Here is a 135,138-nt window from a genome sequence, read left to right as displayed (position 1 = left end):
TGGCCAAACTATGAAAAAAAGTGCGACTTATAATCCGGAAAATACGGTACAGCATATTTTAACAGATGCAAGAAAATTAGATGACGTTTTTATACTTTGAGTTCATCCTCATCGTACCCAAGCTTCCCTTCTTTGATGTCTGGGTTGTCAGACTGGCTAGTGTGATGAGACACAGCTCGATGAAGAAATGTATTGTGACAGTGATATCAGGGCTTCATTACGTGAGACGTGAGCAGGACAAAAACGTACAAATTACAGCGTACCGCTCCGCTGACACGTTCAAACGCAAAACTTCCTTGACATTTGAATTTGCCTTTGAAAAGAAATTCACTCTGACTGCTGCGCTGAGTGAGTGTGTAAGTCATTACTGTGACTCTCATCCCCAGTGACTAAAAGACACTACGCTCTAATGTGAGCGCGAGAGAGTACCTGTGTCGAGGAGCGTCGTGTTCCTGAATGAGTTTTAGCAGGGATTTAATGATTGTCCTCCCCCACCCCTCTCTCTTTTTTTTTTTTTTTTTTTTTTTTTTTTTTTCCAGGGTAATTGGGGTTAAACGCTCAGCTGACAGAAAGCTGTTTGAATTATTACTGCAGCTTCAGTCCTCTCCTGCTATACCAGTGACCTTTTCAGAAATTCCTTCTTTCATCACATCCGCTGTTCGTTTTTATCTGAAGCCCAGAAACTGTTTAATTTCTTTGTGGAGTTAATGATCATCTTCCATGTGGTTTCAGCATTTCACTGCTTTGAAGGAAAAAATTCAACATGTCAGGTAATAACATGTCTTTGATGTGCAGTAAATGTGTTGGGACACCGTTGGAGTGGATAGATTTTTCTTATGTTAAAGTCGATGGCGTCCAGTCGAAACCAGCGGGCAGACAGATGTGTGAATGTGACGTTGAGCTGACATGAAGCTGTCAATGTGCATCTCAGTACGTGTGTGTTATGTCAGTAGGAAGATAAAGGTCAACTGTTCCTGAGATCAGCTTGTAAGACCTACTTCCACATAATCTACTGGGCACACAGTGGTCAAATCATATGTACCTTGTGGGTTTTGTGTTATAGTTGCTATTTAAAGCTGATCTTGGATCAGGTTTATTGTAGTTATTTAACATTTTTCCATTCTTTTTCCGTTCACTTTTAAGACTTTTACACACCAGGCTGAACTTATTCAGGTAACAATGAATAATTTCAAGCATGTGTATAACTGATATCTTGTACATCAAATATGACTTTCAGATGGTGAAAATTCAGCGTTATTTTATTCACCCATCCATTTTGCAAACTTTTGCGAGAGCTTTGGTCACGCTGGCCATGATTTAGTAGTGAGAATTCATATCTGGGGACAGCTTGTAAAAGTTTTGTGCTGGATTATGGTGATACGTGCCACAAACAAGGGGTTTAAACCCACCCCCAAATCGTGTGCTCTTTTATTGTCTGGAGTACAATCAATAACCAGTGAAGCAAAGCTTGCCAGAGAAATACTAGTGTTAGCTCAGGGAATTCCAGCTGCAAACACAGGTCACAACACAGAAATGGATAAGAAAGTAGCCGTTGGAGGGCTTGTTGGAATAGCGGTGAACGAAGTTCATACCATTGCTCAGTGGGAGTACACGTGTTTTCAACGCTACTGTTTGCTGCGGATAGCGAGTGTCCTTTTCACGTGCTCTTCAGTGGTTGTGCCTGCACTGATGACACAGTTCAGCTCAAATACAAATCCTAGAACTTGTCTTTTGTTTAGCATAGCTGCCAATTCCTTGTACCTAAAGCTAATTCAAAGTCTAGTTAAAAATGTATTTTTTTTTTTTCTTTTCTCTTCCAGTTGCAACTGCTTGATTTGAAGTTTTGGGGGGACTTTCCAAGCGATAATAACCTGCATCACAATCATGGGGCTAGCGCCAGACTCGTCAGTTGGATAGTGTAAACAGTTTGACCATTGCCCTCTACTTTGAGCTTTGCCTCCATGAGGCATTGGATTGATTTAGACGTTTCACATTGTTTGTTCTCACCATAATAAGTCTAGTCTCACACGTTTAGCCTAAAATTTCTCGTTGTTGTTCCCAGATGTATCAGTAGATCAGTAGTTCTCAGTAGATCACATGTGGTCCCACGGGACAACAGGTCATGTGAACTCCTCCACCAGTCCCTCTTGTCTCTGCTGCAATCAAAACGGCTGGTTAGCTGTGCCCTAAAAACAATAACTTTTTTTTAAACATCAAGCCGTTTATTTTGCCTTCTGCTTCCTCACAGATCTCCAAAAGCAGCTTACCTGATGTTTTATCTGGATTACAAATATGAGCTATAAGTGAAAACTCATGAAGATGAAGCTGCTGTATGAGGCCATTAACTCTCTGTTCTACTTTCAGCTTTCCAAAATCAAAAGTGCACCATTTGCGTGTTTTCCTGTTTTGTAGTGTGACCATCGTGAGATTCTTGAAAAAACGGTTTGGATGTGAAAAGAATGCATCTGAATATTTCATGTTATTGACATTTGTGTCACGTTCGTTGTTTTGCGATCTCAAGTGAGCATTGATGGTTTTGTATTTAGTGCCTTGACTTCATTATTCTCTTTGAGCATTACATTTACCATCGCTGCCAACAGAATAGGGGTCTGCATGGACATGAAACTGAAACCTGAACTAGCCACGATTTTGAGAACCAACCCAGTCTGACTGGTACAGCTAAATTTGAAACTCGAACCTACATCACACATTAACAGAGAGGTTATTGTGGTTAATTGACAGAAAATGTTAGGCTGGGATAAAATGGTATTTTACACGTCTGTAATATAAAAAGTGTTTATCAGTATATTTTGTGCTGAATTGGCAATTGTACCTGGAAGAGAACACAAGAGGACAAGTTACCCTCACTACTACTGATACTGCAGAAATGCTTACTGCACTTGATGTACTGCTGAACCTCATCCCTGGTTTCATTCAGAGGCGTGTTCCCCCACACCTCAAACTCCAGAGCTATTCTGACCACAGCTATTGCTGCCAGTGTTTCGTCTGAAATGAGGAGTATTAATAGCATTTGTTCCTGCATTTACAGCCTCTACTCTTCTGGGAAGGCTGTAGGTCACAGCTTCTTAGCCTTTTTCAGGGTGCAGCTTTTAAAAAAAAAAAAAAAAAAATTATTTATTTGTTAAAAATAATTTACCTTGAGATGTAGTGAAATTTAACACTATCAGAAACAAATCCATTTTCTGCGTTCTTTCCCATTCAAGTGACATGGCTTCTCGTCAATGTTATGTTCTCTGTTTTTTAAAAGGTTAAAATATCCTGTGATGTGATTTGGCAAAATATCAATGGGATTTGCATAATGGCAGTGCCCTCATACTTTGCTGCATATATATATATATATATATATATATATATATATAGACAGACAGTGTGTGTTTGCTCTATTGATTTGGTTATGCTCCATCACGCATGGCCTGCTTTGTGTGTATGAACATCAGATGTGTAGTAGTAGTTTCGTAACTGCGGTTACGCTTCATGTTGAATTGGCTTCTCAGAGCTTTTGATGGAGAGATGAAAGCACGTTCAGGCCTTTGATAGAACGGCCAGCCGGTTAATATGACAAAGCAGCTTGCAAAGTGTTTTACAATTCTAATGGCTCTCGATGTGGGATAAAATCACACACACGCATATACCTCTTTGATTTGTGCAGAACTTAATCAAAACATTAAATTCTAGTGTTTGCAACAGATCTGTGCCTGCGGAGTTGCTGTGGCTCAGCCACCAAACTCGCTTGAGGAGAGTAGTGAGGACTGAGTATGGAAGGAGAGAAGAAACTAGCTGGAAAGGGAAGGGAGGAGCAAATGAGTAGAGGAGTCAAGGAAGGAAGGAGTGAGACATGAGGGAGAAGAGGAAGGAGAGAGAGGAGTGAGGCAAGAGCGAGTTAATGAAGGCAATAGCAAGAAGTAAAGAAGGGACTGACTGAGTGAGTGATGGAAGGAAAAAGCTTGCATTAGAAGGAAGGACAGAGAAGTGTACGGAGAGTGAGTTAGGAACCAAATGAAGGAAGGAATGAGCGAGCAAGTGAGGCAAGAGGGACTTTAACTTAAGAGCATTTACTGCCTGCTGCTCGTCATGCAGGAAACCACTGAATGGTTGCTTTTGCCACTGCAGGCTTAAACCAGAAATTAAATGTATAGTCTTAGTCTGCTGGACATGGGGCCAGTAAAGCTCCTAATATATGGTGTTCGTGCTGTATTATAGCTAAATTACTGCAATCCTCCAAGTCTAGAGAGGAGGCCTAAAGATTTCTGCAAAGTGATTAAATAAATATTAGTTCATTTTTGCTTAATAGAACAATCATTCTAGTTTAATGTAATTATATTGCAATTGTGTTGTAGTAATGCCCTGATTTCATTGTTAGCTTTCGGTTGGGGGGGAGGGGGAGGTTGCATTCTTGAAATGACCAGTGGAAAATTGTCCAATCAGGATATTTAGGTAGATGCCAAGCCAAGTAAGCTGTCCTATTGGTTAGGCCTTCAGGAGCTGGACAGAAGGCTTAACATGTTGATTTAACCATCACCAAAATTAGGAAGGCACCAAAGAATCAACCAAGCAGGATTTGATTTTCAATGTGTGGGGGGTTAATTTTGTGAGGGTTAAATCATCATTGTAGGCCATCTAGAAGTCCTAGATACATCACTCTGGATGCAAGTAGTAGTCTTTCTAACAACTGGCTAAAGAGAAAACAGCAGATGCTCTCTAATGAAAGGTTCACTGTAAAACTGCAAGGTAAAATGTGCTTTAATGTTTGTTACAGCCTTCAGGAAAAGATCTAGAACAGCCAAAACATGAACTGCAGAAATTAGCATCATACTGCTGTCCGTTTTGGCCGTTTCTGCTCCATGTAAGCCAAAGGTCATTAGGCTGCAGTATTCAGTTAAAGAGCCTGACTGTTTTCAGGCCCTGAGGTGCCATGAAGCACAGAGACTGTAGGTGTATGTTTCTGGGTGTGTAGTGAGGGTGAGACCATACATAAGCACTGAGTCATTTAATTCAGATGCTCCTCTTTAATCATCATCTTTTTTATATCATTCTGTTTGTGTGTGGTTCTTCCTTCTCTTTCCTCTCTCTTTCTGTTGTATTCTCTTAATTTTCCTCTGTTTCTCCCCCCACCCCATGCTTTACTCTCCCTTATAACTGGGAGGGGTCTTCAGAAAAACACCCTGTCTCTTTGCCAGAAACGATAGAGAGCGAGAGAGGGGGAAACTTTACGTCAATGGAAAAAGAATCGCCTTACAGCCACTGACGATACCGAACTCACTCAGGCACATTTTTGGCCGATGGGGTTGTTCATACTCGTTCAAACATGTTGTGCTCACAGATTTGGGTTTATTTTATTGCGATTGTGATGTCTTAAGGCTTTCCGTGAAGTAGACACTGAGTTTGTTTGGTGTAGTGCTGGGCAACGCTGCTAAAATATATATTGGTTTGTTTTCCAGATATCACAGGGTCACAATACCAGATGATATTGTAGGTTTTATTATATGTTTTGTTCAGTTCGTTTTTCCTAAAGATTACGTCTTATGAGAGGCTCTTTCCCTGTTGAGCCTAATGCAGTGGTGTCCAATCTTATCCGTGAAGGGACGGCGTGGCTGCAGGTTTCTTTCAACAAAGCAGGAGCTCACATGATCCGTTGTTTGAAGACTGAGCAATTGATTAAACAAGTGTAGTCAGGTGTGATTTGAAATGAAAACCTTCGCGGAGAAGACTGGACACTCCTGGCCTAGAGGTTCCCAGGGCCATGCTGTGCACTGGTGCGGTTTCTTTCTTTGTGTGCTGTGCTGCTGAACCAGAACCAGAAAGTACTGAATAAAACTAGCCTGTAACAGGATGAGTACACTAGCTCGCCACCAAACAGTTTGACTTTTTATCTTTGTCACTTCAATACCAGATGAATTTGTGTTTTTTTATATATATATATATATATATATATATATATATATATATATATATATATATATATATATATATATATATATATATATATATATATATACATATATATATATATACACACACACACACACACACACACACACACACACACACACACACACACACACACACAAGACATTGCTTCACTGGAACCGCACCTGTACACCTGTTAGCTTAGCTCATCATGCACCAGCATAAAACACTACAGAACAGGCGAGATGTTTAAAGTGACCCACAACCTGGTGGCCGATTGCCTCGGCGTCAGCAGCTGTTCTGTGTGAGCAGACCCTCGTTCACTGCAAGCTTACATCACATGATATCAGGTGGTATCAGATGGTACCGGCGCAGCTTTACGAGTATGAGTAAATGAACCTGTTATCTGGTATCGTATCAGTGCATCCGGAAACACATTCATTGAGACATCATTTGTGTTTATGAAAACCAAAGTATTCCCATTTCTGATGTTTTAGCATCTCTGCTAAATGAAATGCTGGCAAAGTGAATGTTCTCTATAGGTGATTGTCTAGACGTGTGTGTATGCATGTGTGTTTATCATTTCAGCAGCACGACTAGTAATAGCCAGCAATCAAACATAGCTTGATAACAATCAGGCAATTGTCAGCTAAATTTTCAGCTCAAGTGACATCACCCAGGCCTGCTTGATACAGGATTCAGGGTAACTGCAGACATTTTCTATGTCTGTGCACAGAGCGATTATAGATAACTCCATGTCAGCACAACCTGGTGTTACCTACAAAGTAAGTATAGCTAGGAGTGAGACACAGCAAGTCCTGTACTTTTAATAGCTCTGTACAATGAAAAAACATTAATTAAATTAATAGCAATTATTTCTAACAGTAAATCATAAGGAAAAGTTTCGTGTCACTGGTCTAGATTTTTCTGATCACTAGTGATGTCTTGCTTCTGTCGTTGCTCCTTCGTGCTATAGGCGCCTTCTTAGCTCACGTAACCAGTACGACAGCGTGGCAGGACCACAAGATCATTCTTTCCTTTCTCCATTTAGGGAATGCTTTTACAAGCTGTGTTTTTGGTGAGATGTGAGGAATCCGCAGCTGCTGGTTTTAGATTTGTATCTCATCGCTATGCTTGACTGATGGCTTCATGTATGCGCATGTATGTATGTGTGTCTGCATGTTCTGGTGATGTGACTTCAGGAAGTGTGCCAAAGCATCTCGGAGAAGTCTTTGTTGCCATGGAAACGACAGGGAAATGGCTGGGTTGGTGTATAGCCGCACAGCTGGGGCTGGTTGGCCGTGTTTCAGGTTCAGGAGGAAAAGGAAGATGGATTGTGTGTGAGAGAATGAGGGGGAGAATGGAGTGTGACCGTTCTGATAGGCTACTTTTATATCATCATTGTGAAGTGTGCTTATGGGAGTAATTTAAAGTTTGTTCATTTTTAAACAATACTTAACGTAAACGAGGCAGGTTATTTAGGGATCCAGCCTCTTTAGACTACCTCAGGGAAAATTTTATTGAAAGCTGTATTAATTAACATGCGTTTTACTGACTGTGTAGGAATGAGTGGGGGCTAATCTGAGTCTGTGCTGGGAAGGGGCTTGGGGCCAGCAGTTAACCTTTAACAGAGTTTGCAAGGACTTTGTACCGCAGTCTGGAGTACAGAGTCACTAATACGGACCAACACTGTTGTGGTGCATGCGCACACACACACTAGCTTGTGATATTGAATTTTATCAATATTGCCCGCAACCACATTTTTACTACAACTCACTGTTGACCCATTTCTGTAAAGCTCTATCGGTCACTGCACATGTTTGATAGATTCATGTTAGTACTCTGCACTTAAAGAATGTAAAGCCCCCCAAGTCCTCTATACGGTTCGTATTATCCACACCTAGGATTACTCATGTGCCTTGTGTTCTGTAAGGTCAGTACAGGCAGCATGCATGCCTTTGCTTATAAGCTAAAAGCCTAAAAATTGGCTAATGTTGGCTTTGGCTTTTACTTTTAAGGTTTACTTTATTTAGCTCAAAGTGAGTTGCGTTAGCTGGCTTGAAGTGTCTGTTCTCCCAGGAGGTCATGGGTTTAGGAAACTTGATGAAGGGTGTAGCAGCCATCTAATCTGTAATCCTTTGAGCCAAAATTTATGGCTGCTGGACTGCTACCATGTCATATCACAGGGCTTATGACATTCAGTAGGGTATTACACTTTTCATCACTGATTAATAAACACCTTTACACTGGATACTTTAACAGCTTGCATACTAAGACTGAAAATGACAATCTGCAACATTGGGTCATTTTTAAAATGGATTAAACAGTGACATTTAGCAAGGATTGAATTGTCTGTTATCCAGCACCTTTAACACCAATCATAAGCCATATTTCTTAATGCTGTTCAAAATTGGATGAGTCCAATGAAGCCTTAAGACGACTGTACACTCATTTTCACTGTCCTCTTTACATTTTCCAATCATTTGTTGAATAATTGCGCCACAGTTGTGCATGTTTGTGTTAACGGTCATCTGCTAAATAAACAAACAAATAAAGACCCTTAGTCTGGTTTGCTCTGCTCAGATGGAGAGAGCCTTGCCCATTGATTGTGCCTGTGTATGCCGTTGTAGACTGACTCTGTCTCATCTGTTCTGTGCTGTAGGAGATAAGGATGGCAGTAAAGTGACCACAGTGGTGGCGACCCCAGGCCAGGGTCCCGACAGGCCGCAAGAGGTCAGTTATACAGATACCAAGGTCATTGGCAACGGCTCATTCGGAGTTGTCTACCAGGCCAAGCTTTGCGACTCAGGAGAACTGGTGGCAATCAAGAAGGTCCTGCAGGACAAGAGGTTTAAGGTAAGAATTCAGTCAGTGCACCCATGATTAAGAACTTCAAACAAATTTTGTCTATCAACATAAATGCTAGCTGGTCATGACTAGCAGCACTTCTTTCATACAGGTCTGACTTTGTTATAGCACCATTGTTAACCCCTACACTTACTGAAAAGAAAAAAAAACACATGCCCGTTTTTCCTGTCGGTCAAATGGCCTGTTCCTGTCAAGCTGCTTTGTTCTTGGAAGCAGGGACAAAACCCAGCAGACCTTCTAATGATAGCCTGGCTTGTAAGGCTACAGTAAGACGCATGAGGACAGGTGGAGAAGCATGAGGAAGGGATGAGGTGAAATACAGACCTACAGAAAGTTCCTTGCACAGTCTGGTCTTGCATAATAAAAATAGATTGTCTTTGGCTGGTTACTTTAGGATTTTGGCTTCTGTTTAAGTGTGGCATGGTGGTAAATGAGGGAGATGCAGGAAGACGTTGGAGGAGAGACATGTTTTCTTTCTTGAGAAGGTTGCAGAAGACGGCAAGCACTGCTGGAGAGAGACCAAATTATCTTTCCTATCCAAAAACTGTGCTCTCCTTGACTCTTGACCTCAGATGGTGGTGGCAAAGGGCTGTAATTGGGTCTCGCCTGAGTTTACGCTGACCTGGCTGGAAGTTTTGAATCTTAGCCCAACTGTAGCACAACAAAATTCTCTCTTAAATCTGACCCAAACTTGACCACCACCATCTCGGGGCTGAATAAAACTCCACAATCCGGTTGAAGGCACCTGTTAAGTTACAGAGCGACTGACCGCCTTGCGTTGTTTGTATTTTGCTCTCTGTAACTGTGATGAGAAATTTTGAGTTTTAATTGTTTTCTCTCCATTAGAGGTCACTTATACTGTATGTTGGTGTTGACCAATCATTAATATCTGCTTATGTTGTGTGCCCTGTGCATCCATCAGTATCTGTAATAGCTCCACCCATAAACACCACTATTCAGTGGCTTGTTTTATATTGTAACAGACATCTATGTTTGCTTTTTTTTGTTCACTTATCATGTCTTTCAGAATGACAGGGGCTTATGATAGACTCCACCACCCTACCGCATACCCATCACTCTCTCTGCTTGACATTAAACTCATCATCCAGTAATCACATCAAGTTCTGTCACCATGGCAACTTCACCATTCAGTCTCAACCGTCACGCTGACGCTCGCTTCTTGGTGCATTCACACTTTAATGAAGTGCCCTTCTCTTCAATTCTCGGTCAGATTGCAGAACTGACTTTCCACATAGCAACTGAAGATATCAATGACTCTTAAACCACCTCGTTCATTGAGAAGGAGAAATGCTTTCAGTTGTCTTTCTGGCATTAAATTTGTAGCTAAAGGTGTTCATCATGTGCCAGAATGTGCCATTCTAACTTGTCTGATTGGTTACAACAGCCTGGCTCACCTGGACACAGTCAGAAAATGAAATTTAATACTTCATTTGAAGGCTGCTTTTATAGTTTGAGGATGTCCAAATCTTCCATAGAACTGATGCAAGACCTCTGCTTTGTATGGTTCATTACTGGAAATGATGCTTCATAACCGTGTTATAAATGGGACAAATGTTACTTTAGTTCTGTTCCCGGTAACATTTTATCTGGAGTGGTTCTTTTGTCGATGATTAATAAACTCTCTTAACACATAATCAATAACACATCAGCAACATACCTGAAGTAGCAGTAGTGCAGCATTTGCATAGACCTAAGTAAATATCTTGTAGATGTTCTGTTGATACATTTCTTAGATTAAATAGATGTTTTGTTAATGTTAATGTTCCATTACGCAAAACCTAAGCTTACCCACAGCCTAACCCTAACCTTGACCCTAATCCCAACCCCAGCCTCAACCTAAAACCTAATCCTAATCAAATTTTTTTTAATGTGAGAGTCAGTTGAGTGTTTGTTTTATCTAATCAGGACCACTCAAGTTCTCTTACATCAGTACAGTGTTATTATCTTTATAAGACTTGCCATCATGTAAGAATTGGCATAAGATGTTCATAAATATCCAGGAATTGATCATAAAACTGGCATCTAAGTCCCAGTGTAGGTAGCCTGCAAATTAAGTATTATCTGAATAAACCTTTATCACAAGCCTGCTGAGATATCACTGAGCGTTTGGTCAGCCTTGGCCGGTGACTAGGTGGTGTCATGGCAAATATCTAGTGAATGCTTTTCACAGGGTTTAGTTATTTTATGATGAAGTGATTATCCAGTGGGACATCTATGCACAGTTTGGTGCCATTTCATCTGTTATGCTGCATTTCAAGTGAGCAATCACACATCAGTGCTTGTGGAATTCAGTATTAAGATGTTTAGAGTGTGTACCCCCAACCAATAAACATCTGTTTCATTCCATTGCTGTGGTTTATGGCAGAAGTTGGGAATTTTGAAGAATTTGTGAGCATTCAGTTCACAAGAACTGAATGTTCTTGTGGCAAGAATGTGTTGGGTGTTTTGTTTGGTCAGAGGAAAGAAGACAAGGAAAGTTGGTGGAGGAATGAGGAAATCCAGGAGAGTATTCAGAAGAAGAAGGCTGATAAAGGATAGAGAGGGAAATGTACTAGTGAGTGAACAGAGAGTGTTGAGTAGATGGAAGGAGTACTTTGAAGAACTAATGAATGAGGAAAACGAGAGAGAGAGAGGAGGACAACGGGGGGAGAGATAGTGGATCAGGAAGTGCAGAGAATTAGTAAGGTGGAAGTGAGGGCAGCTTTAAAAAAGGATGAAGAATGGAAAGGCAGTTGGTCTAGATGACATACCTGTGGAGGTATGGAGATGTTTAGGAGAGAAGGCAGTGGATTTTTTAACCAGGTTGTTTAACAAAATCCTGGAGAGGGAAAGGATGCCTGATGAGTGGAGAAGCAGTGTACTGGTCCCCATTTTTAAGAACAAGGGTGATGTGCAGAGCTGCAGTAACTAGAGAGGTATAAAGTTGATGAGCCACACCATGAAGGTATGGGAAATAGTTGTTGAAGCAAGGCTAAGGTGAGAGGTTCAGATCAGTGAGCAGCAGTTTGGTTTCGTGCCCAGAAAGAGTACCACAGATGCAATTTTTGCATTGAGATTGTTGGTAGAGAAGTACAGAGAAGGTCAGAAGGAGCTACATTGTGTCTTTCTGAGCTGGAGGTGGCGGAGATGAAGGTGCTGAGATTTTCGTTGGGAGTGACAAGGATGGACAAGATTAGAAATGAGCAGATCAGAGGGACAGTGAAGGTGGAGCAGTTTGGAGATAAAGCCAGAGAGGCCAGGTTGAGATGGTTTGGACATCCCCTAAAGGGAGCAGCTGAAAGAAGAAGTGACCATTCAGTTGACAGCCGTGTTCGGCTGTTTTTGACTTGCCGTTGACAGTCTAGCATCATGTAAAAGCAGCAGTAGTCATTAATATAGCTTCTTTACAGTTTAGCTACTTTAAAACCCGGAAGATGTTTCCCCTTATGAGCAGTATGACTGCAGTATGTGCTTGGGGGTTTGTGTATAGATGTGTGCTGAGGTGTCTGCATGTGTGCACTGACACATTTAATTGTAATGGTGTTGTGCTGGCAGACCGTCTATGCGACATGGAAAACCACAAAGCCAAATGATCTCATAGAGAGAGGGAATCAGCTGGTGAGAAGAATAACATGCTGAAAAGGACATACCAAGTCTTAAGTCTTAAGCTTAGACCTATTTTATAGACTTATAAATTATATCTGTTGCATACACCCACAGGGACGTGTATATAATCTATGGGTCTTAGTTTCTGCCCTGGTGGTTTGTGTATGTGCAGCACAGACTGTTAAAGATTTCAGAACAAATACTCTGTGTAACTGTCTAGCCCTGTGTCTACCTACACTGTTTGTCCAAGATCCAGATGGCCTTTCTAATTAATGAATTCAGCGACTTTAAGATGCTCCCAAAGCTGATGTAGTTGTTCAGTTGCACACACACACACAGTTTGTCTTATCTCCATAGAAAAGTATTTGCTGATGGAACTGGATGTTTTGGAGTAGCCACATGTGAGTGTAAAGTCACAGTGTCCAATGCCAAGGATCAGCTACCCCCAGCATTAGGGACCAGTGAAGCTGTGTTCTGTGAAGTGATGGAGCTCCATCCAGTACGTTTGAGATGAGTTGGAGTGATGTTTGTGATGGAGAACTTGTGATCCAGGTTCAGTACCGGGCCTTGTTGAAGGCAATCAAATCCTCACAGCAGTTTTCCAGCATATACTAAAATATTTATTTATTTATTCATTTATTTATTTTGAAAGCTATCTGTAACCTGGCTGTCTGTCGGTCTGTTTTTCGAGCTATTGATCTGTAAATGTGGCTATGTACAAAGTGGTCTGTTTAGATTTTCCATTGAAAGTGTGATTATCTGGGCAGTGTGTAGTCTGTGTAGCACATTATTTAGTGACTAGTGTTTGACAGTGATCGGTTCTGCTGCTGCTTCCGTCACTGTTGCTGAACAGCCCACACTGTACAGCTGCAGTGGAGAATGCCTAGAAATGTGCTTGATATGTTCAGCTTTCGATGATTCTAACAGGATTTATTTTAATAACCCACCTCTGCATTTCCCTTAATCACTGTGAATGTGATTCTCTCTCTCTCTCTCTCTCTCTCTCTCTCTCTCTCTCTCTCTCTCTCTCTCTCTCTCTCTCTCTCTCTCTCTCTCTCTCTCTCTCTCTCTCTCTCTCTCTCTCTCTCTCTCTCTCTCTCTCTCTCTCTCTCTCTCTCTCTCTGTCTGTGTGTGTGTGTGGGGGTGGTGTGCTAAATACAGTCTCCATATCAGCCAGTGTGGCTCAGAGGGCGTGTCTGTCAGAGCTTGGTTGCCATGGTTCCGGCCCATTGCGTCGGTTCTATTCTGGTCCACTTGGCTTGTCACAAAAGAGCCCCGAAACTGACCTGCAGCCTCTGTGTTTTCAGCCTGCGGGCAGTACAGTGGTTTTGTTACTGAGCACATTGAAGGGTGTTTGTTTATTTATTTTTATAGGTGTCAGCTGTGGTGTCATGTCTAAACAGTGGTGCATGGCTATAAACTAATCAAGAAACAAGGCCAGTCTTGCTGCATTTTAAGGGTGGAATATTTTGTTGCCACACATAAGAAAAAAAAATCACTTGCTGCAGAGAACTTTCAGTGTAGACGCCAACACAATGGGGGGGGGGGGACTAGGTACTGAATAGTTAAGTAATGTAAACAATAATTGTTAGTTCCAGCTAGCAGGGATTCCTACTGACACAATCAATCTGAAATATCCGGGCTAAACGTCAAAATTTACATCTAACCAAGTGATCCATTGATTTACAGTACTGACAGATTGTTCACTCATTTGTAGCAGGTTTCATTAAATGTTACAGATGTGCTGTATTATCATGATGAAGCTAACGGGCCTGTCTGTGTTTCTTCTCTTCTTCCCTGCAGAATCGTGAGCTTCAGATCATGAGGAAGTTGGACCACTGCAACATTGTCCGCCTCCGATACTTCTTCTACTCCAGTGGAGACAAGGCAAGTGTATTTCTGAACTGTTTTCCGTGTCTGCTTATTTTCTCACAGTGAGCTTGCAGTATATTTGTACCGAAGGAAATGCTGCATTTCTTCATAATGCTAATCCATTTGTTTCTAGTACCGATTTCTACATCACTGGCATCAGCAGGTGGTACATTAGAAACACTGTCTACCTGCATTGTCTAATTCCCATATCAGTGCTTCCCTAGTGTTTATCTTAGGGTCTTCTGTTTCGATAGCGTGAGTTGCTTCAGTATTTGTTTTAGGTTAACATTTCTGTGTGGTGTTATGGATGGTATTGGGTTTAGTTTATGAAAGGTCATTCTTGCTGTGTGCACAAGCCTCATGTTGATTTATACAGTATGACTCGGGAGTGTTGCGTCAAATCTCTTGTGTCACGATAGGTCACAATGTTAACAAGCCTTCATATGACCCAAAACTCATAACAAAGCCAATGTATACTTTTCATGTGTGTTTCTGGCCTTGCTGAGATAAACGTTCACAGTACGCCCAATACAATTCTGAACACACTGTGCATGTCACCAGTGCTTGAAGAACATGACTGACTCACTACATATTTTTTAAAGTAAGCTTAATCAAACATGTTTAATTGATTTTAGTGCAGCACAGTTTGTAAAACAGAATAAAAATTATTATTATTGTTGTTTATTTATGTATGTATGTATGTATTTATTTATTTATTTATTTGTTTATTTATTAAGTTTATTATTTATAGTATTTTTAAATATGGTGCTACAGGTTCTATTTTGTCTGTCCCAACTTATAAAATCTCAGAGAAATTAAATATTGTGATGTGTATCGTGAGAATGTTTAAGTATTGTGATATATTTTTGCTGTATCACCCACCACTACTGAGAATTTTCCCAGTTTTCTCTAAAACTTTTCCTAGCTAGAGACAGTTGCCTTGAAAGAACGCATTTGTGGACAGAGCATGGGTAGGTATCAGTGCTGTCTGTGAATAGTGAATTCTGGCTGCATGCCAACAGAGTAGCTCGTCTCACACGTTCTGAGAGTGTGTGGGGAAGAACAGGTGGGTGCTCTTGTACTCACCAGCAGTAGACTGAAGCAGACAGCAGCCGTATGGAGAACCCTGACAGACAGTCCAGACTGCTGACCTCACACAAACACATGCCTAGACACTGAGTGACTCAGCAGAAATGCCCAGCCAATGGCCAGACATTCCTGCTCTGTCACCCACTCCGGGTTCTGTTCAAGTGATTGGTTTCTGGTGCGCACACAGCAGTTCAATGGTTGATTTCCTCTCTCACATCCACTCCCTCACATCTGACCTACAAACTCCAGGGATGACTGCAGGGGGTAGTGAGGGGGGAAGAGTAAAAAGAGCAGTGAGCTTAGAGAAAGAAAGGAACAGAGAGGGATAATAAGACAAACGAAAGAAGATGAAGAAATCAGTTAGAGAATTAAGTTTTTGATACATTACCGAATGATATTTGCTGATTAATGGGAAAATTTAATTATTAATTTCAGCCTGAGACCAGAACTGCTGTTGACTTAATTAGTCGATAGAAAACTAGTCATTCTGTGTGTACAATACAGAAAACATTTATATTAAACAGAAGCCTTTTTTTTCTTTACAGCTTCCATTCTTTTCAGAAGACTCTGTGTTTCAAAAATATCTGTAGGAATATTGTTCCATACCTCCAGTTCTGTCTTAGAAGTTGCTGTGTTTTCTGTTTCTCACACTCCACATAGTCCCAAACACATTCAGCAATGTTTCGATCTGAACTCTGGAGTGGCATCTTCCCACTCCCCTTCACTCACTAGTCAATGTGGGCGTCTTGACGTATTGAAATTAGCAGTTGGTCTTCTCCTCCGAGAATGTTGAGCTGTCCAGTGATATTGTGTTTGCAGCAGCTTGAAAAGATGTGGTGGCACTTGCCAGCCTTCACCTTCACAGTTTGGTAGAACTGAATGATGGGTGAGACCTAACTAGCAGGTGGAATTGGCAGTGACTAAAATTAGGAGGAAAAACTGAGTCAAACATAAAATATAGCACGTTATGTAATTGGTATTAGTGGCTCAGTGTCTCTCAGTGGGAAGCTGGTTACCGTGTTCCAGTGCAACAGACAAATTGATGAGATTCCTGCTTCTGGAATGAGTTTCCTCTGAGGATCACAGAACACTCACCCTGCAAGGATGACTTGCACTTTTGACACCTCTCATGCTGAACCGTGGCAGGTTTAGGAGTGTGTGTGTGTGTGTGTGTGTGTGTGTGTGTGTGTGTGTGTGTGTGTGTGTGTGTGTGTGTGTGTGTGTGTGTGTGTGTGTGTGTGTGGGCAGCAGGCCACATGCTGTCAGCCATCTTGTTGGCATCAGTTGTTCTCTCACTTGACCAATAAATCAAAGTGGATATTTCTAGAGAGAGGAAAGAATTTACCCAGCAGCTCTATCTGTCTCTCCATTTCTGGCCCTCTCTTTCACTCTTGCCCTCTCTTAACTCAGTAAATGAAGTAAATGAAAAGAAATGGTTTTGCCCGTTGAGTAAAATAAAATAAAATTTTTTTTTGTAAAAAGCTCGTTATGAAGTCAGGTGTTCTTGGTTGTTCCTGTAGGTTAGTTTGTTTTTCTTTGGTTTTCCAACAATGTCAGGGCATTTTCTGAAGATGTACAAAACACAGATAAACATTGTATCCATCCATCCATCATCTTCCGCTTCTCCAGGGTTCGGGTCGCGGGGGCAGCATCCTAAGCAATGAGGCCCAGACCTCCCTTTCCCCAGCCACTTCCACTAGCTCTCCAAGGGGGATTCCGAGGCGTTCCCAGGCCAGGTGGGCAATATAGTCATGCCAGCGTGTCCTGGGTCTTCCGGGGTCTCCTCCCTGGTGGCCAGTTTCAGCAACCGAGGATCAGAACACCAAGGCCCACGCCTTCAGACACTGCCCGATCCACAAAGCACCGCACCCCTACTACTGCCCCTCCCATTGGTGGTGGGTCGATGGGAGGGGGGACTCATGTATCTCCTTCGGGCTGGGCCCGGCCGGGCACCATGAGTAAATGCCTGGCCACCAGACGCTCGCTGGCGAGCCCCTCCCCCAGGCCTGGCTCCAGGGTGGGGCCCCGGTAACCCTGTTCCGTGCAGGGTACACAAGTCCTGTTTTTGTGTCTTCATAGGGGTTATTATGGATCACACTTTGTCTGACCTGTCACCTAGGACCAGTGTGTCATGGGAGACCCTACCAGGAGCTTTTGCTCCAGACAACATAGCTCCTAGGATCATTCAAGCACGCAAACCCCTCCACCACGATAAGGTGGTGATCCATGGAGAGGATAAACATTGTACTAAATTACAATCACATGTCCGCATATTTATAGGTGAGATCTCTTGGAAGAAAATGTTTGCGGATTTAATCTTTACTGGAATTTATGGAATTCTTTAGATTCCATAGCAGAGGAATCTAAGGAATCCTCTGCTATGGTTACAAATGATCAAGAGCTGACAGTAATTTTTTTTTTTCAGGTGATGGGCATTGCGAAATTATCAAGCACAGTTCACACTGGAGATGGCATCATTAGAAGTATTTACAGGTATCATTTTGGCCTGATATCAGCAGAAAATGCTGGATGCCATCTCTAGTCCACTACAGTATTCTGTAGTTCATTGTTTGGCCTGCACTGTGAGAGTGGTCAGGTTAGAAGCCCTCTTGGCGTGTACTGTGGCTCACAGGAGCATCCCATTAGGGGCAAAACTGGCAAAAGGAAGAGAGTTAGAAAGATTATTAAGATTACTGTGAGTTTTTGTATTCTATGTATTTTAAAAAAAGTTGTTATATAAGCAACAAACGAATATAATAATAATTCTTCATTAAATTAATAATTAATAAAAATGCTTGAATCTAAATTTATATATTTTTTTTACATTAAATTGTTTACAAAAGAATAATCAGAAATTTCCCTAATATTTAGGGTCAGTATCTGCAGCAACTGTACACGCAGTGTATTGGACTGCTGAATATAAATTCCAGCAGTAGTTCATTTCTGGTCATCATTGTAGATCAGTCAGGCACAAGGTCATACAGTATCATGCCTGTGTCATGATCATTTTGTGCTGGGAGAAAAATAAATGCTTGCTCGCTGTCTCACCCTCTCCGTCTCTATTTTTTGCTCTCTCTTCACTCTTTCAGTGTTCACACGTGGTCATGAGATCACAGCGCATGAGCCAATCTAGTGGTTTTGTGATTTGTCTAGAGCTCCTCAGTAGCCAGTTAGCTTTGAGCTGCCCTGATCAGCTGTAATTGAGGAAGTGCGGCTGTTGCCGTAGCAAGGGAGGAGAGTGACTCATCGGCTGCTGGACTAATTATAGCCACACAGCGCTGTCGGAAGGCAGCGTGGGTCCATTCTTCCCAGCTTTGAGTGTTCTACAGCAATCTTTCCTCAATGAGCCAGTTCATCTGTAATGAAAGATCAGCCAACAGGCTCAAAATGCAGCAGAAAGAGTGGAGAGAGAGATGAAGTGCTGTATAGATTGGGAAAATACAGAACTCTGTGAATGTGTATTATCACTGATAGGTTTTTGAATGCATGAGTTATTTCATTGTTTAAATTTTCTTTTTAAAATGTTCCGATTTCCTCAAAAGCCGGCAATAGCTCTGTGTTTAAGGCACTGAGATCCCAACATGAACAGTGTTCCTGATGCACCGTCCACTTGATTAGAATCCCCTGCCTTCAACTCAGTGACCACTTTAAGCACCACCAACCTTATAAGGCCTCTGCATTGGGGTACGATAAGAGTGTAGCCAATTGGTTGTCATGAACAGTTTATCTACCCTGTTCATCACTGGTCTGTTTCTGACCACAGGACTGGTGCTCTGTGCTGTGGGTATTTGAGTGGTGGACCATTCTTCATTTTACATACATACATACATGGTGGCTATCCGAATAAAGTGATGCATAAAGAGCAGCCGAAAGTGGTCAGTTTTACTGTGAAGAAATTTGAATCATCTATCTTAGTCTTCAATCTTAAACACCTAAGTGCACCTTAAACACCTATGTATAAGGTTCCCTTCATCTACCTCTATTTTGATTTCTTCAAATTATTTTCTGCCTAATAGATCCTCTGTATATGTGTACAGTTACAGACAACAGCTACAGTCTGTAATTGCACATCTTTTAGTGGCTCTAGAAAGTAAGTATAGCTTACTAAATGGCCATTGAGTGCATGTAAAAGGAATTTCTAATAAAGTGGATGATGAGTTTTTGACATCAGGGACAATGTTCATGCTAGTATATAAGATCTCAGTGAATTTTACGAACATTTAGACAGTAACATGCATGTTCATAAACCTGAGCATCAGTTACAGTCCTGTTTATCTACTGCCTTCTTTGAGAGCTGCTGATGAAAAGCACCACTTGAAGTTTATGCAGTGCACTGCATAGAGGTCAGCAAGACACGGGCCAGAACATAATTGGCTGTATTGCTCTGGGATGGCCTCAGTCAGGCTTTCCTCATTGTGAGGCAAGGATTAAATGGACGGTTGGATGAGATCTAGACTGTGTGGCCGGGTGGTAGTTTGAGAAGACATGGAGGCCAGCTTCACATGTGTTGGAGGAGATGTGTGGACCAGTGGCGATTGGTGGACAGATTGGAAGGGTACCCCAGCTGCAGTGGTAGTGGACTATGATTAAATCAGGAGGTCATAAAGACCAAGGAATCCTTTTTGTTTGGAGTTGCTAGCTCTTAATCCCTTTTTCTTCTCTTTATCGTTCTTTTGTGTTTGAAAGTATCCTGTCAGTGGGATTCTCTTGCAGTCAGCAACTGACAAATCACAGGGTCAGCAGAGGGCTATGAGGTCAGACTGTGCTGTGTGACCATTAGGATTGCTATGGTAACTGAGCTGTGTGCTGAGCTATGTGCTCCTTGCACATACTACACTCTGACTGGGGCTGCAACAATTAGTTGATTTATGGAAAAATGTCATTGTGGATTTTAATGGTCTGATTTTCAGGTAAAAGAAATGCTCTGTAATATTCATCAGTGATGCAGAAACATTTAAAAAGACAAGCTTCTGTCCTGCATTTATGGCAGATTACAGCTTTCAGTTAGGAAAGTAGGAGTGTTTTAGCACTTAAACATTCTTTAGGCTTCAAAACTAACATTTAAATAGTGTTCATTTAAACATGTAGTTTATATGTAAATGTTTTTACGCATTAAGCTCCTCAGACATCTGTTTCAAATCGCTGCCACGGTGCAAAAGTCTGACTTGGTTTCACATCTAATTATGTGGAATAACTTTCTATACATCTTAACTATTTGAAGTGTGAGATTTGTGCTTTGTAGTAAAACGGTACGCTGGATTCAGGTCATATTGTGCCTTAAGACTTAAAATGAAATCATTTCAGCAGTGCTGATTAATTACATGGCAGAATAATACTGTTTTTGCACTGTGGTTTTGTTTTCCTTCTTCCTGAAAAGAATCCAGGGGAACCAGACTCAGTAAAATGTGGGTATAAGTAGATCATGTGGGCCCATTTCAAGTGGAGGAAGGAAAAGGGATGCTAAAGAAAAGAAGTGACATCAGATGCAGGATAGTGGTAGCCCAGTGGACAAAAACCTCCGGCCCGCCCATGCCTGGTGCGCTTAAATGGCCTGTGCGGATGTGACATCGACGTCTAAATATTCGTGTTATGTAAAGATGGTGGGGGTGATGCTCCGTCTCCCTCGGGAAGAGGCCTACATAATGCGTACCAGTCAACAACCACAATGACTTCATGGAGGAAAAAAGCCTGTTTTTGTGCTGCCGTCATGGCAGCCTATATTCTGAGCCACAGGGAATCCATTCAGGGGTGAAGACACAGATGTATATAAGACAAGTCTTTCACAGTCACATGCAAAAGTTTGGGCACCCGGCTCAAGTGACATTTTGTTGAATTTTTTTTTTTTTTTTTTTTTTTTTTTTTTTTTCTAGTGTAAATAAGTGAACGGATCTTCTTTAGAGAACAAAGTTTTATGCATTTTAACACAATATTGATCACATGAGATTGTCTATAAGCCCCATTCTATACAGTCATCAGGGTGCATATATAGTCTTTGACTGCAGTGTGCGCTATGTATTTCCCTCTGTCAAACACATGTTTGCTCTTCACATTAACATCAGCCAAATAATTGATAACTTGATTTATTGCCAGAAATGTATTATTGCCGTTATCTGCAATGTTAAGTTGTTGTAGCCCTTGTAATGTCATTGAATGTTTAGTTTGGATAAAATTTTTTCACACCTGCATTTCTTGTCCTATAATCTTGTATTTTGATTCTTGATTTTGGCATTTATGGTCATGGACTATTTGACTGTCCAATTCAAATGCAGAAATAACTTTAATTATATAAAATGTATTTTTTATATGTATACTCTGTGTTCTCTGGTTAATCAAACTTTTTCTCCTGTTCTGTTCTTGCAGAAGGATGAGGTGTATCTGAACTTGGTGTTGGACTATGTTCCTGAGACTGTGTACAGAGTAGCCAGACACTACAGCCGAGCCAAACAGACCCTGCCCATGGTTTATGTGAAGGTGTGTATCCCTCAGCTGTACAGTAAAGTGTGTGTGTTTCTGTCTTTGACTGATGTGTGTGACAGGTTTTCTGTCTAGCGTTTAGAAGCTTGTGATCAGCATTTAGAAGTTTAGAAGGAGCAAATATAATATAAAATATTTAACAACTATTGTGGCATATAAATGGATAAAATGATTCTAGGTGATATCATTGTTATAGTTAATAGGACACTGTAAAAGAATGAAAATGTTCAAAAGTGACTATCACTTCTGGTGAAAGATAAACTGACAAAGTCCTAAAAAAAAAAAGTAGATAATTAGGTTTTTTTTTTTTTTTTTTTTTTAAATCTTTCATACCAACTTCTTGGTGTTGCCAAAATGCTCAAATATTGCATTGTGTGTAGTTGTGTGGAGACATTTGAACACCCCTGGTCAGATCACACATTTTCTTGATTTTCTAAGTGAAAGTAAATGAAAATATACTCAGGGAACAAGCCTACATATGGTCCTTACATATGATTGTAAATTGTGTTGTATATAAAACAATATTCATATGAGAAATTACTCAAACTTGTGAATGTATATGTATGTGCTCTGTTTTAATATAGGTAGTGCGAATAGGCGTCAACCATTCTGGTGTGTGTGTGTATGTGTGTGTGTGTATGTGTGTTGGCATAAATCTCTCTCTCCTCCTGTTCAATCCTGCGTCACCACTGTTCGGCCCGCTGTGATGACATCATCACTCTTTGTGTGCCGCTATATCCTTCCTGCTGCAGCCAGGAACAAAGACAAGCACATTCAGAGATTACAGACAGGAAACTTAGCAAGTTTAACCATAGCACATATTATTACTATAATAATGTGGGAATATTTTGGCACCTCACGATTCGATTCGATTACGATTCAGAGGCCGCGATGCAATTATAAAACGATTATCGATGCATCTTGATTTCTTTTTTTTCTATACAGGATTTTTATTTTTCTCACTGTGTGATGACTTGGTGCTTTTAAAGCAAAGTACTTGTAGTGATCTATAATGAATTTAGTTCCAATATCTTTTATTAATAAATCAAATGAAAGTGATGTGGTAAGTGAATTATAAGGCTCTCATTCGCTGCGCATGTTTGGAGCTCATGAGACGCTGCTGCCGCTCATCTGTGATAAAATGCGCAGTTACGGTGAAATAAGATCCTGTGATAATGGCTGTCCACGCAGCACACGTTAGTGATTTTATAACTCCAGATTTGGTCGTGTTGTAGAAAGTCAGGGGTCACTGTGTCAGTAAAATATCTGCGAGACTGGGCGTGAGCAACACAGCATGAAAGCCCTGTTTCCCAATGAGACCGCAGGTCACTTAGCAACACGGTCTCTCCTGGCTAGTAGCAAACGAGAAAGCAGAGAGAGATTTAGTGAAGACAAACTTTTGGAGATTCACATTTATAAGCAGCGCAGTTTGTTTCTGGAACGCTAAATCTGCGAGAGACTGTCAAACGCCTTAAACGGTGCCACATTTACATTTGGCATCTCAGTCAGAATTTAAGGTGGAATGGAAAAATTAGAACAAGAAAAATAGCCGAACGTTGAGAGACATTTTGCAATAAGCTGCTCTACTTCTAAGGAAGGGTTTTCTGGTGGAGATGGGAGGAAAACCGCTATAGTTGAGCTAACTAAAGCTTAAAGCAGAGCAAAGTAAGTCTGTATTTGTTCATAATTTTTAACCTATACTAGGACATCAGCACACACTGAGACATACTGGGCATTAAATGTTGCGGCTCCCAAGGTGGTTTGATTTTTGTTGAAAGGACAAAATGGCTCCTCTTAACATTTGGGTTGTGACTCCTGATCTAACCTGGCTTTAATGCAGAGCCGGTCAGATTTATTGCTCATCCAGTTGTTTTTGCTATGTGCCGCCGCAGACTGTCTGGGCACTGCACTTACCCACTTCCAAGTTCCGCCCTCTGTGTTCGTCAACATTACGGTATAAAGTAAAATATAGAAAATAGATTTTTGACATTTGTGAATCGATTCAGAATCATTCACGTCCGTATCATGATGCATCTAAATCGATTTTTCCGCACCCCTACTGTGAGATGTAGCAAGCATTGGAAGTTGTGCTGGACTACACATTCTTGTGTTCTGGTTTTACGAGGGCTATTGTCCTGTGTATTATTGTGTCTAATGTATGTATTGCTTGTAGCCCATATGTATTCTGTAGATAATGTGTTCTATATTGTGTTTTTTTTTTTTTTTGTTATTTATTTGTTTGTTTGTTTGTCACCTAAACCTCAGTAACTAAAAGGACGTCTTTAGGTTGGTCTCCATGAAGCTGGTTATACATGCACAGATATAAGTAAATCTAATGTGCTTATTTGCTCTGTCTCCTATGCTGCAGTTGTACATGTACCAGCTCTTCAGGAGTCTGGCTTACATCCATTCCTTTGGAATTTGCCATCGGGACATCAAACCACAGAACCTGCTGCTGGACCCTGAGACGGCTGTACTCAAACTTTGCGACTTTGGCAGGTCTGTCAGTGTGTAGAGCTTTGATTTTAACTGATATTTAGGTCAACAGGCCTAAACTTGAACCTAACCTGAACCACAGAGACTAAGTAAACCAACAATGTCAAGTAACCTTACAACGATGACAGCTGGTATTATTTAGTATCCAAAATTAAGATCAAATTCCATAAATTGATTCAGCAATTAATTAATGTCTTTCAGAAACATGTTGAAAGTTTTTAGTCTGGATGAACTTGACATAAAGCATTGTTCTCACTGCAACAGCATGTCAGATTAAGAGCTTGGCAGATTAGGAAGGAGGAATGGCTGGTTCCTTGAAACCCACATATGAAATCTGAGCTCAACCCATCCCTGATAAATGTTCTAGAACTGATGTCCGAAACCAGTTGAACATGGATTATAGTTCAGGTCCTGTCGAGTTCAGACAAATATTTTGAATTCTACTTCTGTGTGGTCTGGATTTTCTAGACCACTTTTTCACATCAGATTCCGGTCTTTTCAGTTCTGTCTTCACATTGCTGTGATGTCTTCTGATAAATTTATAATGACTGAAATCAAGAATAGTATCCATCATATCTGAATGTTCTGTCGCTTTATTTTGAACTGACTTGTCTGTTTTGCTCCCTTCCTTCTCTGTCCTTACAAATTAGGCATACATTGAAATACTTCAGAGAAGTCTAACAAAACCCAACTAATGGGAGGGAAGATATTCATACAGTTAATCAGACATAATACAGCCAAATGTATCTGCTGATTTCTAAATTAAGTTATGTGATGCTGTCCCATCAGTATGCTATGTAACAGTGAGTTAACAGGTTTGGAAATTGGAAACTGCATTTTATTTATATATATATATATATATATATATATATATATATATATATATATATATATATATATATATATATATATATGTATGTATGTATGTATGTATGTATGTATGTATGTATGTATGTATGTGTATGTATATGTATAATTTAACATGTATATTACTTAACAATTTGTTGTAAAAAAAATTATGCAGATTTTGTTTTAAATGATGACTTCAGGGCCACTTTAACTGCATTGTTTGGCATCTTATCAAGCAGGTACAGTATTTATACCAAAAAAATACTGTACCTGCAAAATGAGATACTTGTTTGAAACTAACCAAATATATAACATCTCTTTATTGATTAGCTATGTAGATATTAGTTATATGGATCATTCTACTAAATTCCGGTCACAGGGCTGGTTACCTGACCTCCAGCCCGTGACTGCCCCCTCCAGCCCACGACTGCCCCAACTTTGTGTTTTGCTAGTAACATGAAAATGTGAGGCAGAGTTGTTGGGGAAAAAAATTAAATGAGAAATCGAGAAATTTTTCAACTTTGCTTTAAAATATATTAAAGTTATTTTAAAAACCACTTCAAATTACATCTGTCAAGTGAAAATTTAGGGGTTAGGGTTTAGGACAGAAACCTCCCAATAGAAAATAGCCTGTGAATGATATTATATATTTAGCTTATTGCTCTCTCAATTAAACCTGGGTTTAAATATTATGATGTGATCCTTTTCTTTTTTAAAAAAGCAAAATAATAATGATTAATTAAGGCACAGTTAAAGTCCCACAGAAGTCCAGGAACTGAATATGGAAAAACACTGGCATGCTGTAACTTATCTAAATTTGGCCCTGTAGTACGGCGGCAGCCATCAGAAGCTCCTCTGTCACAATTTTTAGTTGTAAAAAATAACACTGTCCAAAATAGAAACCCCCTCATATAAAATTCTGTTGTGCTGATAAGTGTATATTCAACCCTGAGCCTTCAACCAGCTGTGAGATTTCCTAGAAGTTTGGCTAATAATTAATAAATTTGACCTTTTTGCTGGCACTTTCTAGCCATGTGATGGTCATTACAGTTACAATCGTGTTGGTTCAGAAGTTTGATGAGAGTTACTTGAAAGATTTATGAGCGTCTGATTTCTGACTTACGGCTATGTTATATTCTCCTTCCTGCAGTGCTAAGCAGTTGGTTCGTGGAGAGCCAAATGTGTCCTATATCTGCTCACGGTACTACAGAGCCCCTGAACTCATCTTTGGAGCTACTGACTACACCTCCAGCATAGGTATGTTGAGGCTAACTCACATAAACTTCATATACTGCGTATTCTACATAGCGCACACTGCATAACTGCCTATATAGCATGCAGCAGGTTTTTGTAAATGCTACACATCCAGTTGAGGAGCACTATAGCTTGCTAACGCAGATATTACATTTCAAGTACAAGCATTTGCTCCTGTGGAAGTGACACTATCTGTTGCCACCTACGCTAGAACTGTCCATCATCCACGACCCAGTATAGATAGGATAACGTTATCTCTGGCCTCCACCTCCGGCATTCCACCCTCAGACATACATGAGGCCATCTCTTTTTATATATCACACAAACACTGTATGCTAAGCAGGAACATTCAAGTACAGTACTAGCTCATGTTATTTATATTACATTGCAACAATAGCTCAAAAAATATATATATTTAATTTGTGCTTCTATATTAGCTGGTAGATGAGTTTGAGTTTCCTGCGTTTGCAAATACATATCACTTTTTGACAGAGACCCTACCTGTCATGATAAATGAGCTGTGACTCCTAATTTTGCATGTCGTTTCAAATATCTCTTTCTTGTTCAGGGGCCAGTATTCTGCATTTATCATTTGGCGATTTTATTGTTACTGTGTATTTAAGACCGATCTATTCTGATTGCCTGTCCTGTATTGTGCCTCATTCAAAAAGCACTCAGAGCTGAAACATTTACTTAAGTGAATGGAAGGAACTAAATTGGCTGAAACCAGCTTGTTTTGCAACATAGTTCCCATATATGGACTGGTGAGTGAATGGTATGGTTTGAGACTTTAACAGTGTTACATACTACTGCAGACTTTCAGTGAAGTGAGGGGAAAGTTGTTGCAGGGTAGAAGTCTGGTTTGCGAGACTTTTATCGCTAATGATTTATAGCTGTTCTGTTGTGTTCTACTGATCAATTAAACTTTTAGATTCATTACAGGACGTTACGTTGTTTCTTTTAGTATTAAACTGCATACACAGTATAGAAGTATGTTTAAAACACACAAAGTTGCACAGACGCATACAGTCTGAAACTGTAGATGTGAGGTATACTCACTCAGATTCTTTGTGTGCGTGTTGTGGAGCTCCTGATCTCAGACTACAAAGTGTGTGTGGTGTGGCATGTGACTGATTTCATTAGCCACACTCCCTTCTTCACCCTCTGCTCCTCTTTCTGACCTTTGACCCTCTTTTCTATCCAGACGTGTGGTCGGCTGGCTGTGTTCTGGCTGAACTGTTGCTAGGGCAACCAATTTTCCCCGGCGACAGCGGAGTGGATCAGCTGGTAGAGATCATCAAGGTAGTGGCGCCTCTACACTGCTGTGCAGGGTTCTCTCTGTGTCTGTGTGTGTGTGTGTGTGTGTGTTCTCATTCATTCAGAAAAGCTTTTTCTTGCTTGCCATTAAAGCAAAGACAAATGGAAGTTCCAGATTTTTATTTAATTTTTTTGGTTCTGCATAAATCAGTCGTTAAGATGTAAACAAATTCATTCAGGGTGGTTTGATGCGAAATAGTTAATTGCAGAGAAACATGCCGACTTAGTGGTACTGATGGGAACCAGATGTCTGAAGCCTCTTAAAGTTGGCTTACTGAAAGTTATTACACAAAGTGATTACATTACATTGCTTGATGCCTGAAACACTATTTTATGATAATTTATACAAAAAGATTTTGGACTAAAAAAAATTGAGCATTTCAAATCAAACCACTCTTTTGTGCTGAAGGTTTTTTGTGTGTTTTTTGAGCTGAAACTTTGTTTTGTTAGTTTTAATCTGGAAATTTACTTGTCTACGTTTAAACATCTCTTTCACTCTCTTTCTCTGTTTTTCTCTCTGTCTCTTTTTCTCTGTCTGTCTCTCTTTTTCGCTCTCACTTTCTCTCTCGCTCTCTCTCTCTCTCTATATATTTGTGTGCATCTCTCAGGTTCTGGGTACACCCACTCGTGAACAGATTCGAGAGATGAACCCCAACTACACTGAGTTCAAGTTTCCCCAGATAAAGGCCCACCCATGGACTAAGGTGAGTCAACAGGTACAGGAAAATCCGTTTTTTCTTTCTTCAAAGCAATCACACATCATTACCATCATGCAGAACCATCTCCCATCTCGCTGCTTTGTGTGTCCTGGCTCCAACCCATTCATACAGTTTCTGTTGATCCTGGTCTTGTGAGAGTGAGCAGACAGCTTTATTTGCTTTCGCTCTTCAAGTAAATCTAGCTGTCCACTGTCTATAGGGCAAACCGCAGTGGACTGCATGCTGATCACTCATCCTCACCAGTTCTTCTTTACTTTGTGTTTTTTCTGTTAGGTGGACTATTATAGCCAGTTTGTGTTCATTTTCACCGGGGATGCAGTCTGTTACTGCTTTCTTCCAACAAATGTCCAGGCCATCCTGATGCATGATTTGGAAACATACATTAGTTTAAGGCTCTCCAGTCTGCTCATGCTTTTTTCTGTAACACCCTTCATATCAGATTTGTCTGTGACAGCAACTCCAGGCTTACTGTTGAGTGTGTGCACACTGCACATCCCAAAGCTTGTATCCCTCTGCTTATCCAGCATTTCTTCTGAAATCGATGGTATTAATACAGAGTTTGTCCTCCTTTACTGTAGTAATAGCCTCTAACCTTCTGGAAAGGTTTTACACTAGATACTAGAATATTGTTGTGAAGATTTGATTGAATGCAACTACAAGAGCATTAGTGCCACTGATGTTCGATAAACCTCATCCCAAAGGTATTTGATGTTCCACTGCTCCTTAGTCAAATGCAGGGGAGCCTATTTCCTCTCCAGTCAATGCTTAGGCTGTTTTCAGATGGCAGAGTGTATTCGGCAGAAGAAAACACATCTGAACTGTTGGGAATACGCATGGACAAGTTTTGCACAGTGAAGGAGCGGGTCTGTTGGACGAAGTTATGGATGGAAAGTTCAGTAATACATCACACATCACACAAAATGACAGACTAGAGAATGTAGTGCTTATTTGTGCTAGTGTGAGCTGCAGTGTTCAACTGTACGGCCTGGTTCATTTTTACCTGTTTTTTTTTTTTGATTAGTTACCTTGTGAAAAGGGACTTGACAAGTTAGAAAGTTAAAAATCTGGTGTGAAAGATCTGTGGAGGAAAAAACACGTTGGCTGATGGTGAAAAAACATGACAGAATGTAGATCCTGCGGATTCTGAGTCCTGTGTTAGGATATAACGGCATTTCGGGCTCCACTGTCTGAATGCAGCCTTAGGCTCGTGTAGCTGCTCAAGCACTTCTTGTTTCTATGCAGATTATACATTCAAGTATGCACAGTTGAACAGTGTCAGCAGTGGGTGCAATTTAATGTGGCTGAATTTGCTAATTAGAAGAAAAGTGTCAGGATACTTTCGGACATACAGCTTACAATTGATGTCACGCTTGTCACAATATAATCTCTATTCAGGAGTAGAAATGTTTAATCAGAAGCAACAATGCCCAGTAATACACTTTTTTCTTTGAACTCTCAAGGTGTTATGCCAATATATAGTGCGTTTACTCTCTCATTCTGATCCATTTTTAATTGTAGTAGTTTATGTTGATCAGAATTGGAAGTTGAAGAAGTGAATAGTAGCTTTAGTCCAGTATTTCCCAGCCTTTATTCTGAAGTAGTCCTGTGCTGACACTTAGTGTGAATCTTTGCATGTGGAGAAAAACAGCATCCACAACAGCAGCATAGTCACAACGTGTTACAACAGATATGAATATTTCCTTTTGGCCAGTAATAAAAAGCTGTTTGTTTTAAAATAAAAATATCTACATTTAAATGTGGTTCAATAGTCTTGTGTATCAGAGTTCAGCCCAGTTCAGTGTTTCTGTAGTTCTTATTGTCGCGAGCTGCCTGATGCCCTCTGGTGGTCACTCCCCACAGTACATACAAGAACACAGGAGGCCTAGTCTGACTGGAATCAGTTTTAATCTCTTGCTTCCTATCTCTCTAGATCTCTCCTTCTCATTCTCCTTTCCTTTCTCTGCTTTTTCTTCTCAGTAAGAATTTTAAGGCATTAAACTCCCCATTTGTGTGATTGAGTGGCAGTTATATAAAGCTGAAACATGCAGCGCAGAAACTCTGAAACACTATAGGCGATTAATAATTGAACTGTGACACACATTGTGTTATCTCTGCTCTGGATTCCAGCACATTGTACTGTTAATGATACTTGAAGACGATAGATTTGATCAGTTGGAATAGAGAGAAAAAGAACTAATAGAGCCACATAAAATTTTAACATGTACTATGAAAGCAAGGATTTTTATTCAGCGTTTATATATGCCATATACTGCAGTGCACAAAATCCAGTTGAACCTAGCTGTGCTCTCAGCTGATCAATGTTTAAGTATCCACAATGTTGTCAGTAGGAGACACATTGAGACGCATTGTGACATAATTTATCATGACCACTAGACCTAACACAATCACTAGTTGTATAATTAACGAAAATCAGTGATTTGTTTGTTTTGCTCATTTAGTCATTTTGTAAAGTACATGTCTGAATTGCCATATCAGCTGTCTTGCTTACCTGATCAGCTGTCTTGATGCATTTCACTGTGCTGTTCATAACAAGTGTGTGTAGTTATACCGTCGGCCAAAGCCCACATTTTTTTCTTTGCGAAAATGTGCGCTATAAAACTTGTTCTGTAAACATGCATGCTAAAATTACCATTAGCTTTAACAGCATGCAATTTAACAAATTTCTAAACCTGTTACAGCACACTGGTAAAAGTGAGGACTTTAAGTTAGAACTAAAAGTTAGATGATGGGATATTCTTTTATTTACAATTATTTGGCTCAAGCCCCTGTGTCCAGCTCACATTATACTTGTTGTGATGCAATGTGACCGAAATAATTGTCAAATAATTGCAATAATCGTGACTGGCCTGATGATAATAACTATCATATTCCCCAACACTAATATAAACTGTTGACTAATTCCATATAAAGTAAACATGTAGAAATCGCAACCATTTTTATAGTTACACCTCTACCTGTTTTTGGCAATGGAGATTTTTTGACTGGAAGGGTGGTATTCCCCTGCATCCCCCTTCAAGCTGAGACCTGATACAATATATCTGTATACAAAGAGGAAAAATTGCACTGGGTCAATACCATATGCTCCTACAAAGGGCTCCCTATATCATAACTCCTTAATCTGCTGAATAAATGTCAGAGTAGTAAGCATCAGCTTAGTTTCAGGAAATCTCGAATAGGTCGAGAGCGTCTACAGGATCTGAAATCACTACCAAATTGAAAGAGTGGTTAGGCTAGAAGAAAACATTGAATGTCCTCTTTGTCTTCTCTTTATTGAATAAGCATTTGGTTGGGGCTCGTCTGTTTGGTCTCCTCAGTGATACTACACCCACTTGTTTGCTAATTGCACTCATTGGTTGGTAGGTTGCAGTCTGTGTGCTATTGTCTTCACTAACTGTGGTTTCTGCTGATTGGTTTGCAGGTGTTCCGGCCACGCACGCCCCCTGAAGCCATCGCCCTGTGCTCTCGGCTGCTGGAGTACACACCCACCGCCCGCCTCACACCCCTCGAGGCCTGCGCACACTCCTTCTTCGACGAACTGCGGGACCCTAACATCAAACTCCCCAATGGCCGAGAGAAGCCATCACTATTTAACTTCACCACTCAAGGTGAGAACTGCTTTCATACAAAGAAACTACGTGGATGATCACTTGTATTTGTGTTGGCAAGTTCAGGTCTGCACTTCTTAGTTTCTGATTCAGTGAAAAGCATGACCAAAACATGGTAGTAATATAGCCCAATTTTTCTGACAAAACTGGAAAGACTGGACACATGGCAGTATCTTTAATGAGATACAAATAATATTCAAAAATCTTTTTACTTACTATCACAAATGTGGTATCAAAGGAATTGCAGAATTTCAAGATTCAAGAGTTTTATTGTCATGTGCACAGCAGAACAGGCAGTTGCACTGTACAGTGAAATTCTTACTTTGCTGTTCCTCCATTCACCAAATATAATCTTAAGAGAATAAAAAGAGAAAATATAAGAATAACTCTTAAAACAGTAGTTAAAAGTAAAAAAATGTACAGTAAGTGCAAAGTTGAAATAAAAGTTACACGTGCGAATGTGCAAATATGTAGAGCAGCTGTTCATAAAGTGCATCAAGTAACAGATGTAAACAGTAAACAACATTGATCTGTGCAGTAATAGATGTAAACAGTATTGTTCTAACAGCAGCAGTACAGTGCAGGTAAGGTGCAGTTGTTGAATGCAAGGTTAAATCAGTTCAGATTGGGAGGGTGGAAGAGGTAGTTAGTGAGGTGTTCACCAGCCTGATGGCCTGTGAATAGAAACTGTTGGTCAGTCTAGTTGTCCTGGAATTTACACTCCTGTAACGTCTGCCTGAAGGTAGGAGTGTGAAGAGTCTGTGCTGGGGGTGTGTACTGTCCCTGATGTTTTGTGCCCTTCTGATGACCCTGGTGTGATAAATGTCCTGTAGTGAGGGGAAGGCTGCTCCTGAGATGGACTGGGCAGTTTTGATTACACGCTGGAGAGCCTTTCTGTCCTGAGCAGTGCAGTTTCCATACCAGACCTTGATGGAGCTGGTAAGAACACTCACGATCGTACTCCTGCAGAAGGTGCTGAGAATTTTGGCTGGCATGCCAAATTTCCTCAGCCTTCTCAGAAAGTACAGTTGCTGCTGGGACTTCCTGATGATGAGGCGTGTATTGTGAGATGAGGTGAGATCCTCACTGATGTGGATGCCGAGGAGTTTGAAGGTTTTCACCCTCTCCACCTCAGTCTCACCTATGTACAGGGGTGCGTGTAGCTCCTGCTTCTCCTTGGATCAACAATCATTTCCTTGGTTTTGTCTGCATTCAAGGAGAGATTGTTGTTATGACACCAGGCCACCAGCTCAGCCACCTCCTTCCTGTAGGCTGTCTCGTCCCCACCAGTGATCAGTCCAACGACTGTAGTATCATCAGCAAACTTGATGATACTGGTGTTGTTCTGGGAGGCCACGCAGTCATACGTGAAGAGTGTCTACAGAAGGGGGCTCAGCACACAGCCCTGGGGGACCCCTGTGCTCACTGTTCTTTTTGTAATGTGCTATAAGTTAGAATTATCACACTTTGCCTTTGTCATCACTGGGGACAATGGAGACTGAAAATGCAATTATTAAAACTCCTGTCTTCCTGTTTTTCCTCAGAATTGTCCAGTAACCCATCTCTGGCCACCATCTTGATTCCTGCCCATGCGCGTAATCAGGCCGGAGCCTCCACCCCCACCAATGCCTCCTCCACTACTGGTCTGTCTCCTTTCTCTCTCCCTCGGTACACCAGTCTTAAGAACCAGTGTATTGGATTAATCATAGAACAGGATTAATAGTTAGTTAAGGAATACTGCTGTAGTGGTCACCTGGGGAGGTATTGTACAAAGCAGGATTTTTGTTAGTTAACCAGATAACTCATGCTAAAGATCATACAGTCCAGTAGTAAAATCACATGCCTGAGTCAAGTCATGAGTCTATTAAGACAGAGTCTGAGTCACGAGTCAGTTCAGAGTTCAAGTCATGAGTTGGTTCAGTGCAAGTTGAGTCATGGGTCAGTTAACTGCATGTCTGAGTTGATTCATGAATCCATTAAAACGGAGTCTGAGTCAGGTGACAGTTCAGAATGAGTCTGAGTCATGAGTCAGTTCACAGTCATAAAGTTAGGTCATAAATTTACATGTTGTCAGTTTTCTGTGAAATCCTGCTTTGTAGGAAAAAAACAGCCTTCACTGCTGTTATGCACTGTTTTTGTGATCTTGGGGTTCATTATAGACAAGATTCTCTCTTTTTGTTGTCCAGATGGCAACAGTGGAGATCGCGGTCAGACCACCACTGCAGCCTCTGCCTCTGCCTCCAACACCTCGACCTGAGTGCCCCAGCCAATCGCATCCAGCCCAGCCCTCCAAGGCCATGCCCAACTGCTCCACAGCTGAACTGGGTGGGGTTTGAATCATCTTCACCACCACACTTACTCAAGACTGCAAGAGCCAACCCTTATTTAAGTGTTTATGACACAGTCCAGAAAGAGTTCACCAATGTACTTGGAAGCAGCTCTCTGAGTGTCATTTCTGGAGAGAGTTGAGAGTGAGAGAGAGAGAGCAGTGAGCGAGGGCACAGAGGGGAGTACTCGTATCAGACCTGTTATGTAGGTAACATTTCTCATTCTCAGTGGACAATCTTTTAATCACAAAGCAATCTGGTAGCCAAATCCATCTTCTTCCATCTCAGTTTAGTGAGCCTGCTGTTCAAATGGGGGCTCTCTCTCTCTCTCTCTCTCTCTCTCTCTCTCTCTCTCTCTCTCTCTCTCTCTCTCTCTCTCTCTCTCTCTCTCTCTCTCTCTCCCTCTCCCTCTCCCTCTCCCTCTCCCTCTCCCTCTCCCTCTCTCTCTCTCTCTCTCTCTCTCTCTCTCTCTCTCTCTCTCTCCCTCTCCCTCTCCCTCTCCCTCTCCCTCTCCCTCTCCCTCTCCCTCTCCCTCTCCCTCTCCCTTTCTCTCTCTCTCTCTCTCTCTCTCTCTCTCTCTCTCTCTCTCTCTCTCTCTCTCTCTCTCTCTCTCTCTCTCTCTCTCTCTCCTTTGTTTCCTCTCACCTTCTCTGCACACCACCGCCCCCTTCTGGCAAGTCCAGGAGTGCATGGCTTGAATTTGGTTGGGAGCATCAAATAATATTTTAGCAGGTAAAATGAAGCGACAAACAGGAGTCCAGGAATTGCAGACTTTTTTTTTTTTTTTTTTTTAAATATAGATCATATTTACAAATAACTTGCTGTGTGCAGCGAGCCGCCCAACAGCCGTGCATGTTTCAGTGACAAAGCCAACTGAAAAAAAGATCAGTATGGTCTGAACTTTTATTTAGGAGTTTTTAATCCTCACGTATGATTTTTATGTTTGTGTTATTTTATTTTGTATTGAAAAGCAGGAGCTTTATGGGGTTGGGTGGGGAGGGGCAGATGTTTTGATTGACATGAGACTTGTTTGACATGTCTCTGTTTCTGTGTTCTTGTATTATATATATATATACATATATAAATACATACACAGTTTATATATTACTTTGCATTATGTAAAAAGTATATATAGCTATACAGTATATAGATATATATCAAGTATTCATCACTTCAGAGATCATTGAGGCCAGAGGTTAAGGATTTTATGTGGTAGCCAACTGGCTGCTGACCACTCAAGTGTACACACACATACACACACACTTATACACACGTGCATATAGATCCAAATGGGGGCATATTTTGCCAGGAACGGTGGATTTTCTAGCTAATGTGCCCCTGCTTTCTGCAGTTTTGTTGACCCTGTAGGACTGTAGATCCAATTCTAGCCCTTGTTTATTTCCTCTTATTTATTGGTCACCTCTGTGTCAGTAGTCCTCAGGTTTGTGCTCGGCCTCCTTTTTGGTCACACCGTGAGTTGCTTCAAAAAAAAACAAAAAACAAAAAAACATTTGTTTGCACTTTTCAAAAAATATATAAAATAAATAAAAACAAATGAATAGAATGAGTGCGGAACTTGAAAGCTTCGGCGTTCAGTAGACTTCAATGTCATATTAGTTTGTACCTGAACATGAATGGTGTCATAGCCGAGGTGATACACGGTCAATGTTATGTTAAAGACTATGCTGGCTGTCAGCGATGATGGAGATGTCATTTTTTCCATGTTGAATCATTGATCATTGAGGCTGTGTTGTAACCACTACTTGAGTGTTTTTTTTTTTTTTTTTTTTCCCTGTCTTTCTTTCCTGTCTCAGCGTCTTCTTACTTTACAAATGGGAAAAGCTCTGTACATTTTTTTTGTTTCCTTTTTCAGAATGTCTTAATGCAAAGATTTAAATCATGGCAGTAAAGAAAATCAACAAAGCAGCAAAAGGTGTAAATACAGTACAGCACAGTTGCTCCTTGCCAAATTCTGGCTTGTACCTTTTTTTTGTTTTATCTATCTATCTATCTATCTATCTATCTATCTATCTATCTATCTATCTATCTATCTATCTATCTATCTAAAATACATATATATATATATATATATATATATATATATATATATATAAATACAGATAGATATAGATAGTTTTCCTTTTTTTTCTTTTGTGTGTTTTCATGGTATGTATATACGCTGACCTGAGAACTGTTAACGAGCAAAAACAAAGATGAGAACATTAAAAGATTAAAAAAAAAATAAAATAAAAGCTCAAAATTGCGAAAAAAACATTGAGAAGATCAGGGCAAATTTAACTGTTTGTTGGATACTGTAGATGAGGAGCTTTCTCCAGCCATATAGTTCAATCTTCTCTGTACAGTAGGTGCCAGCTATATTGTAACAATAAGTAGTAACTGTATAGTGTATCTATAGTTTGGAGTGCCTTTGCTTCCATACACCACCTCTCCCCATCACCCTTTACTCACACAGTACTGTAACCCTTCCTGAGTGACCCTCTGTAGGTGCTGCTGACTGGTCAGCTGAAAATGCCACCAATATTTGTCATCAAACCTTTATTTTAAATGTGCTTCCATCAGTAACCTCGGTCAGACATCTTTTAGTAACACTTCACTTGAACCGTGCGGCAGAACACTGACGCAAAGATGTGGAAGATGACCAGTACTAACAGTGTGATGTTTCCATTACCAGTGGTCACGACGTCATGCAGTGTTATATGTAACTATGGGCCGACTGCAGCCCACTGTATAGTAGACATTGTAGCATAATTATGGCACAACAAACAATGTTTACTCTCGGCGAAGGATGATGACCATTGTAGCGTTTTAATAATTTTTATGTTCACATTTTCACATGTGAAGTGGCACAAACCAGGTTTTTTTGCCCTGCGAGTTCAAAGCTGTGTGGACATGCAGATCTGATCTCTTCAGTTCACTTTCATATGTGGTCCTACATCGGATACTTGTTCATCTCTTTGCCGTGCAGCCTTAATGAGAATAGTTGCGTCGTGATTCATTTTCACTGCACAGGCACCAGTCATTCAGTGTTAACGTGGCAGCAGCGCCTCACCTGAAGTTAGTGCCAGTACAAAATGCTGCAAAAGCATCTGACCCCCTGTCACCTTCATCTCGCTGTATTTATGAACAGAGCTGTTCAGAGTAAATGACCTAAGTAACAGGCTTGTTCGGCTGCTTAGATTATTGTTTGTGATGCCTGTGATCCACGTGACTTGATTTAGTATGTCCCTGCAAATTGTTTCAGGATGCAGGTTCGTTGACAGTAACGACACGTTTGAGTTACTTCATGAATGCGGAACCTTGAGTTAGAAAGACCGGATCTGAGCAAAAAAATAGCAGTTGAGCAGTGTGGCCTGCGGTGTGAACGTAGCCTAAATGAAGTATTGAAACAGAAGACCTTCAGGATGTCTACACTGCTCATCAAGATGAAACATAAATGAACTACGAACTTATCAACTAACAGTTTGAGAGAACTGGCTACACACTTCACGTGTGTAATACATTTAACAGCAATATAGCAAACTTTCAGCAAGCTAGCAACGTCCTAAACATTAAAGAAAGGTTTATCAGCGTTTTGATGAAAGGCAGTTGGCTTAACTGCAGTATTTAAGGTGGAACATCAACACAATGTAATGTGACATTGAAAATAAAACCAGGGACGTCTGCAATCTGTGCCTGGTGTAAACATCTTTGTTGTTTACAGTGGAAGTGCTTTAGTTTTGTCGTTACGGCTTGCTTGGATCGCTTGCTGTCATTCGTTTTTTTGGCAGGCTTGATGTGCATAAATTGTGGCTGATGCGTTTTGAACAAGTGGTTCTCATTGCTGAGCTACGAAAGGCACTACTAGAATGCCTCTTGGCCAATCACATTGCGAGGTTATGACTGTCTATGGTGCCATTTTTTGAGCAATTTGCTTGTGACATAAGCTGCCATGACATCAGCCATTTGGCCATCTGTCATAACTTTGCTGGTAATGGTAACATGACACTGTTACATTAACAACATCAAATAATTAATAGTGATAATGATAATAAATGATCAAATTTGATTGTCATTGTTATTTATCAGGTTCAAGTAAAGCATCTTTTCTGAGTCCATGTTGGGGGAAAACTCCACTGAGCTGCTTGTCCAGGTGAAATTTACAGTATGTGTAGTCGACGCCCTGAACTCCATCACAAACGGAGCTGTTGTCAGAAATATTACCCACTGGCTGATTTTGTTCATGTTCTGTTTTTCAGCTGCAACAAACACGATAGCATTAAATAAATCATGGCTGTATTTACATGTTTTAATAGTGAATGTTCATGCTGGTACTGCGAATTCAGTGTCCAGTAACTGTTCATCAGCAGAGAAAGATTGAGAATGCAATAAAAAGCAGTTTTATACTTTTTTTAAATCATTCTGCATTTTTATTTTTAATAATCAAGAACAAATGTTTGATCAAAATCGTGGCACCTGGGCTATCAGAGACCAGACTTGTAAGGAATTGTATTACTTTTGTTTTGTGTTGGTGGGGCTGTGCATGTAGGTGACGAAAAAATCACAGAGAACTGTCCGTTTGGGCTCGAGCGTCCGTTCTTAATCTCGTCCCACCAGATTCACATCCTCATGGGCAATAATGTCTGTATGTGTATGTTTCTCTCCATTGACCAGTGCAATGGCCAGCCAGCAGCAGCACTCAGGGGCGTCACGTAGCACCTCTCAGTCCTTCATTCCTTCAGCCCGTGTGTAAAGCTTGCTTGTAAGATTTGCATTCATAGATGTGTTACTTTCCACGGACGGTGTGACCACTTCTTGTGACTAAAGTTAAATGAGTAAAAAAATGTAAAGACACAGGTTTTAAACAGAAAAGACAAAAAAATATTTACAGACTGTCGGTTGTATACAGACATCACATTACGTACGTTGTTTGGGGCGGGGGAGCCGTCTTGGTTTAAAAGAAAAGAGAAAAAGAAAAAAAAATCCAACCTGTATAACATTACTACTTGAATGCCTCTGTTTGTGACTGAAATTTTTATTTTATTTTAGATATATACTTTTTTTTCTGTGAAGGTATGCTAAATGTCTCCTTTCCTTGTAAATATGTCCGTTTTGGTCCTTGGTGTGACTCGGATTCAGAGAATAGTTACCTGGTACTGTAATTTGCATTAAATAAAGAGTAGGATAGCTTGGAAATGAACAAATGCTTGTTCCATGTCTTGCTTGTCTGATTTCACCGCTCTTGATCTGTAGCCTCGTTAGTGAAAAGACCTCAGATGTTCACTCTCAAAGTATCCAGACGTCTCTTCCAGGTAAATCAGCTACTTTATGGTGCACCCAGTGCTGACTCAGTTTCAGTTGCGCACACACACACACCTCACTAATGCTCTTGTGGCTAAATGCAATCAGATCCTCACAGCAATGTTCCAACATCTAGAGGCTGTTACTGTAGTGTAAAGGGGGCAAAGTCAATTTTAATACCCTTGATTTCAGATGTAATGTTTGGTAAGCGGTTGTTTACAAAGTGTTTATGGTTTGATGTACATCAGAAAATTCATCTATGAAAAGGGGTGTTTTTATCATCTCAACAGTTTTAAAGTTGAGTGATGAGCTAAACGTTTAGGAATGAGGCACACTGTCTTAACTCCAGTCTTTGTGTTTACCTTCCATCTGTTAAATAGTTATGGAAATGTGTAAATTCAGGACACAGTGACATGGAAGTCGTGATGCAGACAGCAACTGGAAGCTGGACCCACCTTGATTGGCATCACAAGAAATATCTGAAAAGTGGCCGTGCTTTTCAGTCTCCTTCGGATAAATGGCAAATGTCAGTGTGATGTACCATTATTGCTGTAGTCTGGAGACAAAACAGGGAAACACATCCTGATTATTTTTCCAGGCTAAATAGGATTCACCTGTCCAGTCACGTGACACACAAGTGAGATCATCACAGCTGGAGGCGGCGTATTGGAAATGGTCAGAAAGCCTTGTTTATGTAAAAGGCGCTGATGACAACTGATGATGTATTTGGTTCTTGAAGGGTCATCCCGTTTCATAGGGGGAAGATTTCAACCGATACCCCTAGTAACTCCGTTTCAAGGGGGAGGGGTAAAAATAAGAAATGCAATTGGACTTTAGTGTCAGAATGAAAAGGCAAAAAGCAAATGAACCCCAGTGCCACCTGCTGGAGATCCACTTTTCATTTTCGTTTTCTAACTGACCAACATGCAAATATATGTTAATTAGCACTAGGCGGGGCTACGGGGTACATTTTAGGACACTCTCAGACCTCACAGTCGGAGCGGCTTCATTCCTCAAGCTAAACGGTTTCGAGAAAAAACACCGGCACGTCTCAGATCTGGTGAAACTGAACATCAGACCAAATGGGCTTAGAAAAAACGGTGAGAACGTTATTCTGGCATTTATATCGAGATGCACCATCGTTTTTTAAGTTATACGAACCAGTAATTTCTTTTTTGGCTGGACTTGCCTCCCATAAAAACACAGCCTCTGTTTCTCAACCAACATGATAACCTACCAGTTTCTCTCTGCTACTGAATAAGAAATGAAGGGTGTTCCTCTGTGTGCTGCTGATGTTTTTGTGCAACACCAGCGCTGTAGCCTAAATGGAGTAAGCCAGTAGTCCTACTTTCATTTCAGTAATTTTTTAGTAGTTTTCAAACCTTTGTGTCCTTTGTAGATGGTTAAACACTGAACAGATTATCAGTAAGACGTTCCAGTGAAGAAGCAGTAGTGAAGCATCTGAATACACTGAAGTAAATATCTTGTAGATGTTCTGTTGAATCATTAGACATTGAGTAGATGTTTTGTTAGTATGTTACCTCCATTATGTAAAACCTAACCTCACCCAGAACTCCTTGTTGTTGGTGTGTTTTGTTTAACCCTTTGAATCACAGATGTTTTTGTCTACTTAAAGACAGACATTAATAAGCACCAGATGCAAGAACCTTAAATCTTCCATTTATTTTCCTGAGTGGGACATTGAGATCTAACGGTCACATTCAAAACAGATATTCAGATATTCAGACAACAGAGGCAAATGGCTTCGGTGAGGATGATTGTTCATTTCTGTGTAGCATGTTCTGGATTCTCTGACCACCTGTAAACAGTTTCGTCTGAATACACATCACATCACATCACATCACATCACATTTAAAGCAATTCAGTGCTAAGCTTTGGACACAGTCTGACCACACCTGTACCATCACACACACACACACACTCACGTTTCGAGAAACATTTAATAAAATCTGGCTTATTTTGTTTTGTGGTGTTGGATGCGCTTTCTTAAGCGGGTTTATGTTTGTCCTGCCTCATGGTCAGATTTTGCTTCTGAGTGGTCAGTTGAAGCTGATGATTAGCATTTTAAAGGGAGACTCCAGCATTTTTCCCTTCTCTTTGCCACATCTGTTGCCGATAGTTGATTACACTGGACAAGTTTCGACGCCGACACCATTTTCGAAAATCTCTCAATCTGTCCAAAAGTGACTCGAGAACACACATGAACATGTGAGCCCAGTGGAGTGGCATGGATCAATAGTGCCTCAAATTTTAATGCCACACCTTTGAAAGAACACTAAGCATTGTGCATTGGACAAAATATAGGGTGCGCTGTGAAGCTCTTTAATTAGGTATTTCAAATTAAAAGTCCGATTTCTGCCAGAAAATAAAAGCTCACTGCTACACCAGTCTCTGAAACACTGACCGTCTTTATCAGGCAGAGACGGTTTTCTTTTCACTCCATTTGAACTCCTTTGATTATAGAGTTAGATTTTTTTCCCGCAGATCTTTCGAATCACTGAGGTATTGTTAATACTGATGCCCCCATTTAAAAGAACAGAATGCTGCATACTCCTCTGTACTATGGTGTAGTATGTTATAAATACAGGGTGACTCAAAAAGATTAATCCAATTCCATAGCTCCACATTTTCATAACCGTGAGGCGTCTAGGAACCGAATCACATACCAACTGAAAGAGAGGGTCGTAGAGTTTAACTGTCACCAGAAGACGGCTGCCTTCAGTCTGTGACCCCTGAGCAGAAAACCTTCTACATTCTCCACTTCAGTAAAAGTGAAACCATCATAACTGTGCAGCGTGATTTTCCTCAGCAGTGAAGCTCGGAGCGTTCGTCTGGTTCCTCAGCACTGGATGATCTCTGAAATCGCAGCCACGCCTGACATGCTCAATCCAGTATGGGATGAATTTGATTATGGTGTTGATGTTGTACGTCCAGCTGGAGGAGGGTCATACTGAGCACTTGTTAAATTACATAATGAACTTTTTGCTCAGTTAAACCATTTACAGTTCACTGCATTGTTCTGATTTACAACTAAATATTTTTGAAATCAGATGAATCTTTTTGAATCACCCTGTATTATCACTCCCAAATGGCCAAGCGCAACATCTCTAACATGGAGATCAAATGGCAGGAGGCCAAAATGCAAAGGAAATTTTTTTTTTTAAATATCTGGGAACATATGGATGTGGCTTAGGTGTAGGGAAATATGCTGAAATCATGTAGCAGCGTGGATGATATAGATGCTTCAGATAGAAATGAGGCTGAAAAATGCTGGCCAGCCTAGAGGCAAATAGGGTCTCTAGTCTAACAATAAAGGCACATCTGAGCCCATTTAGATCAACATACAACCCTGTCCTCCTCTACAAAGTCTGGACTGTCCATCATTTCACCCACAGGCCTAACAATCATCTCTCATAACTTCAACATAAACGCTTTGTTATGACTACAGAAAATGATGTAATAGGCAGCGACTTGACAGCTGTAATGTTTGAAGTAGAAGCTCCTCAACAATGTAAAGCACAGGGCACGTTCACAATATATCTGCTAATAATAATAATAATAATAATAATAATAATATAATTGTGCTAAACAGTAATTCTTAATATTATTTCTAAATTATAGAAATAATAAATAATAATTTCAAAATTCCTCATTTGCTGTTATTTATTGCACCAAATACAATTTATCAAAGCCAGGCAATCAGCACATAAATTCAGAAAGAGGGTAAAAACATTTTTATAACCTTTTACGTAACGTTAATAATGTTTTTTTGGGTAGAATAATAATAATTACCATTATTTACATGATTACTATCATTCGTATTGATTTCTACACTCTGTCGTCTCTGTCTTGTTCTTTTCTCTCATTCTACACTGTTTCACACAAACAACTGATGGTGAAGCAAGTCGTAACTGAAAGTTGCTTTCGTGCTGAACGGCTGTGATGCTGCATGTTCCCTTCAACACGTCGCAGCCTCTACAAACAGCATAGTTATTTGATGCGTTCCCACCATCCCAAGTCAACCACGACTGCCCACGAGACCTGCAAGCATGAAAACTGCAAATGTGCCCTTATTACAACATATATGTTCTGGACTGAAGTCCATCTTTATTCTGAGAGGCTTTTTACACACAGACTTCAGCTCTTTATTTAATTATAAGCTCCAACCAACCTGTCTGTCCTGATCACTGAGGTATATGTGTGTTTAGCAATATCGCACATGCCATAATCGTTTCAAAATAGTATTAAATCATTTACAACATCTACAAGAAAAGCAGAATTAATTCACGATCACGTAACAAAATCCTCAGTTTTCTTATTCTGTTTCTACGACGGAGCACCTTGACAACAACCAGCACACACACACATATATATATATATATATATATATATATGTATTTTTCTAGCCAGGCATCATATTGAATTCTCGCTTTAAACTGACAGCTTCTTTCCACAGGTCAAGGACTTAAATGTTACGCATGTAGGTGAGAGTTGGCACTGTGTGTCCTTGTGTAAGTAAAAGGCAGAGTAACTATGTGCTGCACGTACAGCAAGGCCTCTTCAAAGGTTCCTGTTTTCCTCCACTGCAAACACCACCACATACATTTAATCAACATGAGTGCACAGCTTATGTACAGCAGGCTTTTGTGGTTTCTGTGCCTCCCTGTGCCACAATAAACCTTTACAATTGTCCAACTGTCACTTACAGTCATGTGGATATATATATATACACACACACACACACACACACACACATACATACACACATATATATATATATATATATATATATATATATATATATATATATATACATATATATATATATATATATACATACATACACACACACACACACACACACACATATACATATATATATATATATATATATATATATATATAATATGACTAAGTATGTGGATATATATATATAAGTAAGTAAGTGAGATATATACACACATACATACATACACATTATATTTATATATATACATACACACACACATATATATATATATATAATGTATATATATATTTTCGAGTTAATGGCTTTTACTTTCATGTTGTCATGGTGGATGTTCCTGGATCTGGTACAACTTTGCTAATTGTTAATCTGGTAACGTGAACCACACACAGCATGGGTTCACCTTTAGTAAGGGTGTAACAATATATAGATGTAACCGTGCACATCATGGACACAAACGATATCAGATGCATTCGTATTGTTTGAGCAAATAGGGATGTAACAATACAGATTTCACAATTTGATATGTATTGCAGTGTTTTCTCTATGACATGATACATTTTTGATAGAGAGGTCAGATATATGGCAACATTCATTCAGTTGCCAAAGCAAGGCCACAGTGATCAGAAGCTGTGAAAGTGCAAAGCTTGGCACTTAATAATACAAACAAAACATTTTCTTAGAAAACATTTTTAAAAGGAACGGTTTGGTGAAAAATCTAACTTGTACTAACTAAGAGGATGAAGAGCAAGCGACAATGTAAGCCTTGTAAAGAGAGCTTAGGGGAGTTCAACCTCTGTTCAATTCTGTTTTAACGTAATATTGAAAATGTGATGTTCTTTCTTGACGGGTCTGTTGAGCATGACGTCCACCCCATTGCACACATAGGACAGAATTTTTTTTTTTTTATTATTTGTTGTTAAGCTGATATTAAAAGGTCTAACTTTGATAACAGGGATTAAACTTCTCTGTGTTATTTGGCACAAGAAAAACTCAGATTTTTGGTTAGAGCAATAAGCAACTGAGACTACAGGGGATGAAAAACTGACATGAACTTCCGAATTATCATGGCACTAATCTAGTGGAATGAATTTGAACTGTCTCTGGTTCACAGAGCTACTAATGACTACCTGTCTCATCAGTAGGTTGTGCAACAACACGGATACAGTCTTGATTTTTTTCATCATTAAAATTTGGTTGAACAAAATCAAATCATGTGCTCAGTACTGAAAATCGAAAGTATATTATTACACCCTTACCAGTAAATCCTGCCTTGTCACATGAAAATGACTGACCAACATTTTACACACACATTCATCTTTTCCCCAACACCTGATGAAACTACTGCATCAAGACTACTGTCATACCAGATCCAGTACAGATAATATGAAAATAACGTACATCTTGAGGTTTGTTCTCCAAAGGCAACGGCACCAAGGGAACGTCATTATTCTCAGTGATTGTTCTACAGCATTAAACGTGGTTTACGAGGATTCAGCATATACACATTTGGCATAGCAAGAAGCTACCCTGTCAGTTCAGATAGTCAAAACCAACTAGATAAAAATACATTTTCACAGAATGTGCTAAATATGTAGGTAGTTTAGATTCAGCAGTCCACAGACTCACGGTGCTCAATCTCATCTGGCTTTGGTGAGATATATACCTCCCTGAAAGTGAGGCTTCCTAGCAGATCACATAGCGTTAGCACATCCAGGGCTACATCACAGGCAGTCTTGCATGCGTAGATCTCGGCTGATGTTGGAAACCTAATTTCCCTGAAAGTATATTATGTGTGAATGTAGTTAAATAGCTAGAGGGCGCATGTCTCATATATCATATCTCAATCTCTTATTCTTTCCATGGCTGATAAAAGGCACTCACTGGTGATGACAAATCACTAATTCTCACATCATCAAAAGGTAAAGAATGCCTTTTTTTTTTATGGAGGTTGCATTTCAGTTGCATTAGTACATCTTGAACTCAGGCTACTGGTGAGAGAGTTACATTGTCTGAATAGAGACCAAAAATAACTTGTAGACAAATCAATAAACTGGATTTTTTAACGCTTTGACATGGTCAAAATACACTTCTGATATCCAGACTAGTTTTTTTCTGAACATAAAGCAAACAGCATGTATATCTGTAATTCTGTAATGTAAGGAGTTCAGTGGTACTGCTCCAGAACACTAGATGGCAGCACACTGCCAATACTGAAATTTCACCTCGTAAATGCATAGAAGTGAAAAAGGCCTGACTATGTCCAGTTCTGCCCTCTAGCTATGAAACAAAAGGCGTTTTCAGACCTATAATCTGTTTGCCTAACAAATCTCTACTGGGTCAGTTGCGCTGATCTGGCAGAATTTTAAGTGAACTATGCTGTATTATTTTACACCTTGTGGAAATTTTGGAGGGCAGTTACAATTTTTCCCCTGGAAAATCGAAAATGGAGCATCTACAACAGCCTAGATGACCAAAAGCCTTTTACTCCTGTATTCCTATGATTTTAATAAGTAGCCTCTTTAACCGTAAACAATAGCTTTGTATAATTTCCATGGCCTTGTTTCATTGGTGCTTTTAACACATACTTGTTCACTTGTGGTGTCACCAAAAATGGTAAGGCACAGCTCTACATTTCATTTCAGCTGAAATCTATTTTTCTTTTTTGTTCCAGCTGATAGGAAATCTATTCATGAATGCTTACGGATACTGAGATATCACAACTGGTCAGAATGTATAGCCCAAACAGACACAGAGGTTCTCAATGTATATGAAATAAGCATTATGTATTTTATGATGACTCCTTAGCTTATTAACAGCTGTCCATTGCTCCACTGACCCTCAGGGGGGATTCTCTCAAAGGGAAATTGTTAACGAGGGTTTGTTAAAGGTAATAATGACTGAGTCCTCCTAACACATGCACATTTTACCCAATTTTGATCAGTCAGATTGTGTTTACACCTCAGAAACCGCTCTGGGGTTTGTATAAAACCAGACCAAGACCATCTCAGTAGGGTCTCAGCCCAGTTGTTTTGGTCCACGTTTGAGCATGACTGGCCCAAACCAATCAAACAGTAGGATCTAATCAAACTCTGGATCTGAAACTCCTCCAAACAAACTAGGTATGAAAACGCCTTAAGAATGAAAGGATCTCCATTAATAAGGAGTTATCTGAACATGTGACACTCAGCTGCAGCTCTGGCTGATGCTGCTGCTGCAGGTTGTTGAAGTCTGATCCACAGTGAGGCAGCTGGAGAGTGAAGGGCAGAGGCGGAGTTAGCTGTTTTTGCTCACTATCTCCAGCATGAGTGGAGATACTTCCGGCTGGATGTCCTGAATCTGCAGGAGTTGTTTGGTGTGTTCCTCATTCATAGTCCTCATTTCGGTCAGGCACGCTATGATCTTGGGGAACAGCAAGCTGACACAGAAGGAAAGGTCAAAGGTCACAGTCAGAAACAAGGTGTTGACAGCTTTGTGTCTGTGTAAAGTGTCAAGACACTGTCTCCAACAGGAAGCCTACAAAGGGATATACACACACACACACATACATACACACTCACCGGCCACTTTATTAGGTACACCTTTATTAGGTACACCTAGGTTGGACCCCTTTTGCCTTCAGAACTGCTTTAATTCTTCATAGCACACTTTCAACAAGGTGTTAGAAACGTTCCTCAGAGATTTTGGTTGGTTATTTGAGTTCCTGTTGCCTTTCTATCATCTAGAACCAGTCTGCCCATTCTCCTCTGACCTCTCACATCAACAAGGCATTTTCGTCCACACAACTGGCCGCTCACTGGATATTTCCTCTTTTTCTGACCGTTCTCTGTAAACCCTAGAGATGGTTGTGCATGAAAATCCCAGTAGATCAGCAGTTTCTGAAATACTCAGACCAACCCGTCTGGAACCAACAACCACGCCACGTTCAAAGTCACTTAAATCCCCTTTCTTCCCCGTTCTGATGCTCGGTCTGCACTTCAGCAAGTCGTCTTCACCACCTCTACATTTACATTACATTACATTACATTACATTACATTTAGCAGACGCTTTTATCCAAAGCGACTTACAAATAATGTGGTAAATAGAACAAACATAGTCAGGCCTTAAAGGAGGCCAAGGGGTAATAGCGGGGTAGAGAAGGGAAGGAGGGCAAGAAGGAGATGAGATTGGTAGTGGTTAGATTGCAAGAGGCGATTAGAGTAAGTGCTCCCTGAAGAGCTCTGTCTTCAGGAGTTTCTTAAAAATAGCGAGGGACGCCCCTGCTCTGACAGCGGAAGGTAGCTTGTTCCACCATTGGGGAATCAAGTATGAGAACAGTCTCGATTGCTTTGTGTGAATGTTTGGCAAAGCTAAGCGACGTTCATTGGAGGATCGCAGCGGCCGGGCGGTGCTGTAAGCCTTTAGGAGCGAGTGCAGGTAGGAAGGAGCCTGCTCTGTTAACACCTTGTAGGCAATCGTAAGAGTTTTAAATTTGATACGAGCAGCAATCGGTAACCAGTGGAGCTCAATGAGCAGTGGGGTGACATGCGTCCGTTTTGGTTAGTTAAAGACCAGACGCGCTGCAGCGTTCTGAACCATCTTCAGTGGTTTTACAACACGGGCCAGGAGGCCCGTTAGTATGGCATTGCAGTAGTCGAGGCGTGAGATGACCACTGCTTGTACCAAGAGTTGGGTGGCTTGTTGTGTTAGAAACGGCCGTATCTGTCTGATGTTGTACAGCGAAAAGCGGCAGGAACGAGCCACCGAGGCAACATGGTGCGTGGACCATGGACATACATGCCTAAATGCATTGAGTTGCGGCCATGTGACTGGCTGATTAGCTATTTGTGTTAACAAGCAATTGAACAGGGGTACCTAATAAAGTGGTCAGTGAGTGTATAGTCGTATACAAAAAATCACCAAGATGCTAACGTCACTCAGAGTGCTTTGATGTGAAATGCTCTGTTCTAGATAAACTTAATGAGTCATAACAGTTCACAACAGTTCATAACAGAAATGCCTCTAAAAGCTCCCTGACAGGAAGTTATTACATGAATCGGTTATGAATCCACTGCCTGATGTAGGACAGAGTGTTTTACGATAGTTCTTGGATGAGGTTTGGGTCTATGTGTACTGTCCTGTCTGTTTACTGTGTTTAATGTCTGTTTAATTTATCATATTTATTATATAGTGTCTTATTTTTTTGCACCATCTGCACATTCGCACTTTGTACTTTTTAAGATAAGATAGTATAAGATAAGGCTTTATTGTCATTCGCATCACACGTGGTACATGCATTGGAATGAAATAGTGTACTCAAGGTCCCAGTTACCTCCCAAGAACAATAAACAATAAATAGAAGGTGCAAATAACAGCAGCATGGACCACAGCAGCACGAGTACGAGGTAGAAGGTGTACATCTTAATACTGATAACGTATAAAATGGCATGTATAAAGTGACGTGTAGGGGTGATATAGTGGAGGCACTGATTCAGTACAGCAGCAGAGATAAATAAGTGGACATGAAGTGCCATTGTAGTGATTGTCCAGCTGGAATTTAAGAGTCTTACGGCTTCATGGAAGAAGCTGTTTCTCAGTCTGGTTGTTTTACTCTTAATGCTCCGTAACCTCCTACCTGAGGGGAGCAGGACAAAAAGTGTGTGTGCTGGATGGGTGGGGTCCTTCATGATGCTAGTGGCCCTTTTCCTGCTTCTGGAGGTGTAAATGTCCATGGTGGTGGGAAGACTGACTCCAACAGTCCTCTGTGCAGCCTTCACCACCCTCTGAAGAGCTTTCCTCTCTGCCACAGAGCAGATTCCGTGCTACACGGTGAAGCTGGAGCACAGAACGCTTCCCACCACACATCTGTAAAATGAGGTGAGGACTGAGCTCCTAAGTCCAGCATGCCTCAAACGTCTGAGGACGCAGAGGCACTGATGTGTCTTCATGATCAGGCTGGAAGTTTTATTACTCCAGGTGAGATTGTTACTTAGGTGTACGCCTAAGTACCTATAACTGGAGACCACTTCCACTGCAGATCCTTTGATGTGTAGGGGGAGGGGAGGGATGGTGTTGCCCCTTCTGAAATCCACACTCGTCTCCTTTGTCTTCTTCACATTGATGCAGAGATTGTTCTCACTGCACCAACTGTCCAGGTGTTCCACCTCCTGCCTATAGCCAGACTCATCACTGTTTGTGATGCATCCAACCGCTGCCGTGTCGTCCTCAAACTTTACAATATGACAGCCTGGATGGACGGCTGAGCAGTCATATGTGAGCAGTGTAAACAGGAGGGGGCTCAGCACACAGCCCTGAGGGGAGCCGGTGCTGAGGATGATGGTGGAGATGTTGTGGATCCTCACAGACTGCAGCCTGTTAGTCAGGAAGTCCAGGACACAATTACAGAGAGAGGTGCTCAGTCCAAGTGTATGGAGTTTGTAAGCCAGAGTCTGGGGAATCATGGTGTTAAAGGCCGATGTGAAATCCACATTCAGTTCCTTGTTGCACCATGTTGTTCCTGAAGGAACGTAATTTCACTCCACTGTGTACACAGACGGAATGACAATAAAAGCCTCGACTTGACTTGACTTCGTTTAACATACATACAGCGGAGTGATACATACAGGGCTTGTTGGCCAAAACAGTCCCCAAAGAAAAGTTCTTTTTTCAGATTTATCACTGTTTTACTGTTCTTGAATCTTGAATAACTTTGCTTACATCTCAAAGATTGAACTATGCAGAGGTTTTTGAAAAATCAATGGAATTTGACTTTAGCTTATCTTGCACAGGGAACACATATACGGCATTTATTTGCAAATTTTAGGGCACATTTTTCATTACTTTGCAGAGTTTAACATAAAACATATAAGTCATGTTACATTTTTTCCCAATATGTTAGATACTGTTAAATGCACATTCAAATGCAGATATGTGTTCTCTGTAGACTGTAAAAATCTTTTTAAAAAGATCTGATGGCCTTTACAACAAAAAAACTGTAAAAAAATCTCCAAAATGGAAATTCATTAATGTAATCTGTGAATATGACAAGATTTTCTTCCATGTAAATATTGTATCATTCTGCATAACTTCTAATGATGTAAAGTTTTTTTTACAAACAAGTGTGTTTTTAAAGATTAATAGAACTGAGTCACAATGTGTTGATGAGGTGTTGCTATTACAGCAAAATAGAATGACAAGGAAATATGAGGTTTTAATAGGAAAGAAACAATATGATACTGCATAACATCTGTAAGCCTGAACTGAACTGAACTTAGAACCATTTGTCACTGTGTTCGCACACTGTGAAATTAGACCTCTGTGTTTAACCCATCCGTGCAGTGAAACACCCACATACATGCACACTAGTGAACACACTTGCCCGGAGCAGTGGAAAAGGTGCCATAAAGTTATTATTAATTATTATTATTGTTGTTATTATTATTATTGTTATTATTATTATTGTTATTATTATTATTATTAGTAGTAGTAGTAGTAGTAGTAGTATTGTCATTGTCTACTACTTTCCAGCTGCCATGCTGCTTTGCCTCTGCTGTGCAGACAGAGCCCTGGACAAAGATTAAAATGTCATAAAAATGACAAATTTGACATTTTATGCTGTGATGTTGACTGTTGGCTGTGAATTCCCAAGGTAATGAAACAATGCATACACTTCAGACAGCACGACTGATGTTTAGAGTAAATGGAATATCTAAATTAAATATTTTGACCCGTTTTCTACTGTATCCACTCCCATCTCTATCATTTATACCGAGATTTCCTATCCCACACAAATTGATCATAAGCATTACAGACATGCTGTGGTAACCTGGCATCACCCACCTTCCCATGGAAAACTAATCCTGTCCAAACACTACATAAGACTCTAGGCTCAATCAATGTGTAGAACACCAGCTCTAAATGTTCTTACTATTTCTCAGGGCCACTTCTCTTGGTCTCAATATAGGTCTTCAGTACAAGGGACAACATCTCTTGGTACTTATCAATGACACTGTTCTGAGTGACACCTGGCCGGTCTGATGGGAGGAAAACAGGATGATGTTAGAATTTGGCTGATTGTAAAAGAATATTCCTTCAAAGTAATGTACAGCTGGGTGATCTTCCCAAAATTCAATCTCCTGAAACTTTCCAAATATATTATGGCATCAGATGATATTTAAGTTAGCATTTTTATCTAACTTACCGAGCAATCTCGCTAAAACTAAAAATACATAATTACCACTCAAACTGCTGTACCAATAGAGACAGCCTGGTTTTGCAATGCTTGGATTGTAAATGAGTGCAGTGTACCTGGTGAGAAGAGTGAGATCGCCTGCATTAGCACGTACTCCGTCTCATCTAAGTGTAGTTTGCGTAGTGTGAAATGAAACTTCATCAGAGGGTCCAGCAGGTGGTGCTGAAAACCTGCTGTTTGGGTGGAAGTGTAAGAGAGAGAGAGAGAGAGAGAGAGAGAGAGAGAGAGAGAGAGAGAGAGAGAGAGAGAGAGAGAGAGAGAGAGAGAGAGAGAGAGCACGCACAGTGGAAAAAAGATAGGGGAAAGCAACAAATAAGAGCATCATATCACAGCACAGAGAAATAAAAGTTATTAAATGTAAATAACTTTCACTATTTATATATATATATATATATATATAAATATAAAAAAAACAATCCTGCATAATGCTAGACACTCATCAACCAACTAGAACATGACTGACCCTGTAGACATGGATAGATGACAGGTACATATATTTGAACCAATATATATATATATGGCACAGGCTTTTTAGCTTTTAAATCAACTTTGCTCAAATCAATTTTATTTGCTTCAACAAACACTGTCCCAAAGCAGCTTTCCATAAATGCGGGTTCAGTCCCCTAATGAGCGTTGCCGAGGGAGTCAGTGGAAAAACTCCCTAAGAACATGAAGAAGAACCACTGAGAGGAAGCAGGACTTAAAGATAATAGATGATTCATTACCAACAACATTATTAACAACAAACTACAATAAAAAAGTGTCTGTCTTGTAAAATGAACTCTAGAATGATTGGGCTACATAAAGTTAAACAGTGTGGGGACAGGTGTCTGTGTGGTTATGTATTTTTCTTTGTGTAGGGCATCTGTTCAGTAAGCCCTGCACTAATTAAAAGTAAACAGCCAGCAGAAATGATGAGCTGAGTGCATGTGTTACTGTATAACTGCCCATCTTGGTTGGCATGGAGACTTGGAGACATTGTAAATATGCACACATGTTTACTATGGATTCTGGTCAGTTACAACATTTTTGTATGTATTCTGGTCAATTACAATATCTTTGGCATGTATTCTGGTCAGTTCTGTCTAGGTACAAAATCATTAGTATGTATTCTGACCAGTTACAATATCTTTAGTTTGTATTCTGACCAGTTACAATATCTTTAGTATGTATTCTGACCAGTTACAGTATTTTTAATATGTATTATGGTCAGTTCTGTCCAGTTAGAACATCTTTAATTTGTATTCTGACCAGTTACCATATCATTAGTTTGTATTGTGACCAGTTACCATATCTTTAGTACATATTCTGGTCAATTACAATATCTTTGCATGTATTCTGGTCAGTTCTGTCCAGTTACAATATCTTTAGTATGCATTCTTGCCAGTTACAAATTCTTTAGTATGCTTTCTGATCAGTTACAATATCTTTAGTGCATATTCTGTCCAGTCACAATATCTTTATTATGTACTCTTAGTATGTATTCTGGCTATTTATGTGCAGAACAACACAGATCAGCAGTAATTAGTCAGCAAACAGATGTAGTGATCTCCTCTGTGCAGCTACTATGGGTACTGGGTTAGAAAAGAGAAGCTAACGAGGTCCAGGCCTTTGCTCATCAGCAGAACAAAGCTTTTTATACTAGCCACAGTCACTGCTGCTTGTGGAAAGGTCACAATGCCAGACACGGTGAGTAAGAAGACACCTTCTCAGAGTGTGGAGAGCAGGCTTCAAATACTCCTTCAAAATGAGAATAGTACATGACTACTAACCAGAAATGTAAATCTCTGAGGATTCAATCCAGTTATGATTCATCGTATTTGTTACATGCTGGGTGGCTCTCCTTTCATGAGGTACAAATTCATGATTGTCTTGACTTGCACACTAAGGGATGACCCACCAGGAGGACACTAGAGTGTGGCCTTGAGTACAAAGCAATGAAGACATGAGACAAAGGAGATAAGTGGAGCGTAAATGAAGGAGTATCAGACAGAAAACTACAAACGTAAGAGGAAAAGGAGGATGCAACAAAGAAAGAAAATACCCAGAATGGGGGATCAAATACTCAACCTCAGCACAGGTGAACCAGTGTGTCAACTAGAGAGTGAACAGTGATGGACAAAGTACACAAATCATGTACTTGAGTTAAAGTAGAGATCCACAAGGTAAAATATTACTTCAGTAAAAGTAGAAGTTCCTCCCTTTAGACCTCCACTTGAGTAAAAGTACAAAAGTATTTGCCTTCAAATGTACTGAAAGGAAAAGTACTAAAACATTTTTTGTAACAAGATTCTCGCTTCATGAACTCATTTTAGGTGAAAACACTCTTTTAAAAGACTGGTTTACCAAGAGAAACTCATTAATTAGTCTGACATTAAAATTCTGAATAGCACAAAACACTGAAGGTAAACAGTTTCCATCAGGGAGAACCGAGTGGCTCTGAAATCACTTTTACACACAAGCAAAGTTTCAGTTTCAGATTTATTTACAACTTAGTTCCAAGTTTAAGTTTAATAAAACTGGCTTTAAACTCAGGATCACAGATGAGCTCCTTTACTATGTTGATCTGTAGGCGTCTGTTCATAAACATAAACCAGCCCAAACTCATTTACTATAAAATGAAATGGTGTTTGTAGAAATTCAGAAAAAAGCCGCATCAGTCTCGACTGCATATGTGGACATATTTCTATATTGTGCTCTATTTACACAAAGTTAGGTTAGTTCATCATTTATGTTGAACAGACTCTCCCAAAGTTTTACGCTGCTGCGCTGATGTTGAACCGTGTGCTGCACTGGGTCGGTATGACCAACAGGTCAAAATCAGATCTAAACAAAGTGACCGCTGGGCCCTGATTGGTGCTCTGGCTTTGCACTTCTTTCGTTATGATGTTATGTTTTTATACACACAGAAACCAAAAGGAACAACAGATTTCTCAAAATGTAGTGGAGGAAAAAGTCAGATATCAGACTCTGAAATGTAGTGGAGTGAAAGTAAAAAGTCGCCCAAAATGGAAAAACTTCAGTACAGATACATGAAAAAAATACTTAAGTACAGAAACTAATAACATTTACTTAGTTACTGTCCACCACTGAGAGTGAATTATATGTTTTAAAACTTCAATGTTCAAATACTATATCAAACTCTTATTCCAAAAATAGCAAGGAAAAATTCAGTTTTCGAAGATGTGGGCCCTTCAAATAAGAAACAACAGCTAAAATATTAAACAGCTATTTAAACATCATTTGGGTATTTTTTACTGCAACATTTCATGCACTTCATGTTCATCAAAGTGTCTTACTTGGTATTATGGTGGTTTAAACGCCCTGAACTGTACAGAACTGTTGACTGGTGTGTCTGTGTTCAGTTCACTTTTTGCAAACCAACAAAGAAAGTGTGCACCAATTTGTATTAAAAAGATTCTGAAAAGCTGGTCAGTGTAAATGCAGAACTAATAAAACGAATAAAAAAAGTGGTAGGTTCCCAAAAGCTTTATGCCATGCTAGACCACAGGCAGTGAGTATTTGCTTGATCTTCCTAGCACAGTGTTTTTGTTAAAGTGTACATCTATGGGGGAAATTCTCTTGAGGACCAGTCTGAGCATGATAAGACAGGGCAACAAAACCTTTTAGTGACTTATGCACGTTAACCGCCTTTGCAATGGCATCTGCATGCACGTGTGACCTTCTCTGAGCAGCCTGCTTATTCTGCATGTCAAAACCAATCTCACTCAGAGGCTTATCTGCACAGGCCATGGCTGAATGACAGGCTCAGTGCCTCTATGTTCTCCATCATTATTCTTGGAGACACCCCGCTACTCCCCTCAGTGTGGCAGGAGCTTGTTAGCTCCTTCACCTTCACAATCTAACTCCATGAGGAAGTGTTAGCAGAGGAGAGCAGGGGTGAGAGCTCTAATGGTGAGGTCTGAAGAATAATAATAATAATGCTGGCTAACTATGCAGGAGGCTACTATCATACCGACCATATCTGGAAGTAATCAACAGGAGCTGAAGTCCTCCTCCTGCTTTCTCATAAGGAAAAAGAAAAGAGTTAGTGATGTGCAGAGGAGCAGAGGTCGTAAAGGTGGATGACTTCAAATATCTTGGGTCAACCATCCAGAGCAATGGACAGTGTAGAAAAGAGGTGAAGAAGAGGGTGCAGGCAGGATGGAGTGGGTGGAGACGGGTGTCAGGGCTGATGTGTGACAGAAGGATAGCAGCAAGAGTGAAAGGGAAGGTTTACAAGACAGTATCGCGTCCTGCTATGATGTATGGTTTGGAGACTGTGGCTCTGTCTAAAGGACAGGAGGCTGAGCTGGAGGTGGCGGAGATGAAGATGCTGAGATTTTCGTTGGAAGTGACAAGGATGGACAAGATTAGAAATGAGCAGATTAGAGGGACAGTGAAGGTGGAGCAGTTTGGAGATAAAGCCAGAGAGGCCAGGTTGAGATGGTTTGGACATGTGTTGAGGAGGAATAGTGGATATATTGGTCAAAGAATGTTGGAGATGGAGCTGCTGGGTAGAAGGAGAAGAGGTAGACCTCAGAGAAGGTTTATGGATGTAGTGAAGGTGGACATGGTGATTGGTTGGTGTGAAAGTAGAGGAGGCAATGGATAGGGCAAGATGGAGGCAGATGATCCGCTGTGGCGACCCCTAAAGGGAGCAGCCGAAAGAAGAAGAAGAAGAAAAAGAAAAGAGTTAAAATGAGTAAAAAATCAGGCGAGGCTACTTTCCACTGGTGCTCTAAGCTCTAACTACAGTGCCCATTACACCAGACTTACATGTTGCTTTCAAATCATAAATCAAAGTTGTGAAATGAAAAATGTGCTATTTTGGATCAGGTTATGATGGTGCAAATGGAATTCATGGGTCAATGTTTCCCTTTTCATGTCACTGAACCTAACTTTCATCTGCGTTTCCTCTTTCTAGTGCAAAAGATTTCTTCTTTGGCAATCAATGTTTTGAATACAGATGGAACCGATCCAAGTCTCCATATCAGGCAAATATCAGCAGAAAATACTGGATCAATTATCAGGGAGAAAATGAAGAATGAATCTGATCCAATGCTGTGGCAAAGCTATCCTGAAATAGCTCTCACACACTGTGTGATGTTAGCTGTGCAGTTCAGTTAGCTGGTCTCTAAGCTTCCATTGTCATAAGAACCATGAGCTGTTTGATCTCTACACTCCACCAGAGAGAAGTGAAGAGCCTGTGCCTTGTTTTGGTCAGAGTTTATTATCTGTTTACTCCAAAGAAATAAGAAGAGGAAGACAGCCTGCTAAAGGATACCAAACATTGGACGAAAGGTTCTGCGCACGCGGGTCATTTCAGGACGACGGTTCATTCACATTAATGGCAGATTTGAATCACTTACCTAAACACGTGTGAACGATCATGTCAGAGAGATTGGATTTGAGCAAAAAATCTGATTTGAGAAATGAGGCTTGTAATGTGAACGCAGCTTAAATGTGACTTACTGATTCCTAAGTATTTTGAACAGATGTAAAAATCTGCAGTCATTGTCTTTCAGGGTATTTTTTGTTAATGGTACAGTTCAAACAGACCATTACACTTTCAAAAAGTACACAGTAAAATGGGTCAAATCTCTACAGCATCTCTACGCTGGTCCTGGAGGACTGTGAGAGACCCTTACCACGCTTGGCATCATCCATGCAGTACCGCAGCGAGCCACACTCCCATATCCCTGTGTTCTCGTTGAACGTCATGTTGAAGAGCATCTGTACAATCTCAAACGTGGCTCCCTTCAGCAGCGATATCTGATCGTCTATAGTCAGAGCCCTGCAAAACATACAACACTGATGGCGCCACTTTCCATTCATTCATGGATAAATGCACTGAAAACAGTCAGTGAACACAGACATAAACAGGGAGGTCCACTGACTTTTCTACTTTTTTTCTGCAAAACCTAGCTGTTGTGATGTAAACAGAGTCATTCAGAGTGATTTGATGTAAAAGAGTGCACTGTAAAGAATAGGAACCAGTCAGCTATTATGGACTGGTTTTAGGTTTAATATAGGACAGTAATATGAAGTTACTAAGTGGCATCACTGTATCCTGATGCAGTAGCCTGTAGCCAAGATTTGTACTTTTATGCAGGTTATTATTTGAACATTTTGCAAATATTGCCTTAAAAACGTGAATATCAAATTTGAGCCAAAATTGATATCTATAACATAATACACCCATTTTATTATCCAAAACGACCAGTGAGCCTACTTCTGAATCTTCTGAGCTTGTATACGTAATATTGAAGAGCAGCTGTAAACCTTAAAAAAACGAAGTCTCCTATTTCTCAGGCATCAGGCAGGATATTCCCTTTCATGTACTAATGTTCTGTGAGGAGCTTTTAAAGGCATTAAACTCTTCAGATGTCTGGTTCCTATCACCACCACTGTGAACAATTTTGACTCTTTACTGTCTCACTACAGCATCCTTGGTTTCACTGCTTAAAAATAAACAACAAACACACACTTCACAACACATCACTAAACAGTACAAGGAACAGGAAACAAAGATGAACATCAGTGTGAATTAATACAATTTGTTGATAAGACAGACTGGAGTTACATGCAAATAAAACAACCACGGATGATTGTGGCATCGCTGTGAATCAGCCCGATTGTATTGATTGGACCTCTGGAGAACCTTTGGGTTGGTACCCCCCCCCCCCCCCCCGAAACTGACAGTGTAGGGTGATACCATGATGCTTAATTAACACATGGTGAAGGTGTGATAACATTAGAATGTATTAACCCACCTGAAAGGTCTGAGCACCTTAGCGTAGTTGATGACGTTCTGTATCATGTAGGTGCTCAGGTCGGTCAAGTGAGGCAGAGTGGTGAACACGGTTTTTCTTCTCTTGTCACCGTTCTCCGAGTCCTCTACATGGCAGACACTCGAGGAACAGGAGCCGTGAGGAAGAAGGTTCACCACTGGTTCTCTGGAACTCTCTGCTCTCACAGACTGGGAGTCGGTGCACTCCTGCATGTATTCGGTTATTGGGTCCTGATTCCGGTCTATGGGCTGTGGGCATCACACAAAACCCTTCAGTGAAAACAGGAGAAGCAATAATTTGACAGATGTGAAGCCTCACTCTTTTTAAGTAACCCTGCTGATCTGTCACACTCAGATGGACTATGACTGAATAATACATAAGGCACACATTGAGGCACTCTTTATTTTTGTTGTACAGAAAAAATGATCATATCAAGACACGACCATATCGTATTTTGTGTGGAATCCAGTACAAAAAGTGCCATTCTGATTTGATATCAGCTCAATTTCAGTAGAAAATGACAGATCTTATAATGGAGGAAAATATCAAATTTGTCCAATATGAATCTCTCAAGGATCTAGTCTAAAATAGCACAGAATTGCTTGTAGTGCCAAAAAATGTTCATCCGTAACCACATTATTTTGTATTTAGTAGATTTTAAAGAAAGAAAAATATCAGATTGACACCTTTATTGTAAAACAAAATGTGGTATCATGCCAATTTCATCAATATACTTCACAAATTATTGCTTTTTATTTTATCTATCATCAAACAAATAAAAAATTAGTAACTCCATAGTGATGTAAATTCAATTCTGAATGTCTGGTCTTTTTTTCTCATGAGTTACACTGGGGATGCAAAATTGGTCTAACAAGTAGGAGGGGCCAACGTCAGGAGGCTATAGCTTCCATACGGCAATTCTACGGTAACTTCGCAAACAGAAAGTATGCCTAAAACTACACTCATCATTTTGATCTCATCCTATATGTCACGATTGGCCCCTCCCAGTCCTGCCCATGTGTTGGTGTTGTGTTTTGGTTTAGGCCACGTGTTCTTTGTTTTGGTTTTGTAGTCCTGCCCCTTGCTTTGTGACTCCGCCCCTGATTGTTTCCACCTGTCCCTCATCATCCCTGGTGTATTTAAGCCCTGTGTTTGCCCCTCGTCTTGGCTGGTCTTTGTACTGGTCTATGTACTGTTGTCTGAACTGTTGTATTGTGTTCTCGTGGTGTTTGGTTCAGTGCTCTTTATTGTCATGTCTGTCCCGCGATCTCTACGTATTGGCTCTATGACCCTGGACTGTTTCAACCCTGATTTTGGATTTGCCCTTAATAAACGTCGCTTATCTCCGCATATGCGCCCACCTCCTCACTCCCTGTTACACTATATACGTTACTATTAAACACAATAACAAATATTAACAGTAATGTCATACATACTACAGATATTTCATTTTGTTGCCATTTTTCTCTCTACTGAGACACAAATTCTTAGTCTGATCGACATGTTATTACTAATAGTTTTAGAAAAAATATGCCAATAATATTAAATATAATGATAATGAAGAAAAAACACTTATCCCCTTAAAACTTATGAGATTTGTCTGAATTACAAATGACACTTTGATATTTTGTGCTAGGTCATGTTTTAAAATATTGTCGCTGAGAATTGATTAATTTAAAGTGATCCTGGTAACAAACACCATCCCAACAGTGATGTATGGGGGTGGCAGCATCATGCTGTGGGGATAATTGATAATGTTCTCTGGAGAACATTTGGGCCATTTTTTTCTGCTCTGGCCATCTCAAAACAACTAAGTCTGTATTTTATGTTTAGTTTCAGTGCATGAAACCAATAAATGCTGCTCTTCTATGGAGCCCCATCATGCTTTTTCTGCAGTGAAAAGGCACGCTAAAGTGACTGGGTATCTCCGCAGAGCAGCTAGCCCTGACTCTGAGGCTTTTTTTAAAAAGTAAAAAAAGTTCCCCTCATCCCCATCAATGGTCAGGAAATGGGATCAGAGAACGAGCTATTGAGTATACCACTCGAACATACTGGTTCAAAAGCTTTCAAAAGCTGTTAAAACTACTAAAAGTAACATGGAATCCAGTGAATGCATCATTATCTTGGTGCTAATGTAACTGCAATTAGCATTATCATAGCAGATAAAATAAAGGCCACTTATAAAGTTACATTTTGTTAAAACGGCTGGTGCATGTTCATGATTAAATGACAAAGAATTAACCCCATGCAGTGCAGTTAGTGGTGAAATTATTAGAGAGGGAAGATCTGTTTAAAACTGAATTTAACAGCACCAGAACAGCTTTAGCAGCACACAAATTTGACCATATCAACAATGATGCAGAGGTATACACTATCTCAGTATTTAGACGTTTCATCACAAGATCACTGGAATTGTTCTCTTTTCTCTATGCCTTGATTATATAACTCTCAAATTAAGTATCAGAACTGGTACAAAATCCTGCTGCATCAGTCCTGCTGCCAGCATTATCCACTTGGGAAGTTCTTTGTTGCTGTGATGTAACAATGATTTGTCCTATTACAGGAATGTGTTTTGAGTGATGTACACGGTGATGTGTGATACTACAAAAATAGTAGGCTTTTCAATTTTTTGATCTACATCAAACAGAATGCAAGAATATACACATTACTGACACACCATAATAAACCATAATCAACACACGCTGCTCGTTCTGTTCTCTGTCCTTCAAACAAACTTCATGCAAATGAGCTGAGCAGCTACCAATGTCCAGTTACTGACTGTCATGCCCACAGTCACACACTGAGATTCAACACTCATATGTTCATTAGATATACAGTATAGTATCATACAGTAAATCATATATATATATATATATATATATATATATATATATATATATATATATATATGATTGAAAAAAAGTAAAACTATGTATTTAGTTAAATGTAACATTATTTCATTTTAATATAAAAATAACATTACTGGCTTGTGTTTGATGCTCCTGAAGTGCCAAGATGTTGGTGAGGAAAGCAATTTGCCTCATGGTAAAACAGCATAGATACTACAGATTTTATAATCATATAAAAAAATAAACTTCATTCTAAAACAAGCAGGTGTGCATCCTTACTGTGATCTACATTATTATAATATATTATTATTTAGTAATTACTTTTAAAAAGTTAAATGCTTCTGAAATGTGCGAGCACTGTAGCCCCCTCAGCGGCACAGGGTGGTTGTTTCCCTACTGCAGTGAAAAAAAAGGGGATTTGAATTTACATGATTCAAATATGTCAGTCAGTTGCACATGATTTTAATAAATTACATCAATACAATCATTGTTTTTTAGTTTACTTCATTTGCCATTTATGTTGATTTTATTCATGTGCAACTGACTTCATGTCCAACCAGTATTTTCCGTGGCTCCTACTGGAGCTGATACTTGAATCAGGTATGTCTGTGTTGGGAAATAAGCACTAAAGCACTATAAAGTTTGACCCTTGCGCTGAAAAATATGGTGCTTTGCATGTACATGATTCAAATCAAGTAGGTGCAAGTGAATAAACTGTCTTACTTCAATAGAAGTCTTGCTTAAAGAGCGCCTACCACTGGATTCTTTGAAAATAAGATCAGTTCCTCACCTTAAAAACTACATGCACTACATTTCCATTTTAAGTACTGAATAAATCATAGTATGGGGTGAAGCAATAAGTCCAGAGTTTAAGGGGTTTATATCCTGGGGGTAAAAGACTGACCCGGAATTGGTCGAAGTTGGAGAAGGTCAAGTCGAAAGTCTTTCTGTGCGCTTCTAGCAGCTCCTGAATTACAGCTTCTTGCTGCTCCGACAGCACAGGGGGCTCCTCTGCCATCCTCTTTCTCCGGATCAGCATTCTCCGCTTCTCCACAGCCTCGTCTGACATGATCACTGAAACACACAATCATACAGTCTGTTCCATTCACGCCTCTATGGATTTTTATTTTTATGCTTATTTAGGTTGATATTTGTGTCAAATGTTTAACCACAAAGTTCATATTTTTACACTGAAAACAGGTTTTCTTAGTGCCTTTTCACTAAACAAGCGATTTGTGGGGCACTATGCAGCAGCGTAGTTTTGTGTGTTATAAACCTATCACTGTCCAACACAGAGAGGACTGACAATGAGAAAATGATATGACAACAGGAAACTTACAGCTGCAGAGTAAACACCAACATAGCTAACTTAATGTTTGTACTGTACTCTCAGCAGTTGGCTAAAACAGATAAATGACAGGGATTGTAAATTATACTCCACATCCAATAAACTGTCAAATGTACCCAAATTCTGAGACTTTCACTGACTCACGTTCAGAGAGAAAAGACTTAAATCTGAGAGCTAACCTGTTTTTTGTGTGTGTGAAGCCATTAGCTAAGCTACTCTTACTCCACTATACTGTCCTTGTCAGCACTAGAGGCTAGCATTAGTTTAGCAAGCAGACTAAAACAGCTTTACACAAGACAGCAAGTTCAATTCCTGCTTCATACACAGGTTTAATATCCACCGAGGCCTCACTGACTCAAGTGTTTTGGATTTTTTCCCAATTTTCTCCACAATTTAATCATCCTCAATTCCACCCACTAGGACTCCCCGATTCACACGATACTACCAACGCTAGGATGGCAAAGGCTTACACGGGCTTCCTCCGAGACCTGTGAAGCCAGCCATCCTACCCACCCAGACAGCGAGGCCAATTGGGCTTTCTTGGAATCCCGGCCACAGACGGCTGTAGCGTCAGCAGGGATCGAAGTCCTGACGATAGGGCCAACACTTAAGACGGTTGCACCACTCGGGAGCCACACATCGACTCAAGTTTTAAGGATATATACTTAAAACTGAGGCAGGTTTTTCATGTGGGGCTGTTATCTCAGCTAATGTTACACTTACTCCACTACACTGTCCTTAGTATCAGAAGCCTAGTGAGCAGAATAACTTCACACACAGGTTCAATATCCATGTTTAAAGGATAAAGATTCAAAACTGAGCGAATGAGGTCAAATGACAGGTGTTAATGTGACAAAAAGACAATCTCCCTGTTTCTGTGATGTGCTGAGCCAAGTTATTGACCTGCTAAGCTAGCGCTAGCATGATCGGCTCCACTGCCAGCACCACTGTGCTCTCTTTAGCACTGTACAGCATTCAGCTAGCAACAGGCGCTCATGGTTTAACAGTCACTGGTGACAGATTGAATATTCCCTAGTTCATTTTTTTATTAAGGTTACAGTGGGAGTTTAGTTTGTGTCTGTTTAAACAAATAAGGCTGCGCTCCCCATTCATCAAAAGGGTAAAAGCACAGTGTAGAAGGGAGTGACTCATGCATATTTATACATCTTTACATTCTTAATGAGTGTTAAAGTAGAATTCCACCAAGGGCTGTGACGTCTACAATGCAAATACAGGCACTTTGTTTACTATGCAAAATCACCAGTGAACCTGTAACGTGCGTCTTATAAGTTTACATACGTAATGTTGATAATGTTAATATCATAGTAAATCTGAGAGAAAAATAATAAATAATATAATTAAGGGGAACTTCAACATTAACGGATGGTTAAGAGGTGAATAAAGTCATTCATAGCGGTTTGATGTAAACCGATTCATTTTAGAGAAACTTACCGAGTCAGAAGCATTCGCAGTGGTGGTGATAGGAACCAGATGTCTCAGGAGTTTAATGCCTCCATCACAGAAAGCTGTTACATGAAATGGTTATGAATATGTTGCTTGATGGTGTGAATATGTTGCTGCTTTATGGTAGTTTTGTGATCAAACATATTTTAATCATCCATCCATCCATTCTCTAAGCCGCTTCTCCATCAGGGTCGTGGGATATTTTATCATCATGGTAGAGGGATACATGAAGGGTGTTCTATGGCAAAATAGTCCCCAAAGAAAACCTGGGTAGTAAATAAAAAGGCTATATATGTGTTGTAGACATGGTGACCCCTGGTTCCTATCACCACCACTGTAAAGAAATCAGAGTATATAAGCTTCTCTATAAATGAACCATTTTCACATCAAACCACTCTGAATGACTTTGTTTACAATTCAACCACTGAATTATGCAGATATTTTGATTTCTTGGTTGAATTCCCAGTATATATATATATATATATATATATATATACACACGTATGTACGTATATATACATACACATAGGGAGATTTAAGAGGCTGTAAACTCTTCAGATGTCTGGTTCCTGTCACCACTTCTTGGCAGGTTTCTCTACATTGAACCATTTCACATCAAACCACTCTGAATGACTTTGTTTACATCGTAGTGGTTTAATTTATGCAGAAATTTAAAAAAATTCATATATTTCCCCTTTAAGGTTTAGTGATGCTCATGGGTCATTTTCAGTAGTTTCTTGGGCATTACAACAATACATAAATACATATTTAACAATGACCTTTTTAATGGATTAAATGAGAACTTCTATATACACAAATGCACACACAAATGTAATACAGAAATTAAAAATAACATGCAAATTAACACCTGAAATGTTAAACTTGACTCTGCTGTGTAGTTGCGCTAATCTACAGTCTGTGTTAATTTATCACTGGAATTTTTAGCAACACTATATTTCACTGCACAGAAACAACATGCATGTGTAAAATAAGAGATGTCCCAGAGGCCTAATTAAGAAGCAAAGTGACACTTTCAGCACATATAGGAAGAGAAGTATGTAAAAGAAAATGTTTTCACCCAAAAGACTTCCAGCCTGGTGGGGGTGATGACACTGTTCTTTGAGAAAGAAGCTGTACTAAACATAAGGGAGAAAACACAGTCTGAGAAGAAGCTGAACAGGTTGGCCCTGAGCCATGTGTGAGTCAGACAGGAGGTGCGCTCACAGTGAGACAGAGAGGACAGAGACAGCTGTCAAACTCACATTCCTTGAGCATGCCGATGGAGAGACACTTCTGTAGCCGGCAGAACTGGCATTGGCGCCGGTTGCTCTTGGTGATGACACAGTTGCTCTGGAACGGACAACGGAATTTGGCCGGACCCTTCATGGCTCGCCTGGAAAACACCACAGAAACAAAGACTGTAAACTTTACAGTCTGGAAACCTAGAAAACGTCAAGGACGTGCAAGTTTACAGCATGTACAGGCAAAATGCTTAACATCAATTACCTCAGCAGGAAGTGTGAGTTTACCAGTAAAAACACCATATAACCTTTGAATAAACACAATCAAATACAGTACACACTTGTGTTTTTAAGCAAAGACAGTATCTTGTGAGCAAGAACATAGGTTTGGTTCTTGACTTGTGTCACGATTGGCCCCTCCCAGTCCTGTCCATGTGTTCGTGTTGTGTTTTGGTTTAGTCCGCGTGTTCTTTGTTTTGGTTTTTTAGTCCAGCCCCCTCGTTTCGTGACTCCACCCTGATTGTTTCCACCTCTGTTCCCGCCTGTTCCTCATGTATTTAAAGCCTGTGTTTTCCCCTGTCTGGTTGCTGGTCTATGTACTGTTGTTTGAACTGTTCTGGTTGTACTGTTTGTATGTTTGATTCTAGTTTCTGTCATGTCTGCCCCCAATCAACCCGTGTTGGCTCTACGATCCTCAGCAATGCCCGTTTCTTTGTGCTTTTTCAAAAGAGCTTGAACAGCACATCTTGAAACACCAGTTTGCTTTGAAATATTTATCTGGGACTGACCTTGCTGATGCAGTATAACTACCTTGTGTCTTGTTGCTGTGCTCAGTCTTGCCATAGTATATGACCTGTGACTTGAAACGTCATGAAACTTGACATGAAAGTTGTCTTCCACAACCTCCCCTTGGTAGCAGAGTTGGGCTGTTTCTCACCCAGTTTTAAGCCTCCTACACAGCTGTTTCTGTTTCAGTTAATGACGGTTTCAACCTACATGTGACATTAATGAGCATTAGCACCTGTTTGGTATAACTGGTTGATCATACACCTGACTACAATCCTACAAAATGCATACCTATAAGAATTGCATTGCATGTGTGTATGTATGTATGTATGTATGTATGTATGTATGTATATATATATGTATGTATTTTACACACAACCCCAATTCCAATGAAGTTGGGACATTGGGTAAAACATAAATAAGAACAGAATACGATGACTTGCAAATCCTTTTCAACCTATATTCAAATGAATACAACTACAAAGACAAGATATTTAATGTTCAAATGGATAAACTTCATTGTTTTTTGCCAATATTCACTCCTTTTTAATTTGATGCCTGCAAAGTTCAAAAGCCAGCATCTCTGATGGTGTGGGGGTGTGTTAGTGCCCATGGCATGGGTAACTCGCACATCTGTGAAGGCCCCATTAATGCTGAAAGGTACATACAGGTTTTGGAGCAACATATGCTGCCATCCAAGCAACGTCTTTTTCAGGGACGTCCTGCTTATTTCAGCAAGACAATGCCAAGCCACATTCTGCACGTGTTACAACAGCATGGCTTTGTAGTAAAAGAGTGCGGGTACTAGACTGGCCTGCCTGCAGTCCAGACCTGTCTCCCATTGAAAATGTGTGGCACATTATGAAGCACAAAATACGACAACGGAGACTCCGGACTGTTGAGCAACTGAAGTTGTACATCAAGCAAGAATGGGAAAGAATTCCACCTACAAAGCTTCAACAATTAGTGTCCTCAGTTCCCAAACGCTTATTGAGTGTTGTTAAAAGGAAAGGTGATGTAACACAGTGGTAAACACGCCCCTGTCCCAACTTCTTTGGAATGTGTTGCAGGCATCAAATTCAAAACGAGTGAATATTTGCAAAAAACAATATGTTTTATAAAAAACATTTATGTTTTACACAACGTCTCAACTTCATTGGAATTGGGGTTTTATACATACATACATATACACATATAATGTATATATATATATACACACACACACACACACACACACACACACACAATACTGTTCTGAGTTTAGTCAGTGGTTTCTGCGCTAGACTAAAACGTTCCACAACATGTGGATAAAGCTGTGAAAAGGTCATGAGGACAACAGGCTGGTGTGGATTTTCACTCAAGTTTTCATGTTCTTCTCCCCAAAACAGTTAAACACAAACAGCAGGCCATCAGCTCCGTCAGCACGGAGGATCCTCCCCATGACACCTCAAACACAAACAGGGCAAGGATATAATTCTCTTCATTTCTAAAGCTTTATTACTATTGTTCACATAACACTCAACAGAACCAGAGGCAGAAACAGAATGTTTAAACTACAGTATTGGCTATATAAATAACAAACAATAGAGTAAAATAAAAATATGGAAGTAAAGCCTTCAGTGACATCATTTACTTAGTCAAAGTGTCCATTCTTTGCCTGAATTACAGCTCCAACATTATTCCTGAAACTTGCTTTCAGTTTTTCAAAGAAATCTGCAGGGATATTTTTCTACACCTCCAAAGTTCAGTCTAAGAAGTTAGTTTTGCATTTTCTGCTTTTCACGATCCAAATGATCCCAGACACATTCAGCAATAGTGAAGTCTGGACTCTGGGGTGGTCAGTCAATCGTTTTGAGAACACCAGCAGCTTCTTTCTTCATCTGTTTCCTTTTGACAGCTACACATCCTTTCATACCCACCGTGCTGAGTTGTCTTCTTACAGTGGAAGGATGGTCAGAAACACCTCTGGATGTTTTCAGACCTAAAGCAAGACTGGAAATTTATTTTCTCCTGTCTCTCCTAGATGAAAGTGCTGTATATCTGATGGGGACGGTTTTGGTGGTCTGCCAGGTCTACCCCGCAGCTTTTAATCATTTTTGCAACTCCAGATTTGGAAAGTCATGTTTGTTTTGCATTGACTTTTTCTTTTCTTATGCAAGGGGGTTAGGTTATATCTAATCTCCTCAAAAATATCCTCTGAAACATGAATAACTTGCACCAAATGGCAATTTTGCCTATAAATTAAATAAACGAATGGGCTTCTGACCTTTGCACAGTACTGCATACTGCATAGCAAGAAATGGCCCTGATAACGTCCATAGACGATTGACCTGTTGCTGGATGACATCGAAAAAGTACTCTGATTAAATTCACAGGGTCAACCAGGCACAGGAGGTGAATGCGTTTGCTCTTTCTTATGCAATGACACACATTATTGGATAAATACGTCAGTTTGGCTGATGAAGGCTTTGTGACTGTATTTCCTTTAAGTGTCAACCTTAAAGTCAGAAATGTTGTTCTATGATTTTCACCTATATTTTTTATATTTTCCATGTGCTGGAGAGATGAATCCACAGAGCAGGGAGGCAAAAGGCCTGCTGAGAAATGTTCAGTCATTAGTTTAAAAGCTATATTTCCATGTTCTGGCAATCTTGAGGATGGTGAGAAACCCATATACACCGCTTCCACAGAAATCCCCCTTACAGGACTGCATTTAGACTAAAACAACTGGCTACAGTGTGGGGGCTGAAGTGGTGCACTACAATCAGTTTATTCTCCAGAGACCACGGTGGATGGAAGGAAAGTCAGATTGTAATGCCTGTCATTAATGAATCAGACAGTTGAAATATCTCTGCACCTGTTATAATACCAAATGTGAGTTTGATAGGGATGAAAGTCCAGAAGACACTGATTGTCAATCTGAGGTTCAAAATGATACTCAGTAGCTTTGCCAATACCAAAATATGAAATGTTACACAGTATAGGCCACACGAGTCATGTGCAAGACTCATCACTTCCAGTCAGATCGCACTTTTTGTTGATTTTCTATGTGAAAATAAGTTACAAAGCATCTACAGGAACCAAATGTGGCGTTTTATACAGTTGCACAATTTCTATTTATTTGCTGAGTTAAACATACTGGGGGGAAAAAAAGATCAAATATAAAATGTTCAATATCGTTGGCAGAAGTATAAAATGTGCAGAAGTATGTTCTCTGTGGAGCATCTAGAGGACTTAACCACGCAAGCTGATTGGTTGAAAAATGTTCTAACTGAGCTGTTATTTCGCCATGACATCACGTTTCTTTTCAGTCGGCAGCTGTGACAGAAGAACAGCTGAACAACCTGGAATCAGCCAGAAATGAACCCAACACCGTTCGCCAAACGTGTCGTCTGACCAGTAGCCTGAGCCATAAACCTGGTGCAAGAAAAAAACAAAAAAGCTGCTCAGTGGTGACGACAGTTTGGGAATTTAGTGTAAGGAGCCGGAGAACAAACTGCCAGCTGTGCAGCGAGTGGGCGTAGCTCATTACTCTGACGTAGCAACAAGCTGCTTGTTAAGGAACCATAATTTGGAGGAAGGAATCGCTAACAATAAAACATGTTAAATGGACCAGTTTAACAATTTCTTGCTTAATTTGTTAAATGTTGTATAAAAGCAATAGAACATTCATGGTCATGTGTTATCATATAAAATCACGGCTGTGATGTTATTTCACAATAACACACTCCCTCTCGTGTTCTATTGCTCAAGTATCTGATGTAAAATCAAACATTGCTAATAAAGATCCAACCAAATGCATCTTTCCGGATTAAACAATCTGACAGCCGAATAAGCTATTGATTATTGAAATGAATAAACAATTATTTGGATTATGAATCGCTCAGTCACCGAATAACTCTTATGTAGCAATTAGCCTTAAAATTTAGCTCAAGGTTGTTTTATGCACTTATTAGCTAACAACAAAGACAATAAAGATGAATACCTTACTTAACAATTCACTGTTGTAATGAAGTTTCTTGCCAATACAAAAGACAAATAAAACTCCGATATCGTTTTTCTGTCAAAATTTAAAACCAATTATGTGCAAAGTAGCAGCATTAAAATAACAAAATGATATCAGTTTTCCTTCCATCAGTAAATAAAAAATCTGTCTAAAGTTAAATGTGAGTCTGTGAGTCTGTGCTTCGTCATTCTGCTGTCTGTCCACACAACTAAGGTCCTTAGTGAAATGAGGGAAAGTCAGCATCAGCTACATGCACTTGTGAGAGGCCTGCTGAGAGCAGATATTCCCCACTGCATAGATGTATGGAGCCCAGTTTGGGACGGAGGTATTAAAAATAAATAAATAAATAAATAAATAATTCAAGCTAACATTTTGCTGTTCTTACGCAGGTTCTCTTTCATTCATGGCCATGATTGTTTTAATCATTCCCTTGTTTTCTTTTAATCGGGTCATGTTTTATTTTTTACTAAATGCACTTTCAAAATGAGTGTAGTACAGGGGTATCCCATGTAATATGTACAACTCATACAATTGGTCTATGAGTTTCCTGGGCCACTATAGCGGTACCGCAAAAGCTAGAAATGTTGCGCTGATTAAAACAAGACCACCCCTTTGAAATTAAACGATTGCCCATAGTTTATCAGATGTAGGTCCAGGTCCACATAGGAGAGCGTCTGGGTCCTGGAATTGGACCCCGGTCTGCCTATTGGTGACCTCTGATGTAGAAGATACATGTCATGTTACTTATCCGGTGCAGAAGTAACTAGCAGCTCTGACACTGTCTGATGGGTTTTCATGAGTTAGATTGATAAGATAATGGGCGGAGATGCTCATCAGGTCAGATTTTGATTTGGCGGGTTATGAGGACATTGTAGCTCCTCTTTGCAGTAACCACCCACAGATTCATCAGTGCAGCTGCAGTTTGGTGATGAAATGAAGGAAGACAACAAACTACAACCACAATCTTGACTAAACTACAAATAATTTCTTATTCACAAATAAATTCTTTAAAAATCCTACAATGTGATTTCCTGGATTTTTTTCTCATATTGTCTCTCATAGTTGAAGTGTACCTATGATGAAAATTACAGACCTCTCTCATCTTTCTAAGTAGGAGAACTTGCACAATCAGTAGCTGACTAAATACTTTTTTGCCCCACTGTATATCTAATCCATAGATCTATTAAACTCTCGCTGTTTGACCTCATCCCACAAGAACGTTTCTGCGTGGTTTAATGTGAGTTTAGTGAAACGTTGACGATGACACCTTCTTCCTGTAATTGTGTGTTGATCTCTAACACCGCAGCTTGATGAGCGGCAGAAGTCTTTCGCGCTCATCCCGCCCTCTAGAGCTCCATCACTCCAGAGAACACACACAGCCTGAGGCTGCCTCGTACACTCAACACAAACCTGGCTTCAGAGCCTCAGAACAAAAAAAAGTCATGTGATGATTGAATGTCTCTAGGAGACCAAACCACGGAGATTCAGTTGCACAGCGTCTCCAAGGACATTCCAAGGCGTGAGTCACACACACAAAGTGTCTACATATTCCTGAATGAGTACTGAATAACCTACAGGCATGTTTGAATACACTCTCCTGATAATCAGAGTGAAAAGTAGTACGACTTTCAGAAAGGCTCTCATCTACACTCAAAGCAGTGCAATTTCAATGCTCACCTACTTTTTATTTTTCCTTTTTTTTGTTGTTTTCGCTCAGTCTTTTATTATCTATCTAATAATAATAATCATTTGAAGGGTTTTGTTCCTGAATGCATTACGGACCACTTTGGAGAATTTCCTTTTTTCCATGGTATCCAATGTTGGGAGCTTTATATACACAACAAATATTAATGCTTTACTTTGGCTAACATGACCGTCATTGGAAAAATAATAAATATGTGCTTTCAATTATACATCACCTGTGCCTCTTTTCAAAAAGCCATTCTAAATCACACTGTTACAAACAGATATACAGCATTTTAAATCGAAAAGCTTCATATATGTGTGTGTATTATAAAATACGACATGTTCCTTAAAGAATTACATTAAAATAATCAATCGCAATTCATTTCATGGTTTTGTGTAGATAAGAAACATTAATAGCAGTCGTCTTATTTGCTCAAGTTCAGCCCTAAATACAGACTGTTTCAATTTAAAAGCGGTGCATATTGTTTTAGTCCGATATCACATACCACACAGTGTGTATGGTCAATGGTCCTCTGACCTACCTATTACACAAATACACATATTTATAATATGAATTTATAATACATACAGGACACATCATTCATCCTGACATTGCGTAAAAACAAATCTGTGTGTGTGTGTGTGTGTGCGTTTGTGTGTGTGCATTTGTGTGTGTGTGTGTGTGTGTGTGTGTGTGTGCAGGTGTACACACCTGAAGAAGCCTTTGCAGCCCTCGCAGGTCATGGCATTAAAGTGGTATCCCGTAGCTTTGTCTCCACACACCTGACACACTTTTGGATCGTCATCCTCGTCCAGCTCCTCCCTGAAGACCTCCACTTCTGAGTCATCTAGTGGAGACCGCGCCTCACTCTCCCTACTCATAATGAACCCTGGCAAACACTGAGGCTGAGAGAAAGGGGAAAGAGAAAGAGAAAGAGAGAGAGAGAGAGAGAGAGAGAGAGAGAGAGACTAAACCCATATCACTCAGCTGTGTCAATGTCAGTGCTTTATTACAGCCACTCTTGCTGTATTTTCCTGATGAAAATTTGGCATTTTCAGCAGTAATAATAAAGATAGTAACAGCAATAACCTTTGTGCAGCACATTTCATACACATAATGGAGTTCAAAGTGCTTCACAGAGAGTTCAAAGACAAAAACAGACAATAATAAAAAAAAAATAAAAACAATAAAGAACATAATGGAAAATAATATGAAAATAAAGATAAGAATAAAATAAATAATAATTAAAGGTATAAAGGCATCAGAAATAATAGTAAATAGTAATAAAAGTAAGAATCAGCAAAAAATAGCAATAATTAAAAATGAATTTATGAAAAACCAAGTTTGTACTTCTTTAGCTGCTTCTAAAAATGATGTGGTGATTTTATGAAGTCGGAGCATCAGTGTTTTCTCTCACTTTGAAATCACTCCAATATCACACCTGCTAAAGGGTTCCCCCCAAGGCCCGCTGCCTTCTTCCTCTGCTTTCCACATCTTCAATATGCTGCATGTTATTTTGCTAATTGATGAGATTAACAGATGAGATTAAAGTACAGAATTCCTGTGGTTGGGTTTCGAACGAGAGATGTATGACTGCTCTCGCTCTTTCATTGACCTGCACTATATAAAAACAGATGTATGTTTAACTTCAGGATGTATAACTTAGGCATGTACGATAAATGAGCAGCTGGTGTGTTGCTTTCTGATAAATGGGGAAATGGATCATATGGATTACATATTGCAATTACAGCTGACTTACACTTGATAATTTAGCATTGTATTTTATTGACCTTTTACCTATTTAAGTGATGTATGGGTCACTCATTAGTGGTTATTTCCATTCTCGTCAACTCACTCTCACACCAATCACTTCAGTCTTAAGGAGGATGTGTCAATTATTTTTACACATTTTGTGCCATATTGTTACCTGATCACAAAAATTCCACTATTTTTTCCCAAAATTTCTGCATAAGCATTAAGATGTAAACAAAGTCATTCCAAGTAATTTGATGGGAAATTCACCATTCTGGAAAATCCCCGAGTCAGAATAGTTCACAATGATGGTGATAGGAACCAGATGTCTAAACACGTTTATGCCTTTAAAAGTCTGAGCACTTTAGATTAGGTTTTAGATTTTGGACCTAAAACAGTCTTTTTAATACATTCGTGGTGGAGAGGCACATGCCTCAAATGTTACAATGAAAAACAATCCTTTTACTGTTTTTTACCCTCAAAGACAAAAACTCAAAAAAGTAATGTATAGGTGTTTTGGACAGTAAATACAATGGCTATATGTGCATTGTAGACAGGGTGATCCCTGGTTCCTATCACCACCACTGTACAGAAATCTGAGCTGATACGCTTCACTACAATGAACCATTTCATATCAAAACATTCTGAATTATGCAATTATGCATTCTGTTTTGATTGTCCAACTAACATTGTATGTCGCTCTGGATGAGAGCATCTTATAAATAAAAGATAAAATATTAACATCAGATCAAAGTTCACAACAATTGGCAGATCTGCGTAAGCTGGAATATGCATGTGTAAAATTAATCAATGACTAATTTTTAGAGCTAACTAACTTTGAATGTTAATGGATTAATGGAAAATTGGAAAAAAGCTATAGATACTTTGCTGACAACTTATACTAAAGCTTACTGCACCAACATTTCTCATAAAAAAAAAAAAAAACATCAACACAAAATTAGTCTTATTGTCTCAACACCGTCTGAGTAAAGGCAATTAAAAAGCCTCAAAGTTATTTCAACAAAATTCAAACACTTGAAGTATGAATAAATAATTAGTGCAAAATTGCTTAATAAAGCCTGTAACTAGTTGGAGCATGAAAGAAAAACATATTTTCTTACACCTGATGCAGACACAGCATGTTAGACAGTAGAACAGATTGGTCACCATACCCTGCATGTGGGCTGAGTAAGAGTGTTTCTTTCATTTTCTCTCAAAGCACTCCAGTGGAAAGCCTTCCTTGCAATGAGCAGAATGTGACACACCACACACATAAACCGTATGGCCAAGCTGGGTGAAAAATCCCACGTTACCATGGTAGCCATCGGGGACCACAAGCCCGCCTCCTCCTCTGGTTACTCAAGAGTGTTTTAACACTAATTGGCTATCAGCACAATCCTAATTATCAGGCTTCACTTCAGAGGATTCTGAATGCTGCCAATCAAGTATGGCAAACCTTTCTGCCTCCTTAAACTTTAATACTGATACGACTGAATCAATATCTACAAATACTGAAATAACTGAAATGCAGTATATGTCCAGATGTAATCAGCTAGGTTCACCCCCTGCTGACGCAGGTGTTAAATAGTGAACATACAGCTTGTATAATTTCCATACAAAAGCCCTGTCAATAGAATGGGACACTCTGGAGCAGCCACACATGAGCCTAAGATCACCATGACCAGTGCCCCCCCCAGCAGTGGGCTGTGGAGCAGTGCAACCGTGTTCTGAGCTGTGGAGCTCCATAAAATATGTTTGGAATGAGCCTGTGATCCAAGAACTGATCATCCAACATCAGTGCCAGGACCTTACTAACGGTCTTAGTGCTGAACGCAATCAAATCCTCACAGCAATGTTTGAACAGCTTGTGAATTACCGTCTATTAAAGCCTGTTACTGCAGTATAGTGGGACAAACTTGCTATTAACACCCTTGATCTTTGAAGAAACATTAGATGAGATGATGTCTACACACTGAAGAATGGATAAAGAGCCTCATAAAGGCACATGGATTGTGGGTTCAATCACGATACAGGAAAAATAAATGCATATACACAGAGGAATAAATAATGGAACCTATTTGTTATGTAAAATTGATGAGGGCGACAATTCATTCCAGACAAAGACTAAAAATAAACTGGTTTAACTGGATATGCTGGGTCATAACATTTCATCGGGGACTAGCCTTGATCAACAATGCTATAAAGGGTTCTACCGGGACCGTATGAGCTACAGAGTGTAAAAATAGTGATTCCACTTCAAGGCGATCACAACACCACCTACTCAGAGCTCTCCATCATTACACCTTACTTACGTCACATGCACCCTTCAGAATCAGAATCAGAATCAAGCTTTATTGGCCAGGTATACAAGAAATTTGGTTTTGGTTACAGGAGCTTACAGTGCACAGTATCAGACAGACATAGCCTTCTGGCTATGACTCCTCCCATTTCATTTCTATGATTCTTCTGTCAATTAACCTTTCAAGGACAAACGTCATGCCTGTGACCCGTTCATACACATTGTGTTTCAACTTTACAACCAATCCCACCTTAAGCTAGAGAAGCCTGTTAAGCAGGACATTCTAACAGTATGTCAAATGTGGTACTGTGTCGTATTTAAGCAGTAGACCAGTGTGTGTCGTCATGAAATAATATCATGGCTGTGATTTGGTCGCCGTAGATCATCACAGCCGTGATGTTATTTCGCAACAGCACACAACCTCGAGTGTTCTACTGCTTTTATACAACAGTTAAATAAATAAAGTAAGAAATTAATAAACCGGGCCGTGAACGCGGCGTTTAATATGTTTTAATGTTCAGTTCCTTCCGCCAAATTACAGTTCCTTTACAAGCAGCTTGTTGCTACGTCAGAGTAACGAGCTCCACCCACTCGCTGCACAGTCGGCACTTCGTTCTCCAGCTCCTTACACTAAATTCCAAAACTGTCATCACCATTGAGCAGCTTTTTTTGTTTTTTTATTGCATCAGTTTTATGGCTCAGTCTGATCTGGTCAGACTCATCAAGATCAGACGACACGCTGGCCGAATGGTATTGGGTTCATTTCTGGTTGATTCCTCCTTGTTTAGCTGTTCTTCTGTCACAACTGCCGACTGAAACGCTGCTCAGTAATGATGACAGTTTGGGAATTTAATGCAATCTCATCTTCAGAGTCTGACCAAATTGGCTGTCGGTCAAATGTGATATGACAAGTGTCCATTTTTAAAGTAAAAAGTAAAATTGTTCAAATGGCCTGAGCGGCTCCTGCAGTTGTCAAACTTGTTGCTTAGCATAGCGTCTTAGCGGAGTGATACAGTGTTTGTGAAAAACCTGATGTTATGGTGAAATAACAGAACAGTTAGAACACCTTCCAACCAATCAGCTTGCACGGTCGGAACTAGCTGCTGTATAATATCCTGTAAAATCTACACTACACCTGTACAGCCTTCCACACTGCATGTCAGACCATGACTAGCCACACTGTGAGAGCATGTACCAACACAACTTCAAAACATCTGACTTCAGCTTTCAAAAAGCAAGACTTTCTTCAAGATAGGGGCTGAAAAACAACATCATGCTTTTTTAACCCTCTACTGTATGCATTATGAGAGAAATTTTAAAAAATTTCAATTCACTTTTCTTGCATAAAATCGACCTGATTATTAAATTCAAAATCACTTCTAAATAATAGTGTGTACGGGGGTCCTTTTGGGGTGTGTTGCCCTGAGACAACACTGTGCAACAATGGGAAGAATTGATATAGAGTTGTGTTTCCTCAAGTGGTGAGATCTTGCTTGTGATTGGCTGAATCCATTCCATTGTCCTGCAATGTTGCTTCTAGACACCAAACATACTCATACTCAAATTCTCATAAAAAAAATAATACTGAAATGTTAAGAGGTTTAAAAATACTTGTTATTAAACGGCCAGATGGCTGCGCGAGCGAACAAAGAAACCCATAAACGTGAGAATTTTCTTTGTTAAAAATGACAATAACCACTGTATTACCTTAATGTCATTTCAATGTATTATGATCCTTTTCTTTATAACAAGTATACTAAATAATTGCTAGTAGCATGCTGATGTCTCCATAGCTTAAACAATGGAACAATTACATTCTGACACACTGCTGCTCCACTTAAGATGGAACGGGAAAAACGCACAAGAAGCTGTCGAATAGTTGACTTCAGCTTCATAGCAGAGGAATTACGGATGGGTGATAATGAATAACTTGCATTCCCCCCTCCTTCAAGGCTTATGGTAAATGTAACCACAGCCCAGCAGTGAGTAACTGAACTTTACCCTCCTCTGCGGTCACTGAAGTCTGGCAGAGTCGCCTACAGAGCAGCGCCAGTGGCTGTTAATGAAGAAATGGGTTTGTTTTTTTTTTTTTTTGGGTGCCATTTCATAGGGAAAGATTTCATCCACAACCCCTTGTAACTCAGTTCCAAGGGGCAAGGAGATACTCGAAAGCAAGGGGTAGGGGCTAAAATAAGAAATGGCACTGGGCCTAATAGTGTCCAAAGGCATGGCCCACAAAAACATGCAAAAGTGGGGGAAGAATTAAGAATTATATAGAGTTTGTTTAGCACAATAATGCAATAACAAAAGGACAATAATAATAATAATAATAATAATGTAATAATTCATGTATTATTCAAAGGAAAGGTAAAAAACCCTTTATAAGCTCTGTATTAGGTGAACAGTGAGAGTAAGCGGAGACAGAGGGGCCGAAGTACAGCACGAGGCAGGTACTGATTATCTGGGGTCCTCAGCAGTGAGCTCTCGGCAAGAGTGAAGTGTTCAGACTTCTGGAGCAATGATCGTGTGAATGAGTGCACAGAGGTGAGAATGCATGAGCGTAACCTGCTGTGTTCTTGAATTGGTAGATATTCAGTCGATTCAAACATGTACCTGAGAAATACGTCTGCAGTTTTATTAATATTCTAGCAGATCATTCCAGTCTGCCACAGTATTTATTTTTCTTATCTCTTTATGTAACCTCTGCTTGGCCTTGTATAAATGAGAGTAACACTGCTAGTTTCACAACAGTACTAATCCTGGCTGATTTGCCTGTTGTGAGATTACATAAGAGCAGTGCACATCAACGCTGGACTTTCGATCACCTTTACACTAAACTACCCTCAGTGTAGGCAAAGATCGTTCTAGATTAATGTCCAAATTTTGGGGGAATAAGTCCAAGTCTACAACTTTACAGTCCTGACATTCAGTATATCATCACTATCAAAAAAAAAAACAATGTAATTTTTCATAGTTTTACATCATTTCAGATTACCAGCTGCCATTAGCACCACAATTCCACAATGAACGGATTAACTGTCCACAATAACGTGGAATAAAGTTGTTACATTAACTTACACTATGTTAAGAAGGTTTTTTCCTTCTCCTGTAAAGTTGGTGATACATAGTTATGAATATGATGCACATAGTTAATGAGCTCTTCATTCACTGACTGATGCTATGATTAAACTGGCAATGTCACCAATAACAGGACCAGTATAATACTGCATTAACCCTTTAACATTAAGGGACCATATAAACTTAAACATAGAGGCACCAAAAAGAGGTAGAAGAATCACTTCTGGTTCCCTAAAGAATCTTTTAGGGTCTTTAAAGAACCATTTAAGTAAATGAGATTTGTGTAGAACCTCTTCAAACCTTTAAAGAACCACATAATGTAAACATTCTAGACCAAAAAAGTTATTTTCCCCTCACAATCTAAAGTAAACTAGATATAAATCAAACAACAGGCAATGAAACCATAGTAATAGTGAAATTCTGATCTGCCCTCAGGGGATGTCTGAGTTTTGCAGCCGGTGAAGACCAGCAAACAAATAATCCCAAATTAATCCATCATGGAAAGATCAATTTGATCCTCAACCAGCAACAAACAGATACAGAGAAAACTGTTATAATCTAAAGGTTTTGTTCAATAATGACATTGATATGATTATGAACATGATATTGATAAAATAATGATATTCAATAATGATAGAAAAAAGTTCAGCTTCCAGTTACCTCAGACGAAGGCATTGCACTCGGCTCGTCTCGAGACAAATGTCCACCCTAACCTGAGACCGAGGTCAGACCAAGACATTTACATTCATTTCTCTTAAAACAGTCTCAAAAACAAGACTCAAGTATCACAACATTGAATATGACAATATTTACTATTACTGTGAGCATATTTTGGATATCGTCAGCACTAGGACTGGGATCAATTAACAATGCATCAATAATCTATAAAAGTCATGAAATCAATTGATCATTTCCCTTCATTTGTGTTCAAATCTGTGATCCGGAACCCCAGTCCTGCTCTTACATAGTCGTACTGCGAGTGATCCGATTTCAAAGATCCAACCGTGAGGCGCTTAGGAACCAATCACATACCAATAGAAAGAGGGGGTCAGGGTTTGTCTGTGGAAGACGGCTCGCTTCAGCCTGTGAGTCGATGTGACCCCTGAGCAGAAAGGGTTCTGCGTTCTCCACTTCAATAAGACTGAATCAGTCATAACTGCAGCGTGATTTTCCTCAGCAGCGAACCTCCAACAGCTCGGAGCGTCCGTCTGGTTCCTCAGCACTGGATGATCTCTGAAATTGCACTGAAAGAGCTGTGAGTGCAGAGATACCTGACATGCTCAATCCAGTATGGGATTAATTTGACTGTGGTGTTGATGTTGTACGTACAGCTGGAGGAGGGTCATTACATAATTAATAAATTACATAATAAACTTTATGATCAATTAAACCATTTACAGTTCACTGCATTGTTCCGTAATGATTGACAAGTGAAATAAATCATTTTGAAATCGGATGAATCTTTTTGAGTTACCCTGTATATTGAGTGTTAGTGTAAAGTATTTGTGGTTTTAGGTAATGAAAATATCCGTATTTATCTGTAATTCTGTACTTATTTATTGATTTTTCAACACTGCTCATCAACCCAGCCCTAATCAGTACTGAACTGTGTTTCCTCAGTCCTGATTAAATGGATTTAATGCAGTGCATTATGTGAAACAATGAATAAAAGTCCATCCATCCATCCATTTTCTAAGCCGCTTTTCCGTCAGGGTCGCGGGGGGATGCTGGAGCCTATCCCAGCAGTCTTCAGGCGGAAGGCAGGATGCACCCTGGACAGGTCGCCAGTCCATCGCAGGGCGAACAGACAGACACAGACAGTCACTCACACCCAGGGGCAATTTAGCTTGTCCAATTGGCCTGACTGCATGTCTTTGGACTGTGGGAGGAAACCGGAGAACCCGGAGGAAACCCACACAGACACGGGGAGAACATGCAAACTCCACACAGAGAGGACCCTGGCCACCCGGCCAGGGAATCGAACCCAGGCCCTCCTCACTGTGAGGCGACAGCGCTACCCACCACACCACCGTGCCGCCCTGAATAAAAGTCATTTTATTTATAAGTTTTGATGATATTTTTTAAAATGTGGCACTACTGGTTCTTTTTCAAACTTAACAAAACTCAGAAAAACTAAATATTAATGCATATGGTGAACTGTAAATATATCCTGAAGCATTGGGATGTTATATTTTTGTCATATCAACCCCTTTAACCCTGGCCTGTGGGTGGGTAACTCTTTCAGCCCTAACTGAAGTAAATCACTTCTTTGCTGACCTCTTTTAAAAGGTATGATTGACAGATACCCTAACCTGAGTACTAAGTGAATCAAGTGATATACTGGCTGACAGCCTTTGTGGCATGAAGTGAGTACATTTTGTCACAGAGCACGGCAGTTAGGAATCATTTTCACATTAAAACAGGAACTAAGGATTATTAAGCTTTATTCAGAGTTTATTCATTGGACATTCATTTACTTCTGCGTGAGCACCCTTTAAACGTCAGGGGGCTTTTTTCTCCGGGAGCAGATGGAATGCTTTTTTGTCTGATTAATAAGGTGTGAATGAAAGGTTTTCTAAAGGGCAAATGAACAGCTCTATAATGGTTCTCCGGTTAAGCCTGAACAAAGCCAATCTACCCAATGTAATTGCCTGTCTCAATTAAACACAGAACCATGTCATCCTCTAAACTAATTAAGAGTGAAATAATAATAAAAGCTGTCTCTCTCTCCGTCTCGCGCTCCGTCTCTCGCGCTCCGTCTCTCGCTCCCGCCCTCTCTCCCTCCCAAACACACGTGTTGCGATTTTCTGCGTGAGTGCTGAAATAGATTGACACCTTATGTTATAATTGAACAGCACTTAGTGCTGAATGTTCCAATAACATTTCTGGCTTTTAAGCCTGCAAACAAAAGCCCCCATTTTCATGACTTCTGTGCTGTTCTGTGCTATTTTGACTTAATGATTATCATTAAAGGTCCAGAGAAGTGGACAGAAGAACATTTTGTTATGATTTCCTGAGCAGAAAATAAGCCTTTTGCGTTGTGTTAGTCTTTGCAGAACACAGTCTCCAAAAGAGCGGCAGTTCTTCTGTCGGTCAGGGTGGACCATTCTAACCATTTTAATCACTTCAGACTGAGCCATGCAGCGCACAGATTAAATCTTTCTTCGCCATTTGCTCGCTCAGCCGTCCTCGGGGAGGCAAAATTCTTAAAAGATAAAGTCAAATATGTGACTTACCATTGGGCTTAAAACCATTCTCAACTCAAGCACACACGACCCGAGCTTGTGTTTGGTGTTTTGGAGGCTGGTTTGTAATAGAGTCTGTTTAGTGATGGCCTTTTTCCTCAAGCACAGATTAAACTTTATTGTGGGATACATTACACAGTCGGACTGCCTCAGTTTATGCCTGCTTCTGCTTAAGATTGAGAAAACAAAGGAGATTATGGAGAAGTAATGTAAGAAGCAGTCTGTTCAGGTGGTATTTGGCTGATGTGAACTTTGTCGACGGCTTAGACCGTAATCAAGCAAAGCAATCACAAAAACGCTATTCACATTTTCAGTATTATATTCCTTAACCATATTAATCACAATTGCAATTTGAAAGAGTGGAATTTTCAGGTCACAATAGCTGCAATTTTAACTATAGTCAACATCAACCACACTGCCTTTAACCCATCAAGTCTGATTAAAGAGTGATTCTTTCTGCTGTTTTATCCACACTTTCTCAAGGCTGCTGTAGCGTTTACTTGGTATGTAAAGAACGTGATCTAACATTTTAATTCAATCTGCGTCACAATTGACCTTTTTGAGCAAGAAAACACATGAACAGCAGCACAAGTCACACATCACTCGCTCTTTATCATTACTCCAATGAAACAAATGAACAATAAGCGCGTATTGATCCAAATTCTGTTCTGAATGACCTTCTGAACTGAGAGTTAGAACACATGTGTCAGGCTCCAGGCCTCGCAGGCTAAAACACTGCAGACTTCAGCACACTGCCTCATTATCACACCTGATTCAGCTCATCAGCTAATTAGCAGGACCCCACAAACTGAATTCGGAGCATTAGATGAGAGTAAGCGCTAATGTCTGCAGCACTTTGGTCTGGAAGGTCCCCAGTTTGACAACTCTGATTTAGACCAATCAGAAGCAGCCAAACACTCACGTGACGCATACATGACCGCAAAACCACGACTAACTGGCAGTCTGACACTACGTCCAGCCCTCCAGGTTCATAATCACAATTTAAATGGCAGCCATAATATTACCCATAATATAAAAATCACATTTCGATATTTTCCCAAATTTGTTCAGCTCTAGTTTGACTAATTTAAAAGGTCCCAAAGAAATCTTCCTTTGATTATTAAATGCATTTTCCTAGTGCTATCTCTTCTATGCACATACTCACACACAAACAAGCATAGCATTTACAGGACTCTATGTTGAATCTAATTTCCTTCAAATGAAGAGTCACTTCGGTCAAACATCTTCACGTCTCAATCGATTTAACACTCCGGCACAAGATCTAATCATGAAATAGATGCCATCACATATAGAACACAAATTACGGCAATACTCGCCACTCATGATCCACATCCACATCCATGACCTAACACAGAACTGCAGAACGTGGCTGGATAATTGAAAAACGTAATTACATACATTTCCTCTAGTCTATACGAGGAAAACTACAGTAAATGCTGAATTTCCCACCAATTATATATAGCATCTCTGTTATTTGTCATCTGAGTAATCTGAGCCACATGCCTTTTCTCATAGGCAATTACAGCTTCGCATCAGATGTCTCAGTGGGTCCATTGTGTTGGTAGAATTAGGGCCACACCTGATTGACGGGCTCTGTGTGGATTTTAGTGATGTCTACTGTTTCAGTCCCTGTTCGTAATACTCCATTCATGTACCTTGTGCTGCCATTTCGTATGTTCCAACATGTTTCAAAAACGTTGAGACAGGACAATAAAAAACTGGTAAGGCTGTGTAACACTAAAAAAACCTGGTGGCACATCTCACAACTAATTAGGTTAATTGGCAACAGCCCAGTCACATGACTGGGTAAAAAAGAGAGGCTGAGTCTATCAGAAGTAGGGATGGGGAGGGGTTCACCACTCTGTGAAAAACTGTGCAGGCTAGTTGCGCAACAATTCAAGAATACATTTCTCAACATAAAATAGTAGAGAACTTGGGGATTTTCATCATCGACAGCATAATATCATGCATGTAACTCTCTGCATGCAAGGGACAAGGCCGAAAACCAGTATGAGCTGGTCTTGACCTTCGAGCCTTCAGGCGGCACTGCATTAAAACAGAGATGTTTCTGTAGTGGAAACACTGCATGGGCTCAGGAACACTTCCGAAATACACTGTCTGTAAACACTGTCCATCAATGCATCCATAAATACAAGTTAAAACTCTACTATGCAAAGAAGAAACCAAATATAAACAGGATCCAGAAATGCCACTGCCTTCTTTGTGCCAGACCTCATTTAAAATGGACTGAGGGGAAGTGGAAAAGTGTCCTGTAGGCCAATGAACCAACATTTGAATTTATTTTTTTGGAAATCATAGAAGCTCCATCCACCCAGCTAAAGAGCAGAGGGACCACCCACTTGTTATCAGCACGCAGTTCAAAAGCCAGCCAAGGCATCATTAACGCTGAACAACATATACGTTTTGGAGCAACATATCGCTGTTGTGGGAAGAAAACCTTTTTCAGTTTTTCACATCATTTGAAAGAACCTGTTGCTCTTTACATTGTATGTAAATTTCATGATTAATGGACTAATAGAAATGGCCCAAAATTAGTTGGAAAAATGTCTGGTTCCGTTGACTTGCATTAAAAGTAAGTAAATTTACCTTTTTGGACATATGAGGTTTTCTTCTGACAACAGTGATATGCTCCATAAGACAACATATCCAGACAACATATTTTTCAGAGAAGGCCTTATTTCAGCAAGACAATGCCAAACCACATTCTAAACCTATTACAGCAGCATTGCTCCAGATTAAAAGAATCTGGGTGCTAAACTGGCCTGCCTGCAGTTGGTGCATTATGAAACAAAAAATATGACAAAGGAGATCCCGACCTGTTGATCAGCTGAAATCCTATATCAAGCAAGAATGTCAAACTATTTTCACTTTCAGAACTACAGCAGTTCCAAAACACTTACAGAGTGTTGTTAATAGAAGAGGTGATACAACACAGTGGTAAAAATGCCCCGTCCCAACTTTTTTTTGGAAACATGTTGCTGGCATCAATTTCAAAATGGGCATATATATATATATATATATATATATATATATATATATATATATATATATATATATATATATATATATATATATATATATATGGGCAGTCGTGCCCACCGCTCCGGGCAAGTGTGCTCACTGCCCCCTAGTGTGTGTGTGCTCACTAGTGTGTATGTGGTGTTTTACTTCACGGATGGGTTAAATTTGGAGGTGAAATTTCCCCGTTGTGGGACTAATAAGGGTCAATTAATTAATTTATATATATATATATAATATATATATATATATATATATATATATATATATATATATATATATATATATATATATATATATTTAGTTAACAAATGACATGTTGTATTTGTAGCATTTCCAATGAAATAAATGGACTAAACGATTTGCACATAATTGCATTCTGTTTTAATGTACTTTTTGAACAGTGTCCCAACTTTTTTGGAAACTTGGTTGTACAGTGCATGTCCAAAAGTAAACAGACACCTGCTTCTCCAATATTGGTTCTAAAAATCTTGCACAGTAATAGGGAACTTGTCCCATTTTACCACAGCTTCTACTGTTCTGGGAAGGCTTTACACTAGATGTTGGTATAAGCTGGTCAGGTACGGATGCTGGATGATTAGTTCTGGATCATAAACATGACTCCAACTCATCCCAATGGTCCTTGATGGCACTCCATCATTCTCAAAGTTCCACTGCTCAGCCACAGCCCAATTCTGGGGGGATTTACACTGTTCTAGCCAAAACTTAGCACTGGGCATGGTGCCCTTAGGCTCAAATACTGCTCCTTCAAATGTTCCATTCTATTGACCACTGCTTCTCCATGTAGATCATACATGCTGTGAGTGTGTAGTTCAATGCCTGTGTCAGAAATAGATGCACCTTAAAATAGCTGAATTCACTAATCAGAACTTGAACATCTAAGCAATTATCAGGAAAAAAACAACTGAGGACAGATCAGAAGAGCACAGCAATCTCTCATAGCTCCACCACTCCCCTGAAAAAAAGCTGAAAAAGTGAGAGACATGATCTACAGAGAATAATCAAGAATATGAATAAGAAAAGAATGAATGTCCTTCCAAAACATGTCTCAGATCAAATCTCAGAAGAATAGCTAGAACAACAGGAATATAAACAGTTGCAAGAATACTGTTTGAAAAACTAGTGAAACAGCCAGTCTGGACCAGTCCTACACAAGCATGCCTTGTTCGACACAAAGCCACGTGGGAGCTGAAAGGGTCCTCGGGGCTGAATGCTGGATGCTCACTGGCTGAGACTGTGAGGAGGATGAGAAAAAGCTCCTTGGCTACTGTCGTGGAGGACGAGAGCTGCGCTGAGCTTCCAGCTCATTAGGTACATGTGTGCCCACAACCTAGTGACCTTCTGCTGTATTGATTGAAAGGGAAAAACCTTTATGTAAAGATGTCTGAACTACTGAAGGCAGATGGATGAAGCACTTTGGGTGACTCGTCTTCAAGTCACAATGTTGGAGATGGAGCTGCCGGGTAGAAGGAGAAGAGGTAGACCTCAGAGAAGGTTTATGAATGTAGTGAAGGTGGACATGGAGATGGTTGGTGTAAAAGTAGAGGAGGCAGTGGATAGGGCACGATGGAGGCAGATGATCCGCTGTGGCGGCCCCTAAAGGGAGCAGCCGAAAGAAGAAGTCTTCATTAAGTCACCACTTGGTAGTTCATGCTCAGATGGCAGGACAAACGTCGCAATCCAAAAACACATCTCAGTGCAAAAAAAGCACAACAATGCAAAGCCACTAGAAAAGGTCCAGAACTCACAAGCTAGTGTCAGGTGACGCTCACATCCACAGAGAACCAGCTCAGCTCTCTTATCAAATGCAGTCATGCAGTCTACCAGAAGGTTGCTTCACGGAAATGATTTGAAAGATACTTAAGGAAACTTCAGGCAGAGAAAAAGCTACAACTTCGCTGCACATCTGTTAATAAAGAAGCTTCACAAAGACTCAAGTCTAATTTGGTGCGATATACCCAGACAGCGAAAGGACAGTGGGCCAACAGTGGGCCGACAGTGTGAAGCTGACAGCCCAGAGGCTTTTGTAAAGCATTTTCCAGTGGCTAGTTAGTGGTAGTTAAGCATAAGGTTAGGCAGAATGCCACTTTAATCTCTCAACTGTTTGTAATATTTGTTTTAGTTTATTTTCCAAAATAAAATACTACGTGCAGGAAATTAAAAACAAGTTAGACCTCGTATGCAGGACAATAATCTGGGTGGTCCGAAGGTGGACCAGCAGCGGGAAACAGTCAGCGAGGTGTTGACCTTATCAAGCCAGTGGACCAATGTATCGCTGCTGTCGGAACAAAACCTTGTATCTCCAAGATGAGAAGGAAAAAAGTACTTTACTTTTAATGCAAGTCAATGGAACCAGACCCCCCCCCCCCCCCCACACCCCCCACCCCAAGTCATTTTGGGTTGTTTCTTTTGGTCCATTCATCATAAAATTCCCAAATAATGTAAAGGACAAACTTTCAAATGATGTCAAAAACTGGAAAACAACAAAAATGGAGATAACAGGTTTTGTTCCAACAGCAGCGACACGCTCGAGTTGTAGGCTGACACCTACAACTCTCCTCTTGGACAGATGTCACGGAGTGTGGTTCAACTCTCAGTTTCGTCAGATGTTCATACATCTTCAGCATTATGAAGGCCAGAAGGTTTGGTCCACCCTGTTACATATAGAGTTACCGAGGAGCAGAGCTGAGCTGCAGTTTGTGGGGACCTTCTTTGGCTTTGAGGCAACTGAGAGGGGCCAAAGCCCAGAATGCATTAGAGATGTGACAGAGCTGATATGAATCTACCTATTACTGCAGCCAACTGGGTCACACTAAACACCAGATACGGTATGACCATGATGTAGGCTACCAGGTTCAAACATGAAGCCTGACCAGTACTTTGCCTGCTAGATAGATCATTTTTATACAGACTATTATCACTTTCAGACACATCATTTCATCTCAAAACACAGGGCATGCGCGTTCTGTATCCGTATGCTACTTATTTACTGAAAGGGAAAAGGGAAATTCTACATAATTAAATGGCTGGAATGTAAACAAAGCTATTCAGAGTGGGTTGGTGTGAAACGCGGAGTTCTAGAAAAACCTGTCAAATTAGAGCTGTTCACAGTGGTGGCGACAGGAGAGTTTAATGCCTCCACAAGCTCCCTCGCCAAAAGCTGGTACATGAAGTGGTTAGATATATGCTGTCTGAGGTCTGATACATTGTTTTATGATACATTTGTGGCTTACAATGTATTTTAATCCATTTATTTTAATCCATTCCTGGCGGAAGGGTACATGCAGGGCTCTGTAAGGCAAATAGTGCCAAAAAATGTTTTTTTTTCTTTTTTTTTTTCAGATTTATGACAATTTTGCCATTTTCAACTTTCAACATTGCATATACAAACTTGGAAGGCTCGCGTAGATTCGCTGGAGGTTTGTATAGTAAATAAAATGGCTTTATTTGTGTTGTAGATAAGGCGACCCCTGGTTCCTATCAGCACCACTGTAAAGAAAGCTGAGTCTGTGTGTTTCTCTACAAGTCAACCATTTCACACCAAACCACTCTGAATGGCTGTCTGCACCTCAAGGACCGAGTTATCCAGAAATCCTGAAAAACTGTGGGAATTTCCCTTTAACGCCACTAATTCACTAATGCGTGGTTTCTGCGGTCTTGTTTAAAGTATGTCAGCCTTCGATGGCGGATATTTCCAGTAGAGAAAATCGGTTCCTCCACATGTTCCGTTCCATAAACCACGACGCTGTGAAATTACCGTGAGAAAAAAATCTAACTCTCATCTGCTCTCACTTCAGGAACCTGCGGACAGACTTATGCACAGGTGACACCGAGTTCCTCTTAGCTGGAGTAGCTCAACTCATTTAACTTGTTAAACAGCGGTCAGTGAAAATTTACAGACACAAACCAGTTCATAACCGCTGCCACTGACGCTTAACGGCCGGTTAACTAACTTCTCTCTCTCTCTCTCTTTCTCTTTCTCTCTCTCTCTCTCTCTCTTTCTCTTTCTCTCTCTCTCTCTCTCTGTCCAGAGCAAAACAATACAAACCGAGGTCGAGTACAGTACGTTCCTCTCAGAGACTCACCATGTCACGTACAGACAGACAGCTTTCGCCATGTTCCACGTACAAACTTCACATTTCCATCACGATTTGCGTCTGAAAAGTCGAGGCACGACGAAGCGGTTCACTTTTCGCATTTTCGACCGTTTGCAGTTCGTCCTTCTCGGAGGTAAAAACCAAAGCGGACACGGAGGCGTTTGACAACTGCGATATTTTACTTCCCACCTGTTTTCGGGCAAATCCCAGCGTTTGTCACTGATTGGCTACTGCTCCCGTGCTGCGATTGGCTAGTTAGATCCATGGTCCATGGGTTGTGATTGGCTACTGGTGTCCCGCTTACGTTGTTTGAGTGTAACCAAATGAATCCAAAGAAACTTCATTAAAAATTCATTAAAATCTTCTTTAAAGATTAAAGCCGGATATCCTAGAAACCTTGTTAGATTTCTGCTCGGTAGTGAACCCCAGAGCCTGTCACCAATTACCACTGACTAACTTCTTAAAGTGGCTAACATTAGTGTGCTGAATTAGACAGCCGTTAGTGAAAGGGGAACCCCACCGGTTTTTCGAAATTTCTGCATGATTAAATGGTTAAAAGGTAAACAAAGTCATTCCGAGTGGTTTAGAGTAAAATAATTCATTCTATATAAACTTAGTCAGAGTTGCTCACAGTGATGGTTATAGGAACCTCACAGAAAGCTGTTAGATGAAACGGTTAAGAATACGCTGCTTTATGTCTGACACATGTCTGACATGTTTATGGTAGTTTTGTGATCAATTTTGGCCTAAAACGTATTTTAATACATTTTAACATAGAATCCCCCCGAAAACAGATTTCTTTTAGATTTATGACTATTTTGCCATTATCAACATTACGTAAAAATCATTATTAATTAATATTCTATAAAATTTGATTATTCAAATATTAACACTTTTCTCAGCAAATAAACACAAACTAATAAATAGATTTTGAAAATGTGTCTTGGGTGCCTAAGACTTTTGCATAGTACTGTACGGTTTACTTCCTTCCTATCTCTGACTCTCAGCACTATCTAACCTCCCTGCAAGTCCTAGGCTTCACTCTTCACTCAAAATATTGTAATGGTTCTACCACAAACACTTAAAAAACATTTGAATGCATTAGTAGTTCTTTACATAGTGAAATGGTTCGTCTACATGATTGAAAAGCAGTTGTACATGGTTCTTTAAAGTCTTTCTAAAAATTGTTCTATGAAAAAAGGTTCCAGTATTGTTATGAACCCAAACCCCTTTCAGTGCCATATAGAACCCTTTTTGCTGAGAGTGATAGGCCAATCAAGACAGCATTGTTCGCTGTGAAAATTCATGTTCTCTCTCAATGAACCTGTATCCAGACTACACGATGCAGCTGCTGGTCAGTAAAAATGCAGCTGTCTATTCATAAATTATGCGTTTGAATGCATAGCTGTATGCTGCACTGTTTGCACCGGTTAGCAATTGGTTTGGCTGAAAACGCCACTTAGAAAGGGGTGTCCACATGTCTTTGGCCATGTTTACATCAGTGTTTGTCCTCTTTAAAGCACAGAGTAAAACTATCCTGCTGACATAATGGAATGCTGCTGCATGTGAAACAGAACTTGCCACAGACATTAGGAGATAAACTGCTTTATTGGGTGAACTTTAGTTCGCATCTTTGGACAATGCTACTTTTATATTCGCTCTCCACTGCATGGCTGCATGTCACGTCTCTCGTCAGGATCGCCTCTGTACCAAGAGAAAACACATGAGTCAATGAGAACAAGAAGAAAAACAGTAACTACAGTAAATACTATGAAATTACACACAGGCACATATTCAGTATATAATAGTACTGAACTGAAATCTCAGTTCTCACCATCCTTCATTAATCAGTGTGTTCAACTTCCTGATGGTGGTCACTGCTGGGTCGTGGAGCTTCTGCTGGAGCAGTGGTCATTGTCTCCTCCACCTGGTTGAGTATCTCAGAAAGCAGGGCAGTGGAGGCCCTGGCTGAGGGGGAGAGGGGCCGGGGGCCAGGAGTCAGACTGCCTGTGGAGGAGCTGTCAGTACTGTGGACGAAGGAACGCGCTGCACTCAAGTGCTTTCTCTGACTCTGCCTGACTGAAAAGGGAGAGAGAGAGAGAGAGAGAGAGAGAGAGAGAGAGAGAGAGAGAGAGAGAGAGAGAGAGAGAGAGAGAGAACAATGACTTAGGGTGCAGGGGGATTGAGAGAGAAAATAAAGAAAGGCAAAGAAAAAGAAGAAAGGAAGATATACAGAGGGAGATAGAGAGAAGAAGACAGAGAAAATAAGAGAAAGAGAGAAAAGGAGGAAGAAAATGAGAGCGAGAGAGAGAGAGAGTGGGAGGGACGGAGAGAAATTAATAAATTAGTGCGCGAGACAGAGAAAAGTAGAGAGATCGAGGCAAAGTGAGAAAAAGAAGAGAAAAGGAGGAATAACTAAAGTAAATAAAGGAGAAAGAAACTGAATTAGAATGTGAAAGACAAAAGGGTAAGAAAAAAGACAGAGAAAGTGAGTCAGAGTGAGAGATACAGAGGGAAAGCAAGGCATAAAGGAAGAGAGAGAGCGCACAACATACAGAAGATAGGAGATGGAGAGAGGAAAAAAAAGAGTGTGAGAGATTGAGATGGAAAACAAGAGAAAAAAGGGGAAGACAAAGAGAAAAGGTGAAAAAACTGAAGGAGAAAGAAAGAGAGAGAGAACATGATTTAGGAGGGAACGAAAGAAAGAGTGAGAGAGAGTTAGCATGACAGAAAAAGAGAAAAAGCAGAGACAGAGCGAGAGTTGGCATGAGAGAGTGAGAGTGAGAGAAAGAGAATACAGGAGAAAAAGAGGGAGACAAAGAGAGAGAAAGAAAGAAAGAAAGAAAGAAAGAAAGAAAGAAAGAAAGAAAGAAAACAGGAGATGAAAGATAAGCGAGCAGTTCAGTGCTGCTCTCTGTGGTGACTCTCAGTCAGCCGCTTTCTGTTTCACTCAGAGCACAAGCTCCATTATCAGCACTGATGCAGTCAGACTTCACCAAACCGTAACCCACAGCAGAAACATGGTGTGCAAACACACTTTAGCTCAACATCTCGAGTGTGACATGTTTAAAAAGCTGGTGCGGTTCTGAACAAATTACAAGTGAATCTCTCTTTTTTCTTTTTATGCTTTATTTGCCTCTTCATTCACTGCTGAGATACCAGCCAGCTGAGTCTGAATGTTTGAACAACCCAGCTTTAGTGCATTAGTCTCCCATTAATAGTTAGATGTTTGCTGGTGGCTGTCCACTAAACTGACCTCTTTAACCTCTTCCATAATAACAGCAGCCTAACAACACCTGGCAGGCCTGCATAACATAACTGAATTGATAACTGCGATTCATTTGACTAGTGCTGTCTCTGTAATCATTAATGTTGAAAGCTGCACATTATCATACACAGTCACAGCACAATCATCAATCTGCATAAACGGCAGTAATTGACCAGGCTGCTTACAGATGGCTTAATGTACATCTCTGTGATTGCTCCATGGAATGAATAAATTGCCGTGACTGACTGCGGAGAGGGAGATAAAACAAATCACAATAACCATTAAAGTAGGATTAGTCTCATACGTTCAGCAGCAAATTCGTCAAGTGTATGGGATGTCAGAGATAAAAAACACAGGTAAGCCATTAGGGCCCTGAAAAAGTATTATCTCCTGTTATTTATAGTCCTCTGATTCTGTTTAAAAGCCATGAAGCCCTATTTGTGTTGGATTAGTTGTACCATAAAAGGTCTGGTGATGTATTTTGTATGGGCTTTAACTTCTTGATTCTTATGAGATAATGCATCCGTGAAACTTCCTCAAATAACCCTAGATAAATCATATCAAAACACCACAGCATGGATGTTCATGTCAGCATTAAAATTAAATAATGTTTTTTAATTTTTGAATTTAATTAAATCCAAATAATCCAAATAAATAAAGAACAAAATCTTCTAGTTAGTGTTAGATAGAGTAGCATCAGGCTAGGAAAGTGGCTTCATTCAACTTCAACAAAATTCAATAAATGTCACCTAACAGGGCAGAAACTGCACTGCCTTGCAAGACTTTCAAGCTTCAGCTCATTTGTTTCTTGTTCTAATTAGGCCATCACCAAAAAAGATTACAGAGGTCCTGTTTTGAGACTGACGATAAAGGAACTGTGCCAAATCAATGATACCGCCTTGTCTCCCAGTCACCAAAACAGCACTGTCATTCACTATTACCAGCTTTTGTTATTATATTACCACATGGTTGAAAATGACTACTATTATCATAGCAGCTCTCAGTTCAGACATGGGTAAATAGGGCTTAAACAGCAGTAATATTCTTGTAAGTGTAGTCCTATAACTGCAGTAGCTGTTCTGTTCCTTTTACTTTCAAATAGTTTACAATGGTCCATTCAAGACTAGGCCTGTAATGATCACTAACCATCGCAATAAATGGCTAGTTTCACTACACACTTTTACAACCTAAGCATAACACAGCCAGTTTGTATTGTAGTATTGTAGTATTCCATATTCCATATTAATAATAAGCATTCGTATGTAATAAGCCTGAGGTAAATCACCATTAGTTGGCGATTAACTGAGATCAACAACTTAATTATCTTTTTTTACTGAACCACTGCTCATAGTACCAAAAATTCAATATTTCTCTCAGCTGAACTATGCATTTTCCCTTTACAAAATCTGGGATTTAATCTACATACCTGAACAAGTATGTCAACATTCATAAACGTGTTGTTATTGTCTTAAATGCTATTTTTTACTCTGGTAGTTGTACATGATTGTTTCGTATTGACTAATTTCTGCACCTTTGTTAAGGGGTTTAAATCGTTTTCTCAGCAATGGGTTCCTCTTTCTGTACCCCTCATTGCTCACTAGCAGCTCAACACAGGGTCTCTCTCTCTCTCTCTCTCTCTCTCTCTCTCTCTCTCTCTCTCACACACACACACACACACACACACACCCAACATGGTCCTAGTTAATCTGATAACAGTTACAGAAAAAAAATTGATTACATTAACTACCTAAATAATCAAGATGTTTTTCATTTCATTGTCTAAATGACCTCTTTTGGACCTGCAGAGAGTTCAAACCTTATATGACCAAACTGGCCGATTAGCATAGGTGGACAGAGTACACAAATCATGTACTTGAGTTAAAGTAGAGACACCCAAGGTACAATATTACTCCAGTAAAAGTAGAAGTTCCTCCCTTTAGAACTCCACTTGAGTAAAAGTACTAAAGTATTTGCCTTCAAATGTACTTAAGTATTGAAAGTAAAAGTACTAAAAGAGTAATTATGACTATATGTCCTGTTATCATTTTTATAACAAGACTCGCTTCATGAACTCATTTCAGGTGAAAATCCTCCAGTGTCTCTCTTGGTAAACCAGTCTTTTAATAGAACGTCATTAATTAGTGACGCTGACGTCTATTAAAATGATCATAAGCACAAAACACTGAAGGTAAACAGTTTCCATCAGGGAGAACCGAGTGGCTCTGAAATCACTTTTACACACAAGCAAAGTTTCAGTTTAAGATTACTTTGGAAATTAGTTACAAGTTGAATAAAAACTTTAAACTCAGGTTCACAAATAAGTTTTCCTTTACTGTATTGATCTGTAGGCCTCTGTTCATAAACATAAACTAACCCAAACTAATTTACTATAAAATGAAAGTGTTTGTATGAATTCAGAAAAAAGCCGCGTCAGTCACGACTGCACATGTGTACATATTTCTATATTGTGGTCTATTTACACAAAGTTAGGTTAGCTCCATCATGTAGGTAGATGTATGTGCTCCCAAAATTTTACGCTGCTGTGCTGATGTTAAACCGTGTGCTTGAACTGGTTTGGTATGACCAACAGGTTTAAGCTTCAGTAAAGTACAGATACACGAAAAAACTACTTAAGTACAGTAACTAATTACATTTACTTAGTTCCTGTCCACCACTGCTGATTAGCTATTTGGCTTCCGGGCAACCGACAACAAATGCAACTCAAGCTCAAATAACCAAACATTTCCCAACACTGTCCTCTAAAGTTCTTACAGCACCATTCAGGTGTTATTTTTATAATGACGAGCCTCAATACACAGATTTACCTCAACAACTGACTATTGTGTTTCCTGTAATGCAAAACTGACAACAGAGGATTATGTATAAAGAATGAAAGGGCATTCTTACACTTGCACAGTTTGTAAAACATTATACAACATTTAGTCCCAACCACACAATATGATTAGTTGAAAGGCTGCATCATTATGTCTGACCACAGCACATTTTTTCACCATACTAATATGGCTGACCACCAGTTGCTAGGTAATAACAAAGGTTGCTGTTGCTAAGCAAAAAAAAAAAAACAAACAAAAAAAAACCAAACAAAACCTGATGCTAAGAATTTTTTTCCACCGTTGTGTTTTTTTTTTTTACTTCACTTTGCAAAACCTCTTTATAAAAGCAATAAAACATTTCAGGGCATTTGCTATCATAAAAACAGCATGCCTATGATCTACTGCAACCAACTCACAGCTGTGATGTGACTGAAGAAAACACACAAAAAATGTCTCCTCACTTTAACAAAGTATTTGGTTTAGATGTTTGAACCTAATGAGAAGCTACTAAAGACTTCTGGCTTTTGTTCTCCAGACAATTTTGAAGAAAAAAAAAAAAGATGCAGATAGAAAGAAACTATTGTTACCGGATGTTTACTGTTCAGGGCACAACTGTTGCTCACCGAACGTCATCTTAAAGGTCATTTTCAGTCACCGTTTAAAAAAATACATATTTATGCACACACACACAGTCAGTTCCAGATAGTTTTGAAAATATGTACTGTTCACTGTTCAGGATTCAGCTATTGCTCATAAAAGGTTATCTTACAATGATGCACAACTGCTGGCATCCTTAACATTACAGTCAATAATAGAACCTTTAATAACCACTTAATGACTTATTGAAATACTAAGACTCAGACAGACAAGTCCTCAACTACTCATGCGCTGATCACAAGTTCTACTAAAATATTAGAAATAAATGCAAGCTGCAAGAACCTAGCCAGCTAACACTCACTGTTGTATAAACAGCTGCCTGTCTACCCTTTCATTCTTCTTTCGCATGCTGTTATTGACATTTATGAAGCTAAATATATTTCCTCCTCTCTCGACGTCCCCTAAATTTACATAGAGCTCAGATTTTTTGGGATCTAAAGGATAAAAGTTATTACAGAACAGGAACGTCCGATGAGCTCCTTAATGAACTTGTAGTGCTTCTAGGACAGGATGAAGAAGCCATTCAGTACAATTGTAATAACTACTTAAAGCTTAATTACAAAAGCTTATCATATACACAACAGATAAAAAACTCCAATACATAATAAGAACCACAGATAGACATAGATATAGAAAAAAATGCAAATGACAGCTAGAAAAATAATACGAAGAGGATAAAAATGCTGCATATTATCTCATGGATGGCTTTAGATAGCACAACCGATACAATGTATCAGTAAACTGACTTCAAAGCGGCCACGTAAGTAGCGGCAAAAATAGAAACGTTACTGCTCATCATGCTAGTGTTACTGCTAGAAATAAGCCGATTGCTAGCACTTCTACAAATGCTTATTGTGTAAATACAATTGAGACCGTGTCTGTTCCCCGAATAAAACAACACATCAAAAAGCCTCGAAACGTTTGCCTTAGTAACCTCATTCATATCAGACCAGTTACACCAGTTTACAACGATCGCACCTTTGGTCTAAAACTAGGACTGCTTAACATTAGATCCCTGGCATCTAAAGCCATTATTGTAAATGAAATTATTACAGATCATGATTTTGATGCTCTGTGCCTCACAGAAATGTGGATTAGACCCGATGAGTACCTTAGTCTAAATGAAGCCACTCCCACAGGCTACAGCTACGCACAAAGCCCTCGTTTAAGCGGTCGGGCTGGAGGTATAGCAACCATCCATGCTAAAGCTCTAGGCGTGAACCAGAAAGCAGGACCTACATTTTCTTCTTTTGAAGTTCTTGTACTTAATATATTTGAGCAAGGAACAAATAAACATTCATTTTTATTAATCACAATTTACAGGCCACCCGGTCCATATTTTCAGTTCTTACAAGAATTCTCTGAGTTTCTATCAGACTTAATAACGTTTTCAAGTAAAATGTTAATTGTCGGAGATTTTAATATCCACACTGACAACCCTCACGACACACTAAGTAAGGCATTCATATCTATCATAGACTCCATGGGATTCACCCAAATTATAAAAGGGCCCACACACTACCTGAACCACACTCTAGACTTAATACTGACCTTTGGTGTAGACATAGTTAACTTAGCCATTCTCCCCCAGAGCACAGCCGTCTCAGACCATTACTTAATCTCATACAAAATCCAGTTTAGTGGTAATGTGCGTTCATCACCATGTTATCAGGTTAAGAGGACTATAACTTCCTCCACAGCTGGCAGCTTTATCAGAAACCTCCCGCAGTTATCAGCTTCTGTCAGCTGTCCATCAAATCCTACTGAGTTAGATACTATGACCAAATTCCTAGAGGATACTCTTCGATCTACGTTAGACAGTGTAGCTCCATTAAAAAGCAAAATAGTACGGCAGAAAAAACTCGCACCAAGGTATAACGATCACACTCCAGACAACTAGAGCGAAAATGGCGTCTGACTAAATTAGAAGTGTTCCAGTCCGCCTGGAAGGAGAGCCTTATAGACTATAGAAGAGCTCTTACTGCAGCACGCTCAGCCTATCTCTCCTCTCTCATAGAAAACAATAAGAACAATCTTAGACTATTATTTAGCACAATTTCTAAACTAACAGAGAACAAAAGAGTCACTGAACCCCAGATTCCATCAGCCTATAGCAGCAATGATTTTATGAATTTCTTTAGTGATAAAATCAAAGAAATTAGACAGAAAATTCTGAACACACAGTTAAACCCCACAAACCTGCTGGCTTATAATTCCAGTCTAGACCCTGAGAATATTACAGTCACTGCAGATAGGCTGGAATCGTTTACATTACTCCAAGAAAATGAACTAGTCAAAATAGTTTCTTCTGCAAAACCATCGACCTGTATTCTGGACCCAATTCCTACAGGTCTACTCAAGGAAATCTTACCAGAAATAACTAAGCCTATTCTGTCAATAATAAACTCCTCTCTTAGCCTTGGATACATGCCAAAAACTTTTAAACTTGCAGTAATTAGACCGCTGATTAAGAAAGCTAACCTCGATCCCTGTGAACTATCAAACTATAGACCCATCTCAAATCTCCCCTTTATATCCAAGATCCTGGAAAAAGTGGTAACCAAACAATTAAGCTCTTATTTGCATAGGAATAATCTACATGAAAAATTTCAGTCTGGTTTTAGGCCACATCATAGTACAGAAACAGCATTAGTAAAAATTATAAATGATCTTCTATTATTCACGGACCAAGGAAATGTGTCGTTGTTAGTCCTCCTTGACCTTAGTGCAGCATTTGACACAACAGACCACTCTATCCTACTAGATAGACTAGAAAACCTTGTAGGGGTAACAGGAACAGCTCTTTCCTGGTTCAGGTCCTACCTCACTGATCGATATCAGTTTGTTAATGTAAAGGGTGAATCATCTGTTCGTGCAAAAGTAATGTATGGTGTTCCACAAGGCTCTGTTTTAGGACCTATATTATCCACAATATATATGCTACCACTAGGCACCATTATCAGTAAACACGGCATAAATTTCCACTGCTATGCCGATGACACCCAGTTATATATATCAAGCAAACCGGATGACAAAATTAAACATGGCAAGATTGAGGACTGTATAAAAGACATAAAAGATTGGATGTCAAGCAATTTTCTGCTACTTAACTCAGATAAAACAGAGGTCCTGCTTCTGGGTTCAAAATTAGCCAGAAACAAACTGTTTAAACTTATCTCTTAAACTTAACAATCTCTCAGTTTCATCAAGCTTATCTGTTAAAAATCTTGGTGTCATGATAGACGCTGATCTGTCCTTTGACACACAGCCTCCATGTGTCTGTCCACAAGCCACACTGCAGCATAACAAACTACAACAGGTATGAATGGACACTCAAACAAGGCATTAGCCATGCTAATATGTGCATTAATATGTTAACATATGCAATCTCGGCGGCTTAACGGTGCAACACATTTCCAATTGTAGTGTTATCCAGGTGTTTTCCATGACTGGAACTTTGGCTTAATTTTTCAAGCATGTGCGGGAACCTTGTTGTTGCCTTAATGTTTATGATTCTGTCTGAACTTTTTCCGTGAATGTTGTTGGATTAATCTTGGCTGACCTTCCTTCAGACATCATATTTAGACAGCAGCTGCACATTTTATCTGCCTTCCAAAACTCACTGTGCTGTTCTGCTCTGGAAGGTGCTTGAGATAGTAGTACCCGCAATCCAGCGTATAGTACATTGTCATTAGGTTGACATTTGAATGAATGGAATGACATCGACTGAACCAAAAGCACAATTTCTGGCTTACGTTCTTTTAAAAAAAATCTCAAAGGCAGCTCTATTTCTTTCACTAGTTCCTGCAATCGCCTCTAATGATTGTATTTACAGTATAAGCATTGCTCTAAAGGTTAAACTCTGTGGTGAGGCTGTGGTGAAAAACTGTGTTTGCTTTGTGGTGTGCTGGTGTTAGAAAGCTGTTCTGAGCTAGATCACCAACCTCTCTCTCTGACAGTGATCTTGTGCACTTCAGGAATGAGGAAGCTGTAGACAAGCTCTGCCACAATCTCCTCTGACTGCGCATTGTTCCTCCTGTTTGGACAAACACAAACAGGCAGGGAAAGAGAGAAAAACATGAAGGCAAATCAAATCTAACATACTAACATAAACTCTATCTTACCTAATGTAACATTTATAACACATTCATTAAAAATACTTTATCTTCATCCTCTTTAACTCATTAAACTCTGCCTCCAGAGTAGTCAGGCTATGTGCATGTCCATACTGGCCATAGTAAAGTAGAACAGCATGTGGAACTGGAGCTTTTGGTGTTTTCTTTCACTGTATAAAGGAAACTCCAGGCTGCGTTATTAGTGGATGCACTGTGATAGTTTCTGAGAGTGTGCACACATTGAGAATGGCATTGCTATAGAAATGCTTATTATAGATTTTTTTTTTTCACCAAAGAAACAAAAAAAGATGATTACAGATGATTGAAGATGAAATACTGGCCCACAGAAATGCATTAAAGTAGACAGATACTACACTAAATAACTTTCAGCAAGAAAACATATTGCATTGGTATAATTTGATGATTGTGGCTCTAATTCTATATTTTCCCACTCTATCTGAAAGCTAGTTGTTAAAAAATATACTGTTTACTAGGGATCTATTATGCTTGTCCTGCCTTTCCATGGCCTTTGTGTTTTATAGCTTTTTCTGCATGTAAACGAGAAACTCTCTCCCACAGAAACCACTTTTCTCAGCTACCTGAGGCGCCTCATTGGAATTCAAGCCCTTTTCTTTGTTACAAGATGATGTCAGCTCATAACACAATCCTTACTGCAATCCTAAGTTGGCACGCATTCACAGAAGAGAGCTTCAAACTTTTGACCACTCTGAAATGTCCTGCTCTAGTCTAGATGGCAAAGGTGGAGCGGGTCTACCAACTTCTTATCACAAACTGATATGGCAGAACCGACATCATTGTAAAAATGGCCACAGCAGCGTAGGCGCAGAACTGGTGGTTGATCAATCAGAACAGAGTGGGTGAGCTGACCAATCAGAGCACACTGGGCCCATCTGGAGGTGGGGCTTAAAGACACAGGAGCTCTAACAGTGTTTCACACAGAAGGTTAATAGAGATGCACAGTATGAGAAAATGCGTTTGTATGTTTTTAAAAATGGGCATAATAGATCCCTCTTTTTGTACTGAATACACATTCATAGACAGCCATCAATTTGCATATTATATTATATTATAATATATTAATCATTCTCAAAATATGAGTTTTCACAATAAACACAGGGCTGTGCTGACAGAAAGGATCAAATTACCACACGTGCATGGCGAATGGGATGTCATTAGATTGGGGGGAATACAGCATTAGAGGCCCAACAAACATTTTTGCTAAACAGCCGGTTACAAAACACACATGCACAGCTAAAAAAACTTGTAAAAACTTGTGTAATTTGCATAGACTGTATGGTCCAATGTGTGAAGCAGTAATAGTTACTGTTACACCAAACCTTGTTAAAATGATTTGTGACACAAAGCAAACAAAAGTGTACATTTATTTGGCTTTTTACATGCAGAATAGTATATTTAAATGTGGAATTAGATGCCTTTTTGCCTCAGAATTACGACATTAAGAAACATATGCCTACAGAATGATATGCAAAGACAGCAAGATGCAAGTGTAAATAAGCCTTAATCTAGATGCTGCATCTAACTGCTATTAAGCAAAAACAGCAAACAAAGTCTAAAGTTCAAAACTCAAAACTTCATAGAACCTATTTATAATTTTAGAAACTATTTTTAGGAAGGTTGTTAATTATAACAATTTAGTACCAAAAAACATAAAAGTTTATTTCATGGTTGTCGACTGTAAGGGCAAAAATATATAGAACACACAGTAAAATATTTATACTTCTGAAACTTTACATGCAAATACTAAGCCATGTCTTGTGTTCTACTCTGTAGTACTAAAGGCCTGTACAATACAGACAAATGCTAATACGGCGATTACAGTGTTGTGTATTGCAATTCCCGCATGCCTTGCAATATATTAATATGCACAGAAAAATCAATCATTTGACATGGTTACAGATTAATCTTATTGTGAACACAAATAATCCTTTTGTAGAACAATAAATCATTTTATTCATCAAAATTCCCATGAAATTTGGTCACGACCCTCGCAAAACACAATAAATACACGGTCACAGCTTAGACATATAATATATTGTAGTGTGTTTAAGAAGCTATTCAAGAAATTCAGTGTCTGTGGCTGAAAACTACAAAGCTGTATAAAACTGCAATTTCAATTACTGGAACAGGCAATATACTGTATAGCAGCGTTAAATACATTTAGAGCTCAGTTACGAACTTAAACATAAAGCTAATAACCTTAAAATGTGTTGACATTTTTTGACCTCTCTCTTTAGCTCTGTTTTTCTGGCTTAGTATCTACATATGAATGGTCTTGTGTAAACCTTTAATAATACGGACTACATTAAACTGTGGTACTTTTGAAAGGCATGGAAATGTTAGCTTTCCATGATATGGACCCTTTAAATCATCACAAACCGACCTCAAACCACAATAGCAAGCTGGAGCTAAAATTTCATAATGATTTTCCTCTCCTGAGATGTTCTATATAGATATTTCAGCTCTAGGGTGTACATCTGAATTAAAAGCTTCATTCAGTATTTCAAATTTAAGCCTCTCAGTTTATAACAGTACCAGAACATGTGGGTCAAGTATGAATTATTCAGTAACAGTAACTACTAAGAAACTAATACGTGCGTTGTGTAATTGAGAGTGAGCAACTGAAGTGAGGGCCCACATGCGCCCTGAGGGTTTAAGGTTAAGTGTAGCTGTAGAGATTGTGAGATTGTCACGTACGTTTCCTCCATGGCGTAGGTAATGTTGTTGAGCTCCTCGGCCATGCGGTGGATCTCTTCTCTGGCCTGAGACTCGGCCGTCCGCTCAATGGTGCCCAAGATCACATCCTCCAGATAAAGATCCACTGTGGCCTGGTGCACCTTCACCACCTGAGAGGCCACAGCACAGTCATGACTTTACACACCCTCAGAGACCAGAAAGCTCAACCACCTACCCACCCATACACACACACACACACACACACACACTTCCACCTGAATCCACACAGCATGAATTAGTGTAGCGGATCAACTTTTGTAATGATAATAATTAGTCCTAAGTGAATTAGGGCAAAAAATATAGAGGCCAGAAAAATAGGTAGAACAAAGAAATGAATAAGTGTCACAGCAGTGCACATAAAAAATACCCATTAGACCTCAAGAGGTTTTACTGGCACACTTGTACAAATCAGGGAAAGTCCCTTAAGGGCAGTCTGAGGTTAAGCTGTTGAAAAGCTGAAATCAGCTGTGATCAACCTATAGAATATTGATCAAAGGGATTCTGAGTTTTGCATGGGTGAACAGAAGAATATTGACCTGTTTAAAGATTTCATCCTCCTCTCTCCGTCTCCTTTCCTCCACCTGTCTCCGCCCACTCTCCTCTGCCTCACGAAGACGGCGGTCTCTCTCAGCCAACAATGTGAAGGCGTGGATCCGCCTTTCCTCTTGCAGGCGAACCAATTCCTTAGCCAGAAAGTCCAGCATGTCCACCATCACTGCACCCGCAAGTCCAGCCACATAGCCCTCTATCTGAGACACCTGAGAGAAAGAGAGAGAGAGAGGAAGAGAGAGAGAGAAACGAAAAAAGAGATTAAACAGGAAAACAAGAAAGTAATATGTATTTACGTATTAATGTCACATGCAGAGGCTCAAAAAGAAGGTCCGGCTCAATGTTTAGGCCTCAATACAAAATCAAAATCAACATTACTGATGAAGATATAAGGACAATAGTACATCATTCACTCACATCCTCAGAAGATACGTCCTTCACCGAGTTTTGACTGAGTTCTCTTTGAATACTCTTTCAACACGCTCACCATCATCAGGGCCTAAAGCCCAGCTGATCTTTCAAAATGTTCTTTAGCATGTTGGGTGCCATTACATTTGTCATTTTTCATCAGAGAGGTCTCCAAATCGTACACAGTGTCAGTTTAATTTCAATTAATAAGAACATTGCTGTTGTGGCCACCATGATGGTCCCCCCAATGATCTGTTCCCCACCTGTCATCTGTCTAGGTTACGTCAATAGGTACTGTTTAGTTACTGCACACACAGCTATGGCTGGGCATTATGACAATATTTATCATTATCCTGACAAAGTCCATCACATATATGTGATAATATGCTTTTCTTTTCTATCATGGACACAGCCAGTACTTCAAAAACACTTTCTAACTGCATGTTGGATTATAAACTGTGCAATCAGTCCAGTTTAATTGAATTAGCACTATATGTGACATGTTGATTGTAAGTCATTGTATTTATAGTTTTTGACTGCACTGTTTAATGTGTCACTTTGTTTATTTCAATTTAGCAGATGTCAGAAAAAAAATCTTGTGGCATATTATGTATTGTGAAAAAATTCTTTAAGCATCATAACAATACCCAACTTTAGTGATAGCCTCTCAGGGTAACGTCTTATTTTAGTGACATAATTATTTTATTTTGAGAATGATATTAGGAAACTTCAGCTAATGGAACAGCATCTGTAATATCAGGGAGACCAACATAGCAAGGGGTGCTACAAGGGTCACCACACCACCACATCAGCTACTGCAGTACAGTTACAGTTTTCAAATTTTGACTAAATCTGATTTGATGCATACTTCTTTGTCTGACCAAAGAGGTTTGTTAAAATTGGAAAAGAATGCAAAACATTCCCCATGTGGCTCTGAAGTTTTTATAGCCAACAAATGAAATATTGTGGTCAGGGTCTCTGTGCAATAATATCAACCCCCGATTAATGTCTGTAATTATACACCTATATAGTGAACCTATGGTGCATGGACCTGGAAGTGGAAGTGGAAAGTGTCCAGTGAGTGAATTACAAGACAGGGATTCATAATAAATCAGACAGTGACAGAAGCATTCACTTGAATGCATGAGAAAGAGCTTATAGAAAAAGTTTGTAGAAAAACATATGAGCAGAAGACAGTTATGCAAATCTGATAACGTATGTGCCAGTCTCGTGCTTTGCACGACAGCTGAAGGCAACGGTTTACTGAGAAGGTATTTGTTTATGAATGGAGGTGCTGTTGAAATGGGAACAGCATGCTCACCCTGCTTCCGTGGAGTTCTTGCTGGCGCTGCAGGGCCTGTGTGACCTGTTTGTCCGCTCTGTGCAGCTCTTGCTCTTCCCGCTGCAGAGCGTGGGTAGTGCGCAGCTCCTCTATCAGCTCTAACCGCTTCTCCTTCCCCTCCAGGATCTGTCCAGCAGCAGAGCACAACCAGTTACTACCTCACTCAGCAGCCATGCCAATTAAAACCTCACACCAGCCATGAGAGAGAGAGCAGTGTCTGAGGGATAAAGATGTGTCACAAATACACAAACTGTAGGAAAGATCTTTGGATTCCTCGACTTATTAAATCTTACTTCATAAAGGTCAGTGAAGATCTGTGAAGGTTAGGTGTTTCTAACAAAGTGGATGGTACATGAACACATACAGTAGTACAAATTTAATTTCTGGTTACAACAGCCATTACCTCTGTGGAAAAATATATTCCAAATGTATTTATTATAATTTAATAATATATTAAATATATTTTTGCAATGTATAAAAATGGTCAAAAATGTATCAATTATATATTTACAATGCATTTTAAATGTATTTTCCTAATGTTTTTGATCAAATATATGTTTGCAATGTATGAATATGGCAAATTTATTTTTATACATTTTTTTTATCAAATATATTTTCCATATATGACAATGGCAATTTTTTTTTTGATAGATATATTTTAAAAATGCCCTTATTTTCATTTGTTGTTATATTTTTTCAACTCTGTGTAGGTTTAACAAAGGTTACAGATATAACTAAATATAAATCAACTAAATGAACGGTATGGAAGTCTAATTGTACTTTGTATTCACCGCATACGTATGCAGTAAGACACTCACACACAATGTATTTCAAATAAACAAGATATCAAATCATAGCTGTATCAATACCTACAATTGCTTTTGCCATGTTAAAGGTTCAGTGGCTAATAATAAAAATGAAGATGCTAGAATACAAATTAGTTTCAAAAGGTATCCAAACAGTAAAGCGCATAAGACAAGCATTTTCAAATTTAATCAATTAACCAAAACCAAATTTAATTTATAAATACATATATTTATTTTATTTTGCATGGTCCATTTCTACACTTAATATCCCCATACATTTCTTTTTTATTTTATTTAAAAAAAAACTATATTAAAATATGTTTGTTTAATATAGCAATATATCCTGAAATACATTTTAGTTTTTGGAACATATTTTGATATGGATTGCAATGTATTTAAAATGTATTTCAAGTAGATAAAATACTTGTTAATAATTTTTTTCCATTTGGGTAAGTACAAGTTATATATCTTGCTGTGTCAGGAAGAAAAGCAGAAAACATATTTAACAGGGTGGTCTCTAACTAGCACAGTACTGTATATCTTTTGTATGTGGGCAGATGTGTACACATATACTAGGAATGCCCAGTTGATACTGGAGCCAATCCTGGCACATTTAATGGGTTGTTATTGGTAGTCTGATAGCCTGATCAAATTTGGATCCTTTTATTAAGGATATTTTACCTTATTCTTCACGATTTATGTCACTGTCGTGAGGTAATCAGACATTATCTATTGACAGGAAAAAAAGATTCTGAATAATTAAATGTTAAACCCAAGGCAGAACAGCACCCAAAGAAAACTTATTTTCCCAAATTGACCTATATTTTATAATTATCAGCATTACACATAAAAACTCAGTAGCGCTGTATAGGTTGAATGATCATTATGGATACTAAATAAAATGGCTGTTGTGTTGTAGACATCACAATCCCTAGGTCTTATCACCACCACTGTAAAGAAATTCAGAGCCAAGTTTCTCTACAATGAACCATTTCACATCAAACCATTATGAATGACTTTGTTTACATCTCAAAGGTTGAATTATGCAGAAATGATGAAAACATGTGGAATTCCACTTTAACTGTCTGCAGTGGTGCCATTTCCAGTTGTCACCAAGTGGTTTAATGATGCTCTAGTGATATTCAGTGTGGAATTTTTATAAAGTGGAAAACAGCCCGTATTTTGCTTATGTCAGCAACTGTGAGCGACTTAAAATACAAATGTAGCACATCCAATATGTCATAACAATGGTCATTTCAAGAAATCAGTAGCCCCCCACCCCCCTGAAAAAAGCAGTTTAAACTGTCACACCATGTCAAATGAAGTGATTTTATTATACCATTTTATTCTAACTAAGCCTAAACTGGATTGATTTTACTAACTTCAATGCAGTGTGGCTATATTACCTTCATAAAATCAGGGTTGTTTAATAAGGCAAAAGGATTTTACATGGTACATCCCAAACACACAACCACAGCTATAAAATTCTCTTTCTCCATCCTCATCTGTGTGTACCTGGTTCTGAATGGATCTGCCCCGGAGCAGCTTTTGCAGGTAAATCACAGCAAGGTCTCTCTCCTCCTCCCCCTGCAATATGTATAGTAATTCCCATTTAACTCACTGATTCACACAGTAACATTCCTCTCATGGTCTTAATGCACCACCATTTACATTATATAAAGCAAGCATCTGCTATGACTAAACAGTATAATACTGCTTTACACCATATGAACATTTGCTATGGACAAATTGTGTAATATGCTTTAAGTGACCGCTGTAGAAGAGATTACACTGATTACAACAGCATTAAAATGATGGAAGCTTGTTTTGGCATGCAAATTACTATTATTGTCTCGTAGAACTGGCTCAGGAAAAGCAGGTTGTGCTGAAAAGCATTAAGCAGGGTGTGTAAATGTGTACAGGGAGAGAGAACAGTACCTCAGGAGGCATGTCAACCACAGGCGTTGGGGGGCGAGGAACTGGTTTTTCCTTTTTATAAGGGAAACGTAAAGGCTTCTTCTCTTCCACCCGGATCTTCTCATCTTTCAAAGCCTGCAACAGATGTGTGATATAATATCAGTCTCAGTTCAATTGAACTTTTTTCCTTTCCTTTCATACTCGTTTGAATAAGACATTAAAAATGGTTCACTTTTATCAGGAGATACTTCTGAGGAGATTAGATATAAGATCATCTGCATGTACAAAGAAGGTGAAAGTCAAAGAAAAGAGAAAAGAAAAAAAAGTTTACCAAACTTCAAACAGTCTATCATTTTGTTTCATAAAATGTATTCCAGTCTTGTAAGTAAACCTCCCAACTCTGCACTAATACTGAAATAACAAAAAAAAAAAAAATATATATATATATATATTTTTTTTTCTGTTAAATATGTTCCCTGCTTTTTCCTGGCACTGAAAAATGTATGCCTTGTACTTAATGATCATAAAAAATGAAGGGTGCTCTCTGATTTTTGTACAGTACTGTACATGAACTTCAGTGTGTAGTGAATGTAAATGAAAATGTCAATTACAAACTGTGTGAATTCGTGTGAATTTAACTGTACATCACTTGCTTTGTGGAAAACTCCCACTGCTCCTCCACTCTCCCCCTCTTCCGAACGCTTGATTAAAAGGAATCAGCAGCACTGTGTGATTCTCACCTGATGAGTCCTCATCAGTTCCATCTCCCTGCGGGCGGAGCGCTTGATGAAGCCCTTGCTCTCTGCGCGTTTAGGTGCTCTGATTCTCGGCTCCAGGACTGATGCTGGGAGACCTGCCTCAAGCTCCAGCAAACCTTAGACACAACCAGTGATACATACATTACAGCATGACATATTTGACGTATTTGTCTGAACACAGCTGGACACCACCTCAGTCGCTGCATTACTGGTCTCTCACCTCTAATGATTTTTAACCTAGTTTGTTACCACCTGTTTTCTTCCTCACTACTTTTATTTCCTTTGACTTTTATCCTAGTATGCTGGAGTCACTCATGTTGTTGCAGTGTGCTTCACCGAGGTTCTCAAGGCCAGCATGAGGATGCATTATGTTAGTTTAATTAAGAACTATAAAAGCTGTTTTATGGAAGGTGATCTAACAGGTGTTCTGATTAAGAAAGTGGAGTTTTATTGGGTCTCTTGTTGGTGGTCAGATTCAAGCAAACTTTCTTGGGCTACAGTTGGGGTCCGACAGAATTTTGTTGGAACACAGCTGACATCAGATTCAAAACTTATTGCCAAGGCTTGGGCTGAACTTTGCAGAATGTTCTCTGGTTTTATTTAGGTTTTAGATCAAAATTTTAAGCTCAATTACAGAGGGTGATGTAGAGACAGTGTGAAAAATGAATGTACCAAAGGTGGACTGTAACTAAGTAAATGTAATTTGTTACTGTACTTAAGTAGTTTTTTGTGTATCTTTACTTTATTGAAGTATTTCCACTTTGGGTGACTTTTCACTTTCACTCCACTACATTCAAATATCTCAAATATCTTACTGTTTACTCCACTACATTATGCAAAGTCTGTCGTTCCTTTTGGTTTATGTGTGCATAAAAACGTAACATGTCAAAACAAAAGAAGCACAAAGCAAGAGCACCAATCAGGGCAGAGCACCAGTTTTGAGCTTGTTTTGATCTGTTGGACATACCGACCCAATGCAAGCACACAGTTCAACGTCAGTACAGCAGTGTAAAATTTTGGGAGAGTCTGTTCGACATAAATGATGAACTAACCTAACTTTGTGTAAATAGAGCACAATATAGAAATATGTCCACATATGCAGTCGAGACTGACACCATTTCATTTCATTGTAAATTAGTTTTTGCTAGTTTATGTTTATGAACAGAGGCCTACAAATCAATATAGTAAAGAAAACTCATTTGTGATCCTGAGTTTAAAGCCAGTTTTATTAAACTTAAACTTGGAACTAAGTTACAAATAAATCTTAAAGTGAAACTTTGCTTGTGTGTAAAAAGTGATTTCAGAGCCACTCAGTTCTCCCTGATGGAACCTGTTTGCCTTCAGTCTTTTGTGCTATTCAGAATTTTAATGTCAGACTAATTAATGACATTCTATTAAAAGACTGGTTCACCAAGAGAGACACTGGAGTATTTTTACCTAAAATGAGTCTTGTTACAAACATGATAATAGGACATTAGAGTCATAATTAATCTCATAATTAAGCTGTGATGCATCTAATTGCATTCCTGAAAGTCTCCAGGACTGGAACTAGAGGATGAAATACACCAATACACACTCATATACACCGATACACTAGAGTCTGACCTTGGTAGGTGTTGAGGAAACGGTTCTTGACCACGTGGCGCTCAGAGTTTTGGTCAGGGAAGACACCATGGCGAGAGAGTGGAGCGTATGTCTGTGAGCCATAATCTGAGTGGTCGTTTACAATATCCCGCCGCTCCAACCTTCCCTCTACATTCTTCCTCTTTGCTGTGAGCTTCCGGAGAGCTGAGAAACACAGTGACAGAAAGGTACCAACCAGGACAACACAGTACATATTTCTTCTTTTCTGATGCAACAAATCATTCTCAGCATTTAAACAGGATTTCCAACCATTTTTTTAAGATTATGCATAATTAAACCATTAAAATGTAACAAGGCCATTCAAAGCAGTTTGATGTTAAATGCTCTGAAACTTACTAAGTTTTTCACAGTAGCAGTGATAGGAACCAGACATCTGAAGTACTGAATGCTTCTAAAAGCTATTTTTAGGTTTTGGTCAAAAATGTATTTCATGCCAGGATGTTGGAGGACAATATAAAATAAACAAAATTAGATTTACCACCATTAAACCTTTATCAGCATCACATGCAAAAACTCAGAAGACACATGTAGGTTTGCTTTTTTATAGAAAATCAAATGCCTATATTTGTGTTGCAGACATTACTATGCTCGGCAGGTCAATATCACTGTAAAGAAATGTGGGTGTAACAAATAGGATTTGCTGGCTTTATGTATAAGTTGCAACTCCATAAACTAGCTGTAGTGTGTCTAATTAAGGGGTGGAGCCAGGGAGAATCAGGAGCTGGAATGAGCCCTTCCAGTCTGGGCAGGTCTAACTAAAGTCTCACAGAGAGGGGGAGACATTGTGACTGCTGTTAAGCTTAAATACAACACACCATTTCACATCAAACCACCATCAATGACTTTGTTTACAACTATATGATGGAACATTAGTAGAATTCCCCATTAAATTGTATTACATTCATATATATATATATATATATATATATATTTTTGCAACATCACAAAAACAGTGAATTCAAAATGTGCTGTTCTTCCAGCCTAATTTCCATTTATGGACCATATGAACTGAGGAGTAAGTGGTACATTTAGAAACTTTAACAGTGTTTACATACTTTACTAAACTCCTGAATTTAATAAAAGCATGAAAAGATTGGTTTTCCATGATATGGGCCCCTTAAACATAATAAAGGGAAAAGAGAACTCTCCATTTTCCATTTTCATGTGAAGCTATGAGCTATCTTGGAATAACAGTCTGAGGCAACAGCTAATGAGAGTTTGATGGGGGCGAATACATCTATGTGCTCTTACACAGAACATAATCACTGCGGATATTCTGGAGGCGGGCCTCCTTCTGTCTCTGTAGCTGGGAAAAGCGCTGGTCTAGCCGCTCCGCAGTGTCCTCCTCCTGTACCGCCTCCCTCTGCCGCAGGAGCTGCATCAGCAGGGCCAGACGAGCCTCCTGCAGCCTGCAGCACACATGCAAACCCCCAGTCACACACATACATAAATACAACACATGGGCCCTCCTATACATACACACACAAATGCATGCAAACCTATGAGCAAACATGCCCACACACATGACCACATGTCCAAATTTGCATCCACACCCACACACAAACAAAATACGCACTCACTGGGAAGCCATTCAGAAATATTTCTGTAAAATCTGCCCCCAGAGTAGTTAGGACATGTGCATGACCACATTCAGTATATCAGCATGTGCAACTGGAGCTTTCTGTGTGTGCCTGTTTTCTGTTGCTGTCTTTCTAGCGCTACCCCACGCTGTCTTCCTTTCTGAGTGGATGAACACTCACATTCAGAACACAGTTCAGATCACAAAGCTCTTATTATTGAATTACTGAAGTTTAAAATATATTTCTCTCCATGTTTTTTTTCTCAGTTAGATTATCGCAAACAAAACAAAAATCTGTGAAATTCATTGTTAGATTTGTTACATTTCAATATCAAATAAATGCAACAGTACTCAGAAATGATGTTATAAAAGATGAAGAAAAGATTAAGGGACCCATCTCCTACATTTCTCTTATAATTTATTTTTATCCCTGAGATCCACTTAAACATGTATGTGGCTTTTATGTACCAAAAATGTACCACAGTCTAAAATTACTGTACATTAACCTTTTCCACCCAATCTTTATCTCCTAGAATTAAACAGGCAGTTCTGTTACAACATGTAACAAAACACTGGCATCTGCACAGCAAAACTATTCAATCATAGACATGGTTTCACCTGCCTCACAGTACACTGAGCTCTTCTCATATTCATACAGACATATCAAGATAGGCTTCTTACGGTAGTCACTGATGTTCACGGTTTTAATGGTGATACGCTCCTAAAAGTAGGCCTGTGGTTTTCATTGGTAACTGGGACAGATTTTCAGATTCATATCTGTTTCTCATTGTTACTCTGACAGGCCTCTAACAGCAATCGTTTATCATTGGTTGATCTAAACACTTGCTATCTGGTGTCGACTGGAGTTTTTCCTTACCACCACTGCCTTTGGCGACGCTCACTGGGGACTGAACCTGAATTTTCTTCAAAGCAAATGCTTGGTGACAATGTCAGCTGTAAAAAGCGCTATATAAATAAACTTTGGCATGACTTGATGTACTGTACAGATATACAGTATGTACATCAAGCATTCTGGACTGAAACTCTCCTTAAACTCTCCCATAACTTCACAGTCTAGGGCTTAATGAACTGCTTCAAAGCAGTTTAGCTTCATATATGGACTGTATTAACTGGGGAGTAAATAACAGGTTTTGAAACTTTAACAATGTTTGCATGCTACATTAAACTAGTTAAGAAACGTCACTTTTTCATGATATACATCTTTTAATCGTCAGAAACAGCTGCTTTGTTGCTTTCATTTTATAGGATTATGCATCCTCACAAAAGACTTAAGAGAATATCTTGGTGAAAAATTAAACATACACAATTTGCTTTTAACCTGAGCACAGACAGTCAGGGAAGACTGCACTGGAGCTGTCAGGCTTACGAACACACTTAGAAAAGATTTTTTTCAAGGATTTGTTTTCTAGTAAAGAAAATGGTTCTACACAAAAGCTTTTTGAAAAGGGTTCTATATAGCACCAAAGAGAGTTATTCTATTGTTACAGGCTTGACATCGTAATAACAGAAGAACTCTTTTTGGTGCTAAATAGAGCCTCTTTTAAAAAATTTGGCAGACGCTGTTATCCAGAGCGACTTACAGTTTGATCATTTTACACAGGTAGGCGAAGGTGGTGTTAGGAGTCTTGCCCAAGGACTCTTATTGGTATAGTGTAGGGTGTTTTCCCAGGTGGGGAGTGAACCCCAGTCTACAGTGTAGAAGGCAGAGGTGTTACCCACTACACTAACCAACCACATAGAACCATCTACAACACATTCTCAATCAATCTGAGGAACGCTTTCACAATGCAAAGAACCCTTTTATCATGCAGGGAGATCTTTGAGTGTTCATGGTTCTATGTAGAACCATTTTATTTACTAAAGAACCCTTGAGAAAACACGATTTTTAATAGTGTAGGTATGATGTTATGGATGTCTACAAAATACCCGGCAAGTGCCACAGCTCTCAAATCGTGTTGTTGTTAAGTGATCTTAAATAGACTTGCTCATATGGTTTCTGACACTATTCATATAGCTGTGGTTGTAAAGCAGTATCATAAAATTTGATTTTTTTTTTATTTGTCCATTTTTATAGATAAGCCATTTAGTATTACCACACAAGCAAGTCTATTTGGCATTACTTAACAACTCCACATGATTTTAGGCAAGCGTATGTTGGGATATAAGCTTCCATGAGTTAACTACCATGAAGAACGTTTTTTCACGCCTGACTTCTTGGCTGACAGACGACAGTGGTAAGTGGAAAACAGTTCAAGTTTAGTGCAGTGTTTAAGAGTCTGTATGTTTATTTGTGCAGAGTGGGTTATGCAGAGAGAGGAAGGGACCATCGCTTCAGGCTGCAGAGTCCGTAAGCTCAGCCAAGAAAACTGCTCCTCACCTCTCGATCTCCTGCTCCCTGAAAGCCCACTCCTTTCTCTCCATTTCATCCATCATCCTCTTCCTCTTCTCCAGCTGAGTCAGATCATTCAGCGGGGGCAGTGTAGCCTCCCAGGCTCGCTTCATCCTCGCCCTCTCAATCATCTCCACCTCCTCCAGCCCGGCAGGCAGCCCATGGCCTGGAAAACGCATGCACTTTCTTCAGTTATTCAGTGATCTCCATAAACTCTGATCCCAAGGTATAAATAAACAGATTACGTTTGCTATAATTGATTGAGTCTAGCCTCAGAAGATGTTCAGAAACTTCTGTTCAGAAGTTTGTGTTCAATAATTTAAAACTAGTCTTGCTGCAGGTATAAAATGATTAAGACACTACTACTCTATGACTTTACTTGGTTTTCAACAGAACTGCTGACGATTTTATGATAAAATGAACACCCAGAATTCCTTGCACTTGAAAAGTATGATCTTGATGCAGATAACATATCAAGTAATTACTATGAAAAGACATTATGTAATTTCTCATTTAACACTTTTACTTTAATAACTTTACTAACTTTTTTGTGTTCCCAAAAACTCAAAAATGTAATAAAACATTTAAAACATCTTAAAATACATTCTCGTGCCTAATATTTCAATCTATACCGTATAACTTACTGAATTAAAAAAGAACAATCATTAATGACTCACGATTCCCATCATGCATCCAGCCCAGACTCCACTGGGAGATCACAAGACCTCAGACAATCGTTCACACACCTATCAGCGTTCACAGTCTCCCAACTGCTGTCCACCTGTGTATGTTGTCATATGACTAGGACACTTCAGTTTATAAGCCTGGGCTTTAGTTAGAAAGCGTGAGAGGTATTGTTTCTCTGAGAACTTGCTGAGTGTTATATGTTCTGATTGCATTTGCCTTGTTTCTGACCTTCGCTTTGTTTCCCTGATTCTGCCTTTTGCTTAACCCTTTTTGTACTTTTGCCCTTTGTTTTGGATCCGTGTTTTTGAACCTTTTGGCTTGTTTTTTTCGACTACGTCTTTTGCATTATCCCTTTGTACCTGTCTGTCTGGTGTTATCATCATTGTGATCTCACTGTGTTTTTTGGATTTGACCCACGCATGTCATTTGATCACGCCTTTGCCTGACGATAATAAAACCACTGCATTTTTTATCTGCGAGCACAATTCAAACATTTTAACAGTAGTGTACACTTTTGAGCAAAATGTTAAAAATGGGTTTTACTTTGCAAACCAATTTTATTATCAGTCTTTGCCGATTAACTTGCATAGTTTACCCATACAGCCAGGGAGCGCACATATTCTGTATTTTCTTCCTTTCAAAACTATACAATTTGCAGTATTGTTGAGGAGCTCAAAGTGCTAGGAGGAGATAGCAAACTGCCAGAAACAGTGCTCCATCAGGTGAACTGTAAAAAAGAACTTTTTCTTTTGTTCATTAGTGACATGCAAAAGACAGGAGCATGATTATAGTCTACGTGCAGCAGTAGTATAACACCCTGCAGCTGGCAGTTTCCTGAACTCTTTATGGTTGGTTTTGTCTTTTTAAGCAATTTCTGCCTTAATTTGTGAAGTCAAGTTTTCATCAGCCATGCACTGAGAGAGGAATAAAATACTGCCAGAACACAGTGCTACATTTAACAAGAAAAATCAGCAGACAAACCAATAAGGTGAAAATAGTACAACAGTCAATAAACTCAATAAATACTGAGAATGAACTATACAGTACAGCATACAATAAACTAAACAGCAAGTATAGATCCTGTACTTAATATAGCAACTATACTTGCTGTTGGTATAGTTTAAGAAACAGACAGAAAACAGACGTACAGTCCTTGGCAGCAAAGAGCACTCTAGATGCAAAATTAACTAAAATGTATGTCTCACGTAACGTAACTAGGTGCAGTAGGTTGACTGTGGTAGCTGACAGTCAGGCTAGGATTGCAGTCCAGCATTAATGTCTAAAGATCAAGCAGATCTGTTCAGTAACCTGAGGACCAGTTTAAAGTAACTGATCATGAGTCTCAAATATTAGCTGACATGCTCTGTGACCTTCTTTCAGATGGGAGAGGTCATCTTGCCCCTGGGAACTGACTTACAAGAGGTAGTGGTTGAAATCTTCCCCTATAAAATGGGGGGACCCTCAAATAAAAATAACATTACTTCATTAGTAGACTACTAGCGTTGCTCTGGAAGCGACCCTGCCAGTCTGCAGTGACAACAGAGGAAGGTAAAGTTCAGTAACCTCACTGCTGGGCTTTAGTTACATTTAGGGCATCATATGCCTTCAAAAAGGGAAAATATGACAATGAGGCACCAGAGTGTAACAACTGTACTATTTAAGGTGGAACGGGAATTTTAGCTAGCTAGCGAATGAGACATCAGCATACTACTAGTGTTTTTAATGCTTGTTATGAGAAAAAGGACCATAATACACTGAAATGACCTCAAACTAAGATAAAACAATAGTTATGATCATTTTTTTCAGAGAAAAATGTGTAAAAGTGGTAGGGGCAAGGGGTGAAATGAGATTCGGACCCTAGCTCATAATGAGAAATACTGGATACGTTGCCTGTATTTGAGATGTTTTCACTTGTAATGCTATAATTTTTAGAGAATGGATGTACTGATGAAACATTTGAGAGTTAGAGAACTCTTAGGTTCCTCAAACTAAACGCTATATTAAAAGGTCTCCCACCTGCTTCTTCTGCACAGCATTCAAGCACTAGTTTGATTGAGAAAAACAAGATGTCACATTCCACTCACACTGAGCAAGACCCTGAGCTTTGGGTCTGTGTGGAATGTTAAAGAAAGAATAAAAATCAGCCTGCAGACTCCATGCTGACTCTTTGTCTCATTTACACTACTGGGATTTCCAGCTGATAGCCATGGTCAATAGACCATGGAAATGTAATTCATTGCAGACAGCATAACAGCAGGGTGAATTTATTTCGTAGGAAAATGTATTGATTAAACACATTCTAGACTTTAAAACCACTGCAAATTCCTAATTCTATCTTGGGGTCCCTACAATAACACAAGAAGGATCAACACACTTCCACAATCCCGGTTTAGCCTATATACAATCATGGAAAGTTAACCAGCAAGCGCATTCTTGGCTACAAGAAATATTAATGAGCTTTTCAAACACCGGCTTTAACTTCTGTATGTTTGTGGTCAGTAAGTAGGCTGTGCATGTGTGAGCATGCTTGCCTATGTGTATGCACAGTACACTAGTAAAACGTCTGGACACATTTTCCGTTTTTAACCATCTTCGACATTTTTCATTATCATTGACAATATCAAAAGTGTGAAATAGCACTTATGGAATTATACAGTGACTAGAAATATGTCAAGCAAATTAGATCTGCTATTTTAGGTTCCTCAAAGTAGCCCCCTTTGCTTTTAGTCAGGTTTTGACTGTTTTCTAAAGCAAGAGGAGCCACCTGAGATATTTTCCAGTAGGTTTTTAAGAAGCTCCACATATACTGAGACCTTGTCAGCTGCTTAAAACTTGTTGGGGAGCGTAAAAATATTTTTATTTAATATATTTGTCTGATAAATTTATCCATAGGCATAAATTTCACTATGTGAATTTGTCTTAGAAACACATTTCAAGCATATAAGTGTATGCTTCTACAGGAAAATGGTTTTAGCATTATGGAAAACATACCTTCTCAGTCAGATATGACCAAATGTTCAACTGGTACTGCGCACTCTCAGAAAAAAACATGCTACAGAACATGATTGTATCATATTCCATTGCAAATCCTTTTTTAATATTATTTTTTACATTCTAAGTACTGTTTGATGCCAAGCTTTATATTAGATTTTTCAATTTAAAAATGTCTAAAAGTTATGTTTCAGTTAAGTCACAAATATGCACTCTTCCTCTGGGAAAGTGAATGTAGTGTACCTTTAAAAGTTATTTCTGATACACAATTGAACCCTAAAGAGGATTTTTGGTAGTGGTAATGGTAGTGATGGGGGTCCTGATGTCTACAATACAAATATAGTCATTTTATTTACAATCCACAACCACCGGTGAACCAACATGTGCCTTCATATATAAGGCTGATCATGGTAAAATAGTGGTACATCTGAAAAACTACATTTTCTTTGGGTACCATTTTGCCTTAGAATTCCCTACATGATGCATGTACCTGTACCCTTCTGCCATAAATGGACTTAAAATACAAAAAGATTAATTTGATTCAAAAAGATTCATCTGATTTCAAAGCGCTATATTTTTCCAACTCCGAGATGCCTATGAACCAATTGAAAGAGGGAGTTTCTGCTTGTCACCAGAAGATCATAAATGTGCAATGTGATTTTTGTCAGCAGTGAACCTCCAACAGCTCAGAACGTTCACCGTTGGTTCCACAACACTGCATGACCTCCAAAATCACATTGAAAGAGCTGTGAGTGCAGCGACACCCGACATGCTCAATCGAGTATGGGATTAATTTGACTATAGCGTTGATGTTGTAAGTACAGCTGGAGGAGGGTCATACTGAGCACTTGTTAAATTACATAATGAACTTTATGCTTATTTAAACCGTTTACAATTTACTGCATTTTTCTGTAATGATTTACAAGTGAAAATAAATCATTTAAAAACAATTCATGTTTTTCAATCACCCCACACAGGCATTAAGCCAAAATTATATCTCAAAACTATCATAAAATAATGTCTCAGGCATCAGACAATGTATTTCTAACCATTTCATGTAATAAACGCTATGGACATCTGAATCAGAATCACTTGATTCCGCTTCACAACTGGCTCTTAATCCGACCAGTGAACAATTCTGACTCTGTATGCTTCTTTAGAATGGCACATCACAACAACCCACTCTGGATGGCATTATTTAAATCTCCGCAATTGAATAGTGAAGATATTTAGAAAAATCAGTGGTCTTCCTCTTTAAGTACATTGTTGTACCTTTGAGAGTACATTTACATCATTTGCACCACAGGAGACAAAGGGCTTTCTTTTCTGACAGTGTACTGTGCGTGTGTGTTCTATGTGTAAGGCCTGTGTGTGTGTTGTGTGTTTGTATAAGGCCTGTACCCCATGTTAGTGTGGCCAAGGTGAGGAGTTCAGGGGGAGCTGTCCCAGGACGCAGTGTGTATCCAGGGCTGTAGGGCTCTGTCTGCGTCTCGCTGTCCCGGTAATCTGTCTGCACCCCCACTGAGCAATGGAAAGGACTGCTGGGCTGCTCAGCCTGGCCAGACAGGAGGTCAGCTCTGCCAGAAAACAGAGACAAGACGCCAAACACACTTCTTAGTGGACATACAGCACACCACTGTGCTCAAACACACATTTAATTAACCCTCCCATACCCCCCACCAAACACATCCTTTACAGAGAACACAATCATGCACAACTACTCTTTATTTACTGCATTTGAAATATTGTGAGAAAAACAGAAAAAGTGGCTCATGCTAAATATATGGTATATTTATAAATTACATTTATGAGATTTTTTATGTTAAACTCTATCTATCTATCTATCTATCTATCTATCTATCTATCTATCTATCTATCTATCTATCTATCTATCTATCTATCTAATTCTTTCTTCAATTTGATGAAAACATGATTGTTGTGCATGTAGCCTTGCTTGGCAGCAAGAAAAAAAAAAAAAACATCCTTGTACATGTTTGCCATGGTTCACTGTACACATATGAATCAAGTAAATTCAATGAATCACTTTCATAATTACACAATTACATAATGTAAAAATCAAAAATCTAGCAAAACAAAAATAACTCCAGCCTTCAAGCAGGTAATAAAAGAATTGTGGAAAAATCTGAGCCACGCTATGCTGCTAAATCCTATACATATTGATATGATAAACATCTTGTCCATGACTTACTTGGGTAAAGCGAAAACAACATCAGGAGGGACCTGCTGGGAAAAGGGAATGAGTGGGCTGAAAGAGAGATGTTGGGGAGGTGGGGGGACAGGAAGCGATAAAAATAAGGCATGTTTAGCATGTTTGGAAGAAACGTCTTTGCTAGAACAGTAATTAAAAAAAATCAAGGCTGCTTTTCATATTTGGCTCTTATGTCCTTTTCATTCACTCCAACTCATTGCTACTCAAGCAGAGTCAAGGCATCAGGTGTTTTGATGGGTGACTCACTGTCAATTAAAATGTGTTTGTGTGTTTGAATACGTGTGGACCTGAGTTCCTTTACAAATAAGTTCCTTCATAAATCCTTCTCACCGTTTAAAATACTTCCATCGGTCCACTCCAGCCACGTCTTCAGTTTTCGGCTGCTGGAGCTGAACCCCCGGCAGCACCCTGACACGTAAACAAACACAGACACAGAGGCTGATTTATAACATGTTTACCACAACACACGTAAATGCAAAACATGTGGGAAAAAAGGTGAGAGAGGTTTCGAATGAATTAATGCTTGTTACCACAGCATTGAAACTTAAAAAAAATAGCCAGAATTAAATAAAAGCAAACAAACAACCAGATTTTTCTTTTTAATTATATTTGTCAGCAAGCTTAAAGTCAAGGTTTAACCAAAGTCAAATTTACATAATATTTCTCTTACTCCAGATGAGGTCGACAGCTAAGACATTTTTGCCTGAAGTTTGCTTCCTTAGTTTTGCCCTGGAGCTACGGGGCTAATATATCTGACAAGCAATGGAAGATTATGTACAGTACCAGTCAAAGGTTTGGACACCTAACATACTCATAGAATGGTTTTGCTTATTTTTACTATTTTCTACATTTTAGAAGACATTAAACACGATATCAAACACGAAATCGTCATGGGGAACCAAATGACATGCTTTTTCAACTAAGAAAGGTTCCGTGTTATGCTTTATTCAAACAGCCCACTGTAGACGCTTTGCAGATATGTAACTTGCATTTAACACATATTCAAATAAATATCTATTAAATTCCCCTTATCCTGGCTCTATCACCAACACTCACTTTAACCTCTATCCAAAATCGAAACTTAAGCCTCACCCTGGGCCTAAATCTAAGCCTGATACTAATTCCAACCTTAAACCTTCCAAACCTAATCATCCAGGACTTTCAACTTTAATCTAACTTTGGTACTACTTCTGACTCTAGTCTTAACCTCAACCCAAAATATACACCTAACCCTCACCTTGAACCTAAATTTAACCCTGGTACTAATTTAACCGTAACCTCAAACCAAAACCTATACATAACACTCACCCTGGACCCAAATCTCGCACTGGGACTAATTCTAAAGCTAATTTTGACCTCAACCCAAAATCTAAACCTAACCCTAAGCCTGGACCTAAATCTAACTCTGGTTCTAATTTTAACCCAAATCTTAACCAAATCAAAACCTGAACCTAACCCCAACCCTGATCCTAAATCTAATCCTAATCCTAACCCTAACACTTCTGTGAATCTGAGAATCACTGTTGTTTGGTTATTAATCATTTGATCGTCTGTAGATAATCACAGTGACCAGATACAGTCTGTCATACAGTGTCTGCATTTTTGTTTACATTGTGGTAGTATTAGGCAGGGCGTGTGAGTGGGACGGTACCCTGTCCTGCCATGCTTGTTTTGTTTTTTCTTCTGCCAAACACACCTGTTCACAATGTTGGAGAAGCTTCTTTCAGCACAGCTTTGCAAGCCCACAATTACATCACACTATAGTAAAGCTACTATAGGCAGTTAACCTAGATTGGTTAACTAAAGCTACACAAAAATGGCAAAAAAGCAATTTAACTACTTGAATTACTTTGCGAATATGAATGTAGTTGAATACCCAGCTACTGCAAAATGTAGTTAAACTACTAGTTTTATTGTATGTAGTTCACTAATCCCCAACCCTGCCTGCTAGCGCTAGAGTGCATGTGTGTGTCTGCATCTTCCCTTACAGCACACTGAGGGCCTAATGTACTAAGCCTTTTGTGCCAATTTAAGATGCAAATAGGACACACTCTGGCCACATGTTCTGTACAATCCTGGCACACAAGCATGGCATGCAAATTTATGGTCTGCATGCTTGGAAAAATATAAACTGCGTTTCTCTTTCTCACTCATATGCTCCTGAGGGAGGGTCGCCCAAAAACATGAGAGGATCATGCAAAACGTTGATGAAGATATTGGAAATGCATATACATGTTATATTCTGTGCTCAGTTTACTAAAGTTTGAGTAACTTGTAACAGACAATTTTCATCCTCCTTTCAAAACCTGGTATAAATTTGTGTGAGGGTCTCAAAAGATGTGTTGTTGAGAGATGTCCTTTAATTGAGGCAGCAGATAAATAAGACAAGGTCATGAGCCTTGAAAACGTTTTGAAAGAATATTTACGCTCTGAATGACACCAACCGCGACCCTATCTGGGCTAAGTGGTTAACGACGACGACGACGACGACGATGACGTAGGTGTGGAGAAGATGCGTAGGTGTGTGAGAAGATGCGATGGAAAACATGCCGTGATGCAGCTGCAGCAGTTTGTGTTACTGTTTCATAAACTCTATTTTCTTAGCTCGAGTGAAATAACACCACTGCAGAAGGTTTTGGTTTGTGAAAGAACTTCATCACCACTATCTTCATTCGTCACTTCATCCCTGAACTTTAATGTGCTTGTCTTAAGCTTGTCGACAGCTTTATTTCACTGCTCCTTTTTTGCCGTGGCATTTTTGGCGACCATAAAAAAACATTCTCCACCAGTCTGAAGGACCCTTTCTCAATGCAAAGAACAGTTTAATCATGCAACATGTACTGTGAGTGTTCACAGTTCTATATCCAACCCTTTTTCGAAAAGGTTCTATATAGAACCATATAAAACACATTCTCCATCACTCTGAAGAACCCTTTCTTGATGCAAAGAACCCTTTACTCATGCATTCGTTCTTTCAGTGTTCACAGTTCTACACAGAACCCTTTTCAAAACTGTTCTATATAGAACCCTATACAACACATTCTCCATCAGTCTGAAGAACCCCTCAAGCATGCAAAGGGTTCTGTGAATGTTCACGACTCCATATAGAACTATTTTCTTTAATAAGGAACCCTTGAATATCAATATGTGTATGTGTGCATGCGATTACCCTGCCAGTGCCTTCAGAGCTTCTCTCCGCTGCTCTGAATGACCTCTCCACCGGTGGTCAATGAAGGCAGGCACGCGGTCAGCGGCGTTCAGGCGCAGCGTGAAGCGTGGGTGGTGAAGGAGATTACTGAACATGGAGTTAAATTCCGGGACCTTCGTCTGAAGACGCAGAGACAAGATCAGGTTTATTCCATCTCATATACAGAATTTCACTTAAATGATGATAAATACAGTAATAGCCTTCAGGAGACTAAGAGGAGGCTGATTATAATTAATGAGCTGAAGAGAAGAACAAAACCACTTTCATGCAGCCTCATGCTCTGGGAAAGAGGATAATGGCGGTGTGCCATGGTTTTACAATCAGTAATCCTGTATAGTAAGCAACTAATCATGCCAATTTGTGCCAGCACCAACATTTGGTTTATTTTCTTTTAAATGCTGATTTGGGGTCCTGCTGGGTTTTCAGGGACAGTGCAAAGGAAATTCAATTCACTTTAATTTAGAACTAGAGGGAGAGATTTGAATACAAGGCAATCTGATTACACTTTCAGAAATGAAGTATAATAGGTTAACTGAGTCAGTCATGAACAGCTTAGACTCCACAAATTACACTTTGCTCTTAGCATTATAGCTGTTAGAGAGGTACTTTTAATGGGGAATTCCACCATTTTTTCAAAATCTCTGCACAACTCAATCACTGAGATAGAAATAAGGTCATTTGATTTGATGTGAAATCAGTCACTGAGATGTAAACAAAGTCATTACAGATTTCTTCACAGTGGCGATGATGGGAACCAGGGGCCATGATGTATAAGCCACTTTATTTACTGACCAAAATGACCAGTGAACCTATGTATAACTACATGTATGTAATGTTAATAATGGTACAATAGTGGTACAATCTTTCAGGACTATTTTGCCTTACATCACCCCACAAATACCTCCGCCATGAATGGCTTTTAATACGTTAATAAATTTTTTTTTTTTTTTATCTCAAAACAATTGTAAAGCAATGTACCAGACATCAGACAGCACATTCGTTTTCATTGACTTTCTGTGCTGCTGTGAAATATTATGTTTATTGGACATCTACTTCTAATGACTGACTGTGATTATGCAGAAATGTTCATAAAAATCGATTGAATTCTCCTGGAGAAAGGACAGCAGCACTCCATCTCTCACCGTCCGATCTGAGGAGGCCTGGGCCTGGAAGGCCACCCTGCCGTGGTCCCTTTCACTCGACACTGTGAAAGTTGGATCTGAAACACAAAATAATGATGCCATAGTTCTAGTTTCATTACAGTGTGGACATCTCCTGCTATTATGATAAAGCCACATTTGTTCTCTGACTCAAACACACAGAAGTTTATAGACACTGCATCTTTCAAAGTTTCTTCCAAAACCACCAATATTAATAGGGAGTTTGACCCTCTTTGCTGCAGTAACAGCCTCTACACTTCTTGACAAAAGGCTTTACATTAGATGTTGGAACACTGCTGCGAAGATTTGACTGCATTCAGCCACAAGAGGTCAGGTACTAATGTTGGACAATCAGTTCTGCATCACAAATACCAGTCCAATGTATCCCAAAGGTACTGGATGAAGCGCTGTGTCAGTACTAGGTGTACCTTAAAGAAACTGAATTCACTGATGGGGTGTCTGAATACTTATGCCTATATGGTGTATAGGGTGATAACTATTTTAGCTATTTTCAGTTTGGCACTTTCTATCAATATTAGTCTATTAAACTTTGCAGTTAAACACAGAACAGTAAGGGATTTGGAACCTGTGAATCTAAATGTGAGAAATATGCTATGACTCCTACATAGTCTTAAAGTCTCAAAAGTGACAACTGTAATATGTATTAAATTATTCTGTCTCTAAAGTTATGAACGGAAAGTTAAGTACTCTGTAGTAGAGCCCCTGTATCCCAACAGAGAGAGCTGTTTGGGTTCCTTTACTGGAAAACAGAGGGTTAATTCCTATAGTCATGCAGAGTAATTTACACACTTTAAGGGGGAATTCCATGCATTTTAAAAATATTTCAGCATAACTAAATTGTTAAGGCAAAAACAGTCATTCAGAGTGGATTGATGTGAAATGCTCTGTTCTAGAGAAACTTACTGAGTCGGAATTGTTCACAGTGGTGGTGATAGGAACCAGACGTCTTAGGAGTTTAACACTAAAAGCTTCCTCGTAGAAAGTTAATACATTAAATAGATATGAATACACTGCCTGATGTCAGATATATTGTTTTAGAGTAGTTTGTGGTAAGTGTTTCTCTAAAATGTATTTTAATCAATTTATTTTAATCTGTTCATGGCAGAGCGGTACAACATTACATATTAATACTAGAAAGACACATGTAGGTTTATTGTCAGTTTTGGATCATCAATAAAAATCTACAATTTGTGTTGTAGATATCAGGACTCCTGGTTCCTATCACCACCACTGTAAAGAAATCTGAGCCTGTACATTTCTCTGGGAATGAACCAAACCACTCTGAAGGAGACTGTTTATATTTCAACCACACAATTATACAGATAAAAAAATCGGTGGACTTGCCCTTAAAATAGGCCAAAATAATTGTGAGCATAAAAGTAAGCTATCACTGACAAAGTGAAATATGTATTTTTTAGACGAGGCTGGATTTAGCTTGTTATTCGCCAGCTTCTTGTTCGAATTTTTCCGTTCTACCTTAAATGGTGCAGCAATTACATTCTGATGCTTGAGGCCCGAGGCGCCAGAATATAACAGCTGAACCATTTAAGGTGGAACGGAAAAATTCGAACAAGAAGCTGGCGAATAAGTTGACTTCGTGTATTTTAGCTAGCATTACTGAAACATGAAAATACTCAGGGACATTCCTTTAAGGCTCTTATCACACAGCAGCACCCTAACTGGTGTATTAAAGTAACGAAACCTGTTAGAAAAAGACATTAGCTAGAGATTAGCAGCTCGCTAATGAGCGCAATTTAGCTTCACTCTGAACTTACCGTACAGATAATCATACACTCTCTGCTCTCTGAATCCCTTGTTACCCCCATTTTTCTTGTGAAGCGTCAGTGAGACACTCATTTCTACACGCAGTTAGGCCTAAAGCTTGCCTCGCTGCTTTTAATTTGTAATAATGTCCACTAACTTTAGCTCTCTAAGCTAAAAGAAACAGGACAAAACACAGCCATGGCTCAGGTTGGGTAGTTGCCATGGAGATTGTAAACCATCCTGTTAGTCAGTGTCCAGCAGAGGGCGCTGTTGCCAGGCTCATTTGGATCTGCATTGAGAAATGAGGTATTCTGTGGATGAATATGGGTATAAAGGTATTCAGCTTTAAACACAGGATGAGTTCAGGTAAAGTGGCACACTGTTTGGAAATAATTGCTCCATATGTCCTAAAAGAAGTCACATACGCAAAGAAGTTGATTGAAGACTTCTTCTTCCTCTTTCGGCTGCTCCCTTTAGGGGTCGCCACAGCGGATCATCTGCCTCCATCTTGCCCTATCCATTGCCTCCTCTACTTTCACACCAACCAATCTCCATGTCCACCTACACTACATCCATAAACCTTCTCTGAGGTCTACCCCTTCTCCTTCTACCCGGCAGCTCCATCTCCAACATTCTTTGACCAATATATCCACTATTCCTCCTCAACACATGTCCAAACCATCTCAACCTGGCCTCTCTGGCTTTATCTCCAAACTGCTCCACCTTCACTGTCCCTCTGATTTGCTCATTTCTAATCTTGTCCAGCCTTGTCACTCCCAACGAAAACCTCAGCATAAGTTGATTGAAGACACTGATTAGAAAGAAAGGTTCTGTGCAGGTACATTTTACAGATGGTTTTTAGATCCAGATCCAGCTGTGTACCTCAAATATGCTTTTCCCAGGTGAAAAGTATGTAATTGTGCATTTTCATTACCCACTATTTTAAAACAGAACAGTAAAATAATTGCCTGGAGACGAGACGTGGTGCGTGTAGTCAACACAATTTAGAAAATATCATTTCAGTGGATTATAGTACAGTTATGTTTCCTGACTAAAGCTACTGAGATGTACCCTTGAGGGTCCCACCCCAGTGGCAAGAGGGGTACTGCCCCAGTGACAGTTTACTACCTTTACTTCTGAGAGTGTACTGTTCTTTTGCTGAATTTAACACATTGGGAAAAAGACACAAAATATGTCCTATGAAAAAGTTATGGCATATGTTATGTTTATATTTGTTTCTCCAGAATCTGTGCACTAGGATTAGTAGGGAATGCCACATTTCAGCCTGTTCTCTGTAGAGACTGTATGTTTTCACTTAGAATCATTTTGACTGGGGGTGCCTAATGTTTAGTGTAGGACTATATAGAAAATATGTAGGTTATATATCGTCACTGTCCAAAGAAAAAAGAAACCTCCATTTTTTTGTGATTTTTAGTTTTCTAAAGTATTTATTCAAGACAGCTCTCCTTCACATTGATGAACAGGGTCAATAGAAATGCTCTAAAACTGCTTGGTACCATTATCTTACCCTGAAAGTAAAGAATGTTTTGCCTGTTCCTGTAAAGAGATAGTCTGTGCATTTTAGTCGATTTCTTAGGAATACTTTTTTCCATCGTACTGACCTTCAGCTTTATTGATGCATTTGATTTTAAAGGGAGCATATTTCATTTTCATTTACATTTACATGTACAGCATTTAGCAGACGCTCTTATCCAGAACGACTTACAAGAAGTGCTTTGTCAATCTAGAGAAAGTATCTTTGCTAGTTACCAATAGATTAGAGAGAAAGACAGTCCTGAGCTCAGATACTGCTAGAAACTAAATGTCACTGCAGACACCAAGAGAAAAAGAAACAGAGGTGAACGCAGAACTCTGTGCCATTCAATGCAATGCAATTACAATAAGATACAATACAATAAACTACGATACACAGTGCAGTACAATAAAATAAGTGCAGCTTGTAATTCAGTGCTAATTTACGTGCTGTGTAAAGAGATGAGTCTTCAGTCTACGTTTGAAGACAGCAAGAGACTCTGCTGTTCGGACAGCCAGTGGGAGTTCATTCCACCACCTTGGCGCCAGTACAGAGACCATTCTCAACGCTTGTCTTCTGTGCACCTTGAAGGACGGCGGGTCAAGCCGAGCTGTACTCAAAGCTCAAAGGGCTCGTGGTACAGTTCGAGATTTCACCATTGCCATCAAGTAGGTAGGGGCTGGTCCATTTTTGGCTTTGTAGGCAAGCATTAGTGTTTTAAATCTAATGCGTGCAGCTACAGGAAGCCAGTGAAGGGAGCGCAGCAATGGGGTGACGTGGCTGAACTTGGGCAGATTGAAGACGAGTCGTGCTGCCGCATTCTGGATGAGTTGCAGAGGCTTGATGGCCTGCATGGGAAGACCAGCCAAGAGTGAGTTGCAGTAGTCAAGCCTTGAGATGACCAGAGACTGCACTAGCACCTGGGCGGCCTCTCGGGTGAGGAAGGGTCGGATCCTCCGGATGTTGTACAGGAGAAACCTGCATGACCGAGTCAGGTTCGCGATGTGAGTTGAGAATGATAACTGGCCATCCACTTCAATAGGAATTATGTGGAAGAAGCAAAGAAGATGCATAAAACACTGTATTATGTAATAATACATCTTGATGATATATGCCATTCATACATACATGAATAATGCTTCCTGTTATATATTGTTAAATATACATATTACATATGTGTGTTTGTAATGTTGATACGTGGCTGAAATATATGCCCCATATTTTAAAATTCCAAATAAACTGGAATTGTCTCACATATATGTCCATATGAGACAAATAACAGTTGGATAGAAGTGAAAATCCATATATGCGAATATGTCACACATTTTGTCATATTTCTCTATGGGAAACATCTACAGTTACACAAAATCAACTGTAGAATCAGAAAGTTTAAGTTTTTCTCTGTCTGTTGTGTAAATATGAGCAAAATCACTTACTGGTTTTTATCAGGCTACTAACACAAGTGCTAAAGTTCCTTAACTAGCTTATTTCACATTACAGTGAATTCTCTACAAAGGAATAATCCTAAAAACCGTGATCAACACATGAACATACAGTCCTAGTTTAGATTCTGGTGCTGATATAGATGAAACAATAGGGCAACTACTTGACCACTTCATTTTTATATGGAAGAGTACAGGTAAATTGTTAGTACCTCACTGTATTTAATATTACTTTTAGCAATATTACCTATTGAAAGCGAGCAAAAAAAGGAAAAAACATAAGTACTTGGGTACATTTGACTTTACAGCCACAAAAACAACAGGATTTTACTGTTTTTCTCAGTGTTCTGTCTGTTCTTTTGATGCTTATTCTACGCTAGCTGCTTCCATGCCAACTGGATACAAGTTATCTACTTGGAAATATAACCAGCCTTTGTGTTTGCAAATATTCTGATTTGGTCTGTAGACATCTGCATTAAATTATTTTGACTCTCATTGTATTGAATAAGGGCCATGCTGTCACTTTTACTGTAACTGTTTGGTGTAAAACATTAAAAAGAGAACTAGAGCTACTAAATCTGTACATCAGGTCAGGGATGTTTTCTTTCTGCAGTCTGTTTGTCTCTCTGATGTTTGAGTTGTCCACAGTCAGTGAGGATTAGAGGTTTAGCTTTCATTACTGTCTATCGCTAGTCCAAATATTTGAATATTCTTGTCCACCCATTTGGTGACATCAGTTATCCTGGCCCTCCAGTGGCCTTATAAGGCTGTCTTATTTTGAGGCCCTTGATTAGATTCTAACAGGGTGGCATAAAGAACTTTTGAATGTTCTCCAGTCTTACAGCTTCTCCACAGTCCAGCAGTACATGCTCGGCCAATTATAAACATCACTGTCTCACAGTTGAAGTGAATCCTCTCTGTATATTGTAGCATCTCTCTGCTGTAACACTCTCATTATCATTTGACCATATCATGGTTTTGTCTGTAGACCTGTGCTGCTGAATTCTGGAATGAACAACAGTCTTTGTAATGAGAGGGTTATGTACTGCAATATACAGTACTGCGAAAGTCTTAGGCACCCAAGACACATTTTCAAAATCTATTTATTTGTGTAGTTTGTGTTTATTTGCTGAGAAAAGTGTTAGTATTTGAAATGAAACAAAACAAATATAACATATTTATATATATATATATATATATATATATATAAAACATATATATATAAAAACATATATATATATCAGTGCTTCAGTAAATTGAGCTCATGATGTAACTGATGATATTAACAAGTCTCTGTGGCAGCTGTGAAGGTGTCAAGGAAAAATATGGACCCAACAAATTCTTGTTACTTTTCTAATTCTCGTTACTTGTTTTTATGTTTATTTGAATTATGAATATGACTTTATTATAATGTATATTGTGATAAACTCACTGCTGAGCTAAATTGTTTAAAAATGTGCTTAGATGCCTAAAACTTTCACACAGTTCTGTACAAAAAATGCAAACTTCAATTTTTTTTGCACTGCAGTGCTGACAATGAACCACCTCCTACGATTGCAGAACCAGGTGAAAGGGGACTATCAAACTATGCAGAGAAACAGATGGACTCCAGTCTGTAATTGTAGAACTACAAAGTGCACATATAGAGTAAGTGGAGCTGATAAAACGGACAATGAGCGTAGAAACGAGGAGGTGTTTTTAATGATGTGGCTGTTCAGTGTATGTGCCGAGTAATTGTAACACTACAGTTAAAGTCACTCTGGGTAACATTTCCATAGCGTCTCGTACAGAGATAAACAGTCACACAGCCAAACCACAGCTGTGCCGAGGTCACTGGTGATTGTTTCCACATTGAATCGAGGTCCAAGGTCCGGACCTCAGTGTGCTCCTGCTAGTCGCAGTCATGGATCCACCTTGCCAGCGTACAGTTAGAGGTTGAAAGTGTTGCTATCGTTTGTTTTAGCAATCCTCAAACCCTTCATAAGTGGCCCGTTCTGTGACCACCTATTCACTCTTGGATAGAGTGGAGGACAATTTCAATACAGTATCAACATAGAAATTAACTTTTAAAACAATATATTGAAATTTAAATCTGATATGCCCTTCATTTTTGAGAGCATGTCATATTTATTGATTGATTATTATTATGTTAATAAATGTGATTAACAATTTAATGATCTTTTCTTATTTATTGTTTGCAATTATTAAAATACAAGCCTAAATTGGCCAAACTGGCTGATTAGCCATCTTGCTTGCTACTTATGTTTACTTAGTAGATAATTGTGTTGAATTGATTCTGTGTGCACAACAGAAAAATGAGGTTCTGGCCGGACTTTATGCAAATGAACTGAGCAGCAACCAATCAGATTGTTGATTTGAGGTGTGGTAAACTGGGATTTAACGCTGGAACACATACAGAGTAACATGTCATTATCACTTTAGGTTAGAACTCAAAAACAATATTAAGCTCCTTTGTGGATCAACTCTGACACATAACTGCAGAGACTTTCTCTCTTTGAACCCTAAAGTTTCAGCTCACTTTAATGAATATCCTGCACATCCTTCAGTGCAGCTACTGCAGATTTCGAAAATATAAAAATACACTCTCAAACAAGCACACATGGCCCTGCACTCTACTCAAATTCTTTCAGACATTTTCATTTTTATTGTTATTTTTAACAGTTGCAGTCCTGAAATGAGGGAATGCTGCAGCCCCTCAGCAACCCCACTTCCCACATCCCTGCTGGGTGCAGTTTTTAATGGTTCAGTTTGTGCCCTTCATTCCAGTGAAGGGAAATATTAGTGTTATAGCTTTAGCTATAGCTATAGCAATTATGTGCTTCCAAGTTCTGGCAATCAATTTCCTGTTTCAGCATGAAAAAACCTGTGTTCACCAAATGGGGCTGTTGTACTGAGGTGAGTGATGAGGAACTTGCTGGGGTTTAACTCACTGAGTGAACGCACAATGTGTACAGTTAGAGATTGCGCCTCATCGTTTTCATGCATAATCTGTTTCAGCCTCTTTATAGAACTTTATCAGTAATGATAAATTGCACTGGAATGGGCTTATTTTCTGACCACAGAGCTGCTCTTGACTGGACGCATTTGGGTTGTATCTGGTCAATGGTGGTCCAATGGCTATAAAGGGTGGACTTAATCAATTTTTTCACCACGTTATTTTTTTTTCATTTATTTGTTTGTTTATTGATTTGCTTGTTTTTGCACCTTGTTGTTATCTCATCTATCAGCAATGACTCATGCTGCACTGGGGCTTGTGGTTCTGAGGGTCTGTGGAACGTTTCCATGTGTCAGAATAAAAACCCCCAACTACCAGCTCCACTGTGTTTGCACTGAAAGTGAAAGTGTGATCAGTGACATTTTCATCGCACACACATTGCTGATCGAGGCTGTAACAGTAGATGTTAGGCGGTGCCTTTAACACTGTTGTTTTGTTTGTATGTTTCTATGTGATGTGCGATCTCACTCGCTGTGCTCTTGAAGCTAAGTTACGTAAGCAGAGCTTGCAGCTACCTCTGATTTCTTGCTCCGGGTAAGCGGCCTTTACAAGGGGCAGCTCTAACCACATCCTGTGTGCTCTGTCACTGCAAGACACATGACTGGAAAATGTGCACCGGACTTATCAGATTGAATTGTCTTGCACACCCCACACACGTTAACTGCCTTGTGAAGAATGACCTGAAAACGTGAAATGAAATGTCCGGGCTAATGTCCATTTTGATGAACAATGGAAATTTGTTTGTTTTTTGTTTATAAGAAAATAGACAAAATCAGCTCGATTAACATGTTTGTATGTTATTGTGTCTGCATCATGATATTTTTTCGAATTTTTGATCTTTCAAGCCAAACTGAGTCATAATACAAAACCAGATTGACTATTGTGCACATGGAAAGGTAACACCAATCATCCATCTAATGCTAACATCTGCAGTGGACTGTCTCAACCAATTTAAAAAGTTACTTCAATTAACTAATAAACTTTTTGGGGAATCTGCTGGGAAGTTAATCCTTTGGTGAGCTCCTCCTGAATGACTTATTTCGACCTTTGCAATGGTTTTTTCACACTGAGGAGGTGTTGTAAATATTAATATTACTAAATCTGCCAAGTAATGTAGCATTCAATACTCTATTTGGAAAGACAGCCCACAGTGCAACAGCAGACACAGTATGCGGTTCTTCTATGAGAGGCCCCAGTTAGTGATGCCTCTAAAGCTCCAAAGAGTGTCTGGATTATTACTCCAGGTATCAGGGCCTGAGGATAATAGCCACGCCACACAAACTTGGATTTTACCATGATTTTAACATAAATACAAAACATAAGACTTAAGACTGCAAACAATGTGTGACAACGCTTGATCAAGTTGAGCTATCAACTCAAGTTTCTCAAGTTGTCCTTGAGAAAATGGTTTTGTGCTTTTGTTGGCCTTTTGGTGAAATATTCATTTTTCTCCATTGTCTAAGCTCATTTAGCCTCTGACAGCTAATGAAGCACAAAACCGCATTTTCCACCATAAACCTGGTACAACTCACTAAAAGCTCTAATCTCCATAGATGTTATAAGGTACTAATCCA

General features: G+C 39.4%; 3 protein-coding genes across 5 annotated transcripts in view; 1 reads left to right on the top strand and 2 right to left on the bottom strand.

Annotated features, from left to right (window-relative positions):
• The window catches only part of gsk3ba (glycogen synthase kinase 3 beta, genome duplicate a), a 59,546-nt gene extending 24,742 nt beyond the window's left edge, over positions 1 to 34,804 (top strand). The window contains exons 2-11 of one of the 2 annotated variants that reach the window (XM_017713466.2): positions 8,591 to 8,784; positions 14,206 to 14,289; positions 21,724 to 21,834; positions 24,206 to 24,336; positions 26,333 to 26,439; positions 27,641 to 27,738; positions 28,362 to 28,469; positions 31,912 to 32,098; positions 33,643 to 33,741; positions 34,285 to 34,804. In XM_017713466.2, coding sequence (XP_017568955.1) covers positions 8,591 to 8,784; positions 14,206 to 14,289; positions 21,724 to 21,834; positions 24,206 to 24,336; positions 26,333 to 26,439; positions 27,641 to 27,738; positions 28,362 to 28,469; positions 31,912 to 32,098; positions 33,643 to 33,741; positions 34,285 to 34,355 — 1,190 coding nt within the window. In that variant the 3' untranslated portion in view covers positions 34,356 to 34,804. The remainder of the gene's footprint in view (positions 1 to 8,590; positions 8,785 to 14,205; positions 14,290 to 21,723; positions 21,835 to 24,205; positions 24,337 to 26,332; positions 26,440 to 27,640; positions 27,739 to 28,361; positions 28,470 to 31,911; positions 32,099 to 33,642; positions 33,742 to 34,284) is intronic. The other variant, XM_017713467.2, reaches the window with a different exon arrangement.
• An 11,803-nt stretch (positions 34,805 to 46,607) lies between these two features.
• Positions 46,608 to 90,626, bottom strand: nr1i2 (nuclear receptor subfamily 1, group I, member 2). 2 transcript variants are annotated; one of them, XM_017713469.2, is made up of 9 exons: positions 90,438 to 90,626; positions 73,609 to 73,802; positions 66,440 to 66,570; positions 63,270 to 63,439; positions 59,499 to 59,764; positions 58,374 to 58,519; positions 52,779 to 52,895; positions 52,399 to 52,504; positions 46,608 to 47,909 (listed from the first exon to the last, which is right to left on the bottom strand). In XM_017713469.2, exons 1-9 carry the CDS (start codon positions 90,438 to 90,440, stop codon positions 47,768 to 47,770), a joined length of 1,275 nt encoding a protein of 424 aa, XP_017568958.1. In that variant the 5' UTR covers positions 90,441 to 90,626; the 3' UTR covers positions 46,608 to 47,767. The 2 variants fall into 2 exon arrangements, with proteins under 2 accessions (XP_017568958.1, XP_017568960.1); XM_017713471.2 differs by lacking the exon at positions 90,438 to 90,626 and adding an exon at positions 81,059 to 81,294.
• Positions 90,627 to 92,038: 1,412 nt separating this feature from the next.
• Positions 92,039 to 127,787, bottom strand: cfap91 (cilia and flagella associated protein 91). The gene is made up of 18 exons (XM_017713468.2): positions 127,584 to 127,787; positions 125,770 to 125,846; positions 124,589 to 124,746; positions 121,750 to 121,827; positions 121,399 to 121,455; positions 120,591 to 120,766; positions 115,500 to 115,677; positions 112,774 to 112,931; positions 111,484 to 111,666; positions 109,861 to 109,994; positions 109,142 to 109,255; positions 108,719 to 108,790; positions 106,377 to 106,523; positions 104,635 to 104,856; positions 104,060 to 104,208; positions 101,153 to 101,244; positions 92,284 to 92,528; positions 92,039 to 92,153 (listed from the first exon to the last, which is right to left on the bottom strand). The coding sequence occupies exons 1-17, from the start codon at positions 127,663 to 127,665 to the stop codon at positions 92,293 to 92,295; spliced, it is 2,313 nt and encodes a 770-aa protein (XP_017568957.1). The 5' UTR covers positions 127,666 to 127,787; the 3' UTR covers positions 92,039 to 92,153; positions 92,284 to 92,292.
• Between the last annotated feature and the right edge of the window lie 7,351 nt (positions 127,788 to 135,138).

Source organism: Pygocentrus nattereri, chromosome 6 (assembly GCF_015220715.1).
Source record: "Pygocentrus nattereri isolate fPygNat1 chromosome 6, fPygNat1.pri, whole genome shotgun sequence".
In the NCBI taxonomy this organism is placed as follows: Eukaryota; Metazoa; Chordata; class Actinopteri; order Characiformes; family Serrasalmidae; genus Pygocentrus; species Pygocentrus nattereri.
The sequence above is the reverse complement of the archived record's forward strand: the minus strand, read 5'-3'. Positions and strand labels throughout refer to the sequence as shown.

Coding starts and splice junctions, on each gene's coding strand:
- nr1i2 (XM_017713469.2), bottom strand. Junction 59,765..63,269: donor CCAACTTCGACCAATTCCGG/GTCAGTCTTTTA, acceptor TGATGCCCACAG/CCCATAGACCGGAATCAGGA. Junction 52,505..52,778: donor GATCTCACTCTTCTCACCAG/GTACACTGCACT, acceptor TCCTCCCATCAG/ACCGGCCAGGTGTCACTCAG.
- cfap91 (XM_017713468.2), bottom strand. CDS start 127,665: ATGAGTGTCTCACTGACGCTTCACAAGAAAAATGGGGGTAACAAGGGA. Junction 109,256..109,860: donor AACTGATGAGGACTCATCAG/GTGAGAATCACA, acceptor CATCTGTTGCAG/GCTTTGAAAGATGAGAAGAT. Junction 106,524..108,718: donor GCAGATCCATTCAGAACCAG/GTACACACAGAT, acceptor GCTGCTGGACAG/ATCCTGGAGGGGAAGGAGAA.